The 144,179-nt window shown below is 41.7% G+C and overlaps 2 protein-coding genes across 9 annotated transcripts in view; both read left to right on the top strand.

Moving 5' to 3' along the window:
- SMARCAD1 (SNF2 related chromatin remodeling ATPase with DExD box 1) overlaps positions 1 to 39,000 on the top strand; it is a 390,786-nt gene extending 351,786 nt beyond the window's left edge. Inside the window, exons 1-25 of one of the 5 annotated variants that reach the window (XM_081020717.1) lie at positions 1,154 to 1,178; positions 1,707 to 1,778; positions 2,338 to 2,676; positions 6,125 to 6,293; positions 10,047 to 10,203; positions 11,105 to 11,168; positions 12,326 to 12,417; positions 13,318 to 13,401; positions 14,315 to 14,399; positions 19,153 to 19,547; positions 26,561 to 26,763; positions 27,271 to 27,361; positions 28,609 to 28,708; positions 29,131 to 29,190; positions 29,366 to 29,441; positions 31,952 to 32,087; positions 32,394 to 32,531; positions 32,840 to 32,935; positions 33,118 to 33,235; positions 33,376 to 33,497; positions 34,825 to 35,013; positions 36,011 to 36,129; positions 36,768 to 36,950; positions 37,323 to 37,432; positions 38,456 to 39,000. In XM_081020717.1, coding sequence (XP_080876843.1) covers positions 1,169 to 1,178; positions 1,707 to 1,778; positions 2,338 to 2,676; positions 6,125 to 6,293; positions 10,047 to 10,203; positions 11,105 to 11,168; positions 12,326 to 12,417; positions 13,318 to 13,401; positions 14,315 to 14,399; positions 19,153 to 19,547; positions 26,561 to 26,763; positions 27,271 to 27,361; positions 28,609 to 28,708; positions 29,131 to 29,190; positions 29,366 to 29,441; positions 31,952 to 32,087; positions 32,394 to 32,531; positions 32,840 to 32,935; positions 33,118 to 33,235; positions 33,376 to 33,497; positions 34,825 to 35,013; positions 36,011 to 36,129; positions 36,768 to 36,950; positions 37,323 to 37,432; positions 38,456 to 38,517 — 3,270 coding nt within the window. In that variant the 5' untranslated portion in view covers positions 1,154 to 1,168 and the 3' untranslated portion in view covers positions 38,518 to 39,000. Of the gene's footprint in view, positions 1 to 1,153; positions 1,179 to 1,706; positions 1,779 to 2,337; positions 2,677 to 6,124; positions 6,294 to 10,046; positions 10,204 to 11,104; positions 11,169 to 12,325; positions 12,418 to 13,317; positions 13,402 to 14,314; positions 14,400 to 19,152; positions 19,548 to 19,812; positions 20,199 to 26,560; positions 26,764 to 27,270; positions 27,362 to 28,608; positions 28,709 to 29,130; positions 29,191 to 29,365; positions 29,442 to 31,951; positions 32,088 to 32,393; positions 32,532 to 32,839; positions 32,936 to 33,117; positions 33,236 to 33,375; positions 33,498 to 34,824; positions 35,014 to 36,010; positions 36,130 to 36,767; positions 36,951 to 37,322; positions 37,433 to 38,455 lie in introns of those variants that run through there. The other 4 variants (XM_081020718.1, XM_081020719.1, XM_081020720.1 and 1 more) reach the window with 4 other exon arrangements.
- Positions 39,001 to 90,770: 51,770 nt separating this feature from the next.
- On the top strand, positions 90,771 to 138,251 carry LOC308485265 (melanopsin). Of its 4 annotated transcripts, none has more exons than XM_081020911.1 (11): positions 90,771 to 91,264; positions 91,598 to 91,778; positions 111,941 to 112,077; positions 115,018 to 115,151; positions 115,510 to 115,713; positions 119,195 to 119,366; positions 121,092 to 121,250; positions 124,161 to 124,268; positions 130,096 to 130,270; positions 135,342 to 135,488; positions 136,875 to 138,251. In XM_081020911.1, exons 3-11 carry the CDS (start codon positions 111,950 to 111,952, stop codon positions 137,268 to 137,270), a joined length of 1,623 nt encoding a protein of 540 aa, XP_080877037.1. In that variant the 5' UTR covers positions 90,771 to 91,264; positions 91,598 to 91,778; positions 111,941 to 111,949; the 3' UTR covers positions 137,271 to 138,251. The 4 variants fall into 4 exon arrangements, with proteins under 4 accessions (XP_080877037.1, XP_080877036.1, XP_080877035.1 ...); XM_081020910.1 differs by having other exon boundaries at positions 91,573 to 91,778; XM_081020909.1 differs by lacking the exon at positions 91,598 to 91,778.
- Positions 138,252 to 144,179: the final 5,928 nt, after the last annotated feature.

Below are 144,179 nucleotides of genomic sequence, written 5' to 3'. Positions count from 1 at the left end.
TTCAGGCATGCTTGGAGTATCCTGATCACCTGAACCCATTTGAATCTGGTTTCAGTCCCAGTATTACCGTAGATTCTGGCGTATTTGGGTGTCAATTTGGGGTTTCGTTTTATAAGCCCAGTCTTATACGCTGGGTGACAGGAAGCCGCCCACTGCGGAGCTCGCTGCGGCGACGGCAGCAGCTTCGGCAGCCTCCAAAGCAGCAGCAGGAGGCAGTCTCTGCGCCGAGAGGAAGCCACGCGGTGCGGAGCCCACCACCCGCTGCTGCATCGTCGGCAGCTTCGGCAGCCTCCGAAGCGGCAAGCAGGCAGCAGTTTCCGCACCAGGAGGAAGCCGCGTGGCTCCCACTGCTTCCTCGGAGGTAGTACCCAGCGTATAAGACGACCCCCAACTTTTTAACCTCTTTTCTGGGGTTAAAAAGTCATCTTATATGCCAGATCAATGACACAGCCAGGAGAAGTGTGAACTTGCTGATTCTTCTTTAGTTCTTGACAACTTTCAGTATCATTAACTGTGGTATCCTCCTGGTGTGGCTCTGTGAGTTGGAACTTAGAGGTATGGTGTTATTGTGGTTCCCCTCCTACCTGCAGGACTGTTTCTAGAAAGTGACATTGGGTGACTACTGCCTGACCACCTGGCACCTGCACCATGGTGTATTGCAAGGTTCCATCTTGTCCTCGGGCTTGTTAACATCTATATCGGCAATGGGAAACCTTTTGGACAGGGTGCCTGTCTGCCAAAATCCTTTTCCCCCCAATTTCAGCTGGATCTCCCTCCCATTTTCTTTTATGCCCAATCTTTCTTTGATCTTTAAAGAGAGAGGGGGAGACCCCCAAAGGCTTTTGAGAGTTTTGCAGAAGGCTTTGGGAGTCTCCCACTGCTTTTTACGATCACAGCAAGGACCCCTTAAGATTATAATGTCAGCCTTACTACTATGAACTCCTCACTTAGGCTCCTTCACCTCTGTTTGGAGTCTCCAGACCACACAACGACTGCCACCTTTATTCCCTCAGGAGTTCTAATTCCGATAATTTTCTGCACAAGGCAGCAGTCACCACAGCTAAAGTGAAGCACCTTTAACCCATCCTTTCTGCTGCTGGGGAAGGGGGCAGAGATTTAAGGATGGAATTTACCTTGATTGGATCATTTCCCCCTGTATAGGAGTGGGATGGGATGTGGTGAGGAAGATCCAGCCTATTCAGACTTCCTCCCAAGCTCCCTTTAAAGAAGTAGGGAGGCACTGAAACAGCACTTTGAATATAATAGCCATGCCTCCAGTGGCAAAGTGCCATTTGAATCAAACTTCCTTTTCCTTGAAGGATGGAGGAGGCCGGTTCAAACAGTGCTCTGCTTCTCCTTTAAGCAGGTGTAGAAAGGGGGGGAAAGCAATGAGTGGAGATTTTTTTTTTAATAAGAATAATTTTTTATTAACTGACCAATCACATCAAATCAAACCAAATTACATAAATTGAGTGGAGATTTATTCCTGCCACCTAGACTGCTCAGCCGTTGCAGCCTATGTCACTAGCAGATGCGTGGATAGGCATGGTTTGGGAAAAATAGCCTAGTGAGCCTAGTTGACCCACAAACTGAAGATTCCCCACTCTGATCTATATGAATCATCTGGGTGAGGTCATCCAGGGATCTGGGGCACAGCATTATCAATATATGGATAAATCCCAGCTCTAGTTCTTCTTTTTCATCAGAATTGTTGGAGACTGTACAGGTTAACTTGGAGGCACTAGTGAGTTGCTTAAGAGCCTTCATGTGTCTTGGAAGTAAGTAGATGACCTGTTCTAGACAGGATTGCACTTTCCTTGAAGTAGCAGGTTTGAAGTCTGGGGATACTCTTAGATCCAGCAGCATCATTTGATGCTGACATGGTATCAGTGGAATAGCACTTCTTTTTCCAACTGTGGAAACCTGCCAAAGCCCAGAGTAGAGATAACTGTGATTGTTCCTTTTCTGTGCTGGCACTCTGGTTATGGAACTCCCCCAGGTCAGAAATGTGGTTGATGTCTACATTGGAAATAGCTGGAGATACATTTGTTCACTAAGGCATTTGGGAGTAGTTAATCAGTGTTGCTCATTTATAATTGGAGACTGCTTTCTCCTCTTTTGTACATGGCCGAACATTTTACTGTGTGTTTTATAGTTTCAATAAATCTTAAGTTTTATAGGTGTAAACTACCCTGAGGTTATTCATGACCCAAGACAGTATAGAAATTTATTGAATGAATGAATGCCTACAAATAAGGATCTTCCATTGTATTTTCTTGCTCTATCATGTGTCTCCCACCTCACCCTTTGGGTTTTGTTTTCTTTTTATATCTCTAGCTACTCTTGATTTATATGGTGCTATCGTAAGCCCAAGGGATTTTAAATTGAACTCCATAATCTGTGACAGAAGTGGAAGGCCAATCATGAGTCTGCTTAACCTGGACCGCTTTCGCTTTGAAAGGAAGTCATGTGTGGAGGAAGAGAGTGCCCCTTCCCCTGGCCTTTCTGCAGATCAGGAGGAGGCTTCTTCTACTTCTTTGGATGCAGTAGATAAGGATACCACATGTTCTCCTCCTTCAAAAGATGGTGCTGCATCTGTTGGTGAAGAAAACGACAATGTTCCTGATCACATTAGTAAACCAGCCACCCCAGCATCTGATGTGTCAGAGAAAACTGGTGAGTTCTCATATATGTGATTTATAAATGAAGGGAAAGTCTATATACAACCAGCTTTGATTTAGTCTACAGTACTTGTGCTGATAGCTTAGTGTTTGATCTTCACTCATACAGCTGAATGAAGTTTTGATAGCAATGTGACGGCTGTATCTTGTTATATCTTTTACAACTCTAATTTCTAGAGCATTCTTTGAATTCCTCTGGTTATGTGCAGAGTATTCCTGTGGTTGACCAGACATTCAGTTTCTCTGGTATCAAATATCATGTTCTCAAAAGCATTTAGGAAATCTGGGTTAATTAAGAACTTGCAAGAAAATCCCATAGGGCTTGACCCTCATAACTTAACATTCAAACTGCTTTGCCAGCATCCTGATCCATTGAAGTTGTTTTGGTAGGAAAACAAAGCAGACAGCCCTTTGATATTTTCTACATGCGAACATAAGCATTCACTGTTGCTATTACTACTGTACAATGGCTTTTGAAAGCCATTTTTATTGGTCAGTGATAATGTCGTCTCTCCCATCTCCCATTCCCTGAGCAGAGGGTACTACATTAAGAGCAATGTATGGTTGTATAGATACTTGCTTAGTCCTGTGCTAAGGAAAGAAATCTAATCAAGATGAAAAGCTTTTCTACCCCTCCCCAAAATATGAGAGAAAACTTTAGCTAGAGTTTAATATTAACATGGGATAATAAGCTGTTGCATATAACATACAGTTTTCACGTTTATAGGTAAAGTATGCACTTAAGGTGCTTTTTTTAATGCAGTAGATCTTTTTGAAAAAGGAAACTTAGAAATGGATTTAAATCTGTCTCCATAGAAACTGCACAAATAGGGATGGTGTGGCCCAGTGCCTAATAACTCTTAGCAGAAACTGGTCTGCTAGTATACAGTAAAAAAATACGAGGGGAGCAACAAATACAATGGGGGAAGAGAATAAAAGCCAATGAGGAGCAATATATTAAATGGTTTTATTAACTGAATTAGTTCACCACATCTATCCCTTGTAACCCTTAGCTATTATCTCTCTCCCTTCCCCCCCAAAATTGGAAAAATCTAGCTTGTAAACTCTTTTAGGGAGGGGGTGCTTTATTTATAAAGAAATAAAATGATTATTTTTTATGGATGAGTGGGAACATTTCCCCACCAAATGTAGAATGAGTTTGTTATGGGAATTACTTCAAGTGTCCATAGGTAATAATTGTATAGTCTTATACATTTCATTGCTTATGCTGAGTCAGGGTGGGGTTTTTTTGTTCAATGGAAACAACTGTGTCTGCTCCTCATTTGTTAGTGAGGTATCATCCAGCTTATTCCTTGGAATCAGCTGTTGTAGTAATAAGGCTTCAGATGCATCTGAGAGCCATGACACACATTATGCAGTGACAAACCAAAGCTTTCCAGTGACTTTGTGTGGGTGATTCTGTCTTCTTAATAGTCTCTGCTTAATAACAAGCATTTTGCCCATGAACACATCCCCTTCTCTCATGGCATTCATTAATGAAATGTGGAGTCTTGTAACTAACTATAATTTATTGGTTTTGTTTGAACCAGGAAATTATGGTTGCTAACTTCAGGAAAAAAGCCAGAAACTTAAACTAACTTGAAGATTTTAATTTTTATTCACACATTCATATCCCACTTCTTAAAAATAATTTGTTATGGACAGCACAGGTAACGACCGATTCATGCGTGTCTGAATAAAATGCAGCTGAACCTGGAAGTGACTAAAAAATGTCACTAAACACATCGCTAAAAGGGTGTGGCATGGCATAACAGGGCAGGGCGCTCTTATGCGTGCTCCGCTGACAAACGTGGGGGCTGGAAATGGAACCTCAGTGCAAAATGATCATTGACTGTCTAACAGGGCAGCTTAATTTGGAATGTTCACACTAAATTTAGTCTGTGGACTGTATCTCAATGATACAGCAGTATAGTCAGTGACAAAGCAAACTCTTCTGAATGTAGAAGGTCTTGAGCTCCAGTTGCCACAACTTCACCTCAGATTGTGGGTCTTGGGGCTGGAAATACTTCTGTCTCAGTCCTTGGAAAGCTGCTGCCAGACAGAGTACGCAGTACTCTCAACCAATTATTTTAGGCTAGATAGACTATAAATAAAATGCCATGGAAGTAATGGTCCAAGTGCCATAATATCCCTGAATTTAAAGCAAACAAGCTAAGTAGAAATCAGAATGTCAGTTGTGCTATGGTGATAAGAGCAATGGAAAGTTTGTCTCTGTACTGTGGACAGATGAAGCAAATAACCATGTATGGACATGCAAAAATAGCTATGGCTTTGGGATTAAGAGCAAGCTGCAAGAATGTTTGCTTCACCCCTTGTGCTGTCTTGTGCAGCTCTATTCCCTATTCTCTATCCTGAATCAGTACGATATCTGACTGTTGCTTGACCCTGATGAGTTTAATATGTCTCTAATTAGGCTTGGTGATGGTCATATGAAGCATTAAATATTGGTGTGGGGGGAGCATGTGGTGGTGTCATCTGATTACTGTAGTATCCTGGTTTTACTTTTAAACAGAGCAGGTGTGTGAGCTGCATTTTTCTAATTCAAAATCTACTGCTAAGTTGCAAGTTATTTCTTGATATTTTTTCGGGGGGGGGGTCACCCCCCTACTCCAATAAATATATCTAGTTCTAAGATCCTGTTACCATATGGCAGTACAATTTTACTACGGCGGAGGGGGGCATGCCACAGCACCCAGTTTCAAAGTTTACTTTTCCAGTGTCAGTCACTTGCTCGGGGTTATAAAAGCTCAAGATTTATTGAAGTTTCCATCAAACACCTCTCAAGCACTTTCAGATTATTTAAAATTTATTTCCAGTAAACTTCTGTCAGGCAACAATCCTATTTTGCAGCTGCTGTTCTCCTGTGTGTGCTGCTGTCTTTCTCATTTTGCCTTCATGCCTCCAGGGTCAGAATGCTTTAGCCCTGAAACGGAGCCATGGATGGAACCATAATCTTTTCACTTTTGCCCCTACCTGCTTTTAGGGCTGTTAGCTGTTTCAAGCAAGAGCATAGCAGAACACAGAAGCCCCTTCTTTCCATTTGATGCCAGAAGACTTGTGCAGGCCACACTGTAGTTCTGAGCCTACATAAGGCTGTGATTTTAGCCCATGTGTGTTCACACTTTTCTCAGCAGCCATTGAGTTTGGAGACATGCTGAGTTTTAAGGATGCCACAATTTGAAACAGATCTTCAATTAACCACCCAACTATACCACCTTTAACACACACGTTTTCAAGGCAGTAGAAAAACTCATTAACTTAAATTACATAATTCTTAAACTAAACGTGCCCCCAAAGCACATTTCTAATTAATTTGGTGTAATCAGCGTGGCCACTTCTGATGATACCTCAGTCATAGTAAGACTTGTACTCTTGTTTTTCTGTAACATGTGTCTTTTTTATCCTTTAAAATGCTTTGACAGATGATTCCAGTGTTCCAGAAACCCCTGAAGCAAAAAGGACAACACAATCATCTTTTTTTAAGTGTCAGAAAGATGTTATTGAATTGTCATCAGAAAGTGAAGAAGAAGTGGCACCAAAATACTCCCGTATAAAGCAATTTGCTGCTCCCAGGAAGGATGTGATTATTATGTAAGTCTTAGTAATGCCTGTTTATTTATACATATAAATTCCCTTATTGATACTCATAAATTGATATTAAGGCCATATTTCTGATTACTACTTTCTTACAAGCAAATATTTGCGGGGGGGGGGGGCGGTTCGGTATAAAAAACAATAAAGCTTGTTATCATTAACTCCATGAGAGCTCCTAAATAGGTTTCATTTCATTGCATGTTTAATTTGTATACCGCCTTTCTATATTGCTATACACAAGGCAGTTTACAAGCCAAAGAAGCAACAAAATATACAGAATCTATTTTACGACTGATCCAACGCATATGTCATAATAAGAAATATGGCTTAAAATAAACAGCTTTATCAAACAGCATGAAACTATTAATCCCATGGTCATGGGTTTGAGCCCCACATTGGGCCAAAGAGTCCTGTGTTGCACAGGGTTGTACTAGATGATCCTTGAGAGCCAGATGACACTGGAGAGCCAGTGTGGTGTAGTGGTTAAGAACAGTGGACTCGTAATCTGGTGAACCGAGTTCACGTCCCCGCTCCTCCACATGCAGCTGCTGGGTGACCTTGGGCTAGTCACACTTCTTTGAAGTCTCTCAGCCCCACTCACCTCACAGAGTGTTTGTTGTGGGGGAGGAAGGGAAAGGAGATTGTTAGCCTCTTTGAGACTCCTTAGGAAAGCGGATATCAAATCCAAACTCTTCTTCTTGTGGTCCCTTCCGACTCTGTGATTCTATTCTATTCTATTCTATTCTATTCTATTCTATAATAAAGCAATATTCAGTATTCCATTAGAATCTAATAGTGCACAATAAAATTGACTCTCAAAATACCAGCAAATAATTAAACAGAAATTCACTCTCAACAATAACAATAAATCCTTACTAAATTATGATCAATAAAAATTACAGTACTTAAAAATACCACAATACAGTTTAAAAGAATTAAGTAACAAGGTTACATAACTTGTAAAATGATTAATCCCTCCCCACCCCACCAGCTCCTCTCTTTCTAATTGCTTTGCTGATCTTCAAGCCATGACCTGGGGGCAAGGAAGCTGTTGGACAGATGAACTTGATTGAGGATGGAGGAGGAGGGTCTTTTGCCCTTCTTCACACTTCTAGCCAGAGGAGCTGGCAGGGCACTGAGATAGCTGTTTAAACGAGATGGAGTAGCAGGTGTTATGACTACTCACATCTCCATGCCTCTCTTGGGAGCAACCACGTATAAGGTGGCCTTACAGGTTACTATGACATTGAGAATTCTGGTGCCTTGGAACTGAAGGCCTGAGGGAAGGCAGTAGTGGGCAGGATTGATTGATAAGTAAATCAATCAATCCATCAAGGTTTTTGCCCTGTAACTCACTCCTAGGTTAGAACTATCCACTGAAGAAAAGGAATGTTCATAGTAAGTCCAAAATTCATTCCATTTTCACCAAGTTTACTACCATTTCGTTAGCCAAAGACTGTAGGCCCAAGAACATATATTATTTACTTATTAAATTGGTATGCCAGCATTGATCTCAGGGCAGTTCACAGCATAAAAATACAAGAAAACAAAACACATAATAAAAACATAAATAAAACAATCACCCCCTCGCACACCAGCATAATGACAAACTGCCCACTCAAAAGGGTTGGTTGGATTGTAATATAATGATCTTAGGTACTGCAACATTACTATTTAACATATACAGTGGTACCTCAGGTTACATACGCTTCAGGTTGCATACGCTTCAGGTTACAGACTCTGCTAACCCAGAAATATTACCTCGGGTTAAGAACTTTGCTTCAGGATGAGAACAGAAATCGTGCTCCGGCGGCGAAACGGCAGCAGCAGGAGGCCCCATTAGCTAAAGTGGTGCTTCAGGTTAAGAACAGTTTCAGGTTGACTTCCGGAACAAATTAAGTTCTTAACCCGAGGTATCACTGTATTCAATAAAGTCCATAGAGTTAAAAAGAAGTGAATCTCAGTTATTGAAACAAGCATTATTTATTTTAAAATCTCTCCTGATTATAGATGCATTCCTCCTTCAGTCTGAATTTTAAATGCATCCGTTGTTTTTAACTATGAAAAATAATTCTTGGTATCATTAAATAAATTCTCAAAAAATACTTTTTTATATGATACATGGAGCATTTTTTATTGTTTCCATAGAGCTTTGCTTAATTATGTACTTACTTTTTATGATCTTTAATTACACAGCATCTTCAAGAAAAAGATATTATAAATGACAACAACTTGATAATTAGATGAGCATTTTAACATGCCCTCAGGCATTCGGTTTTATAAAAAGATTTGGAAGATAATGTATTATGAGTTAAGTTTTCAAATAAATGAATGGAGTTTTGAAACTACTTTTTATCTCTTGTAATTAATGCATTTAATTCCTTTTCCCAAGGCAACACTAAGGCAAATTAACAAGTATTTAACACCTCTTGAAAAGGGCTGCTTCATTTCACTGTGGTCAGGTGTTGCGGTTCAGAATCAACTTCCTAGCTGAGTGTGTAAACTAGATGGTATTCGATAAGGCCTTATTTCTCTTTGTTAATAATTCTGTTATTGCTCAAGTGTACTTGAGTGACTCCTGTAAAGTATTTGCTGTGCTCATGAGATAGAGAAAACGAACTTCTCAGTCAATAACTAGGCCTTCCTAGCGTGTTCAGAATCTTTTTTTGTTGAACAAAGGAACTAACCTAATCTTTGTAAATAGCCAGTCACTTATGGCCATTAAGTGGAGCCACTTATGGAAGCATTAGGTGCTTCCAGTCCACATAATTATTGTCAGCCCACAGAAGCATCTCTTTTGTTGATCAGAGTCTGCTCAGTCTATGCAGGGTAGCCAGTGTGATGCTGTTGATCTCCCAGTTTCCATTAGCCCTGGCCAAACTTGGTCAAGGATGATGGGAATTATAGTCTATAACAACATCTGGTCAATACCACATTGGATATTCCTGTACAACCACTTTTGTGTGTGTGACAGATGCATATACATATTGTCTAGGAATTCTTGTATCAAGTGTGCTGTACAACTTATGTGATTTTTAAGAGCTTCGCTGTGTACCTATGAAATCTTATAAGCTATCCACACACTCTCTTGAGTAGATGTAACCTTAAAAGCCAGTAAGGTTGGAATACAGAAACATTGGCACAGAACAATGTAGAATATAGGTAAATTAGTTTTGACAATATTTTTGAGATTTCTTAGATGCAACTCAGAATGTTCAGGGATGGGTAATGTTGCATGGGGTAACTGGCAATTTTCTTGAAAGCTACTTTGACATCAGAAAGGCATAATCTTAGAAAATTAGGTTTCACCTTCTTACAGAGAAAATGTTGTATCTGCTGCAGCAGAATACTCCAGAGAGGAATGCAGATAAATTCCCTAGACAGAAACGTAGCCTATAAACAGCTCCTGTGTTGGGTAAGTTTTTAGGATAAGGCTAGAGCTAATTGCTTGCTTTCCCAAGGCTCTTGACAGGGCATCTGGTTTTAAAAGTTAGATTCCAAAGGAGTAGCCCTATCAGTCTCTTTGCAGTAAAAAACAATGAAGAGTGTTGTGCACCTTAAAGACCAGTTTTAAGATGGTATACCCATTCAGAGATTACAGTTCACTCAATCAGATGTGTCCATGAAATCCTATGACATAATAAATTTGCTGTTATTCCTACCAGTGCTACTGTGTTTATATATTTATAGAAAATGCAATACTACGGTGCTTGACTAAAATGGTGTAAATATTTTTACCATGCACGACAGCTCAGAGCCGTCAGATAGTGAAGAGGATGAAGGCAAGCCATCAAAATCTGTTAAGGAAAATGAAGAAGAGGAGGAAGAGGAGGAGGATCTGAACTATTGCAAACTCCAAACACTAAAGGAACTCTTTCCACAAAAAAGTGACCAAGAGTTACTACAAGTACAGTAATATACTTTTGAATTGTTAGCTAATTTGAAAGGAGCACCAGTCATAAAATATTGTGAAGAATGAATTACAATATTTAGTCTTAAAGCAGTGTTAGTGTACACTTGGAAGTGAGCTACTTACTCTCACCTTCTTACTCATTCTCTCACACACTGTGACTCAGGGAGTTCTGTTTTCAAATCTTGCATTTTCTGTGAACAGAGTAGGTGATCTTGGATAGGCAACTCTTCTATATATAGTAGCCTGAGAACTTAGTCTCTTACACTATCTACCTTTCATGAGTTCATTCGTATTAGTATGTATACTCTTGCCATTTTGTCCTATAAAGTGTGATTCCCCCCCCCCCCCCGGGCACATAAAAATGATTAGAAATGCAATCCATAAAATAATAGCTTAAGTAAATGTTATTTAAGTAGAAGCTTAAAGGCTTGCTGAGGTGGTCCATGGAAAGCTCTTTGAAACTCATAGCAGCATATAATCATTAAATAGTGCCAGTGAAAGAATTGTAGAGTGGGCATGCAGAATGTAGCAGCTTCCTGAGAATCTCTGCTTTCCCTCTTAAACAAGTTTTTGACCCATTGTGACTGTCATGATGCAGTTGAAATAATGTGGGCAATGTCTCCTAACAGCTCAGAAGGCAAATGGATTTCCAGTGGACTACAGTGTATTGCATAACTCCTCTCCCTTTATCAGTAGCAAGTTTTCCCAATTTGCATAAATTGTATGGATTGCAGAATTCATATTTTTTGGGGTGGACAATTTGAATACAGAAGAACTTTCAAAAACCATGCATAGGATTTCACTGTAAATTCTTCAGAATATAATTGAAATTCCTCTAATTTTAATAAAGAAATGTTTGTTGACTTTTTTGTCCTTTCTCTCTCTCTCTCTCTAGCTGATATCATCAACTGCTACAATGGATGAAGCTATAGCTGAAGGCTTGAAGTTGAATGAGGAAGGTAAGAAGTACTGGTACTTTCTGTTAATAGTTTCCAAGCAGTTTTTTACCTAGCACTTTAGCATTGGTTGGCACAGAAAATGCTATGCAATTCCTTTTTGTTTTAACCACTCTAAATAATTTGATGTCATCTGCAAATACGGACGCCCAACTAGTTACCCTTAACCCTAGATTATTTATGATCAAGTTGCAAAGCACTGGTGCCCATACCATCTTTGCCCATACCCATCTTTGGGGACCTAACTGTCTAAGGCCCTTCATTGCTGATTCATAAATTCAGATATAATTCCATCTACAAAGCATTTCTATGCCTAATTTTGCATATGTTCACATGAATATTGGTTAAGTTCCATTTTGTGTACTCCATTTGCTTCATATTATCAGGATCAGTTTGAAGGCTAGGTATTGGCAAATGCAGTGGTGATCTCACTTGTGATAGCATACAGATAAGTTGGTATCATCTGTGGAAGTCAGTTCTACTGAAGTTAAGGGGACTTGCAACACACTCTTGCACATATTAACTCAGAAGTAAGAATTAACTACATAGTATGGTCTTGGATTTTGGCTACAAGTTATTTCAACTGTACATCTCTTGCATGTCTCAAAATGGCATTTCTTTCCTTGTTTGTTTTTGCTCCTTGGCTTCCCCTTCTATCCAATTTTCATTTTTTAAAAAACTGAAATTTTACATCTTTTTATAGCCTCTCAAATGTATATCTTTTTTAACAGCAAACTTTTGTGAAAAACATTTCGGCTAGTCGTCCTGTGTATAAAATAATAGACATGAAGAAACATGCCTGAATATAAGGGCATGGTTCCTTTGATTCTGAGCAAGTTTTAAAAGAAGGAGGAATTTCTGAACATCTGCTATTTTTTTGTCTCAGTGGGTTTGTTTGTGTGTGTTTGGTGGATGGGTGGGAGAGAAAAAACTGGCAAAATTTTATTTATTTTATTTCTTATGAACTGCCAACTCATAACAAAAATGTTAGTATACAATAAAATTTCTACATTTTTTACTGTTTGGTTAATTTGAAGTAAAAAACAGTTTTTGGTTTTGATTAAAGGGCATTTAGATTAATTGCTAAGCAACAAAGTGCTTTGATACTGGACTGCAAGAAGTTGCCAATTTTTTAAAAATCCCCTTTTTAATTTCAAAAGGCAGCTCTCGCAAAAGGAAACTTGAGGAAAGTGCCAACGATGGTACTGAAGATGAGGATGACCAAAATACGAAAAAGAAAAAGCTTGATCCTGTAAGTAGCTGGTTGTAACTTCCTTTACATACAGAACCCCAAATTAGCACTCGTTGAGTAAACACCTTGTCAAGATTTTCCATGTGTGTTCAGTTCCTGAGCTAATTATTTATGAGATGAGTGCTAGAGCATTGGAAATTAAACGTTCTCCTAATCATATCTCTTTCATACACTGAATTTTCTGTATTTAATGCATGACTTGGTAGCCACATGTCCGAGTTAGTTCACAGGGGGGAAATCACAGATGTTTGGGCAGCTCCAATTCCTCTAAGCCATTTTGTGTGGCCTCTGACCGCTTTCTTTCTAAATACACAGATGAAGTTTTCAAACCTTAAGTGTGCGGAAAATAATCTTGGTGAAGACATTAATCCATATCTGGCTACAATAAGTGCCGCTGATGAATCTGGAGGTTTAGCTGTATCTGCTACACCAGGGATAGGGAACCTTTTTTCAGTCTGAGGACCATGTTACTTTGTGGGCAGCCTGCCAGGGGCCACATTCTGGTAATTGAGGAAAAGTGAGCAGTGCAGCAAGTGTAAATTTTTAACATTTGTACAGTAGGCAATGTCTGAGAAACACTCACACACTCTTCTCTATTTGCTACCCAGGCAAGTAAAAGGCATTATCAGATTTGAAGGACATTTCCAACCACACAAACACTTGAAGGAAGGTGTGAAGCAGGACTAGTCGGGGGGGGGGGAGGTTGGGGCAGAGTTGTGAAGGACAGTTAGGAAGGCTTGCAGGGGGCTGCCTTTGGCCCCCAGGCCTGAGGTTTCTCACCCATGGACCACACACAATTGTGGTTCCTTCAAGTTACCTTTTTCATTCAGTGGGCAAGTGTGTTGTCTAGTTAGTGGCGTAGGATAAGTCTAAAATAAATGAATCTTTTCTGAACTGTAGTTGCAGAGTCCTGAGAATCAGTGGGAAAAGCGTGAAAATCTAGTATGCAAACTGCACAAAGAATTTCCCAGCTTGGATAAAGAGGTATGTTACATTCAGCCAAAAATGTGTTGTATATAACCCTCTTACAAAAATTAGTCCACATTCTAGTTACTGTTATTAGCTCTCTTCCCTTTGCATAGGGATTTGGAATTGTGTAAAAGAGATGAAGTGACTTGATCACGAGTACTTTTTTTTAGGATACTCCATTCCATTTTCCCCCATCCCCAGTTTTCCATTATCCTCCCTCCCTTCAGATACTCAATGCTCATCAACCCTCCCTTTAAGCCACTTGGCCCTCCAGCTGTTTTGGGACTACAATTCCCATCATCCCTGACCACTGGTCCTGTTAGCTAGGGATGATGGGAGTTGTAGTCCCAAAACAGCTGGAGGGCCAAGTTTGGCCATCACTGCTTTAAGCTTTTCTAAAGTCTTTCGTACCTCTGCCAACATTGGGATTATCCCAAGCCTGCTGAAACTTTCTTCTTCTACATGAATAGTGTCATATTTGCTACATAAGGGTAGACACTTGGAGAATGGATTTATTGTTAGTGTATGTAATATATATAATAGTATGTGTAATAATTGAGCAATCTAGGAATAGATTCAGCTTTCAGTCCACATTATGAGCTAGAATAGAGACAGTTAATATTACAGTAGAAGATAGTGTTGTAAAGAAATAATGTGAGACATTCTTGAATTTGCAGCTAGTGATCTGGAGTACTTTCAGCTTTAATTGTTGGATAAAATGTAAAGGTAAAGAGCAATTTTGTACTGGGCAGTAGTAGCCACAGTGTATATTGTATGTTCTCATAGTTGCTGTAAATGAGAAGGTTCCTTGATTGTCTTCTTTGTTTTTATCTGCATAGATGTTTGTCTAGTTGTGATAATACATTGATATTCATAGGCTGTTAATTCTGTGACTATATAGGATTTCTGCTTACTGTTTCTTAAATAGGAGCTGAGAGATGTACTTCGGGAACACAACTGGATATTTCAGGAAGCTTTTGAATCTTTAAAAGTATTCATGGAAGATCATGAGGGTAAAGAGTATTTCGTTTTCACACACACACACACACACACACATATATATACATACACCCATATAGGCTTTATCATCCCAAGGAGTTACATGTCCTGTTGTAAGTAATATGTGAAATATTTTTAAATGGGAAAAATGACCAAGTCAGATGCTGATATAAGAATATATCTTTTATTATCAATGATTCTGTGATGGAGTAAAAGTTGAGGAATTCTAAGTGATGTAAGGCTTGAGTGACAATTGTGGGCAGAACTATTGCAATGTATTTTCAATCCTGCAATCTCTTACCATTTGGTGAGAGCCTTGTGGATGTATGCCTAAGGTCTTCCTAGACCAGGCATCCCCACACTCGGCCCGCCAGGAGTTTTGGGACTACAATTCCCATCATCCCTGACCACTGGTCCTGTTAGCTAGGGATGATGGGAGTTGTAGTCCCGAAACATCTGGAGGGCTGAGTTTGGGGATGCCTGTCCTAGACAGACTTCAGAAATTGCTGTTCCTGCTTGCAGTCTCTCACTCATGTCAAGCAACACTCTGAAATGTTCTCTGACTTCCCACAAATGACTTCAGGAGAGGCTTTAGTGATGGAGGTTCTGCTATGCAACAAAGAGCCCAAAATGATATGAGCAGAAGCAGTTTAGCAGCATTGCTCTCTTCCCTGCCATTCTTTCTGTTTCTTTCCTTTTCTTCATGTTTTCCTCCCCAACTAGGGATCTAAGATTGGGAAGGGTCACAGCTCAATGGCAGCACACATGCTTTTCATATAGAAGGTCCCAGGTTCAATTCCTGGCATCTTCAGGTAGGGAATAAAACAGATTCCTGTCTGAAACTCTGGAGGGTTGCTGCCAGTCAGTGTAGACTGTACTGAGCTAGATGGACCAGTGGTCTGACTTACTATCAAGCAGCAACCTTTGTCCCTAAGAGTGGAGCTGCAGTGTAAGCATTCTGCATATTTCAACTAGCCACCTTCATCCTGCATTAATGTCATTGTACTGCTGTTATTACAGTTAAAATATTTTAGATTGTAAACTGATGGAAGGAACCTGTCTAATTCTTTGTAGAATACTTAATAGAGACTGCCATACCACACTGCCAAGAAGGATGCAACATTTTTCACATCCTCCCTTTCTTGATTGTTACTAAGCACTACTTCTGACATTCAAATGTACTGTTTCCTGAGCTTTCAAGTCATTTAAGTAGACTTTCATATCCCTGCTAGAGAGCTGCCATATACTGCTGCTGCCACTAGCTTCTTCCCAGCCTTTTGGTTCTACCAACATATTCTCTGCTTGATTTTTTTAAAAAAACAACACCATCAGCAGATCAAATTGCTAGAAAAGCAACAACAATAAAAATGACTGCAATTTGTTGTTTGTTCTAGAATATACTTTGCAGTTATCAGTTGAATGAGAGCTTTTTTTGTTGTCTGATTTTGTGTTCAAAGCTGATTATTTTAGTTTTGGAGGCATCTTCAAAAATAGTATCGTGATTTCATAATGACCTCTGCTTATTGACTTCTGCTCCATTTACACAATGGGGTTGTCCTCCCCCCCCCCTTCAGACTCCTGTAGTAATAATAATAATAATAATTGATTTATACCCTGCCCATCTGGTTGGGTTTCCCCAGCCACTCTGGGCGACTTCCAACAAAATATTTAAAATACAATAAAACTCCAAACATTAAAAACTTCCCTAAATAGGACTGCCTTCAGGTGTCTTCAAGTCAGATAGTTGTTTATTTCCTTGACATCTGATGGGAGGGCATTCCACAGGGCAGGTGCCACTATTGAGAAGGCCTGTAAGATCACTTCTCGCTGTGAGGAAACAGCCAGAAGGCCCTTGGAGCTGGACCTCAGTGTCCGGGCTGAACGATGGGGGTGGAGACACTCCTTCAGGTATACTGGGCTGAGGCCGTTTAGGGCATTTAAGGTCAGCGCCAACACTTTGAATTGTGCTCAGAAACATACTGGGAGCCAATGTAGATCTTTCAGGACCGGTGTTATGTGTTTTTGGCATGGGAAGATGTGCAGGAAGGCTTGTGTGGGCAAGGGTACCTTCTGCTTGAGCTAGAGGACCTTGGGATCCAAGCCCAAGTGATGCTTCCAAATATCGTATTTTTCGCTCTATAAGACGCACCAGACCATAAAACGCACCTAGTTTTTGGAGGAGGAAAACAAGAAAAAAATATATTCTGAATCTCAGAAGCCAGAACAGCAAGAGGTATCACTGCGCAGCGAAAGCAGCAATCCCTCTTGCTGTTCTGGCTTCTGGGATAGCTGCGCAGCCTGCATTCGCTCCATAAGACACACACACATTTCCCCTTACTTTTTAGGAGGGAAAAAGTGAGTCTTATAGAGCAAAAAATATGGTAAATGTGTTTGCATTCCAAGCCTAGGCCAATATCCAGAAGGACCTTATATACATGTGCAAGTGCTTTCATGCGTGTCTCTCCTCCCTGCTCTGTGTTAGAGGTAGTTCCCGAAGTTCCCCTAGGACAGTTTTGGGAACCACAGTGATTTTCTCATGGCTCAGCACCTTTGTAAATCGGATCACGTTTTATATAAATAAAATGTTTTGGTTTATAGTAATGCGCTTAAAATAGTAAATTTATGTACCGAGAAAGTGTTTGGGAAAGAGACTAGGCTTGAGCATCTTGATTATAAGTGTCTGGAAGATAATTGCAAATAACAAGAGAAATACTGGAACAAATTCGTTTATTTTAAAATATCTCCTGCCTTTCTGCTTGTCACTGGCTGGTTGAACTATGTAAAATGTCAGTATCCTGGACCCTAATTGTTACCACAGCTGCTGTGGCTGCTTCAGCTGCTGCATTTCTGCAGTAGCCATAGGAAGTGTTCTATAACAACCAGAAATGGGTAGTACCAGATATTTTTTGTACTATGGGCGTGGGGCATCTCTTCTCCTAAGCGCTTGAACAATTTGAAACTGCTGGCTTATTCCAGCAGCAGGGGACTTAGGAATGTCCTGTGATGCACAGTGATGTACAATGCCCCCTCAAGTTCTCACATGTTACTGCTGGCGTTCTGCTTGCTTCTCTTTTTAAAAATTGCATTACTAACACTTCATTAAATAGAGGCATAATATTTTAGGTACCTTATAAAATGATGAGCACATTTAAAAGCTGAGGCCAGGATCCAAATACTTGCTTGTGTGAACACAGGAACTTGTAGCAGCCTAGTAGAATTTTTCATCTCAGCAGCATACTTACACACCTTACTCTCCATCATCCCCACAAACACACAATGTCACAAAGTCCTGTCATTTTTAAAAGCAGTTTGCCATATGTGTGAGGAGCTGCTCTTTGAGAAGTACAAGTCAAAAAGCTTCTTATAGCTCACCGTTTTTGTCCTGACCTTGCTACATTAGAACGCACTACATTATCTATTCTGGCATCTGCAAAAAGACTCCTTTAACTTTTATTTTAAGTTTTGTGTGAACTGAATTAATTGCTGTGACTCCATAGTGGGTGTTCCACAAATACACATTACCAACTTTTATTTAGGAATATATGTGCTTGTTATATTTGTAAGCCATCCATATAACATAGTTCCCTAGGGTGGTTTATAGACCTATTAGAATTAAAAAAGCAGCCCACAGTTTAAACAGTAAAAACAATTATAATTAATACAAATTAGAGCAGGGAAACCTAGAGAACCAGCTTAGACATAGCAGCTAAAACTATTTAAAACTGTCAAAAAGATAATTTGGTTCAAGAGTCTAAAAGAACCAGATAAAAGTAGCCTTTGTAATTAAAAAGTCTAGAAGAATAAAAAGATAAGCCTCTCTAGGGACAGCGTAAGAGGAGGTGAACTGTCTGAAAAATACCCTTTTCAACTTCTGTTGTTAAATATAACAATGTACTGCTACTTGCATTCCATTTACTTCTAATAAAAGTCTTTAATGTACACTTATACTGTAAGAATAGGTGAAATAGCTAAGCTGACTTTCCTAACAAGGCTAAAATACAAATCCCTTTTATTATGGAACTATTTACTGTTTTACAGTGAATTCTTCTAATATAATTGAATTATTTAACTCTCCTTTAAGCAATATTTCTTACAACTATGAAATATTAGAAAGTAGCAAGATAGTTAGTTACATGACAGCTCAAACTATGTCTTCTCAGAAGTAAGTCCTATTTAATTCAGTGGGGCTAGGATTTCAGCCTAAGTTACCTTATTTCCAAAAGAACTGAATTTGAGATACTGAAAATGTTTCATGACTAAGATGTCTTTAAAAGTACAGAATTGCAAAAAGTGTTTTAAATAAGCAATACAGGCATGTTTTACTGTTGCTGAATGTGTCGTCATTACATTAAAACAGATTTGGGTACAAAATAATACTTCTTGCTTAAAACTATTAACAGGTGTCCTGTTCTGCAAGACATTAGTGGAAAGCAATGGCTGTTTAATGTCCTGATTTAACCAGTTAATATTTATTTAGAGCTTGAGAAGAAAATGTCTGTTACTCCACCTGTATGTGATACTAACAATAATATTTAAGCTTTTAAATAGGATTGTGCAATGTTCTGTTATGATTGTCAGATATCAGAGCAGCACAATGCAGTCATGGGAATAGTGCCAAATATTGGATAAAATGTTTTTGAGTAAGGAAATGGAAGCTTATTCCATAAAGTAGGCATTGGTTCTGTGCAGCTCTCTCCCCCCCCCCCCCATCATTACTGTCTTCTTGTAAGTTCTCTCTGTGTGTTTTTTTTTTTAATGCATATACAGATACCCAATACCCCTCCAAAAGTGAAGTTTCAAATGGAAAGGGGGTCTCCGTTAATAACAGCCATTATCGCCAGAATGACACTAATGTGAAGCTCAAAGAGAAATCCTCCACACGAACTGAGAACGGCTTCAGAAAGAAAGATAAAAAGAAAAAAATCTGGAGTACTAAAAGGGACTCTCAGGATTTGGAGTACGAGTCTGCTTCGGAAGCTGGCAGCTCCCTTGATGAGGACTACGGTGGTAGTGATGATGTGATGGAGGATGGTTACAAAACTAAAATTCTTAGTTTCCTGCAAGATGCTTCACTGGGTGAACTCACTTTGATCCCCCAGTGCTCTCAGAAAAAGGCTCAGAAGATAGTAGAGCTCCGTCCCTTTAATAGTTGGGAAGCTCTGGTAAGTCTGCATTCATTCTTTAAAATATATATATATACAGCAGGTAATATAGTCAAGGATGCCTTAAATCCAAAAAGACATAGATGGGTGGCCTTTTCCTGATTAGGCTAAAACACTATGCTCATTCTAAGCCAATAGCATTTCAAATAGTGTCAGATGACCTAATTTTGAATGAATTAAGGGGTGATTTTCCTGAAAAACCCAAGCTGATTGGCTGGCAACACTGTCACTCACTCTTGAGCACCGAAACTTGGTTCATTTCACTGTAGAAGAAGAATTTAGAGCTTTCATTTGGGAAGCTGTTGTTTGCTAGCCTGTTCTGATCTGCTGCAGCCGAGAAACCATGCAGAAGGCAAGAATGTGGCAGTATTTCTGCTGCAACTACTTCAGAGAATCAGCAACCGACTTCCAGGGTTGCTCCATGATTGAAGATGCCAGGATGGATATTTTAAGCTTCACTGACGAAACGGTTCCTTTGATGATTTTTCTGGTGGTTGTTCCTCCTTTTAAATCTTTATGCTCTGTCTTTTTAACACTGGTTTTATTAGCTGAGCAATGTGGCCATTTTATGGAGTGCTATAGCTTACAGTTTTCAAAAGCAATGTCAGAAAACCTTAACATAGGAAAGGAAAGAATAAAACCTAGCTAATGGTGAGTACTTGGTACGGTTTCCCAGTCATTGGACTATTTATTTTTCAAATGTTTGCTATAATTGTGTGCTTCGAGCTATGTATGTTCCAGGAAAGTGAATAGCCTCTAGCCAGAGCAGTCTGATTCTGTGTTTGAAAATGCTAATAATTCAGAAGAAAAGTTGTGGAATTACAGTATTTTTAACTTTGTGATTTCTGTTTGATGTGGTTTTAGAGAAATAGTAGTAAATGGGCCCTTTTGACAGTTAGGTGTTGTACCGACTGTATTTTTTAAAGTAGTATTCTCAGGTGGGGGGGGATTGATGGGAATTGCATTTTTATGTATATGTTCAGTTTTGTTTTGTTTTGATTTTAAAAGACCCCTATTATATATGCTGCGTGCTAGTGCTATATATGCTAGTGGTCTTTTAAAATAATGGTGCATTTCATCATTAGTTCCTAGGATGACTTGATCAAGTTTTCAAACTTTTATATTTTAAAGAGTGTACGCAAATTCACAGAAGTGCAGCTTTACTGAAATGCTGCTCCGGAGACTGTTTTGCCTGAAGCCTCTGACTTTGAACAGAACATCTGTCTGTTCTGAAACATGTCGAGCTTCGCCGAGACAGATTCTTTGCAAAAGTAATTGCTAAAGGGCTGCCATCCTCTGAAATAGTTCCATACAATTAAGCTGTGTGGGCCTGTTTGTATTAAACAATCCCTTTCATAAGAGCTCTTTGTCAGCACCCGGAGAGCTGCATAGTTTCTGTAACTACATGCCCACAGTTTTAATAAAATGCAGCAAATTGGAGATCTTGAAAGTTTGAAGGAGTAGCTTTTAAATGTGCTTAAGGCCGACTCTGCAGAGCAGGCCAAACGTTTTTGCTACTAAGTAGTAATGCTATCTTGAAACATGTTTAATTCTAGCTTTATTTTGCTGAATGCAAAAGGTAACCCAACAGTTTTAGTCTACATCCAAAAGGCACATGTTAGAAGTATTTTATTTTAGTGTTTCCATATTTAGTCCATGTTTTTAAAATTTGCATGCTTCCTTCATAGTCTGAAATACCTTAATTCATGGAAACTGTAAATTTAGATTAGGCTTCTTTAATCTGTGTGTAAAATCATGAATTTAATTAGTGGGAAATGTGCCTAATTAGTGGCAAAGTCATTATTTACTGTATTTTTCTGTGTATAAGACTAGGTTTTTTTTACCAAAAAATTAGGTTTAAAATTGGGGCTCATCTTATCCACGGGTAGTGCTGAGGGGTATTTTCCTAATTTAGAGTCCCCCAAAATAGGGAGTGTCTTATACATGGGGGTGTTTTATACATGGAAAAATATGGTAAATATGTTGGGTTATATCCAAATTTCCTTTCCTCCAACAGAAGGGGTTCTCTCCTGAGGAAGAACACCTTTGTGTGCAGGTCATTTTGCCTGCTTATACTCTTATATAAAGAAGACGTGTCTAAAATTTGTGAAAGGGTATTAGTGCTTATTACAGAGTAGTGGGGACCTCATCTGAACTATTTATAATTATGTGTAGCTTATTTTACTCTTCCGGGGGAGGGGGGGAGAAAGCATGAAGTCTGTGAAACTAGTGTGTATATTGTTACTCTCCCCCCCAAAAGAACACCTAATGGAAAATGTGAAACTTTTTCTGTTAGACAATACGCATGCAAGATCCAGTTCTCCGTAACAGTCCGGCAATCACAGGTTAAAATGAAATGTGTATACAGAGACCTTAGTTCTGCAGATCTCATTGGAAAGAATAGAACTTGGCTAAATTGAGGGCTTGATTCAAAGACTTCAGAGACATACACAAGCTTTGGGAAGTATTGAGCTCAAGCTACCTATAGGTTGGGGTGCTGCAGCTTGGCAGTAGATGCATTGCATGCAGAAGGTCCCCAAGCTGAATTATCTTACATCTTCAGTTGAATAATAATAATAAGAGAGAAACCTTGGAAGAACCAGTGGACTTCAGAAAGGGCAACAGATCTGTGCAGGGGGTAGGTGGGTGGAGGCAGCCAGGTACATTTGCCCCAGAACTCAGAGGGCTAAGCTGGCAAAGGGACCCGCCAGGGACTGGCTGCCTTTTTTGTTTTGTTTATAACATTACTCTAATTAAGACTGCTGCCCTGGGCCTCCGACAACCTCTGCACTTAACTATAGACATATGAAACTGACCTAAACCAAGTCGTATCATCTTGTCCAGTACTGCCCCAGAAGCCCCTGCTGAGGTTTTCTAGGTCTTTTGGTAGTGGGACTTTAAAATGCTGAATTGTATCCAGATTGCAGTTGTACTTATCAAATGGACAAACCTGAGCAGCTTTTGCATAAACTGCTTATCATATTGTTCATGAGGCTCAAGTTGGAAAACAGCTGAAGGTTCTTCTTGTTGTAACTTGGAAACAGATGTTAACAATCTGACATGAAACAAAATGGGTGGTTTTTATAGCAGATGGTTTCACTTGAGGTGCATTATTTAAAGATTATAAGTTTTATCTTTATGCCAACCTGAGCTTTAGGCATCTAGAATAATTAATAGAATTTTTAATCTCCTGTTTAAAATAACTTTGTGGGGTTTTTTTAAACAAACAAACAAACACGCTTTTCTACTCCTGGTGGTTCAGTGTTGTTTAAATTTCAAAGTATTCTGTTGATGTTTAAACTTACTTTCAAAAAGACTTCACCACAACAGCCAAATCAAGCTACCGTGAATGTACAGAAATGCACTTTTCAAATGAGGTGTTCCTTTCTAATGGAAATTAGTGGCAAATAGATTAGTCAGAAATTTAAGACTTCTGCACTGTTTGTTTGCTTGCTTGCTTGCTTGCTTGCTTGCTGGGAGTTCTTGATAGGTATCACTCTTTCAATATTCTTCTCCCATCTGGCTCAATCTATCTCATTTTATTTATTTTTATAAGAAAACTTTTAGCCACCCTTCATCATGCATGCTAGGGTGGGTTACAGTACAGTAAAACAACTGTACAAGTAAAGCAAATTCAACACAGCTTCCAAAGACACCAAAATACTGGGTTTTATATAATAAAGCCATCCTCCTAGTACAGGGGTTTCTCCCCACATGTCCCCATACCTCCCCTTGCCAATCTACTTGTGGTGGTTGAAGAAAACCACAGAACAAATGTGAGGGGAGTGAGGGAGAGAGAAGAAGTACAAATGAGGCAACTTCTTTGGATACAACCCAACGAATCACAATTTCGATGCCTTACTTGCAGCTGTAACACCCCCCCCCCAAAAAAAAAAAAAGTGCCTGGGCAAACCAATGTGCCAAAAGAACAGAAGTGTCAGTGCCATTATGCATCTGCAGGAGGATACTCCACTGTCAGGGTGCCAACATAGAAAATGTATTTGTCCTAATGGTGGAGCAATGAGAAGGGCCTCCCATGATATGATACGATACGATAATCTTTATTGTCATTGTCCCATACAGAACAACGAAATTGAAAAAATCTACTTCAGACATTCAAAAACCAACAAGCCTGCTATCCCAGCCTGGTTAACCCCCTAGAATCTCTGATACCCCATAATTAAATACAGCATTTTGTGTCGGCTATAAATAATTCGTCCTAACAAATCCTGACTCCTCTCCATGGAGCACTCAGTCACAGTGTCTGCATGTGCCACCATCTTGCATACTTCTTGCATCTTGCATGAAGAGTACCTGTAGGCCAGGCTTCCTCAGACTTGGCCCTCCAGATGTTTTTTGAGACTACAGTTCCCATCATCCCTTGCCACTGGTCCTTCTAGCTGTGGGTGATGGGAGTTGTAGGCCAAAAACATCTGGAAGGCCGAGTTTGAGGAAGCCTGCTGTAGGCTAATGCAGAGAGAGTTGGTCATTCAAGGATTTGGGTGTTCTACCACCTCATTCTGCCACAAGTGTAGACTATGCCATGCTTTTTTAGTACAAAGGAAACAGAGGAGTTCCTTTTTAGCTCATGTTGATTTTTCAGAATGCCTTGAATGGGCTTTATAAGCAAGCCATGGTTGTGAAGCAATCCTCGCAAAGCAAAATAAAACAAAAATACCTTTTCATTTTACACATTATACATGAGATTAAGATGCTGTATTGTACTCATTTGCAATAGTGAGCCCGACAAAAGGCTATTATAGCTTTGGGATTAGGAAAATATTAGCTTGTTTTTCATTCTGTTCCTCATATCCTTAAATTACTTCCCTGTTTAAACAAGTATGGAGGGTGGTTCTCTGCTGCTAGAGGCAGTCTTAGAACTGTAGCCAGATCTGTGACAAGTATTGTCCATGTTGATTATCTTGACACTGAAAGGGCCTCCCTCATGCAAGGGAGATGCAGGAACATGAAGGCCGTAACTACTCATGTCTGTCTTATGCCACAACAACCCACATTGCAAACTGGTGGCACAGCCTTCAGCAGATCAGAGAGGCCATCTACAAATACTTGGAAGGCTTGAGTCAAAGACTAAACTTCTTGGATGCAGCATTGAATAGCGTTAACTTTTTGTTGCTTCTGCATCACACTGTTGACTCATATCAAGTATGTGGTCTACTAAGACCTTTCGTTCCTTTTCACATGTTGTTGTTGTTGTTGTTTAGTCGTTTAGTTGTGTCGGACTCTTCGTGACCCCATGGACCAGAGCACGCCAGGCACTCCTGTCTTCCACTACCTCCCGCAGTTTGGTCAGACATGTGTTTTCACATGTACTACTGGCAAACCCAGTTCCCCATATTTTATTTGTTCAGCTGGTTCTTCCTGCCTAAGTGTAGAACCATACATTTTCCCCTATTGAAATTCATTCTGATAATTTGGGCCCAGTCCTCCAATCTGTTAAAGTAATCTTGAATCCTTATTCTGTCTTCTGTGGCTTTAGCTACCCCTCCCAGATTGGTATCGGCTACAAATTAAATGAGCATCCCCTCAGTTCCTTCAGCCAAATCATTTATATGGATGTCGAAGAACAACAGAACCCTGCAGTACTCCACTTGTCACTTTTTTCCAGGATCATGAGGAACCATAAGTGAATTCTTTGGGTTTAGTCAGTCAACTAGCTACAAATCCACCTAACAGTTACCTCACCCAGCCCACATTTTACCAGCTTCTCCATAAAAGCAGGATTTTGTCAAAAGCCTCACTGAAATCAAGATACACTAGAAAGAACAGAAGCTGATTTGTTTAAAGTATCTAATGCTATATTTCAAAAATATATGAGTAGGTGCAAAAATTATACCCCGTTATACTTTCAGTAGCACATTAATTCTGTTTCTTGTAATTGAAAGAGATTGTTTTGAAGGTTTTTTTTTGTGTGGATAAAGATCCTTCATCTCTCATTTGGAGTTCAGCCAGGCACAATAAATAAAAGCATACACACTTTTTTTAAAAGTATAGTACAGCAATTTCAATGTAGTCCAGCTTATCTTTAGCTCTGTGTTGCCCTCTGCTGTTGAAACATGGATTTTCAGTTTTCTTACAATGTTCTAAACGTGATCACTAAAAATTATATTGGTGTTGAAAAATTGAGTGGGTTGGAGCCTTTCCATGAAGATAACTCCGAAACAATGGATGCAGCTGCAAGAGAAAGAGGGGGAGGAGGCAACTTTTTCTCTTGCAGCCCCTCAATAGCTACACTGTCCTGGAACAGCTTTTTAAGGAGCTGCAGAAATAGAGAAAGAGAAGGACTCCTAGTCCTTTCTCTGACAGAAGTGGCCTGTGTGTGGAACTGGATCAATGCAACCCCATATTTTTGTGCTTCTTGATGTGAGATAGCTCACCCTAAAAATGCATGAACAAATTTCTGATTATATACACAATGAATGGGATTCAACTAAGTTTTACTTGGATTGTACCCATTGAAATTAAGTTATGAGGTCCCGTAATTTAAGTGGTTCTACTCTGAGTAAAACTTAGTTGAATACCACCCATTCATATTTTGTGTGGGCAAGAAAATGGAGATAACATGCTATTCCAGTTTTGGTTTTTTAATGAAGGCAAAGGCGATCTGACAATCACCCAAACACCACCCTTCTAACCTCAACGTTGCCTGTTTTTCCTTTGTCTCAATCTCAAGCATTTTTAAGCTGGCAGCTGAGTTTTCCATCTTCACATTGCCTTTTCCTACTGAGAAGGAACTCTTTCAATGTAGGAGGGTTGCTGGGACAAAATATCAAAGTAATAAAAATGTGTTCACTGATAAGTAAATCTTCATAAGCTTTAGATGTATGCCTACCATTGCAATTTTAATTAATGAATATCATGGTATTTTGGAAGAATAATTGAGTAATTTGGGGCACCAAACTACATTTGAGTTTCTTCAGGCTCAGTTTGATTTTGCTGTCTTTATGTTGAAGTAATGCCTTGCTCTGCACCCCCCCCCCCATGATCTCTCATAGTTCACAAAAATGTGCAAGACCAATGGGTTGTCAGAAGATATTATATGGAACTGCAAAATATTACTGAGAGAGAGAGCCGTCGTGTTACAGCTAATGAACAAATGTGAAGAGATCTCAAATAAACTGACCAAACAAGTGACGAGGATCACTGGAGATAGTGGAAGCGGATGGAACATTGATCAGCCTTCCATTCTGAATTCAAGGTTGGTAGGATTGCTCTCAAGTGAATGTTACATAAGTACCATAAAAGAAAGGTGTAAGTAATAGTTGCTAGAAGTTTGGTTTCCAAATCCTCGAAGTCTAGATGAGGAGACTGGTTTTGAAAATGGCCAGCACCCATGGTGCCCTATCCATATGAAGCAAAATCACTACTCTCATTCTCTCTCCTTGTGAAAATTGCATGTTTTGGAATAGCTAGTCCAGAGGTCCCCAACCTTTTGGCAAAAATCAAAACTGTCATGAGCACCACTAAATAGCTATTTCACAGAAGAAGAAAACTAGTGATGCTTAGAACCCCCTCCCTAATGGGAAGAACACACATTCACATCCCAAATGAAAGACAGACAAAAAAAAAGGCAAGCCACCCAAATAACATAAAAGCTCCAAATACCTTATTTTAAAAAGTACTGTACTACATTCCTGGTAAACATCAGGTCATTAGATTTGAGTTTCCATGAGTGTTAATGGTGCATTTTCTTCTTTATTATCAGCATGGAGCTTAAGCCTTATCAGAAGATTGGTTTAAATTGGCTAGCACTTTTGCACAAGCATTCGCTAAATGGCATATTAGCTGACGAAATGGTAAGTTGACATTATTATCACTTCAACTAGTCATTACATTTATAACTGCATGGCCAGTGTTAGCAAATTATCTGAGGCTGGCCTTAGCTAACTAGGAAGACTGTGATCTAATAGAATAGGAAATGGTAAGGTTTGCTTCTGCTACTCAGTAGCAAAGTGTTTAGTAGGAGAAACTAGCTTGTGGCCTGTTACACAGTTTTCCAATAGTTTTAATAGCTGAGCCGTTACAAATGAATCAGGATGTGTTGACAGTAGCAATCATACATGCACATGGTTGGGCATCGGAGAGAGAGATCCTCGTGCTGTTCTAGAAGGAAAGTGAGGAAAGAAATTCTGTGCTGCCCCAAAATGATTTTTAAGTTTTCATTGTCTCTTGGGCAGGGGGATGTTCAGTGGGTGGTAATACTGTTATGTGCTACTAGCAAGAAGGGAGTGAGTGATTTTAACGTTTCTGAGACTTGCCAGGGGTTACAGACTATGTCCATTCCCCTCCCTCCTTGAGTCCTTGTGACAGGTGGAGCCTTCCTCCAATGATCAACTACTTCCCTTGAGCTTGAAGTCATGGGTGCTTTAGCTGAGATTCCTGCATTGCAGGAGTTTGGACTAGATGACCCTTGGGGTCCCTTGCAACTCTACAGTTCTGTGATTCTATGAAGTATAGTCCCAGGTCTGAGCCAGAGAACTTTGAGTGGCAGAGATAGACGTTGGGGGAGCGGCTCAAATGGTACCTTGTGCTTCACCAGGAGGAACAGGGGTCTCCATAGGACTCCTCAAGTTAGATCCCAGGAGAATACTGGGCAACCTTTGCCTCACTGGCTAGTGATATTCCATTCCTAAGAGAAAGGCCTGTGAAGGGACAAGGTTGGTTGCTGGGGGTTGGACTAGATGACCCTCGTGGGCTCTTCCAGCTCTACAGTTCTATTATTCTAAGGTCAAGGGGTGTATGCTAATTGTACCTGCGTATGTACTCAAATCACTTAACTTTTAACTTTACTTGCTGGCTCCTATGTGATGGATAATGTGGAGACCAGAGGTTTTGACCTGCCTCTGTCAGCCAAACCTGGTTACGCGGTTCTTAAAGAGTAGGGTTTAACAAAATAATATTTTTGACTACAAACCTCCATTTTCCAGTTTTAAAACCCAAAACTAGCTTGAGAAATATTATGGGCTAAGATTTCATTGTTTAACTTTATCAGTACTGCAAAGGCAATAGTATTTTATTTTAAATTATCTCAACTTTTACATAGGGTTTAGGAAAAACCATTCAAGCAATTGCATTTCTGGCATATCTTTATGAAGTGGGTGATGTAGGTCCACATTTGATTGTAGTGCCTGCGTCAACAATAGGTAAGCGAGGAATTTATTTTCTTTTTTTTAAGGCTCCAATTATAAACAGGCTTTGTGGGATTAAAAATCAATAGCAGCTTACTTCAAGTAAAAATGTATACTACATAATGCATTACTATATCTATGTGCAATTTTCTTCAAGGAAGCTCAGGGCAGCACACAATACTGCTTCCCCCACTAAACTCTCAATTAGATACGTTGGGATGAGAGATAACGACACTGGATGAGTTTCAGAGCTTAGTGGGGTTTTGAACTGAGGTGTTCTTCAATGAAGTCCACTCTTTTGGCTGTACAACAGCGATTGTAATCCACACAGTATTCTCGACTTGTAGTTTAGTAAAAACAAAACTGGGACTAACATTAATCTGTATGTACACATAGCATACTTCTGTAATTATTTAATTCATTTTTTAAAAAAACAGATAACTGGATAAGAGAAGTGAACCTGTGGTGTCCTGAACTCCAAGTTTTATTTTATTACGGTAAGAAATTATATTGTTTTAGAATAAAACATTTGTAGATAAAATGCAGACAGTACGCCTTTTTTCATGTGGGTATCAAAACTCCCTAAACAACATTGTGAATTGCAGAGAAGTTTGAGGCTTTATAAAGCCATTCTCTAGAACTGGGGGAAAATGAAGTCTCATTTCTGTCTAGGCTCGCAAGAAGACAGGAGGCATCTCAGAATGGATATCCATAATAAAGTTGCAGATTTCAATGTCATTGTGACAACGTAAGTACAAGGAAATTTAGCCACTTGCTGTTTCCTAACCATGCACTTCTTTCAAACTATCCCACATGCTGTTCAATTTAAATCTGCTAAGTCAGTCCCAAACATACCTATGCAGAAACCAGGCTGGGGCTATACAGATGGGAGTAAGCTTGATTCTCATTGCCTAGGATCACATAGAACATGTTTTTTTACTCCAGTGGTATCCCCACAGGCACCCCTTCCCCTTCTTCTGTACAGGCAGCTTTCCACTTGCACAGGGGTTGTGCTCCTGGCTGCCACACACATCAGCGGGACACATGTAAGTCCACCCTGTTCGCCCCTTTGCAGCACCGAAAACGGGGCAGGTGCTGATTGTGTGCAAGTGGTTTGGTGCCTGTATAACAAAATGTTTATTGTTCGCTCCTTTGGGGAAAAGGAAAAGAAAAAGAAACATTACATTGGGGGAAATCGTTACAGCGAAAAGACCTCTGTTCTCATGGCACTCTGCGCTCCAACCCCTCCCCACTCACAGGGGTCCCAGAAGGGCTTACATTGTGAGTTACTTGGCTATGTACAGAGCATGCAGAGATCGTATTTCCCTCCAGGAATATGTGCTATATAAAATATATTTCTTCATAGACAATAAGTCGTTGCTCATAATGTTGGGTATTTTCTAGGACTGAGTAAAAAGTCATTATAGGATTTGGCACTGGGGGAAATCAGACGATATTTTGGCAACATCAGTCTTTTTAAGCACATTGTATATAGTAAGTGCATGCAGAGGTGTTGTCTGTAATAGTTGAAAATTCATATAAAACAATTGATTGCTGGGTTTTGACTTCCCTCATTTGATCCTAATTTCAGAGTTGTGTGTTGACTATTGAGTGTTACTATAAAACAGTCCTGGCACTCAATACACAATTTACCACTTGGGGGTATCCTCCTATGTGTAGGAAATGAGCTCTGTTCATGTCATGGAAATACAGTTCTATGTTTTGTGCTACAACATTGCATGAGAAATGAAACAAAAACCGAGGATATTCTTGAAAGCACAAGAAGTGCTGTAGCACTGTGCAAACTCACTTGCCCAAATGTTTGCTGAATAGTACCAGCAGTTACTTTCCTTCTGCTCACGTTTCCTTGGATCTAACACAGGGTTAAGTTACTGTTGCCTCTAGATTTGGTGGAGGGCATTACGGTGAAAAAACGCAACCCTATGTTATCACAGCAGTGTCTCCTGGCCTTTCTGAATGTCAGAATATACTGTATTTGTACAGTGGTGCCTCGCAAGACGAAATTAATTCGTTCTGCGAGTTTTTTCGTCTAGCGAATTTTTCGTCTTGCGAAGCACGAAATCCCATAGGAATGCATTGAAATTCAATTAATGCGTTCCTATGGTCAAAAAAAGTCCAAACAAAGCCAAATTTGGTACAACAAGAGTTTATTAAGTGCTCTTTAAAGTCACACATACTGTAAAGAGCATTTCAAAAATTGAAGGAACAATAAATTAAGTTTCTAAACATGACAGAAAAACATTTAAAAATCAACAAAGTGTACAGTACATTTTCTAAGACTCTGGGGGACAACTCGAAGAAGGTTCCTCTTCCACTCTTTGCTTCTTGCTGAAGAACCCCCTCCTCAACTGTTCCCCCAGCCACCCACCACACAGAAATTCAAATCCAGAATTTTTTTTAAAAAACAGCAGAGTGGCCCAATGGTCACAGAAAATAATAAAAATGCAGAAAAAACCCACACAAGCTTCCAGATTCTTGCCACCCCCTCCCCAGCACCAAGTCCTTGAATTCCAAACACCCCAACCCAAAATCCAAAACCCCCCAAAAAAGTTTTAAAAGTTTAACTTACCAAATGGCTGCAAAAGAAGTTTTGGAAAAGCTTCAAAAATCACCAAAGTCTTCATAAACCTCAAAAAAGGCTACCACACCGCGTTCTATGAGTTGCTCTTCGAAGTCAAGTCGCAACTGTATTAACGGTGTTAAGAAAAAGGAAACATACTTGCAAGACGTTTTCGTTTTTCGTCTTGCGAAGCAAGCCCATAGGAAAATTCGTCTTGCGAAGCAGCTCAAAAAATGCAAAACCCTTTCGTCTAGCGAGTTTTTCGTCTTGCGAGGCATTCGTCTTGCGGGGCACCACTGTAGTTCAATTTTTCCCTTCTGTGTTAAATCACCTTGCATTGGGGAAGGGATGAGAACAATCATGCTAGCTCTGTTACCATCCACCCTCCATGAGTTGGAAGAATAATTTCTGAAGCAAGGCTCCTGCACTACTAATGAAGGCTTCTTCCATGATTGAGAAGCCTACCGTATTGTGGGACACATACACAAGTAGGAAAGGTCCCCTGCTGAAGAAGTCCCCCCCCCCCATTCATGGAGGGCAATGGGGGCAGATTTAACACACTAGTCTTGCTTCCCCTCTCCTCACGTGTTGGTTTTACATGAGATATATGTGTGAGAGGGAGAGAGAGAAATAAAAAATATATAGGGATATATGCTCATAGTTCATTCTCTTGATAGGTATAACTGTGCAATTAGCAGTCCAGAAGACCGCAGTCTGTTTCGTCGGATGAAAATTAATTATGCAATCTTTGATGAAGGTCACATGTTAAAAAACATGGGTTCTGTTCGCTATCAACACCTGATGACAATTAATGTAAGATTTTTATGCCCTTTACTACTCTTGGTGCTTTCTTGTAAATGTTGCCTTAAGTTTTCAAGTATTGTCTCAGTAAAATTGTGTTAAAATGTGCATGAGTTGCATCCTGATTTTTGCTTTACAAAATTAAGCTGTAACTCTAGGCACACCTATCCTGGGTTTATAAGGGTAATGATAAACTGCAGGTAGTTTGAGACTATTTGATTGCTCAACAGTAAAATCATTCTCCTGTTGAAATGTCATTTTGAATAGTTGATCTCATTTTATATCTGCTAATGGCTTTCATTTTTTTTATGAAAATAGGCAAAAAACCGTTTGCTGTTAACAGGGACGCCAGTGCAAAACAACCTTTTAGAACTTATGTCGCTCTTGAATTTTGTCATGCCACGGATGTTCAGTAGTAGCACTAGTGAAATTCGGAGGATGTTCTCTTCTAAAGCAGTAAGTATACTTGAAAAACATTTTTATGACTCGGAATCTTGTACATTTTTCATAATGAGCACTGTCTTTGTAACTTAGGGTATCCTTGCAGACTACCTAAAAAGTCATTATGTAGTCTTCATGCATACCACCACATAATACCCCTGTTTTGGGCTAGCGGAGCTATAGTAAATGCTTTAGAAATCACAGCCATTCACTACAAAACATTCACATTCAGAACATTCCTTTTTATTAAATGGTAAAACTCTTTCTCAGCAAACCTGATTGCATCCACTGTATGCAATTCAGCATATGTTCTTCCTCTCTAGAAAGCAACTGAGGAACACAGTGTATATGAAAAAGAGAGAATTGCACATGCCAAGCAGATAATAAAACCATTCATCCTGAGAAGAGTAAAAGATGAGGTATGTTTGGTGATTTGTTTTTGTTATTTTTAGCCTATACTGGTTGCTTTAGACTAACTTAAATCACCTGAACACAGGTTTCTTTGAACAGGAACAGCCTCCAGCTCAGTACGTGCTGGTTCTAAGTCTAAGTTCAAATGCCTGGTAGCCAAATAATTCAAAATGTTGTTTTCTCCCACCAGGTCCTCAAACAGCTGCCTCCCAAAAAAGATATTGTTGAACAGTGTGAAATGTCTGAGAAGCAGGAAAAGCTATACCAAGATCTGTTCAGCTGCTTAAAGAAATCAATTGACAGTCATGGTGCGTTGGTGTTTACATCTTCCTCTGTTCCTTTTATCATATATGGAGCAGAAATACTGAGCTATTCTATTGTAGTGGGTATATTGATAGAAAATATCCACTGGATATATACATATATATCATTTGTTTTCTAACCCTAGAAAAGAATTCAGAAATGGGCAATGTCATGATGCAGCTAAGAAAAATGGCCAATCATCCTCTTCTTCACCGTCAGTATTATACAGCAGAGAAACTTAAAGTGATGTCGAAACTTATGCTCAAGGTAAGGTGCTGGATTTGAATAATCCAGTAGGCTCTTGGTGCATTTTAATTTGGTTATTAACAAATAGTTATTGTTCAACTATGTGTCCTGCATTTAGAAAATTATATCATTTAATGTCTCAGACTATCAATAGAGAATAGAGAAAGCTTCCTTAGGAAAACATTGCTGGAATTCTAAGTGTGTCACAGATTGAGGTATGAAACAAGACAAAGGGTCCAGTTTTCTGTGATCTGACCACACTAGAGCAAACAGATGGGAAACTTTAAAAATAATTTATCTCTGTAAATGAAACTGAATATGTACCAAAAGCATGAAAAGTGCAAGGATGTCATTCAGCAAAATGCAACCAAATAAAAACCAGTAAGGCCAACCCTTTCTCTTCCCCTCCCCCAAGTAACAAGACTAAATAATTTTGTAGCACCTTAAAAACTGACAAATTTATTGAGCATAAAATTTGATGGACAATAGCCTCCTTCCCCAGATACAAGAAGTTCTAAACTGTGTATGTGTGTAATTAAGGAAGTAAGTATAACATTAAACAGTCCAAAGAACAGTAACACTTTGTTTGTATTAGTTTTCTCTCCCTTTCTCTTCCCACTCACACCCCAGCAAATATCTCACAAGGACCATTCTTCACTTGAGCAGGTGGATAAGGGAGGAGTGAGGCAGTGCACCGGCCCCTCTTTTTCTCCTGTGCCACCACTTCATCGTAGAATACAGTTGTTTCTGACCTTTGTTGTAAACTTACATCCTGCTGTTTGGATTATGATTGCTCTTGGGAAGCATGGTTTTCAAGGCATGTGTGGTATACATAGCTAACAAGGCAGGATTTGGCCTTGCCATTTCTTGGTTGCATCACATTTGTACAGAAGTTGACATTCCATTCCAATCCCTAATCTGCCAGGTCTGAGAAATAATTCTTCAACAGCTAATTGTACTCATATGAACCACACTGTAGGTAGTTTTATAACTATGTGTATACAAATGTCACAATATTTTCTCCAGCTCTAGGATTAGTCCCGATTTTCTACTGAAAAGACAATCATAAACATTTTTACCTTCTGTATAGGCACGGCACACATGTTCCCCCCTCCCCCCCAAAAACCCTATATTATCTGAGAGATGAGTGGGACAGGGAGGTGATTGTTGCCTATTGTCAGGCTTATTCTTTTTGTTCTAACATGTTATGACTATTGAATGTATCTAAAATTTTCTAACAGCACTTACACTCAAAAATCCATTAGTAAACTTAGAAAAGAAAGCCTGAAGAAATATTGGTAGTTCCTAAATAGCTTGCTTCATTTTGATTTATGATTATTTGTTTTAGGAGCCTACACACTGTGAAGCAAACCCTGACCTTATATTTGAAGATATGTCTGTGATGACAGATTATGAATTGCATTTGCTTTGTAAACAGTATGCAAATATTAATGACTTCAAGCTTGAAATGGATCTAATTTTGGATTCGGGAAAATTTAGAACACTAGAGCGCATTTTGTCTGAATTCAAAGAAAAGGTTTGTTCTAAAAGTATATTTTGGACATCCTAGAATATACACACATCTTACACATAAATGTCCTAATATCAGTTGTGCTGTGTTTTAATGTCACTAAATCTTGTAGAAAGCCGTTTGAGTGTTAGGCTTGGATGTCAGAAGACTTACCTCAAATTCCCAGCAATATGAGGATGGATGTGAGCCAGAAATAACCCTAGTCAGAGTTCAGAAGTCAACAGATTCCTTCCCCTCCACCTCCCCACCAACACCTTGGCTTGTAACTAACCCTGGTTAAAGTTCTTGCCTGCTCCCCAAATTACCCCTTGCTAGTATCTGCATAGGGTGGCCTTCTCCAACCTGGTGCCAACTAAATGTCATGGGGCTTTTAACTCCCATCCTTCCTGATGATTGGCCATGCTGACTGGAGCTGTTGGGGGTTGTAGGCCAAAAAATCTGGAGGACCCCAGGTGGGGGAAGCCAGCAGGGACTCAAGTTTTCATTCTTCACCCTAAATTGGCACTCCATTGTCGCTGAAGAGTAGGAAGCATACCTATGTAACAAAAATGGACTCAGATATTGTTCAAATATTTGTTGAATTTGTTGGCTGTTGAGTACTCAGTCAAACAAGAAACATAAAGGCTTGTTTTTAAAACACCTCAACTCTCCTGAAACTTGGTACTTCAGATCACAACATATTGTTGTGCTATGTAAGCCAGCGTAAAGTAATTGAATCCTGGGGCATTTTCTCTCTGTTCCCGGGTTTCATTGTGAATATACTGGTTGCTCCAAGTGTAGTCTTGCCTATGGCTTCAAATCATTACTCAGCACTTGTAAGTTTGCAACCCGTAAAAAGGCCAGCATGCTGTTTATCTCCCAGTTGTTCCGTAGTGTTGAAGAGAATTTGAATCTTACACAAGGTGGCTTTTGTTCAAGTGCCTGAACTTTGCGAATATGTATAAAACAAACTTTCAGGTGCACGCGTGGGTTTTTTCTTAAATACTGCTCTTCCTTCCTTTAGGGTGACAGAGTTGTCCTGTTCAGCCAATTTACTATGATGCTAGACATCCTAGAGGTTCTTCTGAAACATAAGCAGCACCGATACCTGAGGCTGGATGGAAAGACACAAATTTCAGACAGGTAGGTGAAACTTCCACAAGAACACAAGGGAGCATTATCGGTTCCAACTAATAGTCATTTCTGCCTCTATTCGAGCTTGACTCTGGAAAGTACTGGGGATTAGAGGAGATCTATAAAACACCTCAAGTTAATGAAAAACTCTTGAAGCAAGATGGTTAAAATTTCTTCCCTTCGTATAATGCATAGAATGAAAGGAACTGGAAATAATTGCTATAAAGCCTAAAACAAAGATAATAATTACACAGTGCACAGTTGATTGAGCTAACTGTAGACATGCTGTCTGGAAATCATCATATAAATGACTAATGAGCGCCGAAGCATGGAGCCTATACATGGCTGAATTCTCTGTATCCCGACTAACAATTGACAGAGCAGTGTTTATTCAGAATGAAGTCCCACTATGTTCCAGCAGAGTTCACACTCGGGTTCGTGTACATGGAATAGCAATCTGAATGTCTGAACTGACTCCATTGAAACATATTGTATGAAAGGAATATCCGTAGGGTATGATCTAAAATGGTTTGCTTGTGAGCATGCTTGACTTGAGCATACCTGTGTGTGTCAGCTCAAATAGATGAAGGCAAAACAACAATAGGCTTGTATACTGATGACTGCTTTGCTTTCTCTCTTTTTGGTAGGATACATCTGATAGATGAGTTCAATTCAGATATGGGTATATTTATCTTTTTGCTCTCCACAAAAGCCGGTGGTCTAGGGATTAATCTGACCTCAGCCAATGTGGTCATCCTCCATGACATTGACTGTAATCCTTACAATGACAAGCAGGCGGAAGACCGATGCCATAGAGTAGGACAAACTAGGTAAGTTTTTAGTGTATGAGGAGAAACTTTAGTTGTAAACAAAATAAATTATCCACGATACACTGCATCAAATATTCTAAATCTTTAGAAGAGATTTTTTTGTGTGTGTAGAGGTGTAAGCAAGCTGGTATAACTGGTAAAGTGTTGGATAAAACTTGAATTCATTTCCCATTAATTTTATATTGGAATATTATTTTTTCACAGAGGTGTATGTGATGAGACACTTACAGTCTTCATTAAAAATAATTAACGTGCAAGCACTGTTGTTTTCTGTAGAACTGCTGGAAATTTAAATGGAAATAAAACACTCATGACAAAATCGGGATTTACAGAATTGTATGAACAAACATGTTCTTTTTATTTTATTTTAAGAGAAGTGAAAGTGATACGGCTCATAAGTAAAGGGACTATAGAGGAATCCATGCTGAGAATTAGTCAGCAGAAATTAAAGCTAGAACAAGACATGACAGCAGCAGATGCAGGTAAGCTCTTGCAGCACCATCTTGAATATGCTAAGTAGAAGCAGCTCTGGGCCCCAAACTGAGAGAGAGATCAAAGAAATACAATATTTAGGTTCATTGTGCCAGGAGACCAATGGGGAAGAGAAATGGATAATTTATGGGCAGTTGAAGTTGTGACTTTTTGGGTTAAGATGTTAAAAAGTAATGCAAGAAAGCAGAATGTGCAGTTAAAGCAATATTTAATTTCCCCAATTTGTCAACACATGGCAGCTCTTAACAGCTGGTGCGATGGCAGATTCATCACAGTACTTTAAATGTAATGGATGTTGGAAAAGATCTCTTATATTTCTCCTGTTCAGACATACTTCTAAAACATTGTTTTGGAATAAGAATTCTAAAGGACAAGAATTTAATGGGGAAGGAATTTAATGGGGAAGGAATTTAATGGGAAAACAAGTAGCGTATTGCTGTTTGGACAAACTTGCGAATTCAGTTCCAACGCAACACATTCCTTGCCCCTTATTTCCAGAGTAGAAATCTCTTGTTGATTAATGGATATCTGAAGCTTTTCCAAAGGCAGGAGCCTGGGTAGTGTGCTCAGTGTAGCATTTTGAATACTAGCCCACTGCTTTGATGGCTTTCTTAAGCATTATACCACTTTTTCACATCTAGCTGGATGCTAGATGCTTGCAAGCCAGATATTTTACTGTGCCACTTACCATATTGGATCACGCCTTGTGCAAGCATAGTATCAGGCTCAGCACAACAGTACAAAACCTAGAGACTTGCATGGTTTGTGTCTCTGGTTTTGCAAGTACATATCCAAGCTGCTCTTTACATCATTAGTCCTTAGCCATAATGTAACACCCAAACTGATTTGAGGTCACTTGGACCCCACCCCCACCTTAAGAAGTCAGCAAGGTTGCAGAAGGGGATGGATTATTATTGGTTGCAGGTTTTTTAGCTGTGTAGAATGCTGATTATTTGGTTGCATGAAATGCTTCTTCACAAATACACCTCTGATTCATTCTTTTTATTCTGCAGGAGAAGAAGGGGCCATTCCAGCAGATATAGCAACACTATTAAAAGCATCATTAGGTCTCTAATAATAATATAAAGAAAAGTGTTGTAGATATCTTTTTAATTTGAGGGGGAAATTAAAATGTGGTGCTTCAAGAATTTCTTGTTATTAAAAACATTTGTATGGACATTTATAACTTTTTGTAATTTCCTTGTATTACTCATGGTATAGTTTCTTTTCCTCCCCACTCTGCTACTCCGAAGCAAAAAATAGAGTTGCCACAAAAATGTAGTGCATAAAATGCCACATAAGCTATCTTACCAAGGCAATTTTAAAATGGGATCCTAGTTTGAACTGAACTGCTAATGCTTAAAATTGTTCCATATTTTTGTAATTATTTCTACCTCCAAATATATATATAGAACCTGTCTATTTCACTGGATGTGTGGGGTTTTTTTTACATGTGCCTTATTTGAAATGCTCATATTGTTTGTCTCTCTGCTTGTTTTTATTTGAAGTACTGTAATGTTTTGTATCAAATTGTTCACAAAATAAAAATTGAACCTTGGCTGATGGTGTTTTGGTAAACGGTTTTTTGAAACCCAGAAGGAGTTTCATTTCAGCTAGGAACATAATGTCATCATAAGTTTAAGTTCTTCAAATATACTTTTTATTAACTATGGGAGAGTTGTGCTGAGGTTTTTAGGGCAAGGAATTGGGCAAAGAATTCCAATTGCAGTTGCTTTTAGAAAGTAGTGGACAACAGATCTGTTCTCCAGAAACTTTGAAACTAGTGAATCACATTTTGTTTTGATGTCTTGTACAGATTAGTTTGTCTATAGATTATATAATAACATTTACTGACTTTCTTACAGCTTTTATTGTTTATACATAGTTATATTGTGGATAAAAACTTTCTTGAATTTTGTTGGGAATAAACAAGATTATGATAATTGTGAAGTGCTTAAAATGTTAGGTTGCTTTACAAAATACATAAAAAGAGCAGGTTATACCCAGTTGGGTTTGCAAGCTAATCTAAATATATGTTGTTACCAGGCTCCTATCTTTTCATTGCATGGATATGTCTCTTCCCAATCTCTTCCTCCTTCCACAGCCCCAATATCTCAGTCACTATTTATTTTCTTTATTTATGATATGTATTATCCCACCTTCAGAACCATATGAGACCTGCATAAGTCCACAAGGCAGCTTACACATAAAAACAGTGTTAGGAATATGAACAATAACTAACAGAACTCCCCATGACACATACCCATCAACAGGAGAAAAATAAGTTGCACAATCAACTCACAAAACTTGTCAGCATGTCAAAACTTGGATAGCAAATATGCTGCCCTTCAGATTTTATTGGACTGTGGCTCCAGCCAACATGGGCAGTGATCAGAAATTATGGGAGTTGTAGTACAATAAGGCAATAAGTTTTCTGCCTTTGTTGTAATCCAACAACATATTGGAGGAGTGGGAGGAGGCAAATTCTGTATAGGAAAGCCTTTTAATTTTTATTATGTTTTTATATACGGTATGTTGGAGGCTGCCCAGAATGGCTGGGGCAAGCCAGTCAGATGGGCGGGGGTACAAATAATGAAATTATTATTATTCCCCAAACTCTTGAAAACACAATTGTGTCTCCCAACCTTTGGGCTGATGTTTGAAAAGACCCTGATGAATTTCACCAGCCACAATGGGCAGGGTTCAAGAGGGCACAACCCCACAAGCCCCTTGTCCACAACATTGGGCCTCATAAACTAAAATTGACCCCACAGAGTTAAGGAAGACATAGCAATGGACACCTCTGCTTGAATTGGAACCATATTGGTAGCGCATAAATTGCTCTGAAGTCAAGCAACTTCATCCTGAAAATGATGAAGCAAATTATCTCAGCAGGCTTCTGTTGGATCCAGAGGCACATCTCCACCAACAGGTGAGACCAGATTCCAGTTGACCTGCAAAAGCGTTACTTGAGGACCCATTAGAGGCCATGAAAAAAAGAATTATTCGCTGCCCTTATTGATGCTGTAAACAGTGCTTGTTTGGCCTTGGAAGTGAGTTCTACCCCACCAGTGCTCTGGCTGTCATCCCTCTTGTTTCATCACACAGAATTCACTAGAATACCAGAGGGCATTGCGGACTCTACAGCACTGAAGAAGGTCGGTCGCTCAGGAGCGATCGTGTCAATAGTCCTTCAGAACTCACCATTCCACAGTGAGATGAGAGCCTTAACTGGATCACCACCTCTTTCTACTGGAGAGTCTCCTAGAGACTTCAGCGATCCATCGTCAAGTCTCTGAGCGCAGGGCATCTTAATTGGTCCCCCACTCTTGCAGAAGGAACAGTTTATAAGGAGGGAACCACTCCAAAAGCATCTACGTGAAGTCCCCCAGGACGCATCCGGCTGTGTGCAAAACAAACCTTGTTTCTCTCACTGGTTACACCATAACTCCTAATGTCATGGTGGAATGCATGCAAAAGGCTCCGGGTTCAATTCCCAGTGTCTCCAGTTGAAAAAATTAGGCACTTGGTGTTGAGAGAGACCCTGGAGAGCCACTGCTAGAATACACAACACTGGTTGAAATGAATATATAATATAACCTCCTGTAAGGCAGTTTTTTAAATGTTCAAAACACAATATATAGATTAATGTCTGAGCTGTTCAGTTATTGTGTTTCAGGTCACAAACTCAGCCCAGATAATTTTTTATTTTTTCTTCCTGGAATTTGCTTGTATATGGCTGACCAGTGCTGGTCTCACTGAATGAGAGAAACCAGGCTCTAGATTAGGAAAGAAGATCCTCCTTAATTCTTCAGTGCAGTGTAACCCTTGCCCTTGATTCACATGGCCATACACACACAGGAATATCTCCACATATTCCCCTGCCAAACAAATGGTTGGTAAAATGGCCCTGGGGCAGGGGAGGAGAGGCCTGACTTCAAAAATTCTACAAGATGCTCATTGCAAAATGCTACAAAATGTGGCCGGCTTCATTTCTCCCAGAAGGTGGCAGCATTGGAAGTAAAGTGAAGGAGGTCAGTGGGAAGAAAGTGGAATTAATTTGCAAAAAGAAAGGGAGATGGTCAGGGGTGGCGAGAGTTGTAATCGGAAACATCTAGGAGGTACCAGTGTATGGACTGTCATCATGAGGGCAGCCACCACTTATACCGATCTTCACCAGCCTGGTGCCTTCCAGATATTTGGGGCTCTGACTACCATGGCCATGCTGGCTGGTGCCGATTGATGCTGTAGTAGTCCAAACCATCTGGAAGACACCAGCTTGGCAATGTTGCAATTCAGTATTTATTTACTGCTTGTAACGTATGAGCTCTTGGGCTCCCTTTAGTCTCCTGACTTTGATCCGCGGGGGGCGGAGGCAAAGGTGGGGCGGAGCAACACCTGCAAGTTTTGCCTTTGAACATTAGGCTCGTCTTACACACACTTCTCCTTTCTCCATCCAGGCAAGCAAGAGGGATGGCTAGAGCTCAACAAAACATCAATTGGCAAAAACACCCCAGGTGGGTGCAAAGCAGACCTGCTGAGAGGTGTGGCCTGGGGAAGGGGTGTGTGGCTGAGGAAGTGTAGCCTGGAGTCTCGGGGGTCAGACAGAGAAGACTGGAGGGCCACATTTGCCGCCGCACCGCCAGAGGTAGAGTCTAGAACTACTATATGCCTTACATATTCTTTTGTCTCTGATCGCCTCTCACTCTGAATGCTTCTTCCAGCCTGACCTATATTAGAACTCAATTACTAACATATCCCCCCCCCCCAGTCTTTACCTTCCCGCCTCCTTTTCCCTCTTTCACATTCCTTTAGCACCGCTGCGATCTTTCCCCTTCGGTGTCCCACTTTCCCGGCTTTCCCCTCCCTTTCAGGGAATGCTCATCGTTCTGATCCTCCTGACGTGAGTTGCTGTGCCCCCCACTCCCCTTTTGTCTGCATTAAAGCCGTTTTAATAAGGTGGGCAGAGGTTAAGCCAGCAGAGGTCACGTCCATGTTAAAGCACTCACGTGGGCCCCAAAGCCTCATTCACTAATGGTGCAATCCCAGCAGAGTAGAGAACGGGGGGGGGGGGGTTAAGTGTGTGCTTTCCACCTCCCTAGTGTGCAGAAATAATGCTTCATTGCCCTCCTCTTTACCTTCCCCTGCATGCAAAGACAGGCTCCGGCAGATTGAACGGGCGAGACCAAAAGTGGGTCCAACTGTCAAGAAGGCGGTTTCTGCATCTGCTGCGGAGAGAAGTGAGGGGCAGATGGGACTCGTCAGCCTGGGAAAGTAGCCCATCTAGGGGATGGAAAACTCATCCTAACGCTCCACTGCCTTGCAGGACCGCTTCAGGAGAAGAAAGGGCAAAGGACTAAACACTACACAAATCCAGAGTGGAGTCCCTAAGACGGTTCGATGGCGCCTGGTATGCCTCCTTCTGGCAACTCCAAGCTGATGACAACCATATTGCTCTGCTTTCCTTTAGACCACCTTGGTAAGGCTGAGAGGGGGAGTTTTGTCGACTAGGCAGCACAGGCCCTCAACACACACGGCCCATGCTTGTCCTGGGGAGGTCACCTCACTACTGCTAACAAAGCTGTTTGTCTTCAGCCCTGGAGGTGCATCTCCACCCTCATCTCCCTTATGAACCACCCCAGATCCTGTGATCATCATCTGTGGCCCTTCTTCATGTGCCTCCTCCATGGGAAGTCCCAGGGGAGGGGGGGAACAACACCAGAACAGGCCTTTTCTGCAGTGGCTCCCTGTTTGTGGAATGCTCTCCCTACAGAAGCTCACCTGGTGCCTTTATTACATAACTTTAGACACCAGGCCCTGGGCTGATTCAACAATCTATGGCCTTTGAAACTGTTGGGAGGTAGTATTATTTTTGTTTGCAACTAGATTATGCATAGGGACGCGGGTGGCGCTGTGGGTTAAACCACAGAGCCTAGGGATTGCCGATCAGAAGGTTAGCGGTTCGAATCCCCATGATGGGGTGAGCTCCCGTCGCTCATTCCCTGCTCCTGCGAACCTAGCAGTTCAAAAGCACAAAGTGCAAGTAGATAAATAGGTACCGCTCCAGCGGAAAGGTAAACGGCGTTTCTGTGCACTGCTCTGGTTTGCCAGAAGCGGTTTAGTCATGCTGGCCACATGACCCAGAAGCTGTACACCGGCTCCCTCAGCCAATAAAGCGAGATGAGTGCTGCAACCCCAGAGTCGTCCACGACTGGACCTAATGGTCAGGGGTCCCTTTACCTTTTTAGGTTATGTATATTTGTGCCTTTCTATTGCAAACAGCTCTGTGATCCTTGGATGAAGGACAGTATAGAGATTTAATAAATAGCAATAACCTCTGTCTCCAGATCTTACTGTTGTGGCATTGACAGGCTCTCCTATGTTCCAGGTTGGGGCCCTGAAATCTGAGGGTCTGGGATGCTCCTGACCTGGCAACCCTAAACTCACATGTGGTATTAATTCTTACTCGGAAGCAATGGGTGGGATAGCCATTCAGGTAAGTAGGGCACTCGTGGTGTCAAGAACCCTCAACACTACATCATTGTGCATTGGTTGGGCATGGCCGTCTGCCAAGAGCAGCTGTTCACATTCAGAGGCTCTGTGACCAGGACAGTATGGCCTCGGGATTTTAAAGTGAGTTTATTTGTTGTAGTTTTTTTAAGTGAAACTAGTGCTTGAGCCTTCTCTGTTTTATAGTATCTTCTGCAGGCAAAGCAGATGCTCTGCCACTGAACTTCAGCGTTTCCCAAAGCATTGGAAGGCACCAGGTGGGAGGAGGCTGCATCATAATCTGGACCCATCAATGCAACAGCACTCCTGGTACATGTTTTCTTCACCACTAACTCATAAATGCTTATTTCAAGGCAAAATGGAGCCAGCAGAAGTGCTGTAGAGGTGGCAGGCTGTCGTGAGGAAAGGGCAAGGAGGGTTGCAAGGAAAACAGTTAGTTATTTACCTGGGCGTCAGATGCTGAGTCTCTTAAGATTTGCCTGCTTCTCACTATGGCAGAATGAATTATCATCACGCAGAAATTGCCACTCTCTGCAACTTTGCCGTTGGGCATATCAAACACACTTGGCAGCCCTTCTGTATCTCCTAAGAAAGACTGTTAAGTGGTGGGGCTTTTTTAGGATCCCACAATAGCAAGGGAGAAGATATGCAGCCCCCGGTTCCATTTTTTAAAATGGGAGTTATTGGGAGTCAAGTGTCATGGGCCAGGAGTCGGCTTCACCTGCTGAGCAGCAGCCTGAAGGAGCAGAAGGCAGAGTGCCTCTACCTGCTGCTGATCAGCCTTCTTGCTCCTGATGTGAACCGGCTTTCTTAAGGAAGGTTTCCAGCCTCAGTCAGTTGCTGGAAACGACATTCGTTGTTCCTGGCCAGACTTTGCTGCTTCTTGCTTCTCGTGACCTTGGACCCTCGGCTTTCTTGACCCCCGGATCGTCTGACTACGTGAACTGAGATACACCTGACCTTAGGACTGGGCTAAAGCTTGCATGCGGACTCTGCCTCCAGGCAAGTACCCCCTGAGACTCGGCTGGTTGGCTGGCCGCAGAGGACTGTGACATAAAGTCTATGAGGAACTCATTTCCCATTCTCTTCTATAGTTTTTTAAGCTACATACAAGCTGAGAGCTATGAATAGAAAACACTTGAGAGAGTACAGCTCTCTCCCAGCTCCTTGGATGGGGCCCACGTTGCTTCTTCCAAGGAAGATGTTCCAACCATTTTCATTTCTCTTTTTGCTTGCCTGCCCAAAGGCATGTCCTTTATATCATTCTGCGTCTGGTTCTCTCTTGTTGAATCCCACTGGGTTTTGAAGGGACATTTCCCATGTTCCCTTCCTTTCATTTTCAGGTTGTTCTCAGGTACAGAGTGGGCCTTTGGGATGGCACCATTTTAAGAGCTGCAATGTGTGAATACTAAACATTATCACCAAAGGCCACTTGATTGCAAAGGCAAATTCCAGTTGGAAACTTGAAAGAAGTTTCTCAGCTGTCATAAATCTGTAGAATGGGATGGGAAAACATTTGAAGAATGAGGGCCACAGTCTCTTCTGGGGGCTGCATTGCCAATGAAAGTGGTGGAGTCAGAAAAAATGTGAGTGGAGCAATGGATGCAGCTCTTATCTTTGTATAATCCAGCCATGCAAATCATACCCTCCAACATTTCTCTGATGAAAATATGAACGTCCTAAGGAAAAGTGCAATGTTTCAGGATCAAATCAGAAACTCAGACTGCTTCTGTAAGTCTGGGACTGTCCCTGGAAAGTAGGGACACTTGGAGGGTCTGTGCAAATGTCAGAGGTTTTTACACACACACACACACACACACACACACACACACACACCTCCCTCCCTCCGTTCAGGCAAACAAAAGACATTATCACAGTTCCTTCAAAAATTTCAGCTTTTGCAGTGAGGGTTGTGGACTGGTGAACATGGCCAGGGTCTTCTAAATCTAACCAGACAAGCATCAAGGAACACCAGAAAAATTCTTCAGGGCATTGAACTAGACACCAAAATGGAAGGGTGAGTAATTTAAAGCAATTTAAAGAACAACAAAAGAACTAGTTCCCCAAAACATCACTTTAATGAGATTCTTATTAACAACAGGGGGTTCAAAAAAGATGCAAGATGACAGCCAGCCTCTTCCTTAGGCTGTGGAGAAAAGCTGGACAGGGCTGATTCAGCCAATTCTCCTTCTTTCTCCACAGCCAAGGGTAGGCCTTTTGGTGGAAATGTCACCTTTAATTGCATTTTCCGCTCTTGCAAATTAGTTTCTACAAACCATGTTTGTTTATGCTGCAGCCATCATTAGGAACAAACAATCCCTAATTGTCAGAGTACCCAAAGGGCTGCTTTTTCACAAAATTTCAGGCAATTAAAAGGTCATCCATACTTGGAAAGGAGAAAAGAAAAAAATAGTTTATTAGGGTTGCCATATTTCAAACAGTTGTTGAGATATTTTTGGCAAAATCGCCAAAAAGAAGCCGGTTTTGAGCTATTTTTATGGGAAAAGACACTGCTGATGACATGAGGTGCCAAACGTCTGGATTATCCTGAACATTTTGCTGATTACTGCCTGGACACTGCTGCCAAATGCAGTATTCTGGATGTGTCAGGGAAATTCCGGACGTATGGCAACCCTAAGATTATTTTTATGTAGCACATATATTTAAAGGTATTTTAAAAAGGTCTTGTTCCCACTCATTTGGAGGACAGAACTCCGTGGTTACCTCTTCAACTGCATTCACACTCAATTACTCTGCATCCAGTGGCCTTCCAATATTTATTTAGAAGGGGGTGTACTCACAACATTAACCAAAATCCACATCTATCCTACTTTTAATTACTATGATTTGATGATCTTTTCATCAAACCAGCTTTGATCTGAATTTAGAAAAGGTAAACCTAGCTGTGTCTTAAGCTGCTTTGATTCTTAGCACAATTTTGTTTTAACATGTAATCAGCTGGGGTGTTAGGATATTAAGATTGCCGGAAGAAATATCAACAACCTCAAATATGCAGATGACACAACCTTGATGACAGAAAGTAAGGAGGAATTAAAGAACCTTTTAATGAGGGTGAAAGAGGAGAGCGCAAAATATGGTCTGAAGCTCAACAAAAAAACGAAGATCATGGCCACTGGTCCCATCACCTCCTGGCAAATAGAAGGGGAAGAAATAGAGGCAGTGAGAGATTTTACTTTCTTGGGCTCCATGATGCAGATGGTGACAGTAGTCACAAAATTAAAAGACGCCTGCTTCTTGAGAGAAAAGCAATGGCAAACCTAGACAGCATCTTAAAAAGCAGAGACATCACCTTGCCGACAAAGGTCCGTATAGTTGGTGATGTATGTGAGTGAGAGCTGGACCATAAAGAAGGCTGATCGCCAAAGAATTGATGCTTTTGAATTCTGGTGCTGGAAGAAACTCTTGAGAGTCCCATGGACTGCAAGAAGATCAAACCTATCCATTCTTAAGGAAATCAGCCCTGAGTGCTCATTGGAAGGACAGATCCTGAAGCTGAGGCTCCAATACTTTGGCCACCTCATGAGAAGAGAAGACTCCCTGGAAAAGACCCTGATATTGGGAAAGATTGAGGGCACAAGGAGGAGGGGACGACAGAGGTTGAGATGGTTGGACAGTGTTCTCGAAGCTACCAGCATGAGTTTGACCAAACTACGGGAGACAGTGGAAGACAGGAGTGCCTGGCGTGCTCTGGTCCATGGGGTCACAAAGAGTCGGACAAGACTAAACAACTAAACAACAACAACAAAAGTACCTCTGATGTTCCTTCTAGGGTAATTTGTCCATCTTGGGTCCCCACCCTGCACTCAGCTCTCACCTGTGGCTCCTAGAAGCTGTCAGTATGCAGCAGCAGCCACACCTTGGGAACAGCTTTGACTGGCCTGCTAAAGCAGGTAAGGGTGGCTGATGGGTCTCAAACCCTACATGAGTTATGGACTTCCCTGCATGCAAAGACAGGCTCTGATGAATTGAGTGGATGAGACCAATAGTGGGTCCAATTGTCAAGAAGGCGGTTTATGCACATGCTACAGAAGGAAGTGGGGCTCATCAACCTGGGAAGGTAGTACATCTAGGAGAAGGAAAACTCTGATCCTAAACGTTCAGTGCCTTGCGGGATATCTCTGGGAGAAGAAAAGGCTAAGGAGTAAACCCTACACAAATTCAAAGTGGAGTCGCTAAGACAGTTGGCTGGTGCCTCATAGTCCTCCTCAGTAATGCAGCGGCTTGACTTCACCCCCATAGGCACACTCCATTGTCTGTCTTAGCAGATGGATGCCAACATGTAATAAGCTATCCTTGTAGGGTAACCACTTGCACATCACCCAAAAAGGGGACAACAGGAGACATTGATTTGCATAAAATGGGGACTTGCCAATTAATGTGCTTTGATGCACATTCAGAAATAGTTACTCTAAATAGAAATGCAATTCATGTGACTATAGTGGGGGAAACTGGCCAGATGATCTGTATGCCTTCTCAATCTGCTATGCAGGTGCTGTTGATGGGCAACCTCAAAGCTTCTGTTTTCTATACCCCTTCATATTTCTAAATCGGGCCTGGATCACACCAGTGGAGGGTGGCCCATAAGGGTGAATGGCGCACTGCCTAACTCACTCTGCTGACAGCCCCAATCTGTTTTCCTTCCACCATAGAAGCAGCCTACAGGATGGTGTTGTCTGTCAGCTTCCCCCTCCTGTTTTAGTGCTGCCCTCATAGATCTTAGCAGGCAGGAGTATGGGGACAAAATAAGAATAAGTTGGTTCTGCCTCTCATTGGCTCTGGCTGTGCCTATTGTCGGTCCCAGTTGGCACTGGCTATCACTGGATTGAACAGCCTTTCAAATAGAGGATTGTCTTCTGTAAAGCAAGGCACTTGTTCACTCAATACCACATTTATCTGTTCACTGCTAAAGCTCAGATGGTTTCATATGCTAGTATTAACATGCAGAAATGCATGTTAGTGATGTTGCTAAGCTTGTAATCGCTTGATTTGACATGTGACCTGTCAGCTTGTAATGCCGTGCTACATTGCTGCCGGGGTTCAGCGAGGTCAAAAACAAGTAATATAATCAACAGTAGGCTGGTATTCAGGTTCCATAGTAGATAGATAGACAAGGATTCAAAAAGCCAGAGGTCAGCTTCCATAGCAGCAGATATTAACCCATGGACAAGTTGCCCAGACTGAGGAACAAAGTCAGGAGCAGCAGTTATATAAAGCCAGGCAGGTTGCTATTAGTTCCTTAGGATACCTGATCAGGCAAGGCTAATGTGCTTTAGTATCCCCTCTGCCCATTACGTGGGCGTTGCGCAACAAATAGCAGACAAATAACTTACTCAGCTCCCAAATCACCCCCCCCAAAAAAAAATCTCCAGATACAGTTGAGAATATTCCCTTTCTGAAACCTTGGAAAGACATTGGCAGTTGGTGCAGATAGATGGTACCAAGCTCAACTGGTCTGGCAGTGTCCTATGTTATTATTCCCCATTTTGATTCTCCTGGTGCCTTACAGTTACAAAATGGAGTGTCATTTCTCCCAGAAGTAGAATTAAGTGGCAGAGATGCCCAAAGCTGGCAGCTTTCTAAGTAAATGTGCAGGCCTTTTTATTATTATTATTGAACAAATGCTTTGACAAAACGCTCAGTCACCACAAAACTAGAAACCAGCTGCTCTGTAGATCATGCAGAAAAAAATATTTAATGTAACCTCACCCAAACTCTCGTTTGGAATCAGACCACCCAATGAAGCAACCTTTTCTTTGGTGAATGTCTTTTCTATTTAGGTCAGTTCCCTTGACTGTTTCTTGAAAATATTCTATATTGTTCCCAGCTGAGGGCAAGAGCCCTCTTATTCCCAAGAAGAACAGCCTAAAAATACTGAAAACAGAAAGTGGTCTCACTGGTTCACCCCAAATGTCTGGAAGAATAAGAATGTGGATGGGAAAAAATTATCCTTTCCTCATAACAATAGAACTTACGAACATCCAATGAATGTTGGAAGATTCGGGACAGATAAAGGAAAGTACTTCTTGCAGTGCGGGCTGGTGTGGGGGACTCCCTGGTCCTGAATGGGGTAACTGTTCCCCTGAAGGACCAGGTGCGCAGCCTGGGAGTCATTTTGGACTCACAGCTGTCCATGGAGGCGCAGGTTAATTCTGTGTCCAGGGCAGCTGTCTACCAGCTCCACCTGGTACACAGGCTGAGACCCTACCTGTTTGCGGACTGTCTTGCCAGAGTGGTGCATGCTCTAGTTATTTCCACTTGGACTACTGCAATGCGCTCTACGTGGTGCTACCTTTGAAGGTGACCCGGAAACTGCAATTAATCCAGAATGCGGCAGCTAGACTGGTGAGTGGGAATGGCCGCCGGGACCACATAACACCGGTCCTGAGACATCTGCATTGGCTCCCAGTACATTTCCGAGCACAATTCAAAGTGTTGGTGCTGACCTTTAAAGCCCTAAACGGCCTCAGTCCAGTATACCTGAAGGAGCATCTCCACCCCCATCGTTCAGCCCGGACACTGAGATTCAGCACCAAGGGCCTTCTGGTGGTTCCCTCACTGTGAGAGGTGAGGTTACAGGGAACCAGACAGAGGGCCTTCTTGGTAATGGCACCCGCCCTGTGGAATGCCCTCCCTTCAGATGTGAAGGAAATATGCAGCTATCTTATCTTTAAAAGACATCTGAAGGCAGCCCTCTTTAGGGAAGTTTTTAATAATTAATGCTGTATTGTTTGAACACTTGATTGGGAGCCCCCCAGAGTGGCTGGGGAAACTCAGCCAGATGGGCGGGGTATAAATAATAAATTATTATTATTACTATGGAACTCATTCCCACAGGAAGCTGTGATGACCACCAACTTAGGTAAGCTTTAAAGGCGATTAGACCAATTCATGGAAGATAAGACTATCTGTAGTTACTAGCCATGACAACTATGTTCTACCAGCACTGTTGGAGGCAGTGAGGCTCTGAATGCCAGTTGTTGAGAATCACACATGGGGAAGAGCACTGTTTCACTCAGGTCCTGCTTTCAGGCTTCCTACAGGTACCTGGTTTGCCACTGTGAGAACAGGATGCTGTGCTAAATGGGCCTTTGGCCTGATCCATCACGACTGCTTATGTTCCCAGTAATTAGGTAAGCTAAATCAACGGAACCTGCTTCCAAATAAGTGTACTTACTCTGGCTAAGTTTCCATCTAACTAGTGTCCCCATGCCTAGAGAGACCTGAATTCCAGCAAGTACCAGCTAGATTTCCTTTGGTGGCAAAAATCAAGCCCCCACACCCATATGTCTGATGTCGAAGGCTGAAGCAAAAAACAACAACAATGAAATTCCTGACCGTTTTTTTTACTCAGGTAACTGCTGTGTTCAATTTCTTTAAATTCCTGCTTTTTCCAGACACATTTATTGGCCTTTCTTCAGACAACAGCTTTCTATTTCGATGGGTAATTCCAGTTTCATAACTATATATGTTTTTTTTTTCTTATGAACTTCTTCAGGTACCTGAAATAGCACACTACTGGGAGTCACAAATCGTAGCTGCACATTTGCCAAAGAGACAGGACCTGGAAAAGTGTGGGGTGGGCTTTGTAGTTTTTGCTATAATGGCCACAAAGCCAATTTCTGCCATTACATAAACAAAGTGCTGCTGTGTTCCTTAATGGGTTTGTAGTTCAGAATATGCATTGAAAAGCATTTCAAAATCACTGTTGAAAAGATCTTAACAAGTCTGCTCGCTTCTTTGACTGTATGTAGGAACGCAGAAAGTTGCCTTATACCAATTCAGATCTCTGAATCGTTATCCAGGGTTTCAAGTGGGGATACATTTCCAGCCCTAGATGGAGATGCCAGGAATCTGTTGCATAGAAAATAGATGCTCCATCACTGAGCCACAGTCCTTATCCAAAGGACTGTTTGACCTGACAGTCTAAACTCTAAAGTAATGCCCAAAATGTGATAAAAATGTTTTTTTACTTAAAAATTTCCACTTAGGTTGAAATTTGAAATGGGGGGGGCGGTTTCCAAAGATGGAGGCACTGAGCACCCTGCCAGACTTGTGTCAGCACAGGAGAACTGAGGGCCAATAGGCATTCTTGCATTCCTCTTTCCTTTTTTGGTGGTTTCCTTGTTTTTCCTTGTACAGTTTCCCTCCCATTGGTATCCATCATTTGGGAAAAACAATTATGGCAGCTCCAGGGATGGTGTCATTTGTTCCTTGTTCCAGGGGAAATGGGAAGGCTGTGGATTCCACAGGCTGGCATCACCACTAAAAAGGCTCTCTCTCCATCTAGCCACCAGTAATGGATCACTTCTTGTATAGCAAAAATAAAAATAAATCCCCAAAGCACTTGCATGATAGAAAATACTCAGAATACCAGGATGAATGAATTTCCTGGAGATCTACACAGTCAAACTCCAGGAGCTTCAATATGGTGTGTTCTCCTTACTACGGAAAATGCTAAGCTAGTCAATAAAAATTTGTCAGTCATTCAAATTTATTTCTAAAAACCACCAGTCATCACAAAAGCTAAGCAACCAACAAAACAAATTTGGGTCAGAGTGATGCACATCGATTTATTTCCTTCCTGACTTTAGCAGAACTGAAATGAACAGTTGCAAAATTATGGAACACAATATATTTTCAGTAGTTGATGTCAATACATTGAATTTGGAATTGAAATACAAGCTGTGGGAATCATGTCAAAGCTCAACAGACCAGTTCTATCAACCTCTCTGCTCAGAAGTAAAAAGCAAAAAGAATCTTGTGACACAATGAAGATTAACAAATTTATGATGGCATAAGCTTCATGGACTAGAGTTTGTTGGATGCATAAACCTTAGAGCCCCTCAGCAGTGCAACTCACTTTTAAAAATGGCCAAAATTAGAGTGAGTGAGAGAGAGAGAATTTCTCAGTCAACATGAAGTGCAATGCATAAAAAAATCTCTCCTGAATGTAGGTGTCAAAGCACTTGCTCAGTCAAGTACATCTAAATGCTTGTTTACTTCCGTTTTAGTGTTTTTTAAAAAAACTTTTTCCAGTGGGGAATCTGCAGAGACGCTGTTCATATCCCTTTTCCCCGAATGTACTTCCCATGCATTTCAAAGATTTCCTAAACAGTAATTTTGTAGTTATACTGACTGCAGAGAGAGATCTGCTTTTTAAAGGATTCACATAAAAATGACCATAATTCATATTACTGGGATGTAAAATTTGGGGAAATTGCCAGCAGATGTTTGGGTCACATTTGAACCCTGCTTATTTTCTAAGGGAAAATATACAGGAATACAGTGTTCTTCAGCACTGGGTCCTCAGATGATGTTGGACTACATTTCCCATAATTCCTGACCTGTAGCCGCATGAGCACAGCAAAAACTGCCAAGTTACAGTCGGGGTTTACCCAAGACTGAGGTGAAGGAGTGTCTCCACACATAGAAACACACACTTCCATGTACAGTACCAGGCTTTGGAAATAGGGCAGTTGGGATCCATTTATGTCTCCTAAGTTATGTACGTAAGACGTTCAGAACATTTCATAGAGGTTTCCAGGAAAGGATCAGGCTACTTGCTTACTGATCCCTTTGAAGGATATGCAATCATTCTCCCCTATTCTAAGTGGCATTTGCTTAATTTATTTGAAGATAACTAGGTTAATATCCTAAATTCCTAAAACTGGAAATGATTTGTATTGTGACGTTTGAGACCAATGCACTTAGTAACGAAATAAATGATTTCTTACAGCTTAAGCACCGGGTTAATGTGATCCCCCACTGCCCACTATTTCATTCTGCAGCAGATGGTTATCGAGAATGAAAAGGAGAATCCTATAATGTCTCATTCTATATGGCAAAGCAGGCCGAGTGTGCTTCTGAAATGCTGCCGAAATCCTTAAAGCAATTTCTAACATTTGTACGGTGCCCTTAGCATGTTGTTTTATCTCCACAACAGTATGCTTAAAAAGGAGGTTCCACTGAAACAGTGATTTGCCCATGGCCACCCAGTAAGCTCTATAGCTAAAGGCTGCCTCACACTTCGCTGGTATTGTAAATAGGTTTCTCCTGACTTTTGCCTCAAGGCAGGCTCCCAATTCTATGCCTTCCCATGGAAGCTGACACCAGAGGGAGTAAAGATTGGTTCTGAATCTTAATGGGAACTGATGCTGAAATCCAGAGTTCTAACTACACAGATGAAATGCTCCTACCCAGAAGCTGCTGTACAAAACAAACAGACACCCAGTCTACAAATTTATTTTCGTCCTCCAGCTGCTTTCAGTACAATGGAACCTCGGTTGTCGAACGCAATCCATTCCGGAAGACCGTTAGACTTCTGAAACATTCGACAACCGAGGCGCAAAGGGCTGTCAGCAATTTCAATTGTGAAAATTGAGAAACACGCCTCGGAAGCCATTCAACTTCTGAGGCACGTTCAAAAACGGAAGGTTTTCAGCGTTCGGGTTCCAAAACATTCGGCTTCCAAGAAGCTCAAAAACCAAGGCTTCACTGTAGTTGAATGCACTGTGCTGTGGTAGGCTGCAGTCACGGATTGTAAGTGTTTGCCCAGGCTTCGAGGCAAAACAGAGACACTGGTGTCTTTATCATATATGTTTTATTTACATATATATATATATATATATATATATATATATATATACATACAAACACACACACACACAACCTGAGCCTAATGTGGAGAGATTCAGAGCACTGACTCCCCAAAAGGTCTTGCTTCTCCCATAGGCACAGTCCTGAATTCAAATAGGAGTCAACCATGCTCTGTCTCCTTTCTGCATCATAAAAACAACCCATTTGGTAGTGAATTTTTTCCCATTTTGTTTTTGTAGAGGCAAGTGGTTATTCACGTCCTCCCCATTTTAAATTACATCTCCTTATGCCATTAAGATGCAATGTGATGTCTGTGTGTCCTTTTTGTCAAGACAGAAGAATGAATCAGCTTTATCCTGACCATACTATCATGGATGTGTCAGTAAATGTTATGGTTAGTGAACCACTGGTGTGTGCTAATGATTCTCCACGGCCTTTGCTGTTCCCAATTCTCAGCATTAAAGAAGATGAGAACATTAATTAAATGGCATACTTTCTTGATGAATTCTGAGGCTCTCTTTATTTGAAAGCACCGACTAAATCCAGAGGAAGTCAGATGGATTAAAATTAAATCCCAAGATTTAGTTGGGCAGATGTTCGTTTTGGAAGGTTTGCAGGCTATTATTGGATCAGCAAATCGTGGTACAGTTCTGTACAGGCTCCTTTCTCGATAGGCCTACAAATATTGTCGAATCACTACCCTGACCCCACCTCACCTCATCTCCACTTCCCCCTCCCCTTCAATATCAGTGGTTAACGGACAAGCCATATTATTCTTAATGCCCATTCCAGTGCAATGCTTCTGAAACAAGGCTGAAGACAGTTCATTCATCTGCAAGAGGTTTAACATAAAGCCTGCATTAAATCACAGCATTTGCATGGAGGGGAGGGAAGAGAACTTGGGAAGTGTTTCTGCTCCTGTAGCTGAATTTTAGCAATAATTTCTCTTTTGAGATATACATGGAATTTGGTGCTGTGAATAAGACGTTTTTGGCCATCTGTCACCACTAACTATGTAGGGAGCAGAATGAAAACATTGGGCTTGCTAGGTGTACAGGAGCAGAGCAAATAACTACCGTATTTTTCGCCCTATAGGACGCACTTTTTCCCCTCCAAAAATGAAGGGGAAATGTGTGTGCGTCCTATGGGCCGAATGCAGGCTTTCGCTGGAGCCTGGAGAGCGAGAGGGGTCGGTGCGCACCGACCCCTCTCGCTCTCCAGGCTTCAGGAGAGCCCCACCACCAGCCCCGCAAGCTCGGGGGACAGCGGGGAGGCGCAGCGCACCATCCCGCTGTCTCCCAACATGGTTTGGAGGCTGCCGGCGGGGAGAAGCCCCCTTCTCCCCGCCACCAGCCCCGCAAGCTTGGGGACAGCGGGGAGGCGCAGCGCGCCATCCCGCTGTCACCCGACATGGTTTGGAGGCTGGGGGCGGGCTTCCCCCAACCCCAGCCCCGCAAGCTCCGAGAGCTGCCTGTTCTGGGGGCTGGGGTTGGCGGAAGCTCGGGCTTCCCCCGCCCCAGCCCTGCGCCGGGGGGGAAAAATAAATTTTCCCCCCTTTATTTCCCCCCCCCAAAAAAAGATCTAGGTGCATCCTATGGGCCGGTGCGTCCTATAGGGCGAAAAATACGGTACATGTTGAAGATGTGTACAGAGCCATAAATTCACAAGGTGCATGATGCATAGAGGCAGTCAAACTGGATGGATTTTACCCACCCTGAGATTGAGTTTTGGGATTGTGAGAGGAAAGCCAAGTCCCATGATGGACCAATGTCAATGTGGGGTTCATCTCAAGGGAAGGCACCACAAAGGATCTTCCCTTTCGTGTTTCCCATTCTGTTGGAAAAACGCCCTGGGTGGTCCTGAAGCCCCCTCTGTCTGAGTGTCCTCCGGTATGTGCAGCTCTGGAAAAGGCATTTCCCTTCTCCAGTGTGCTCAGCGACATATACCAGATGGTAAAGGTAAAGGGACCCCTGACCATTAGGTCCAGTCGTGGACGACTCTGGGGTTGCGGCACTCATCTCGCTTTATTGGCTGAGGGAGCTGGTGTACAGCTTCTGGGTCATGTGGCCAGCATGACTAAACCACTTCTGGCGAACCAGAGCAGCACACGGAAACACCGTTTACCTTCCCGCCAGAACGGTACCTATTTATCTACTTGCACTTTGACGTGCTTTCGAACTGCTAGGTTGGCAGGAGCAGGGACTCACCCCGTTGTGGGGATTCAAACCGCTGACCTTCTGATTGGCAAGTCCTAGGCTCTGTGGTTTAACTCACAGCACCACCCACGTCCATATACCAGGTGGTATATGCACACTAATATGCAGCAAGAAACATGAGACATCGTAGAGCTAATCTATGTATTTATTTACACACTATGTACAGACAAAGAATTATGGCGTCCTCTCTCATCAGCTCCGAGAGAGAACAGGCACAAGTAAAAGTGAAAGTACATTACAAAGTAAATACAGCGGAAGAGATAGGACTGTCTTCCGTTTCCCACACTCTTCTCAGACAGGCATGTGATTTACACCAATCACAAATGCAGCATTGGAGGAGCGAAATTGCTAACAGATATCACCCCAATGGAAGTGGCAAATAGATGCAGAAAGGACCCCAAGAGGCAGGGAAGTGGGGATCACCCAACATGAAAGACTGGAAGAGGAAAGGAACACTTCCAAGTCAGAGCTGGGATAGTCCGTCATTTTCTGTGGGGGCAGAGGGGATTAACAGCTACTTTTGTATAGAGAAAAAAATTGTTGTTGTTCTTTAGGTACGCTGATTATGATTTCCCCTCCCTGATTTTTAGGTTGTTGGTGTTAAATATGGATTATGTTTTATACCTGTACTTGAGATTAATAGGTAATAATTTGCATTACAAAACTCTGCATTTTGCTGTGTATTTCTTCTTATAAAATCTCTCTAATTGTTTTAGTTTTTTGTACTGTATAGATATAATGTTATGTATGGACATGCAGCATGGGATTCAAGTGAGCTGGGTCCTCCCCTGTACCCCTAAATCTGCTCTGGGTTTAGGGGGATGCATAACAGGTTTGGAGGCATGCAGGAGGCATTCTGTGAGTGTACTTGATTCCCTATGTTCAGAACCCACTTAGTGCTATGTTGAACACCACCCATGTTGTTTATTATGGTCTGTGTTGTAAACCAAGCTGTGGCCTTCTGATGAAGGATGTCATACAAGTTTAACAACTAAATAAATACCATATTAGATAAAGTCCAAGCATCCCCTGAGTCCAGTATTCTGTTTCCCACAGTGGCCAACTAGATATCTCTAGGAAGCTCACTGTTATTGTTGTTATCTGTCTGTCTCAAGAGGCAATGGAGTGCAACTATGGAGGTGCAGTGAAACCACTTGGGAATCACAGCGCCTGCTGTGGCTGCAGAGACCAGTAACTTGTAACTGCTGCCTCGCACATTGTTTTTGCTGTGTTAGCAGCACTGAAGTGACCTCTGTGATGGAAAAGTTTGTTTTGCTGGGCAGGTTGGGTCAACAAGTGTTTTCTTTTTCATTTTCCCTGCCAGCAAATGGTTTATGAACGGCAGCTTATGATTGGCTGGGGTTCCAGGAGAGGGGGTTGAAAAGGAGAGGATTTGGAGAGACAGTTTTTAGGTTGGGACAGAGGTTGGGAGAATAGGGTGGGAGATAGGGAGAAAGAGGAGAGAGAGTTGGTTCTGGGTAGAAACATCCACTCTGAGGAATATATCAAAAGCTAGAGAAAGAAGACTCTGAGCTTAGTGTGAAGGGCAGTGTGTGGTGTCCTGTAAGAGTAATTAGGCCAGGAATTAACTGTGAAGCTGAGGCTGAACCAGGAGAAGTTGAAGCTGTGAGAATACAGTCTACTTAGGACTTATTCCAGTCAGGAGGGGAGAGATTTTTCTAGAAAGAGAAGACTCCCAAACCAGTTAAAAGGGGTGTGGTGATCCCTTGGGTCTGTTACTTGGAGTACCTCAGGAGTAGTGTTGTCAAAGGGGTATGGAACTGACAGGAAGTACCACCTTGTTTAAGAACCAAAGTATTAAGCGGCAACAGCTGTGCAACAACTGAGAAAGAACTGAAGTGAAATAATATTATAATCTGAAGTATCCTATGGTTTACCTTCTTTATGTCATAAACTTCCTTTGTTTAATAAAATCTTTCTTGTTTATCTCCTGCCTGAGATTCCAAATTATTAAGTTTTCCCTCACACAAGTCCCCCACAAGATAATCTGGGGTAGCTTGTAGGAATTCGTGGAATTGGTGTTCTGTGAGGGGGATGCACTAATATTTAAGTGAGGGCAGGCCCAACGGCGCCAGGGGTAAAAATGCTGTTGCATCGTCACAACCTCTCCGGGGCTCAAGCCTGGGCAGTGTGTATGAAGGTCCTGGGCTGTGTAGATGCCAAGACATCCCCACCCCTGGCCTTGCTGGTGTGGTCCAAAGGGAAGCAGAGCAATATGTTTGGCATTAGCTTGACTGCAGCTTGCTTTCTTAATGGCCCGTCACCTTTCCTTTGTTTTATTAATGGCTTACTACTCATCAGGAAGCTAGCCTGGCTTATATTTTAACACTTGCTCTGTCCATGAGTTAGAAAGATCTGGCACCCACAAACCCCTAATGCTATGTTTTCCATTTTGTTTGTCCAAAATCGTCTGCTAATCAGTTTCATTGGAAACTCTCTGGAATTATTTAGAAAGAGAGAAAAATCTATGTTTGTCCATTTTAGTTGTCTTATATCTAAAATGAAAATTGCAAACTTTTGAATATGTGAGCCAGGCCTGAACAGAGGTAAAGGAAGAAAAGGCGGGTGATAAAGTATACCTGTAGCCTATGGACTGGTGGGGTGGGAAGAGTGGAATACAAAAGGAGATTGTCAAGGACTTGAGGTCAAAAGGCTCCCTGGTTGCTGTCTGTCTGCTGGTCTCTTCTTTAATTTTCTTAACAAACTGTAAATTCCCTCGTTGCTCTCTAATGGATGCCTTTTAGGTTATGTTATGAATTGACACTGAGTTTCCCCCTGGCACATGGCCCTTAAAAATGCATTGTCTCGATATGGTTTCTCACTTTAAAAATTAATAGCAGAATTATCTGACCTCTGGAAATATCAAGAAGAGAGTGACATAATTTTGCAGGAAAAGAACATGCAACAATAAATAATCTCTGCAATGCATAAAGCCCAACACACTTTGATTAATCCCTGTTTCCGTGAACCATCCGATGTCAAAGGTTTGAATCCCTGTGATGGGGTGAGCTCCCATTGCTCGGTCCCTGCTCCTGCCAACCTTTTTAGGATATAATGGAAGTGCAGCATCTCATTTGTCCATATGGACTCGTCTCCAATAAATCAATCAACAAGTTGGAAGGGAAGTTGGAGGTGATCCAGTCTAACTCCTTGCTCAGTACAGGATCTGTGATGCAGCAGAATACAACCACAGCATCCCTGACAAAAGGCTGTATAGTATTTGCCCCACATTGCATCAGAACGCAGCAATCTCCAGAGTCCAGAAGCACTTACTGCAATGATATCTCTCCTAGTGTTCAGCTGAAATAGACTTCCCAGCAATGTCCTCCCTTGGGTTCTGTGTTCTGGAGCAGTAGAGACATCTTTAAGAAGGTACAGGCAGGATTGGGTATTGTGGCTATGTGTGACTCCTGAGACAAAGATGTACAACTGGGGAGTTCATGGTAAATTCAAGAGTTTCAACCTCATTTTTTTTCTTGTTATTATCCCTAACTTTCATGGCTGCAAAGATATGGGGGAAATCAGGAGTTAAGTAATCAATCAAGCAGTAAACTATGGAGCTTTATTATTATTTTAAACTTTATCATTATTTTTAAGGCACATGGTATAAACTGTGTGATGTTTTAAGTTCCAGTTACAGATGGGTAGCCGTGTTGGTCTGCCATAGTCGAAGTAAAAAATTCCTTCCTGTAGCACCTTAAAGACCAACTAAGTTAGTTCTTGGTATAAGCTTTCGTGTGCATGCACACTTCTTCAGATACACTGAAACAGAAGTTACCAGATCCTTCTATATATTGAGAAGGTGGGGAGGGGTATTACTTAGAAGGGTGGTGGGAATCGGAGATTGGCAGATAGCTGAGATGAGCCTGTTGACGACTCTTAACGACTGTAATAGGTCTTACAGGAAAAGGCAAGGGGTGAGAAGGTGAGAAATGGCTTAGTCATGTATAATGAGATAAGAATCCGATGCCTCTGTTCAGACCAGGTTTCTCTATTGTTTTAAGTTTGGTAATGAGTTGTAATTCAGCAGCTTCTCTTTCCAGTCTATTTCTGAAATTCCTTTGTAGTAAAACAGCTACTTTGAGATCTTGTATAGAATGTCCTGGGAGATTGAAGTGTTCTCCTACTGGTTTCTCTGTTTTGTGATTCATACCCAGAGAGAACTTGCTGCAAGACAGACCCAAAAAAGAAAATAACAGAACTCCACTAGTCATCACATACAGCTCCCAAGTTAAAACAGTTCAACGCATCATCAGAGATCTACAACCTCTCCTGGACAATGACAGTTCTCTTTCTCAAGCTCTGGGAGGAAGACCTTTCATTGCCTACAGACAGCCACCCAATCTTAAACAACTCCTAACCCACAATAATACTACAACCAGACTTAACACGGACACTGGCACCAGAGCCTGCAATAAACCCAGATGCCAACTTTGCTGCCACATACACCCGGACAACACCATTACTGGCCCCAACAACATCACACATACCATCTCGGGACTATTTAATTGCTCATCGTCTAACATTGTGTATGCCATCAAATGCCAACAGTGTCCTTCAGCTCTCTATATTGGACAAACAGGCCAAACCTTACGCCAAAGAATAAACGGACATAAATCTGACATCAAGAATCACAAAACAGAGAAACCAGTAGGAGAACACTTCAATCTCCCAGGACATTCTATACAAGATCTCAAAGTAGCTGTTTTACTACAAAGGAATTTCAGAAATAGACTGGAAAGAGAAGCTGCTGAATTACAACTCATTACCAAACTTAAAACAATAGAGAAACCTGGTCTGAACAGAGACATCGGATTCTTATCTCATTATACATGACTAAGCCATTTCTCACCTTCTCACCCCTTGCCTTTTCCTGTAAGACCTATTACAGTCGTTAAGAGTCGTCAACAGGCTCATCTCAGCTATCTGCCAATCTCCGATTCCCACCACCCTTCTAAGTAATACCCCTCCCCACCTTCTCAATATATAGAAGGATCTGGTAACTTCTGTTTCAGTGTATCTGAAGAAGTGTGCATGCACACGAAAGCTTATACCAAGAACTAACTTACTTGGTCTTTAAGGTGCTACAGGAAGGAATGTTTTAAGTTGCAATTCTTCTCCCCCACTTTTTTGGAATAATGTCAAAATAAGGATATTCGGGGGGGGACTTGGGGTGCTTTCAGGGTGCAATTTTTTGGGGGGGGGGAATAAATCACATGCTGGCAAATTCAGGTTGATTTATTAGAATTGATCGGAAGGTCTTGTGGAACAACCCACCCACCCCCAAGTTTGGACTTTCAATGGGAAGTGTGAGAAAATGCTTCTTTTGATGCATCATCAAACCATACCACAGACAGATAAGAACGAATGCTCGTTAATAGCTAACATTGACTAATCACAACCAGGCTGAATGCTGAATAAACAGGAATTCTGAGAGCATCATTGAACATGTCCTCTAACTGGCAGCTGACAAGGAGTAACATTATGAGGAAGCCAGAACGGGGGAGTCCCAGTCCCCACTTTGCTCCTCCTGTATTTCAGATTACATGTAATTTCATTTTTATTTCACGTCCCACTTAGCCACAAAAGAATTGGACCCAAATCATCTCATCGTACATAAGCATTTCATAGCATAACAGTAAAAATTCTGTCAGTGCTATCCATATCTACTCATTGAGCTCAGTAGGACACGATCCCAGGAAAGTAGCCATAGGATTGCAGCTGTGGTTAACATTTCACTGAAGAACATAAGAAGAGCCCGGCTGGATCAGTACCAACCAGATGCCCGTGGGAAGCCCACAAGCTTTAAATAAGCATAGTAACAATACATCCATATGCAAATTCAATAAGCAACTAAACATTACATAAACACCTCACTGTAAATGAAATATATCACCATTTCAGTAATATTTGATCTGATCAGCTCTGCAACAGCAGCGGGGGGGGGGGGGATGCATAGACGAAAGATGGAAGTAAAAGAAGCAAAATCATTTCCAGTGGAGTAAATTGCATATGAAAATCAATCAGCAGTGGCAAAGCTATCATATAACACTCATGGAAAAGTAATTGGCATATTTTTTTCATAAACAAAAGTGGCGTGTGGAAAGCAGCTTTGCTTCATATGCAATTAATCCTCATGAGTGTATATATGGATACCGTGACACTGAATCAAATTATTCAGACATGCTGGGTGAAACAGAAACATTTTCAGGTGACACGGTATCACAATTGTAGGTGCCGATAGGATTTCAATAGGAACAGAGTTCCAGGGTATTTGTGCCATTATGCTAAAAGCAAGTATATATATAGGAATCTGATTAAATGCTTTGAAAATGACCCCCGCCACCGCACAGATTTCTATAGTAGTTTTATCCCCCCTAAGTTAGACCAGAATGGTATAATGACTTAGATATAAACATGGGTTTCTCCTTGACCCGTTGCATAAGAAAGAACTGAAGAGGAATAGGTCGGTTCAGCACCTCCTTATATGTACGGAGAAGTAGAAAGAAAATCTGAAGAGGAATTTAAAGTCCAGTTTGTCAAGGATATTTGCTGTCCGCTGGAGAAGGGTTTCCAGATGGGCATTTGGGTGCTTTTTTGTCTCTGTCTGTCTGGTGCTGTTGCCATGCAGTGAGGCAATGTGTGAAGTAGTACATCACATCTTTCCCCTGCAATATTCACCTTCCGCATATCACCAGGGACAAAGTGGTGGTGTTTATTTTTTTGGCTGCCCTTGCTGGATTCAATCTATCCTTCTCCCGCTTCCTCCTCTATCTTATATCATCTGTTTACCCAGGAAATAGTTGTCTTATTTTCATTTCAAATGCCTGTCTTTCTTTCTTGACCGTGCTGAAGCTTTACAGCCTATTTCCCAGATGGCTGGTGGAGATAAACAGGCACTCAATTGAACCTCTGTTCACATAGAATCATAGAATCATAGAGTTGGGAGAGACCACAAGGGCCATCGAGTCTAACCCCCTGCCAAGCAGGAAACACCATCAGAGCACTCCTGACATATGGTTGTCAAGCCTCTGCTTAAAGACCTCCAAAGAAGGAGACTCCACCACACTCCTTGGCAGCAAATTCCACTGTCGAACAGCTCTTACTGTCAGGAAGTTCTTCCTAATGTTTAGGTGGAATCTTCTTTCTTGTAGTTTGGATCCATTGCTCCGTGTCCGCTTCTCTGGAGCAGCAGAAAACAACCTTTCTCCCTCCTCTATGTGACATCCTTTTATATATTTGAACATGGCTATCATATCCCCCCTTAACCTCCTCTTCTCCAGGCTAAGCATGCCCTTAGCCGTTCCTCATAAGGCATCGTTTCCAGGCCTTTGACCATTTTGGTTGCCCTCCTCTGGACACGTTCCAGTTTGTCAGTGTCCTTCTTGAACTGTGGTGCCCAGAACTGGACACAGTACTCCAGGTGAGGTCTGACCAGAGCAGAATACAGTGGCACTATTACTTCCCTTGATCTAGATACTATACTCCTATTGATGCAGCCCAGAATTGCATTGGCTTTTTTAGCTGCCGCGTCACACTGTTGGCTCATGTCAAGTTTGTGGTCAACCAAGATTCCTAGATCCTTTTCACATGTACTGCTCTCAAGCCAGGTGTCACCCATCTTGTATTTGTGCCTCTCATTTTTTTTGCCCAAGTGCAATACTTTACATTTCTCCCTGTTAAAATTCATCTTGTTTGTTTTGGCCCAGTTCTCTAATCTGTCAAGGTCGTTTTGAAGTGTGATCCTGTCCTCTGGGGTGTTAGCCACCCCTTCCAGTTTGGTGTCATCTGCAAATTTGATCAGGATGCCCTTGAGTCCATCATCCAAGTCGTTGACAAAGATGTTGAATAAGACCAGGCCCAAGACAGAACCCTGGGGCACCCCACTAGTCACTCTTCTCCAGGATGAAGAGGAACCATTCATGAGCACCCTTTGGGTTCGGTCAGTCAGCCAGTTACAAATCCACTGAGTGGTAGCATAGTCAAGACCGCATTTTACCAGCTTCTTTACAAGAATATCATGGGGCACCTTGTCAAATGCCTTGCTGAAATCAAGGTAGGCTACATCCACTGCGTTCCCTTCATCTACCAGGCTTGTAATTCTGTCAAAAAACGAGATCAGGTTAGTCTGACATGACTTATTTTTCAGAAATCCATGCTGACTATTGGTGATCACAGCATTCCTTTCTAGGTGCTCACAGACTGTTTGCTTAATGATCTGCTCCAGAATCTTCCCTGGTATTGATGTCAGACTGACTGGGCGGTAATTATTTGGGTCCTCTCTTTTCCCCTTTTTGAAAATAGGGACAACATTTGCCCTCCTCCAGTCTGCCAGGACTTCGCCTGTTCTCCAGGAATTCTCAAAGATGACTGCCAGTGGTTCTGAGATCACATCTGCCAGTTCTTTTAATACTCTTGGATGCAGTTCATCTGGCCCTGGAGACTTGAATACATCTAAACTAGCCAAGTATTCTTGTACTATCTCCTTAGTTATTCTGGGCTGTGTTTCCTCTGCTGAATCATTTGCTCCAAATTCTTCAGGTCGGGCATTGTTTTCTTTATCGGAGAAGACTGAGGCAAAAAAGGCATTGAGGAGTTCAGCCCTTTCTGTGTCCCCTGTTTGCATTTCACCATCTTCTCCTCTGAGTGACCCCACTGTTTGTTTGTTCTTCCTTTTGCTACGAACATACCCATAAAAGCCGTTTTTGTTGCTTTTAACCTCTCTAGCAAGCCTGAGTTCATTCTGTGCTTTAGCTTTTCTGACTTTGTGTCTACACGTGCTGGCTATTTGTTTGAATTCCTCTTTGGTGGTTTCCCCCCTTTTCCATTTTTTGTACACATCCTTTTTTAATCTTAACTCAGTTAAAAGTTCTTTAGATAGCCACCCTGGCTTCTTTAGGCACCTTCCATGTTTCCGTCTCATTGGTATTGCCTGACGTTGTGCTTTTACTATCTCCCTCTTAACAAACTCCCAGCCATCATGAACTCCCTTTCCTTTTAGTATTACTGTCCATGGGATCTCACCCAGCACTTCCCTAAGTTTTATGAAGTCGGCTTTCTTAAAGTCAAGAAATTGAGTCCTAGTATGCTTGGCTGCTCCTTTCCGCTGTATAGTAAACTTCAGAAGAGCATGATCACTCGCGCCTAATGATCCTTCCACTTCTACCCCACTAACCAGGTCATCAACATTGGTTAGGACCAGATCTAAAATGGCTGTTCCTCTTGTTGCTTCTCCCACTTTCTGGACAATGAAGTTGTCTGCAAGGCCAGTGAGGAATCTGTTTGACCTTATGCTCTTGGCTGAGTTTGACATCCAACAAATATCCGGGTAATTGAAGTCCCCCATTACTACTATCTCCCTTCCTTTTGCATGCTTGGCCATCTGTTCCAGGAAGGCATCATCTATGTCCTCCGTTTGGCTTGGGGATCTATAGTAAACTCCCACAATGAGGTCACTGTTATTCTTCTCTCCCTTAATTTTGACCCAAATGCTCTCACTTTGGCTTTGAGGTTCTAAATCTTGGATCTCTTCGCAGGTATACACATCCTTCGCAGGTATACACATCTTCCTCCACGCTGTGTATAATGGGGCCCTGCTTCCTGGCCCCACCATTCCCATCCCACTTCCAGTGTTCATGAGGTCTGCTGTGAGATGCCTTCTCAAAGGGCTGCAGGTTCTCCATGCAGTTGAGAGCACTCTGTGATTCAGAATCCTGATCTCATGGACTAATTGCACCTGCTCATTTAAACACACATAGCTGCCCTCTGAACAGGGAGATACAGTATTACAAAACTCGGTCAACATAGACCTGCTCCATCCTCCGTACATTAGCTCCATGCATGGAGAGCTATATGATTCGGGATCACGTCTCATCGCAACGTATCACTGGTGCTCTCTTTTGAAGAGGGTGGTGAACCACCAACTCCAAGCTGTCCCACCCCAGCATAGCTGCCCAGCAGAAAAATGTATTGAGTTTTTGCTAATGTGCTGAATGTCCATCCTAATCCTGATTAGCACAGGTAGTCTTCAGCAGAATTTCCTGAAGTCAATTGCTTTTTTAAAAATGTAAACTTAAAAAAAATTATGTGCAGGTCAGTTTAAGGTTGTTGGCATCCATCCTTCTTGGGAGACAGTGGAAGAGTGTGCTTTCCATACTCCTTATGGGGAAGACTCCTTACGGGGTCCTCGCTGCGAGATCACATTCACCCGGTACTATACCAGCTGCACTGACTCCCGGTGGAGTACAGGATCAGGTTTAACGTGCTGGTTTTAACCTTTAAAACCCTATATGGCCTAGGACCCTCGTACCTACAGGACCGCCTCTCCTGGTATGTCCCACAGAGGAACTTACGATCTTCAAACAAAAACATCTTGAAGGTCCCAGGCCACAGAGAGGTTAGGGGGGCCTCAACCAGAACCAGGGCTTTTTTGGCTATGGCTCCAATCTGGTGGAACGCTCTGTCACAAGAGACCAGGGCTTTGCGGGACTTGACATCTTTCCGCAGGGCCTGCAAGACAGAGCTGTTCCACCAGGCTTTTGGCCAGGGCACAGCCTGACCCCCTCCTTTGGCAATCCTCACAGAACTCTAGCCCAATGGTTGCCATCAATTTGATTTGAATTAATTTTATAATGAAATGATTTTAGAATGTTGTATTATTTTATTGTTGTTAGCCGCCCTGAGCCCGGCTTTGGCTGCGGAGGGCGGGATATAAATAAAAAATTATTATTATTATTATTATTATTATTATTATTATTTCAAGGGTAAAGTCAAACTGTTGGAGAGTTACAGCGCCTGCAGTGGCTGTAGAGACAGGAGAGATGGGTTATATTGCAGGAGGGGCAGATGAAGGCATCCAGTTTTGCTGCCGAAGGTTTACCATGACATTTCTTCTGTCTGCACTCCTCTCAGCAGTCATTCCTCCTCTGGTCACTGCTGTGGATAAATGACCTGACTGTCCGCCAAAAGCATACGAATCAATCTGGCTAACCTGATTCAAATACACGCACACACACCACTCACACACAAAAACAAATCTCACTACAGCTACCCATATACAACCAACCACAACCCAGGCCACTCCCCAACGTCTCTCACCACCAAAGAAGCACAACAACCAAATAGTAAGACAACCCACACAAGTAACGCTGACACAATATCCCACACATACACTAAGTAGAGGACTGGAAACATAACCACCCCACCCCACCCCTCTCCCTATTCCCCCTCTTTTCTTCCTAACCTAACATTGTATGTAATACTAATGTCTCACAACAAATGAAACTGAATTGTAGAAAATACAACTTGAAAAAAGAGACAACGCACGTGTTTTTGTACACTAAGAAATCTTTAATAGTATTTTTTTTTAATCACCTGTCTCCAGGCACATCTTCAAGGGATTCCTGTATGGTTGGGGTTAATGTTGGCAGCCTTCATATCACGTTTGCAGACTTCTTTGTAACACAGAGTTGGTCTGCCAGCAGGCCTAGTGCCTGAAGCACTAGGTAAACCCCTTGGAACTAGGCTGGGGGTGGGAAATCAAGCCAATGGATAAAGACTTAAAGCTCATCCTTCTTTAGAAACAGCAGGTGGGCCATTAATATAACAAAGTGCCTTGACTGTGTACAGTAGCTGCTCTACAAAATCATGTAAATATCTGTAATATTGTCTTACCAGGAAGTAAGCGCCGAAAGCTCTTTAGCATTCACATTAGAACCTACCAGCCCCTTTTGACATTGTATTTTATGTGCAGCAGCCATTGCACCACAATTCCTTGCTGCACTGGGAAGGTAATGTCAGGAGTTGACATGAGAGGAGACCATTTTGTCTGCTGCAAAAACTGATTCAGTGCTGGCATGAGAGGGACCTATGTTATGGTCACGGAGTCATCCCTGTGACCTTGGACTTCTGATATTACCTCCACGATGTGAAATGGAACACCACTAAAGTGAATTCCACACAGTCAAGGAAATTTCAGAAGGATCCCTAAAAGAATCATAAAAGGTAGAAGGAGTCTCAAAGCTGCTAACAATCTCCTTTCCCTTCCTCCACAACAAACACTCTGTAAGGTGAGTGAGGCTGAAAGACTTCAGAGAAGTGTGACTAGCTCAAGGTCACCTAGCAGCTGCATGTGGAGGAGCGGGGACGTGAACCCGGTTCACCAGATTACGAGTCCACCACTCTTAACCACTACACCACACTGACTCTGAGATATGATCAAATGCAATGAAAGTTTTGCTGATAATGAACGAAGTTTATGGGTAGAGAAGATGAATCCTAAATTTATTTCAGCTGACAAATTGTTCCATGACTGGAACTATCTTTGACCTAGCTTCCTACATGGCCTATTAAGCCAACGTTAATCAATGAGAACTAATTGTGGTTACTCATGGGCCTGTGAAAGCTCTGCTCCCCATACTGTGCAAATCGATGTAAGCATATGCAAAAGCAGCTGAATCGGAGTAATTCAAAAGATACCAGATCTGCTCAGGCTGCTATTAAAAAAAGATACAATATTACTCCACTTCAGAAATGTTTCGTTTCATTCCTTCACCAAAGGAAAATCTAACATGTTCCTTAAATGGTATATGAACATCTTTTCCAGTTAGAGTATGGAAGGGGGTCCCTTTTGAGTCTCAGCACATCTCATAAAGGCCTTGAGCCATAATTCATAGAATCATAGAATAGAATCATAGAATCATAGAGTTGGAAGAGACCACAAGGGCCATCAAGTCCAACCCCCTGCCAAGCAGGAAACACCATCAGAGCACTCCTGACATATGGTTGTCAAGCCTCTGCTTAAAGACCTCCAAAGAAGGAGACTCCACCACACTCCTTGGCAGCAAATTCCACTGTCGAACAGCTCTTACTGTCAGGAAGTTCTTCCTAATTTTTAGGTGGAATCTTCTTTCTTGTAGTTTGGATCCATTGCTCCGTGTCCGCTTCTCTGGAGCAGCAGAAAACAACCTTTCTCCCTCTGTCTGTCTGGGATGGGTCTTACAGCCCCTCAATCCACCAGTCATTTAAGTCCTAAAAAAAATGTCTGATGAGCACTCGTGAGGGATCTAGGTTTCTGCCCTTTCCATGTGTGTTCAATGAATGCCTGAACAGAGCTTCTGCGCATACAGCTGTAAATGGAAGCGGTCTTAGATGTTTAATGAACACACGTGCTAAGGGAAAGGAGGAGCTTCCTGCTGCAATGCTGTTCCCTCCCCTTCCACATGCATAAATTGAATACTGTTGTTGAATGAGTGAACAGGGCACCAGTCAAAAGGGGGATTCCTCAAAGACCTTCCGGAGTGAAGAATGCCTATTATGGCAGCTCAGGTAGAAGGAGGGACAGAATCATCCCTCCTAGGAACTCATTAAACAGTGCAAAATTCAAAGCCAGTCAACAGCAACAACGGCCTTGGCTGTTTTCTTTTTAACTTTTCAAACCAAATACGTTTTAAGTAACTTTTTTGTTAAGAGAACACAACAGATTGATTTTACAACCAACCATGAAATTAGACAAATCCAATAAGTTTGTGAGAAACTGTGTCTGATCTAATTAAGATCAATGTAATGGGCTGCTTACAGCCTAGAAGCAAATAAGTTATTCGCTTTGATTGCATTCTGATACAACTTGGGATTTTAGAAAGATTTGTCACTAAACTACAGTAGTTCATTTTGACATAGAATACTCTCTAACCTCATTATTTTTGTCCTACAACTTTACTAACAAACAGCTTTATTTCTCGTATTATTTATTGTTGATGTCAGTATAATGTTGATGTTAAGGTAATATAATCTCTATTATTTATCAGTAATGAAACATTGATAGTATTGTTGTTGTTGGCATCTGCCTGTCTCGAGAGACAATGGCGTGCGCCTCCAGGGGTGAAGTCAAACCATGAGTAGCCAGAAGGAGGTACTCTGGATTTGTGTCAGGTCTACCCCTTAGCATTTTCTTCTCTAACAATATCTGGAAGGCTATTGTGAGAACAGAATATTTGACTGGAAGGGTCTTTGGTTTGACCCATATGGGCTCGTCTTATGATCTTTGTCCCTGCTTTTAGAAAGCCCAATCCCTCTTCAGTAATTAATAATCAGGCAGAGGGAGGCATAAAAAGCATCCTTTGACCACCTTCCTCCCCACACATCCTTGTTCTCATTTCATTATATCTAATGGCCAAAAAGTAATATGGTAGAATAGGCCAAAAATATGTGTTCTTTCCTGTCCTACTTCCCAAAATGCAACCCTTACACTCCTTTGTACACATTTATAAATAAAAATGTATTTGTTGGGAATACTAACACAGAAGCCCTTTCCTCCCCCCCCCCCCCCCAGTTCCAGAGGATGAAATGCCTAACGCCTGAGAGTGAGATTATTGTCTCAGTACCTGGTTCTCTAATCGAACAATTGTGGAGCATTAGATGGGAAAAGGACATAATAGCATTTCTAACTGTGTCAAAGTGCTGATCCGCTTACCACATAAGCTGTGCAGCCATTTCTGCATACTTCAGCCAAAGTTATGTCTATTTCCCTGCTGACGGGCTTCCCAGAAGCACCTGTCTGGGAAACAAGATGCTGGACTAGTTCTAGCAGGACTCATATTATGTTCTTTATTTCACTTGAACTAACCCAGAACCTCTGATAGTCATCTGGGACCTCTCTCTGTATGCCTATTCCATCGGAAGTCTGGAAGGTAGTAGTACAAGAATGGGCCTTTTCAGTGATGGCTCCCTGCTTGAGGAATACTCATTAAGGGGAAGCTCATCTGGTGCCAGCTTTTTCTGTTTTTGGGCACCAGGCAAATACTTTCTTTTTTATTTGTGCTTTTGGCCATTGATTTGAAGGGATTCCTCTATCAGTGGGGCAGGATCTGCAAGACCTGTCTTTTGTTTGGAGAAATGTGGTTTTAAGGTTGTGTTTGTTCTAATTAACAGCGTTTCCGTGTGCTGCACCGGCTCGCCAGATGCAGCTTGTTACGCTGGCCACATGACCCGGAAGTGTCTTCGGACATTGCTGGCCCCTGGCCTCTTAAGCGAGATGGGCTCGCAACCCCAGAGTTGGACACGACTGGCCCGCACGGGCAGGGGTACCTTTACCTTTACCTTGTTCTAATTGGTTTGAATGCTTATATTGTGTTTGCAAGTAGCTTTGGGTCATTATCATTATTAACCCTGCAAAGGCACTTATATATATGCCTTATCTAAGTATTACAGTAAAAAGTAGGAGCTGAAGTAGCCACTGCAATCTTCCAAGAGCAGTTCTGCCTTGACATTTTTTGAGATGTCAAGGGATCTCTGATCTTCTGAGAATTCTTTCCATGTGCATTTCTTTGCTCAGGTAGGCATAAGCAAAACGCTTCTTATCTTCTGCCCAGATTCTATATCTGTGTTTTGGTTTTCCACCATTGTGGCTGCTGATTCATCACCCCTCTTGATATATACCCTACAGGATATCTAATCTGACCTCAGTATGCCCTTTTGTGACCAATATTGCTTCAACAATGCATAGCCTCAGAAAGGGATTGAACAGTATTTTGCTGGCTGATCAACTTGAGCAGCTACAAGGCCAGAAGCTCAGCTGTGAGTGTTGAACTTTAGCTGCAAACGTTGAAACACTGATTCTCCCTGACTTCAGAGGCTAGTGGTAAAGAAGCAAATGGTTCAAAATAAAATGAAAGCTAGTGCTTAAAATTAAAAATATTTTGAAGAGTGAAACTTCACTATGCTACAGAAGAAGCCTTTGTCTTTTGATTCTCTAATGATTCCTGCTAGACTTCAGTTGTTATCCTGGCAGTCCCAATTAAATTTCTGTGTCAGGGCATTGCCAAATTACCTCTGGTAATCCCAACTTCCACCTTAGCTGGGATTGTGGCTCATTTCCCAGTCTGCCACCTCCGCCCCAATTGCCTCTGCAAGTTGCTTTGCCCCTTCTCACACAGGTCAGCCCAGCCCTTGTCTCTCCTGTGGACCCCCACCCTGCGGTGTCTTTCAGTGTCATGGGGTGGTCACTTCAGTGCTGCTAACACAGCAGTTTGACTTCACCCCTGGAAGATCACTCCATTGTCTCGATGCAGATGGATGCCAACAACTTGCAAAATTCAGATAACTGCAAAATTTGCTAAACTTGCAAAATTCAGATAAGTGCAAATTTTGACGGCTATGCTTTGGTTTGTGCATTGTTTCAGGAATTGAAAATTAAACCTAGTTCACCTTTAACTGTGAACTGGTTTGGATGTCTCCCCCATCTCTAGGTAGCCAATATCATGCAAGCACATTGGTGGGCACCAGCTCATTGACCATTGGCCATGCTAGCTAGAGTTCAACAATGTCTGGATGGCATCATTTGGCTGTCCCAAGAACCACTGTCTTGTCATTGTCTTCACTCCCATTGATCCGCATTTTCTTGTAACCTCTTAACAGTGCTTTTGAGTTTTAGAAAACGTTGACGGAACGTAACACAGGATTGGATGTAAGAACTCGTTTGGCAACTAAATAAGCCAGAAAACTGAAGAAGAATTTTGGATGAGGGTGAAAAAATGACACAGCATATTTTATAGAATTCTCTCTGTGTGCCAGTTTCCCTTTACATGAAAGAGACTTGGTTTCCTGCTCAGTGAAATGTTGGCAGTCCCCTTCTTTTTCTCTCACTGTAGATGAATTCATTAGCTTGCTTTTTGGTCTATCTCGCTATTGCAGCATTCATTATGCCTTCCCAAAGCTGTGCCTGGCTGGTTGTTGGTATTCAGAGTGCAGCCTGGCTCTTGGAGTGATCCTTGTGTTACACTAAAAAGCTGTAATTTTCAAAATGACAGCTCCTATTAGGTGGCTGCTTGCTTTAACTAACTGTTCAGTGCTGGACATACTGAACATAGCCCAGGGAAAATTAACTGCATATTAAGTCTCACTGAAATAAGTGTCCAATTTAAAACTTTATTATGATTTATTTTTGGTGGGAACTCAAGTATTCAGGCATTGTGAAGTAACTGTGCACTGCCCCTTAAGGACAACCCAGCCTGCAGGCTTGCCTCCATCTCCTTCTCATTTCAACCTAGGAAAAGCCCTGCTGCAGTCCTGGATAATGAGTCCTGCCAGTGAGTTGTATAGAACCCTGTGTATAAACCATTTAAGTTAGAATCAGCACGGAGGCTGCCCATTCTTACACTGTATTTGGAAATAATTTCAGCCAAGGATTTCATAAGTTTCATATTTAATGATGAGTTTGTTTTGTGAATTGTACATCTCAGGCAGGAACAATTATGAAGGCTAATAATGCCACATTTTATAATAACAATTTAAATGGTGATGTTGTTCATACTGCGGTAGGAAGATGTATAGTTTGATCTGAATACAGTGGTATCTCGGGTTACATACGCTTCAGGTTACATACGCTTCAGGTTACAGACTCCGCTAACCCAGAAATAGTGCTTCAGGTTAAGAACTTTGCTTCAGGATGAGAACAGAAATCGTGCTCCGGGGGGCGCGGCAGCAGCAGGAGGCTCCATTAGCTAAAGTGGTACTTCAGGTTAAGAACAGTTTCAGGTTAAGTACGGACCTCCGGAACGAATTAAATACTTAACCCGAGGTACCACTGTAAATCCCATGGTAAATGTTGATGGTGTGTGTGTGTGGTATTACTCCAGTTGTTGTTGAGCATCATCTTCAATGAGATGGTACTTTGGCCTAGTTTCTTTGGTTAAAATAACATATTTATAAACTATTTGTCTGTACTGGGAATAACAAATGCATCCTCTGTGAATCTGTTCTTTGGCTTTACAAAAGTTCTGACTGTGTTGGAAGCAGCTGTACATTAAACCACCATCTGTTTCAGTGTCCAGTATATCTCCACCAAAAGGAGGTCATTAGTCCTCCCTAACACGGCCTTAGAGGATTAGACAAGATGATAATAAATGTTAGACCAATTCTATCATAGAAATTAATACTCAGACTTATAGGCTTTGGTCCTTTGCACACAGCCCCATAAAATATTTGAGGGAGCTGGATGCCCCCAAAGTTGATGGGCATTTGCATTCAAATGGTGTGCATGTGCCGCATCTTCTGATTATGTGGGGTGGGGCTTCCCTGCCCCCTCCCAATATTTGATTCAAGTTGGCATCCCTGCTCACACTTCAGATAGTAAAGCTGTCTGGGAGTATACTAGATCCTTGTCATAACTATGCTCTTGCCATGGTTAACAGCATTCTTGAGCAGCATGGTGGCCTAAGAGAATACCTAGTTCTGAGCTTTATTGATTAACTCAGAAACCTTCCATGAGTTCTCTGCAGACAACAGGCCACTGATTTTATGTTACAGGAATTCAGGTGGCAAAGTCATGGGGCCTCTTTTCTTTATATTTCACAATGAACAAAAGACATTTCATAACCTTTACAAATAAGGAAGAGGAAGGCCAACTTGTGCCACCGGCATTCTGGGCTATCTGGCATTGTATAATTGTTGTATTCAGCAATGTCTTTGTACTTAAATTGCTTAACCCATGTAATGAACAATACTTACCTTGGCATTGTTGTGTGCTGCATACTGTCGCCTGAGGGGGGAGCTGGGCTTTTATTGTAAACCGAATAAACATATAAATCAATAAAACAAGGAACAAAGCACTAAGATGCTCTCTTTTGCATGCTGAAGGTCCCAGCTTCAATCCTCAGCATCTCCAGGTAAAATTGGGACCCTGGAAACCATGGAGAAATGCTGCCAATCAGTGCTGACAATACTGAGTTAGTAGACCGATGGTCTGATTTGGTATAATAGAGGAACCTCCTATGCTCCTGACAGAACTGTTGCTTTTAAAAATGGGGTGGGGGGTTTCACCTCTAATGCTGTGGCCTTTATAGCTGGAATGACTTTATTAGGAGTGAGATAATTTAAAGACAAGGGACGTGGGTGGCGCTGTGGGTTAAACCACAGAGCCTAGAACTTTGCTGATCAGAAGGTTGGCGGTTCAAATCCCTGCGACGGGGTGAGCTCCCGTTGTTTTGTCCCAGCTCCTGCCAACCTAGCAGTTCGAAAACACGTCAAAGTGCAAGTAGATAAATAGGTACCGCTCCAGCGGGTAGGTAAACGTCATTTCCGTGTGCTGCTCTGGTTCGCAAGACCCGGCCACATGCTGGCCACATGACCCGGAAGCTGTACGCCGGCTCCCTCGGCCAATAAAGCAAGATGAGCATTGCAACCCCAGTCAGCCACGACTGGACCTAATGGTCAGGGGTCCCTTTACCTTTACCTTTAATTTAAAGGCAAGAACAAGCTTAAGGATCCTGGCTGGCCCTGTGGGAGGAGAATAAGACAGAGGGAGTCTGCATGACCTTGAGGCAGAATATGGCTCTTTCTTGCTCATGCATGTTGTGCCATGTCATGCCGCATGCACATTGGACCAGCAAATGAATACAGTGTTGGAACAGGAACACAATTCACTTAGTTGCTTGCTGATATCGAGTCCTGATAGTCAGTTGATGTTATTTTCTAAAGCAAAACTGAAGTTGCTTGTTCAGTGACTTTCGATGGGTAGATTTTTCTTCAGCAAGATTGTTCCTAGTGCTTCTAAATCTCACAGTATATAAACTCAGGGATGCTAAGCCTTATGCTGCCTGTCCCCTTTATGTTCTGGGCAGGCTTCTCCAATAAGGGGGCTCCGTCAGGTATTTTGTATCAGCTTCTCAGCTGGCATGATTGGCTTTTATTTTAGAAATAAGCAAGACTGTACCGTTTTGCTTCAGGGGACTTGTTTGGAGCCTCCGGTTTGCTGCTGGAGTGCTAAACTGATAGCACTCTGTCGATGTCCCTATCCTATAAGTGCCAAAAAAAATAAAAAAATAAAAAATCATCACCACAGGATTTTAAGAACCATTTGTTTCGAGCAAGGAAAAAAGGAAGAGACAAAATCTTCCCAGCATTATACTGGTGTTAAGTGTTTATAGTGAACAGTTGGAATTTAGCCTACAGGGTTTGTTGCTTTTGGTGTCGCCACTGAGCAGACAGAAGGTGGGCTGCTAAGATCCCTGCAATGCACAGTGAAGTCAGTGCGATGTGGGGGGCTGGAATATTGAGTCCTATTGAATTCAGTGGGGCTTTCTCCAAATTAAGTGGGTTTAGGATTCCAACCCAAGTCATGCTTAGCATAACCCCATTGAAATCAATGGAACATAATGGCGCACTTAACTCCCACTCATTTCAAAAGGTGTACTCTAAGCATAGCGAAGGCTGGATCCAATCCATTAATTGGGCAATGCATCTGCCTCTCGTTTAATATCAGTGTCTTATCAATGCATCTGCCTCTCATTTAGTATCAGTGTCTAAAATAACATGTTCTGCCATGTGATCATCAGAAACTGTAGGTCAAGTTGATCTTCATTTTTTTTAATGCTATGCTTCCTGCTTGTATTTATGCAGTGTTATTCATTTGCCTTCTGTGAGGCTTGATAAAAATTTAAACCCAACAACCCTTTTAAAAAAAGCAGATTCAAATATATCTAGAACACAACTGGAAACTCAATGGGGTAGAATTATGTGATTAACATTCATCTGATTAGCCTTTAGGGCTAAAACAAAATCAATGAGTGTCTGTTTGGTTGATGGGTTTTGGACAAGGAGGTAATTTTTAAGGATCGTTCCAATCAGATCTGCATCATCGCTAAGACATTTTAATCACCTTCTGCAAAGAGATGATGGTGATTATGAGAGTTTACTATGGAAAGTGTTTTGCTTTTAAAATCACTCAGCGGAAGCTTGGTCCATTGTTAGGTCTACTTGTAGGACTCTTCTGACATAAATCCATACTTCTACAAATTGCCAGAAATCAGGAGCTGTGATGTCATACCTCTAGCTATGCCCACTCAGCCATGTATTCTTAGTACTGGCAATCAAGTGAATGATTTATTCCACCTTCCTCGTATTTGTTACCTTGGCATCAACTTGGAAAACATAACGCAACCACAGCCCTGCACATGATGCACATCACACTGAAGCATTGGATTACTTTTATATGGTAGGGACTCTGCACAATATGAGACTAGGGGAAAAGTAATGATTGCAAATACTTTTTACTCTTTGGTGATATAATGGGGAGGGGTATAATTTATGTGCTTTTTTGTGGCACCTACTACTTCAAATTGTTAACATAACTCAGAAGCTGTGGCTCTTTGAGGAGCTGGGTGGAAAACTGCTGTTTTGCCAGGACAGGTAGGGCATGCCTTCTATAGGATGGTTTCATTCTTTCCAGGTGTGCAGCTGGAATGCAGATGAGGTCCCTTGAAAAGGTAGGTGCATTTGAAATGGAGTGACCATTGCAATCGCTCAAGCTGGGTATGAGAGAAGTAATTTGTCACAGATCTTTGCCCTGCTGCTAAGCTGTTGGACCAAGAAATTGTGGCACCTCTTGAAAAACATTCATATGCAAGCACTTCATTTGCAGCTGGATCTGCTACTATTTGCAAAATGTATATGAATACATCTTGGCAAACACATATCTATAACAAACACGGGCACTATCTTAGATAACTATAAAAGGAATAATTACTTGAGAAATATTCATATGCCGTATTTCAGATGCAACTATAGCAAATAGTTAAGAATATAAAGACATAAGAAAAGCCTGCTGGATCTTTGCCTCTTTCACCAAAGTTGTACTCTGAGGTCACATTTACTAGAACCCAATGGTTTTTGTCCCACCGTGAGTTGAAAGGCAGCACCCCATGATGATCTGATTGCCATTCTGGGCATTAGTACAATTCTGTTCACACTTATAAGTCATACATTAAGACAAGCACCCTGCACATCAGCCTATCGACTAGATAGAATAACTGCTGCTGCTCTAATCAGTTAATGCTCATTGCAGTCACTCCAGCTGGATATGAGGAGAAGTCATTTGTTGCAGATCTTTGTCCTGCTGCTAAACCGTTGGACCAGGAAATTGTGGCACCACTTGAAAAATATTGATATGCAAGCACTTCATTTGCAGCTGGACCAGCTACTATTTGCAAAATGTATATGAATGCATCTTGGAAAACACACATCTATAACAAACACAGAGGGCACTATCTTTTTTTAAAAAAAATCACCAATTAGATAATTATAAAAGAAACAAAAACAAAAATAAATACATCACTTCTTAGACTACATAGCTATATTAACCAGCTGTTTCTATTGGACCAACACCTTGGCTTTTTCATGATTTAAAGCACTGCAGCAGAACTACACCAGATGATTGCAGTGCTGGAGGGAGACAATCAGGTTGTGTATCCAGAGCAGGAATGACAGCTGGAAGGAGTGCAGAGAGAAATGTCATAGTGCATCTGCACCAGTGAAACTGGACTCCTTTATCTGCACTACTTCTACAGCCACAGCAGGTGCTGTAACTCTCCAATGGTTTGCCTTAACCCCCAAAGGAATCCTCTTCCATAGGGAGACGGATGCCAACCAACAACCAACACAGACACCTGGGTTTTTCAATAAGTCTTCAATATAAAGTGTGTGACCTCTATCCAATATATAAAATTAAAAGCAAAGGCATAAAACCTTCTAACAGTATAGAGACAGGAGCTATAGTAGTAGATTTAGCAGCAGGACCATATTCTGATGGATGGTTAGAAATCCTGCAGTGCTTTTTGCAAGATGAGGAGTGATAACCCATCATTCTGAACAAATTCCACTGGTGGTAACTTTACTAAGTCTTCAGACAGTTACTCCGTTGTCTTCACTGGACAGAGTAGGCTCCCAGCTGCCAAAATGCACCCCAGTGAGGACAGCTTTCTGTAGCTGATGAAATAATATTCCTTGCTAAATTTGCTAAGTACTTTGGAGGTCTTCAGGGGTGAGAGGTGCTATAGAAATGGAGACTCCTTCCTGATTCTCTGAACTTTCTTTTCCAGAATGAAAATAAAAATTGAAGGGATGTTGTTCAATATGTGAACAAGAGTGTTACCTATGCACATTTTTTACAACTCTAAAAATTCTGGAGTTGGATTTTAATAATATACACATTTTTTCATCACGTGTTGAAGCATGTTACAGTGAGAGAGCGGGGCATGCAATATTCTGAATCCAGAACTGTCAGGGAACTGCCATCAGCTCAGGGGCGAGAGGGGGAAAGCCAAATGGATTATAGAGAGCCCCCAAAGATCGTGGGAAGCAGCACTTCCTCAGAGGAGGAAGGAAGCCACGCCTCTAGTGGAGAGGAGATGCAGGGCTCGGAGGAGGCGAGGCGGTGCCAGGACACCTTGCCTGAGCAAAGCGGGGAGGAGAGAGGTCCCCCGTTATCCACGCCTTCCTTGCACAGTAGGCTTCCGCACCGAGAGGGGAGGCGCAGACTGGGCGTCAAGAAACTACTCTGCTGGGGAAGGTTTAAGGACCGCCCACTCTCAGATTCTGCCAGTGAATGAGCAAGACACGGGATAGAGGCGCTCCACTTTCCAAAGGTTTTTATCACCGATTTGAAAGCTTTAAAACAAACTATTGCAGCATATTGCCTGATTGCTCTCGAGCAACCAACCTATACCTCTAACAAGAACTCTAAATCCATTAGGGATAGGGACCCTCCAGGACTCTCTGTCTTGCCCACAAGACTCTCCTCAGGCCACACTCCCACTGGTCCTGCTCCACACCCTCCTTGACCTGTAATAACATCCTTCAGCTGTGAAAATGCCTCTGGCATGCCAGGTGGAAGACAGAAAGTTAGGTGTGTGTGAGTCATTTGGTAAAAATGCATACTAAATGCACTCCACCTTTCATCTTGCTTTGAGATGCTATTTCCTTCCCTTCAGCTGGGGTGGGAACCTGTGGCCCTCCAGATGGTGTTGGACTTCAGTTGGCATCAGTCCTTGGCAGTGTAAGCCAGTGGTAAGGGATTAGGGGATTTGTTGTCCCACAACTTCTGCAGAACAAGTTTCCTTAGCCCTGCTTCAGAACATCACTGGTTGGACAAAACATTACCACTGGACAAGAACATTGATGATACCCAATATTACTCATACTTATAGTAGAGTACATTGACATTAATGAGTTTAACTAACAATTAATTTCAACACCCCCCACCCAGAAAAAGGAAAAATCTGCGGGTAAACAAATGGATATGATTTCCTTAAAGTTATCTTGAAATCTGCCTTCACGTTGGTAGCTTTGATGTTATACTTCAGTGCCTCATTCTGTTTGTTGATACTTGATCAATTAATTTCCCATTTTGCTATATCTGAAAGGTCTAAAACATCTTGCAAATGATAACTCTTATTTTTAAAAAAATAATTTTTACATATAATAATTATAATAAATGCAACTTTTTACCACATTTTTGCTTCAAATACCCTCCTTAGCAGGGCCAGCTGAAGACATTTGGCTGCCTGAGGTGAAAGGCAAAATGGAGCCTCTCTCCATTCCATGTCCTTATGCTGACCAGGCTGGCCATAAAGCAATGGCAATCAATAAATGTTCTCCAGTACACCTGAGTGCAGCAGGTTTTCTTAGGGGACATAGGGCAGGAAGTACACACCACCTTCTGTCTAAGGCAGCTGCCTCACTTTGCCCAATGGTAGGGCCAGGCCTACCTTGCCACAAAGCTTCAGTGGTATTTTATTCAGCACATCACAGCACTGTTTGTAAATTTAAATTTCAGAAAAATCTTCCTGGAATGATGCTAAGCAAATGAGGAAAAATCTTGATCTAGAAATGGTTCATTCAAAACATGCACTTTTCCAACTTGCAGTAGCTTTGAACAAACAATGAAAATAATGATGAATGGCTCTGAAAAGAAAAATGTGGATCACGGGGATCAAGGAGACAGATGTGAAGTAATGCCTGAAGCCTGAGGAACATGCCAAGGCACAGCTGGCTGCAAAAAGGAAAATTTAATGGAAAGAATAAGCTGTCAAGTCAAACAGTTGATTGGAAATAGCCTTCAATAGCTCGTGAATGGTAGCAAACAAGGTGAACAGTAATAATATATGCTATTCTTTCTTACAGTACAATTTGTCTACTCAGAAGTAAGTTCTGCTGAATTCACTTGAGATTCCTTCCAGGTAGGTGAGTAAAGAATTGAGCAGACATGTATAGGGTTGTGCTGCTAATGTTCAAAGTACTTGTGCCATTACAAAGTACTTAAGAAGCAATACATATAGAGGGGGGGGGAGGAAGAGAGGGAGAGTTTCCAAATTAATCTTAACTGGGAGGCTTCAGACTTGTTATCAACTTGCATTAAAAAGTCCCACTTGTTTTTGATGAATTATGACACAATATCACCCTACACTAAATTTAAGCAGAAAGTAAATTTAATCTATTCATTTCCTATTGAACTCAATGGGGCTGATTTCTGAGTAGGCATGAATAGGATTGTGCTCTTAGATTGCAACAGGAAATTGATTGTGAAGGCGAGTGTTATCAATAGAAAGACTTGTTCGTTTATGTCAGGGGTGAAGCAGCTGTGTTCCTCCAGGTATTTTTGGACTCCAACTCCCATCATCTCTAACCATTGTCCAGTCTGTCCAGGACTGAGAGGAATTGGAGTTTACCAACATCTGGGTCCCCATACCCGGTTTATATCTATATCACTCATCATTCACCCTTATTTTATCTGTAGCCCCCTTTTCTTTACGTCCAAAAGGAAATCCAAAGCAACAAATACAGTGACAAGAAGCAAATGATATGAAACAGTATATGAAAATTCAGTTAATCACAAAATACATAAAACAACAACAACAACTTACTTATACCCCACCCATCTGGCTGGGTTTCTCCAGCCACTCTGGGCAGCATCCAAAAAAAGATTTAAAATGCATTAAAACATCAGTCATTAAAAACTTCCCTAAACAGGGCTGCGTTCAGATGTCTTCTAAAAGTCAGGTAGTTGTTTATTTCCTTGACATCTGATGGGAGGGTGTTCCACAAGGCGGGCGCCACTACCAAGAAGGCCCTCTGCCTGGTTCCCTGTAACTTCGCTTCTCACAGTGAGGGAATCACCAGAAGGCCCTCGGCGCTGGACCTCAGTGTCCTGGCTGAGTGATGGGGATGGAGACGCTTCTTCAGGTATACAGGTATAAACAAGAAAGGAATAATGAAATAATAGCCCATATTTAAACTAAAAATGCACACATATCCCTTCTCCAAAAAGTCAGCGTGCAAAACCATTCAGATACAACATTCAGGAAGACAAATGTACCCTACAGCCAGTGGAAGCCAATGGCTGATAAGGATAAAAAGGGCCACTGCATACCAAAAAAACCCTTCATTTCACAACAACCTCCCACATCACAGCTGAATACAGAGGCTTCCTATTTAGTACTTTTTAAAGTGCTTCCTGAGATTGAACTTTGTGTGAACTTTGCAGAACGGTGACAGTTCAGTAACCTGTTGGCCTCGTGCCACTAAAAACAGATGTAGTGCACTGATTTTAAATCTTCATAAATGGGATGGCAAAGAAAAGGCAAAAGGATTATTGTGTCCATCAAAGCTTCCCCTTTGGTACTATAGTTGTGCTCTGCAAGCAAGAGAAACTCTAAGTTGCCTTTTATTATATTGTTATAAGTTTGCAGGTTGTGCAGATTTCCCAAGATTCTTAAATTTAATAAATGCTAGACACTGGATTTAGCGAAGTGCTAAAATATAGGTGAGACCAATTTCCTGGGACCAGGAAGCTACTTGGCAGAGGGCCCACGAGGAAGTGATTATCCTAACAAGAGAAGGAGAGAAGTTATCAGCATAGCCAAGGCTGTGCGCCAGCCAGCAAGTGGCTGGGTAGTTCAGAAGGTGGAAATTGCCAAGGTTACAGAAGTAATGGCACAGGAAAATTGTGCCTTTTGCACCAAGCTTGGAATGGCTGAGGCTGAAGGGGAGGGATTGCATTTGGCAGGGGTTCTGGCAGGAAGGACAAGGAGTTGGGGACTGAAGGGAAACAGACATTAGATCTGGATGGAAAGCAGGAATAAAGAGATGGTGCTTAGGATGGCTGTGTTTCCAAACTGAGCTGCTCTGCAGGACTCTGAGTATATTTCAGCTGCTGTGAAGAACAAGCTGCTCTTGAGATGACATTGCTGTAAGATCTGCAGCCCCTTTATCTAAATTCGAGCATAAATATGTGTAATTAAACCATATTTCTTAAAGGCAGCCTTCACTGCATCTTACTTCTCAATGGAAATGTGACCCGGGGTGAGTCCCTGGGACCCCTTGGTATCTTGGCAGAGATTGAGGGAGTGGCGTGAAACCTTTGTAACAACAATAGGTGCAAATAATGGTTGTACAGTTAAGAGTGGCAGACTTGGGGTTCTCAAATGTCAGTGGTGCCCTTTGCGATGCTAAAATTTGGTGCAACCCCCCCCCCACCTCTTGTGCTCTGTTCTACAGCATTGTTGTGATGCCACCCGCAGCATGGCACCCGGTGTGGCCAAACCAGTTGAGCTACCCTAAAACCACCTCTGAAGTTAATTATTGGGTCTATAAACATTAAGTACATAGAGCCCATCCACACCATACATTCAAAACCTAATGCTTCCCCCCAATGAATCCAGGGAACTGTAGTTGGTCATGGGTACTGGGAATTGTGCTTTAAATGTGTTTTAAATGTATGGTGTGGATATGACAGAGAGCGATCGACTGGCCAAAGGAGACCCAATTAACTTTGTTGCTGAGTGGGCATTTGGATTTAGGTTCTGTTATGCCATTGATAAATGCATAAAAATGTTAGGAAGATAATATTGCTATTGTGATATGTGTTGCTCCCAGTCCATTACTCTACTGTATATGTAAAGTGAACATAATAAGTATAGATTCAACTATTATTTCAGACAATGGATAAGATTAATGGATAACTTTCCTAACTAAAAATAGCATGACATCAAACTTTACAGGACATTTGGGCAAAAAGTGAGACATATGATGATATCAAAATGATGGATTTATTCTCTCCTAAAATCTCTCTGACCAAGTTTTGATCGGTTCAGCCAATATCTTTGGACTTTAAAATCTCTAGGGACTTGTTATTTTCCTAGGAATATGATTCGAGGGTCTGACTTTTCTTGCTAGGAAATAAGATGTTGAAAATAGAATAAATACTGGGGTGAAACAACAAACACTTTCCACAGTTCCCATTATCTGCAAAAAGAATAACTGCAAACCTTACATCATGAGACACTTCCCATTATCTGCAAAAAGAATATCTGCAAACCTTACATCATGAGACACTTGGGGTTTTGTATGCAGCTACTCTGAGTACACTAAATGAAATCAATGGGCTTACTCTGGGTATTGTTATGAGGCACAGGTTTCACCCCACTTAGGTTGGGGATATATCCCGGGGCCCCGTGTGCATAAGTGAAATCGCATAAAGTGAGGACCCTCAAAAAAGCCTCTAAATGTCTATTTTCTCCTGCTATCTCTCCAATCCAGAGCAAAATAACTAGAGTTAAAGCTCTGGGACCAGCTGGAGGCTGGAGGATGCATGGAAAAGCAGCAGCAGCTGCTGCTGCTGCACTACCCCAGATATCAGCTGCTAAGTGGAGAGGGTGAGCAGCTTAAACAAAGCCCCAGTGTGCCTCAGGTCTCTTCGGGGCTTCCTCCACCCTCAAGATGTCCTCTTCGGGCTCTGGGGTCTCATCGCAAGCCACGAGGACTTTCCAGCTGTCTCCCACCATTTTCTGGTAGGATTCTATTTATTTATGTATTTTCCAGCGCTGCAGATATATGCAGCCTTGTATGAGTAGAACACAACTAAGTGCCTGTATACATCAGATCCACATATGTATCCACCATGTTTATAGATCCAATGTACACTTCTGAGAGGAATGGAATCTTTTGTGGGGAGTAAGGACATTTGTCCATTAAAAATATGTGTACACCTTTAACCGTTATGCCCAATAAAGAACTTGTCACACCAGGAAAGAGAAGAAGATTGGTTTATTTCTCAGAAATGATAGAGACAAGAGAATATTGGTGTTACTTTAGACAGCAAGGTTGCAGGTATGTGGGGAGCAAATAATGCTTCCCCCACAATTTTGAAATCCTGTATCAGGAAGGCAACAGAGTCTCTCACCAATTCCTTTCATCTGTGTGGTTCAGCAAAGGGTAGGGTTGATCCCTGAGATCACTGAAGAGCAAAGAGGCCCAGTGTGCCTCAGGTCTCTTTGGGGCTTCCTCCGCCCTCCGCCCCCTTTGGAACTGTGAGCTAACTAACAATTGATAACCTTTAATTTAAGTATACCTTGATTCTAACTTCCATGGACAGGGGAAGGGGCTTCCTTTGAATTATTGTGTCTTCATTCTAGTGTACTATTGTGTTTTGTGAGATACATTTGAATTGAAGAGGACACTGCCTTAATTTTGGGAAGACCACATCTTTATCTTTGCAGTTCCTGAATCATAAAGTAACTTTAAAAGAGATTTTCATTTTCCGTTCCTGCTAACAGGAGATTGGTAACTAGATGTTGTTGTTGTTTAGTCGTGTCCAACTCTTCGTGACCCCATGGACCAGAGAACGCCCGGCAAACTCATGCTGGTAACCTCGAAAACACTATCCAACCATCTTGTCCTCTGTCGCCCCCTTCTCCTTGTGCCCTCCATCTTTCCCAACATCAGGGTCTTCTCCAGGGAGCCTTCTCTTCTCATGAGGTGGCCAAAGTACTGGAGCCTCAGCTTCACGATCTGTCCTTCCAGTGAGCACTCAGGGCTGATTTCCTTCAGAATGGATAGATTTGATCTTCTTGCAGTCCATGGGACTCTCAAGAGTCTCCTCCAGCACCATAATTCAAAAGCATCAATTCTTCAGCGATCAGCCTTCTTTATGGTCCAGCTCTCACTTCCATACACCAGTACTGGGAAAACCATAGCTTTAACTATACGGACCTTTGTTGGCAAGGTGATGTCTCTACTTCTCAAGATGCTGTCTAGGCCTGTCATTGCCCTTCTCCCAAGAAGCAGGCGTCTTTTAATTTCGTGGCTGCTGTCACCATCTGCAGTGATCATGGAGCCCAAGAAAGTAAAATCTCTCACTGCCTCCATTTCTTCCCCTTCTGTTTGCCAGGAGGTGATGGGACCAGTGGCCATGATCTTTGTTTTTTTGATGTTGAGCTTCAGACCATATTTTGCGCTCTCCTCTTTCACCCTCATTAAAAGGTTCTTTAATTCCTTCTCACTTTCTGCCATCAAGGTTGTGTCATCTGCATATCTGAGGTTGTCGATATTTCTTCCGGCAATCTTAATTCCGGCTAGGGATTCATCCAGCCCGGCGTTTCGCATGATGAATTCTGCATATAAGTTAAATAAGCAGGGAGACAAAATACAGCCTTGTCGTACTCCTTTCCCAATTTTGAACCAATCAGTTGTTCCATATCCAGTTCTAACTGTAGCTTCTTGTCCCACATAGAGATTTCTCAGGAGACAGATGAGGTGATCAGGCACTCCCATTTCTTTAAGAACTTGCCATAGTTTGCTGTGGTCGACACAGTCAAAGGCTTTTGCATAGTCAATGATTTCTTTCTGGAACTCTCTAGCTTTCTCCATAATCCAGCGCATGTTTGCAATTTGGTCTCTGGTTCCTCTGCCTCTTCTAAATCCAGCTTGCACTTCTGGGAGTTCTTGGTCCACATACTACTTGAGCCTTCCATGTAGAATTTTAAGCATAACCTTGCTAGCGTGTGAAATGAGTGCAATTGTGCGGTAGTTAGAGCATTCTTTGGCACTGCCCTTCTTTGGGATTGGGATGTAGACTGATCTTCTCCAATCTTCTGGCCACTGCTGAGTTTTCCAAACTTGCTGGCATATTGAGTGTAGCACCTTAACAGCATCATCTTTTAAAATTTTATTTTTTTTTTATTTTTTATTTTTTTAAATCATATTTATTAGAATTTCCAATAATATAGAAAAATAACAGAAAGAAAAGGATAGAATACATTTAGAACCTTACTTTCATTATCTTCTTTCTGGGACTCCCTCCTCCCCCCCCGACTATATTCCCCTTTCATTAATTTGGTTCCACAAGCTCTCACTCCCAATTTAAAACTTAATATGTTTAACCCATTAACCAATTTAAATTATACAATTTTATCATCATCCCTCATCATTAACAGAAAAAGAAAAAAGATTTTTCCCCAAGATCAACCCCAATTTCCTTCCACGAATTCCCTTTTTTTAACATGCCAAATCATAATACCATGATATACAAAAGTTATATAAAGAAATAAAAGATAAAAAGTATAAGAAGGTTCAGACAGATAGTTACATTAGCCTTTGGATTCCAAAACTCCCCCTTCCCTTCCCCGGTTTGAATTCCACATGTCCATCAGTCTATATGTTGTCAGCCTGGAGATCTCAAGTCCATGGCCAGATTTTTCCCATTCCACCTTGCCGGTTTTCTTTTAATTTGTTTATTTTAATAATGTTTAACTTCAAAAATCCAGTCTAATAGATGCCTTTAATTTCCTTGGTCTTTGCTGCTCCTCCCATTATTCTTTCCGTGTCGTAGTTAGTCCTTTGTTCTTTTTATTCCTTACTTTCTCGGGTTTCTTGTCTTGTTCAGCTGCTAAAACTTTCTTATTCCGAAATCTGGTATCTCTACAGAGGTTTGTTGTTCAGGAACAAAAACTTACGTCCAGTCCCTTCCTTTCTTCAATAGAAAATTCTATTGTCTCCTTTTAATGTAAACACCTCTGTAGACAAAATACTATGTCAGTTTTGCAGCTTTCCCAGAAGATAAGTCCTGTACGAATCCCAGAGTGATTTTCCACATACGACCACTTGTAATGTCCCGAAACCCCTCTAGGGGGATTGTAGTAACTTTATATCCTCTAATCCAAAAGTCAAATTGTTGTTCCTTATTTTCCGACAGTTTATATCCATATTGTGTCAAATTGTAACAGAATTAGCCAGCAAGGTCCTTGTAACAAAGTCCTCTTTATATTCTCCAGCTTTGACAGCTACTTTGACAGCTGTCAAAGTCTCCGTCTCTCTTCGCCAGGTTCTACGAATCGCCCCGGTTCCCAGGGGGGGTTGCATTTTCCCTCTCACCCTCCACTCTTCTCCTCCAGCACAATTCTTGTAATTTCCCTTCGTGGAATTAATGATTTTTGTCAGCAATAAACTTCTCTTTCGATCTTGGTTACCCAGTCCTTGTTTTAGAATGTTTACAATCGGGGGGGGGACTGACTTCCTTTTTAGATCCCCCCCGCTCGTGCCGAATCCGAAAAAAATTTCTTTTTTTCTCCTTTTGTACCCGGTTTCCCAATTACTCACGGGTTGTTGTTGATAGTCCGAATTTCCAATGGAAGAAGTCAGCGCTCTCCGTCGAATGGCATGCGGCTGCGCTCGGCAGGGGAAGCAATGGACTCAAAGCACCACGCCACTCCCCGGCACCCGATCCGAAGCCTTTAAAAAGGCTCCTTCACGAGTCGGGAGGGCGCTAGCGGTGCCAGCCGAGTCCCCATGTCCACGGGCTCCGTGCCCGTGGTTTTTGAGGGTCCCCGCGTCGCCGGCGCGGTAGGACCCAGCCCCTGCCGAGCAGACTCCCTCCGGAGCTCGGAGGGAGTCCGCCATTCGGCGATGGCGCCAACCCGGAAGTCCCATCTTTTAAAATTTTAAATAGTTCAGCTGGAATAGTATCACTTCCACTGGCCTTGTTATTTGCAGTGCTTTCTAAGGCCCATTTGACTTCACTCTCCAGGATGTCTGGCTCAAGGTCAGCAACCACACTACCTGGGGTATACAAGACATCCATTTCTTTCTGGTATAATTCCTCTGTGTATTCTTGCCACCTCTTCTTGATGTCTTCTGCTTCTGTTAGGTCCTTTCCACTTTTGTCCTTTATTATGGAAATCTTTGTATGAAATGTTCCTTTCATATCTCCAATTTTCTTGAACAGATCTCTGGTTCTTCCCATTCTATTGCTTTCCTCTATTTCTTTGCATTGCTCGTTTAAGAAGGTCTTCTTGTCTCTCCTTGCTCTTCTTTGGAAATCTGCATTCAATTTAACTAGATATTTCCGGCAAATACAAGGATTAGTGTTCCGACCATTTCTGCAATCTGTATGATCAGGGTGTTATCATAAGTGATAGGAGCTTGCACCAGGTTCACATATAGCTCATGAGTTTTATTATATACAGTGTTACCTTGGGTTAAGAACTTAATTCGTTCTGGAGGTCCATTCTTAACCTGAGGTACCACTTTAGCTAATGGGGCCTCCCGCTGCCGCCATGAGATTTCTGTTCTCATCCTGAAGCAAAGTTCTTAAACCGAGGTACCAGTGGCGTAGCGTGGGTTGTCAGCACCCGGGGCAAGGCAAGTAATTTGCGCCCCCTAACCCTGAGTGAGCCAGGTAGGGGCAGAGAGCTGCAAGTGCGAGCGCACCCCCCCCAGATGTTGCGCCCGGTGCGGCCGGCCCCCCCCGCACCCCCCACGCTACGCCACTGCGAGGTACTATTTCTGGGTTAGCGGAGTCTGTAACCTGAAGCATCTGTAACCTGAGGTACCACTGTATTAGGTATTTATTTCTTGCATTTATATCCCAACCTTCTTCAAGGAGCTCATGGTTCTCCCCTCCTCCTTTAATTCCCACAACAACCCTGTGAGGTAGGACAGGCCGAGAGACAGTGAGTGGCCCAAGGTCAACCAGTGAGCTTCTTGGAATTTGAACCCTGGTCTCCCAGGTCCTCCTAGTCCGACCCTCTAACCTGCGCGTGTATGAAACTCCTAGCAAACGGCTAGAACCAGCCATAGCAAGCCCAGGGCGGGGCTAGAACTTCGCTGCCTGGTGTGTGTGTGCTGCTTTTTCAACTCGCAGGGAGAGTTCCTCATAAGCGAGAACATTTTTTAAAAAACTGTTTCGCTCTCAGGCGGCCCAAGGGCTAGAGCTCTTGAAACCACCTCGTCGTGTGACATTGACACAAGAGAAGCATCTGGCGTTGGTGCTTGAGACTCAGCGCGCCACGCCTCACGTCCTTCCGCGGCGGCGGCGTCTCCCTCTCTCCCTCCTCGCAGCTGCTTCTGCCCTCATTTGCTTTCCCGCCTGATGGGCCCTCGGGGAGTTTGGAGGCGCGCGAAGCGGCGCGCGCGCAGGAAGGGAGGAGGGGGGGAGAAGTGCGTGGAGAGCCCCGACCGCGCTTTTGCCTCTCATTTATTATGATGACCAGCGCACTGGCGAGGTTAAATAGTTGCCAAGGCGCCAGCAGCCCGACTCCATCTCCTCCTCTCTGTCCGGGCGGGAACTAACGACCCCACACAACAACTGCTGCGAGAGGAGAATCACGTTGTTCGAAACAGCTTCGCCTTCCTTCTCCCTGAGGCACTTTTCTCCCTGGCCGAGCAGCTCGAGGCGGCGGCGAAGCCGGCCACGGAGGTCCCCGCCCCCCAGCCCCCTGAGGAATGGAGTCGGGGGAAGAGTGAGAGGGGAAGCGGGTGTCGTTGGCTTCGCTCCTCCGGCGGCGTCTGCGTTGGGGCTGCGGCGGCGGCGGCGGCGGCGGCGCGGGAAGCATGGCAGAGGCGCACGAGCAGGTAAAGGCGAGGCGCGCAGGCAGGTGGGAAAGGCCATTCGGGACGAATCCTCCTACGGGACCCAGAAATGGAGTTTTTCTCCTCGGACACGGCCGAGGGAGATGCATGTCGGGGGGGGGGGGGACGACGACTTTCTTTCCCCACCCACCGGCCTCTTCGTGGGTCTGGGGCGGGAGCGAAGGAGTTTCAGCGTGCAGAAGAAGAGCGCCCCAAACAGCCAATCTCAGGGGCGCGCTGCGCTGCGAAAAAGTGTCTCGCACTGCGTCTTTTTGATTTTTTTATTTAATGCATTATATATTTATTTAAAGGGACTTGCTGCCCTTCTCTCTTCAGTTTGAAAACGAGACGGTCAGAGCAGCTGGCGTCGAAACGCAACAATTAACCACAAGGACGAGGTTTCTGCGAAGTTCCTAACATCGCAGCAGACTCCCAACAAGCTGCACACACTCTTGGCCACACCTGGAAAACTTGTTCCACAATAGCACAGTGCATCTCTCTGTGTGGTTGCTCAGAAGTAAGTCCAGCTGGGTTCAGTGGGTCTCCTTTCCAGGTAAGTGGATACAGGAATGCACCCCGACAGTGCAATTCTAGCCATGGCTACCTGGAAGGAAGCCCCATTGAGTCCGGTGGCATTTACAGGATCACAGCCTTATTCTTTTAGTCTTTAAGGTGCTATATGACTTAATTGTCAGGGGTCCTTCACCTTTACCTTTTTGACTCTTGCACACTGTGCATTTGTCTTTGCTGGTAGGATAGAATTCCTTTTTCTCTCATTCCTACTGATGAGCGATTAGAGGTGTTTCTCCTGAGCTGGGGATTGCTTTAGAGGGAATTTGGGTAATTTCTTAGGGAAAGGTTTGTGCCACTTGGCTTCATAGCTCAACATTTCCATAGACTTGTATAGGGAGACTCTTCGCTGCACCCTTTGTGAGTTGTAGATCATTTTGAGGAGGAGTCTTCAGAACTTGGTGGTGATGAAGTGGCAAAGTGATCGAATTGTTGCGTGGCATCACTGAGCTCATTCCTCAGACTGACTGTGGTGTCCACTTCAGTAAAAAAACAAACATTACATAAAAAGGACATGAACATTATTCAGAGCCGATTCATTCATTCATTCAGAATTGATTTTTATGCTGTATTTGAGAGCATTCCTAAAAATCCTCTTCAAAGCAGCAAGATAAGTAACTGCACTGTGGTCCTTAAGATGTTGAAGGTTTCCCACTACCATCAGTCCAAGGCAGCATAGGAGGTGATAAGGGATGATAGAAGTTGTTTTCCATTAACTTCTGGGTGGGTGTGTGCAGGTTCTTCCCTTTTTTTTAACACTCCCCTTCTCCAAAGAATGGCTTGCTCTTTCCCCCTGATTTTAAATAAAGAACTGTGTTTATGTGATAAGATTTTTTTTAAAAAAGCCACAGGAATATTCACTAGGAAAACTTAGATGGTTTATGGGTCATGTCTGCAGTACAGAAGAACTCCTGTCCAAGAGTGGCAGGGACAACCCAGTCAGATGGGCAGGATATAAGTAATAAATTATCATCATCATCATCATCATTTGTCAGGCTAGTGAACCATTGCAACTCCTTGTGTCCATGGTGTGGTTTATAAAGTTGATGGGAGGATATGAATATTTTTGTTGTTTAGTCTTTTAGTCACGTCCGACTCTTCGTGACCCCATGGACCAGAGCACGCTAGACACTTCTGTCTTCCACTGCCTCCCGAAGTTTGGTCAAACTCATGCTGGTAGCTTCGAGAACACTGTCCAACCATCTCATCCTCCGTCGTCCCCTTCTCCTTGTGCCCTCAATCTTTCCCAGCATCAGGGTCTTTTCCAGGGAGTCTTCTCTTCTCATGAGGTGGCCAAAGTATTGGAGCCTCAGCTTCAGGATCTGTCCATCCAGTGAGCACTCAGGGCTGATTTCCTTAAGAATGGATAGGTTTGATCTTCTTTCAGTCCGTAGGACTCTCAAGAGTCTCCTCCAGCACCATAATTCAAAAGCATCAATTCTTCGGCGATCAGCCTTCTTTATGGTCCGGCTCTCACTTCCATACATCACTACTGGGAAAACCATAGCTTTAACTATACAGACCTTTGTCAGCAAGGTGATGTCTCTGCTTTTTAAGATGCTGTCTAGGTTTGTCATTGCTTTTCTCCCAAGAAGCAGGCATCTTTTAATTTTGTGACTGTTATAGAACCCCTAAAATGATTTATAGACTAATAAGCTGGGAATAGCATTAATTGATCTGATGAAAAGTAGCTATTAATAACTATAGTGATTTTTAAAAAAACCAGGATTGAAAACAAACATTGTTCAACTTATAATGAATATACAGTCATACCTTGGATCCCAAACGCCTTGGTACTCAGACGTTTTGGCTCCCAAACGCCTGGAAGTGAGTGTTCCAGTTTGCAAACGTTCTTTGGAACCCGAACGCCCAACGGCACTTCTGCGGCTTCCGATTGAGTGCAGGAGCTGTGTTTTGGTTTCCGAACATTTTGGAAGTCCAATGGACTTCTGGAACAAATTCCATTCAACTTCCAAGGTATGACTGTACCCTCTTAGGTTTTCTAGAAGTTCAAAATCTAAGGGCAGCATTACTGGACTCATTATTATTTTTTATTAAATTTGTATATCACCCTTCATCTATAGATCTCAGAGCGGTTCATAACATAAAAATACAATATAAAAGAACAGCTTTACAAAGCCTCACAAACCATCATGATGATTCTTTTGTACTTTTGAAATGGTGTTTTAATTTTTATTGCATACATATTGTTGCACATTGCTTTGACATTTTATGAGATGGTGGGGTTTAGATACTTTTATAAATAAATAAATAGTTTTACCAGCAAGGCTGCAGCTATGTTCATTTGATTTAAACTGTTTTAATGCTGTATTTTATGTTGTTCTAACCCACCCTGGGACCTTCTCATGAAGAGTGGGTAGTGGTAGTAGTAGTAGTCGTGGTAATAATAATAATAATAATGTAGACTGTGTGTTTAAATAGGCACTCTAAATAAGAATATGTCTTTAGATTTATACTCTGTCCTGTCACAAGAATTTTTCTTATATGCTTTCAAGTTTGTTTTTAAACAGAAGAGAGATGGATGTTGCTTTATGCATGACTTAGAGCAAAATTTCTCTATTTCATAAATTACCCTGCCAGGAACAAATCTAGGTTTATTCTGTGGACTCTCCAAGGAGCCAGCTCTCTGATGTCATATTTGAATTTCAAAAACACGTACCTAAAATAAATAGCAACATATGAAAAGGCCCAAAGTGCCAAGTGAGCCTCCATTGAGAGCCGCAGACAAGTGGTTAATTTCCACCCCACTGTGTTCATTGAATGGGCTGGAAGACCTTTCCATTCTGCTCATCACAGGAGTCTGTACCCCTATGCTTTGTGTGAGTTATTTGTGCTGGGAATCAGTGTTGAAATGTTCCTTTTCTTCATAAGGTTTTGTTTCCTTTGGGCTTTATCCCTTCACATTTTATACTTTCCTAGGTTCACCAGGCTCTGTTCCTTCTCTTAACCTTTACTTTGATTTCTTTTATACTCCGGGCAAGGGTAACCACTGGCAGGTTAAAACAGTTGTCATTGTTTTGTCCCATGGTTGAAGAACCAAAGAACACAAGAAGAATCCTCCTGGTTCATACTCAAGGGTTCGTCTAGTCCAGTATCCTGTTCCAGTCATCCAGTTACTTCCAGGAAACCTACAGGGTTTGAAGGCAACAACTCCACACTGTCCTGTCTACACTGCCTCTGAAGTTGGAGCTTCCATTTACTTATCATGGCTAATAGAGGTTGATAGGCACCCTCCATCAATATGTCTAATTCCCCCTGTAAATCTATCTAAATCAGCAGCTATCACCATGTCTTGTGGTAGCAAAACTCATACTGTTTCCCCCTGAAGATTTTGTTTGTTTAAAGGCTGTTTAGGAGACAGGCTAGGACTGAGTTGGCGAGGTCTATGGACCATCAAGATCACTCTCTGCTTATATAAGAGAAAATGCACATAAGGTTTGTCACGGGTGGTGTATGACCTTGGTCAAAATATTTCGTGTTACTTCCAAACTAGCTCCAGAATATTGACATGTCTGTGGTGGCTGGGGTACCTATTTCCACCTGTGGTGGGGGTGTCCTCCAGTGCAGAATCTTTGGTCTTCAGTATTCCAGGAAATCTTTAGTATAACAAGAGACCATATACAGGTTAAACTGCATTTACCACTTCTGCCTGTGTTTGAAGATATATGGATGCTCAGTTTAGGGATGTATTGGCTTCTTTGTTAACCATAGCAAGGTTGTCAGTTCTGACTTGAATCTTTTTCTTTAGCTTAAAAATATTTGGAACTTGAATCATTTCAGGGGAGGGGGAATACATACCACCTGTGAGTGCTAAAAGGTACTGCAACACATGGTGCATTTCATGGTGTTTGGTGGAACAGCAACATATGTAATAATTTAAAACAGGAATCACCAGCATCGTGCCTTGAGATCTGGAAGCCTTGAAGAAGTAATATACACTGATATTATATAATATTTTATTTCCTTTGATTGCAACTTTTGCACTCCTGCATGCCCTCCCCCACACCTGCTAATATATTTATTTGTGCTTGAGTGATGCCAGATTGGCTAATTAGGAGCAGTGTTCGGAGAACTGAGCTCTAGCTCCCCTTTAGTATATGATCCTAAAAAGACACTTGTCCAAGGCAATTGCCCTGTGCAGAGGCTTTCTTGGGCAGGTGGCATACTGAGGCTATTGGTTGCTGCTGTCCTGGTATAAGAATCATTGCTAGTTTCCTGCACCAAAGTAAGAAGGTGTTTTAATCTAGCTGTATACATTTGTATACATCCCATATACATTTGTGGTCTATTCTTATAGCTCTGGAGAAGGGATGAAAAGCATTTGCGTATGAAGGAGCCCCTGATAGTTTAACTGACATGTCTTCATACAATAGCACTCCAAAATTATCTGTTTCTTTTTAACATTAAAAATATTGTTTGCTCGCAAGACTTCTGTAGATGGACTAGTCCAGAATTTCATGTTATCTTAGCTTGTTGCAAAATAAACCTATTCTGTACAGCTTTAAAAATCTTCTATTGTTGCTGCTAAAGAGAAAAAATAAATTATTCAGTCCCTTGGAAAACTTTAAGCATACCAGGGTTGGGTGATGGTAATTCTCTTAAATCTTACCAGTATGATTAATTGGTCTTAGTTCTACTCCCATTCAAAGATAATAGAAAAGGAAATCTTTACATATCAGAAGATAAGACTGCTGGAATTGTGGTTCTGACAGAATGAGCATGGTGGGAAGTTTGCCATTTAATTAAATAAGAGAGCTATGATTTTATCTGTGAAACTAAAATGGCAAAAACTAATCAGCTACAATACATTCTACTTTTAGAAGCATCACTGTGGTCTGTTCACAAATGGATGTTGGTAATAATCCTTGTTAAATTTAAGGACAACAGGTGAGGGAAAGCTGTGCGAAAACTGCCAGCAGTACAATCAGACAGTGCTTAAAATACTTAGGCTCCCTCTGGATTCTTAGAAAAGCTGTCATTCTCCAGCCAGACATGCTTGTTAGGCATCATTAAGAGTTGGCTGCTAAGTAGTGCAGTTCAAAGCATGTAGTCAACAACTTGCCATTACAACTTTACAGTATGATGATTTTTTTTTTGTTTGGCATTTTTACTCAGATATAATGGAAAACAAGAGTGGGGAAAAAAATCCTATAGCTCATGCAGTCACAGTTTACTATTGACAAGTTTGAATAAGAACAAAACAATAATATGCGTGTCTTAAGTACTAATTAATATAAGCAGACATTGCTCAGTTATCTGGTCCTAATAGTAAATATTTGTCTCCTAGCTCAATCTGCCTACAGCACTGGAATAACATTTTTACAATGCCATACAACTGTGTAGTTTGTGCCATTGCGCTTGCGCAGAATCAGTGTGCCCTAGTCTAACATGCTTCATTGCCTTGTTTAAATTTATGTATCCAGTTCCTGTGCTTTCACTATAGAGTTATGATGATGGAGTTGCACCTTCTCTCTAATAGAATCACAGAATTTTTTCATGCAAACATTAGCTCTTAGTTTCTTATATTGAACTCTGTATCTACCTTAATATGAAAGTAGGGGGCAGGGATCATTCCTTCCTGGTGCTCAGAAGAGTCAGGAGGATTTTTATTGTCTTACAGAATGAATCTCAATAGTCAAGAACAACTTGTGATCTATGTAGTCAAACACAACCCACGAGTCATGTATGGCAACCCAGCAGAGGTTTGACAAACTTTCTATGTTTGTTGCCTAATTGAACTTCAAAAAGAAAAAGAAAAAAAGAAGGTTTTAAACACTTGGCACACTGCTATGAATGGTTGAAAGGCTAAATTCTGCATATTGAGTCAAAGAATGTTTGCAGAGGTTGCTTTAAAGTATTATGCCCTTATTGCAAAGTTTTTGTACAAAAGACATGTTGCCCCTTTTGTACTTGTCTGTTTATTTGGTTCGGTTTCTGACCTCTACTATTTTTATCCTGAGGTTCACATACAAGAAGCAGCTATATTAACCTTGGGAATAGTCACATGGATTGGTTTGTGACCCAAACCTTGCTGATAATATTTGGCAGATAGGAATGTAGATGGGGAAATGACACATTTCTAGAATAACTTCAGTTTAGGGGCCTGTATTTTCCTGCAACACCAAGAAACCATGGTTTAATTATCATGAATAAGCCCAAATCTTGGGTTTCCAACATTTCTTCTCACTTCATCATTTGTGTGTGAGAGTGAACTATAGTTTCATGTAACATACACACTTAGAACTGTGTTTTGTTCCAACTCTAGTCTGTTAACAAATCTAGGTATCAAACCACTTTTTTATTAAGTGGAATTCTTTGCTTGTTTGCCGTAACCTAAACCATGGCTTAGGAGATCTTTTGAATTTAACTTGTAATTTGCAGTGAGTAGTTTATATTAGTTAAGCCAAAGTAATTGGATTTAAGCTTATGTTGTCCCATTGATAGCATTAGTGCAAAGGGATGATATTACTTTACCCGGTGTTATGTACTGAGTTGAATAGGATCCAAACTGCAGCAGTCTGATTGGTCCTAGAACAATAGGATCCAAATTGCAGCAGTCTGATTGGTCCTAGAACAATAGGATTCAGAATGCAGCAGTCTGATTGGTCCTAGAACAATGCAGCAGTATGATTGGTTGGCAGGAACCACCCAATCATGCTCCAGATATAAGTGAATCCACAACCTGATTGGCTTACAGTAGAATTCCAGAATTAGCCAATCATGTGCAGCCCATTGTGTAAATAATGTATATAAAGCAGATACTTTGAGGGGAAATTCATTCATTCCTCCTCACCACTATGAGCTGAATAAAGAGCATGAAATCACTTTGCAACTCTGAGTATATTTCACCCAGGTTGTAGATCAGGATGAATGAAGGCTTTTCTGCTAGGGTTTATTACAATTTCTGAATGGAGGTTAAGAGAAACAACTGGACAATGGCCAGCAAATCCCACTGTATTTGCTGTTCTTACAGTTATTGAAGTCAGTGGCGGAGCTAGCCGCTCTGGCACCTGGAGGGCATGCTGTGCACCCGGAGGGCAGGGCAAGCCACCCAGGGGGGTGATCGGCATAGCGATGGGTGCCCCTTGGGGGCAATCAGCACAGTGATTGGCGCCCGGGGGGGTGCGGCGATCTACCCAGGGGGGATTTTGTCACTCTCTCTCAGAGATGACACCTGGGGTGAGCTGCCCTCACCGCCCCCCATCCTATACCGCTGTTTGGAGTGAGCTATGACACTTGTACTGGCTCAGATTTGAACCATTTGCCTTACTTAAATCATATGCACTGAAGTTAGTGAAACTTCTAGGTATGTTATGGGCTACATGTTATTTACAGACAAGACTAAGGGAAACTAAGCCAGATATAAGTAATTTCGTTGTCCCCGAAGGGGGCAATGACAATAAAGATATTATTATTATTATATACCTTGTGGAATTATGTTGGGCTAGACTGAGTTAAATCAAACCCTGGTCACATCATTAGTCAGACCAGTGGTACATTTGGTATTATCTACACTGTCTTGCTCAGACTTCCTGTTTCAGACAGAAGTCTTTCCCAGCCCTAAGTGGAAACTCCAGGGATTGGATCTGGGGCCTTTTTCATGTGGTGTATCAATGAGGTACTCCCCCACCTCAGATTGTCACCCCGTGCCTGAACCAGTGTCCTATCAAATTTTAGCACTTTAACTTATTCTCTCTCCCCCCCCCCCCCAGTATTGTACAACACTTCCTTTGACATTTATCTATGACCCTGCATGCAACACTTTAGTTTTTTTAAATCTATTTTATTATTAAACAAACAGTGGCCAGTACAAAGCTTTATCTAACTCTTTCCCCCCAGCTTTGATCTAATGGAAATATAGGCTCAAAGGAAAGCAACTGCAAACTTGCTTCAAAGATTGCTTCTGTCTCCAGAGATAGCAGAGTTTCCAAAGCTAAATACAAATGAAGCAGAAATATAAACCGCTCTTTGATTATCAGATTAAAAACTTTCAGACGTCTGCAGGCATATTTTAGTTCTTAAGCTCTAAATAATTATGTTGCAGTTTTTCTGTTGTTGATATTGGCCAAGAACCAAAAATAGTGTGGATTTCTGCACATAACACAATGGCCTATTTTGTATGTAGTTTCAAACCATGGGTTAGCAGTATGTGTAAAACTCTTGTCAGTCCTGAAGTCTCTGACTTCTTCCTCAAGTGCAGGTACAAGGAGTCTGAATGTATCCAATTCTGCCCTAGAAGCTAGAATTTGTCAATGGCTATGTTTGTATGTAAGGCTGAACCATGGTTAGTATTAAAAGGACAAGCTATAGTGAACTTGTGCTTCTTTTTTTATATTAACTGCATCTTGTGATGTCTGGGCTTTGTCAAATTGTAGTTTGTCTATGGTGAGCTAGCTTATTTTCACTAAACATAGTTATGATAAACTAGTTAATACAATTTAGGGTTCAGGAATAATGCTGAAAGAGAAGTAAAAGCTTCATACTTCTTTGTAGCTGCACTGGACTAGGGGAAAATGAAGAATATGAGCCAAAAACGCCTTGTAGCTCATTTTTGTTTTGCTAAACAGTTTTGTATTGTGTGCAAACTTGGTCATTATATCCAAACTTAGGAGAACACTGGTTAGTTAAAGCTTTGGATTTCTTAATGAGTATGAACCATGGTTAATGAACATAACTGATGGTTTGATGTTGGCTTTCTTGAGCAAATCATTGTGTCCACGCTCATTCCTGTAGTGCTTAGCAATAGTTAACATTAGTGTCATCAAGAAGGTACCCTCAGCAAATCTTGAAACAAAGTGTTTGGGACAAGACAGTGCCTAAGACACAGATGGGGAACCTTAAAGTAGAAGTAGGGAACCTGTGGCCCTTAAGATATTGCTGCGCTGCAACTCCCATCAGCTCTAGGCAGTGTGACCAGTGGTCAGGAATGATGGGAGTTGTAGTCCAGCAACTTCTGGAGGGTCATGAGTTGTGTATCCCTGATCTAAGGTGTGTTGAGCCCACCCATGAGGCAAGGTGAGATGACCACCTCAGGGATCAAGATCCACACGACAGCAGATCCCAATGCAGATCTTTATTCCCCACCTTGTTTCTGATGTAGATCTTCACTTACCCCATCTTCCCTGGTGCAGGGAGCAAGGGGGTACCATTTTGTGGTTCGCCACAGGTGCCAAGATATCTTGGGACAGTCCTGGTTGAGCTTTATCCTTTTAGGGATTAAAACTCATACCCTGGATGTTGCCCAGAGGAGGACAGAGAGTCAGTGCAGATGTTGAAGTACTAGCATAATACACTGAAACATTCTCAGCCCACTTTACAGGACATGCTCGTTTTTGAAATCCAAGTGGATTTCAGAATGTGTTTAAGACACTACAAATGTACGTAAATGAAGAATGTAGGGACCTCACAACATAGAAATGATTATGCATAGTGGGTAGGAGGTGTTCCTGGCTATCTCTGCACCTGTCATAACATTATTTTATCCCCTGATTGATCCTTTGCATTTTGAACATAGAAGACATTTTCAAATGTTCTTTCTTGACAGCTATATTTCATTTTCAGCCTCTCCCCCTCAATTCTCTCTCACTTCTGGGCAATCCACTATGGTTTTGTCATACCTTTTACCCAGAGCATTCATTAAACAGCTGTGTAAAGTAACAAGCCACATACCTAATGCAATCCAGTGCCTTTAAACACTGCTTTCTTAACTCAGTTGAAGCTGTACTACAGAGAAAGTGCAAAGAAGATGATGAGGGATGTGTGAATCAAAGATTTGAAATGACTGCTAAAGAGGCCTTAAAGACAGCTACTACACACATAAAACACTGTAAAGAAAAGCAAGATGAACACCAGTAAGGTGTCAAATGGAATAAGAATTTGTCTGGGTATAGGTGCAAAAAGAGAGAGAAGGAACTCCAAATTGTCACTGGCTAAGCTTTAATTTGGACATGCACAAACATCTGCACACTGGCATAATAAAACAACCTGATCTTATGTATGATTACCACCAAACATTCACCAAATCCAGTGAGGCTCCCCAAGTATAAAATCGCAGCCAAAATCCTTCTGAGGCTTTGGTGGGAGAACAGTTATAAGTTAAGAAAATCATGGTTATGAATTTGTACCTCTTATAACAAATGTAATTGTGTCGATGCAAGCACCATATAGAGGGAGTCCCAGCGTCTTTCTCAAATAGACGCCTTGCAAATATTTGCAATGAGCATGCAAAATTCTGCCTTCACTCGCCTTCACCCTTTCCTCTTCCTTCAACTTCCAGTTTAGAATTCAGAGTTATTTTTATTCACATGCTGTGGTAATTGCATTATGGGAAAAGCTGGGGGCTGAGTAGATTTTCTGTTTTGCAGTGTAGTTTGCAAATCCATGCTTTTTTTGGAAGAGATTGTCACAATCATGGGCCTGTTCCCCTAATTGTTTTGCCTGCTGTTTACAAATAGAACCATCGCAGAGAATAAATCCTCATTTCTCATTATACGCTCCATGCTGCATGAGACCTTTGATATGCCTACTATTCATTGACTACGTAACAGGATTATATACCATTTATCAATTTATGAATTGCATGTGTTCTTATGTAAATGCAATTTTATTATAATGTATTTTTGTTTATGCTCTTAAATATGTTGTGACCTAGAGTCAGTTTTTGTGTCATGAGCAACTACCAAGCTACAACAACGACAATCTCAAGGCATGTTCTAAACTCACAACCAGCCTTGGACACGGAACTGAAGAGGTCATGTGCTTGCAAGGAGGATGAAAACTAATTTAGGGATAAGCAGATGGAATCCTTTGTGAAGAGCCTGTCTATCATGTATAGACCCAGGAACCAGCAGTCAAGACAGCCTGAGTTTTACAAGAAGTCGCTTTGCCTTTTGTCAAGATCTCTTGTTCACCTGTTCTTTCTTCCCAGGCATATCAGTAGACCTACAGATTAAGTGCAGAATAGCAAAGAAGTGCTTGGCATTAGGCTGGAGTACTGAGATCCATTCATGAATGAATTTAAGGGGCTTGAATGGTTCCTTGTTGCTCTGGAACAAGTTGTCTGCTGCCTGGGAACCCTCCACAGAACTGCTGATTACCTGCTGTTGCTACCAAATTTCCTTTGGTGGTGGGCTTCCTGGAAAAATATTGCCATCTCTGTGGAGCTCTGGCTCTGGGTCACAGCCATCTGCCACCACCTATTCATCTCTACTTGGCTTTAGTCAGGCTTCAAGGACTTTGTCGTGCGGCCTGTAGGGCTTTGGCTAGCCAAATCAGGCACCAAGCCAGCTCTCCCCAGCTGTTGACAGGGATAGAAAAGGGGTTATGTTACTGTTCGCCTGCTTAACCCCTGTGCTTCTTTCTTCTTGACCTACATTTGACTCAAGTAGGGCTGTGCATGGTGCGGCCACATCAGCACAGTTGAATTTGCATGCATGCAATGCCACCACTTATTATTTTGCATTGGTTCAAGTGTTCCTGTATTTAATTTAAATTTGCATTCTAAACAGTAGGATCAGGTTCTTACAATTGCAACTTCACACTAAACACACTTAACATTTAAGATACACTCTTTGCAACTTCTAGATAAGCATGTTTATGGCTGAGTAGTAAAATAGTGTATTTTGCTGTGTATAACACATCCCAATGTATAAGACAACCCCTATTGTTTTGGACTGCAACATTTTTTTTTGAGCTTTTTTGGGGGGGAGATTTCCCAGAGCTGTTTAGCTTTCTTTGGGGGGGGGGGTCACCGCCACAAATTGCTCTACAGCCTGCCTGCCAATGCAAATTGCACTCATCGCCACGGCCACCAATCGTACAAATGATCGCCGCCAAAACCCCACCTGCCCATTCAAAGCGACGACAGCTGATTGCATGCACACCTCACCACTGACATAAATCGCACACCCAATTGCTGCAGCCAATCGTCAACAGGCCTTATTGCAGTGACCGATCACACGCCCAATTGCCGCTGCCAATCTGCTTGCTGCTGCCACCAATCACTCGTCGCCCCTCTGCTATCCGTGTATAAGACGACCCACAATTTTTGCCTACTATTTTTAAGGAAAAAATATTGTCTTATACATGGAAAAATACGGTACTTCTACTTTCTGTATGTGATCTACTTCATGAGCTTAGATTTCAGTATATTCTAATTCTGAAAAGAAATGCCGTATGTGTGAACTTTGTCAAGTCTTAATGTTAACTCTGTATACCTAGACCATGCTTTGAAGGACAAACAGGTGAAAAACAACTGACCCTGTTAGAGTTCATTTTGCTGAACTCAATATTCTTTAGCTTCATGCTCATAAAAATTCATGAATACTCAAGTTCTGTTGAATATCTGATTGACAGGAATTGGGCAATAAATGTTTAAATGGCAGACCTTTCCAAATGCCATGGAAACTCATAAGTGAAATTTATTGTGGCTCTAGATAGCACTTCCACAAAGTACTTCTGTATTATTAAGGTCATCATCTGATGCACAAACTATAAACATACCTTCTGCTACAATTAATCTTCAGTAGATGTTAAGTAACCTACATGCACTAATGTATGCCAGAAAATGTTAAATATTCTTCAAAGATGGTGAAAATCTTAAGTGTTGGATGTTTTTCTTTGATTGCTGCCATTTAGTGAAATAATGCCATTCAAACTTAAGCATAATCAGCTTTTGGCAGAGCTGACCCTAACATGAAGCTGGCTGAAGTGATTAATTTGGGTGGCACCATGAGAATTGGAAGATCACAGAAGGCAGGAAATGGTGTCCGAATGGTACATCAAATGCTGGAATAGCTTAGTTGGTAAAGCAAATGGACACTCGTAATCTCAGGGTTGTGGGTTTGAACCCCGTGTTGGGCAAATATTCTTGCATTGTTGGGCTAAATGGTCTTCATGGTCCCTTCCAACTTTACAATTCTATGATCCTTTATTTTTAAAAATGTTGGTCTACTAGACTGGGGGCATTTGGGCTGTGCTTCTGTGGCACAATATTTTGATTCAGCCCTGGCATTTGGCTGGTAGAATGAAGGGCCAACAGTGTGGCCATAAGCTGCTCAGGCACACGAAATGTTATAAAAGGGAAAAACAGATGCAGCCACATCAAAAGCCCTGCTCTATGATACTGTGCAGCAGGCTTCTGATCTCATTGGAATTTTCTGGAGAAGCTGTCCTGCAGACTGCAGTTACCTACTGCAGCCCACTATTTAGAAGTGAGAGGGAAAAGTTCTAGTCCTGCATCCCCTAGTGATCCATTATGGTCCAGTTGTTCCTCATAAATTGTTGTTAGATTTGAAACTGATTTAATACAGAGCGTTGGCTTCATGAACCCTCTTCCCTCCAAAGTATTGTCTACTTCATCACTGAGCACATGACTGTTCCATTTTTTAAAAGGTTATTCCCAATGCAGCAATATCATTCTCTCCCTCCTTTCCTCTCCTTGTCCACTCCTTCATCATGGAAAACAGGCCTACTGATGCAAACATCCAGCTCTCATAAAACAATGGGAGAGGATCTTTGTCCTGAAAATGGCAGGTGGGCCATACTGGATGTGGAAGACGTAGAAGGTTTTTCCGTAAAAGCACATTATTCATTACTGAGTATGTTAGTCTAAGGCATGTAAATTAGCACATTGCAGGAAACCAAGCTTCAAAACTCACATACCTCTAAGGTGTTTGATTGAATATGCAGCTTAGTTTCTGGAAATTTATCAGCAAAGTTCTCATTGGCTCATTGGATTATAATAATAATTTATTATTTGTACTCCGCCCATCTGACTGGGTTGCCCCAGTTTTACTCTGAAATTATTACCCTAATTTTTTTTTTAAAAAAATACAATTCTAACTTATCTCTGATCTGAAGAGTGGTAAAAACAATACACTTTGACAAGCTGTCAGAAATAAGGTAATAAAAGAAATCATTTTACTGTCACATGTGCAGTAACCTGCATTTGTGGGGCTCCAGAAGTGGTATTTTTTTTAAAGTGAGAGTTGGGATTTTGATGGCCGTTTTAAACCATCATTCTGACATGATGATGATGATGATGATGATTTAGTGCATCAAGTAGGGCTGTTTGATATTTCAGATGAGTCATATGTTCCTGTTCTGTCAATTCAGTTGCTGTGCAAGGACAGCTCCTGAGCTAGGAAAATTGGGAGGAAGCTGTGCAAGAGGGGGAAAGGGGAACAGCGTTGGTTAGATGGTACTTCAGTTTCTTGCGTATTTAGAAAAGTTACGTCCCATCCTTCCACTAAACAGATACAGTGCTGATAATGGGTTTCACATTGATAACAGGGCTAGGGAACCCTAGGGTCCATTTTCAGAAGAACTGAGTGTGTTGCAGTGGTCCATCCTTTCTTCTCTGCATCAAGCCCCTTGCAAGATCTTCCCCTGAACAGTGTCTTAGAGCCCTGAACAACAGCACTCAAAGTATATGCATGACAACATTTTGTTGCAGAACCTAAAGTGTGTGTGTGTGTGTGTGTGTGTGTGTGTGTGTGTAACCCCTTTCCTGAGTTCCTAAATAAAAAAGTGTGTTAAAGAGGAAGAACTCAACAAACAGGAAAACAATAACATCAGTAGGTGCCTTCTTTTATTTGTATTGATCAGCTCTGTGCACCGTGATGCTTTGATGCGAACCACATTTATAGCTGTCATGTTCTATTAAATACAAAACAGCTGAATTCAGAAAGAACCTCACACATTGATTCATGCGCATCAATATCTGAGGGATCCTGGGGTTACTGCTGGGTGATGTTGGTTGTATAAATTGAGCTGTTCTGTTCGTGCCCTGCTAAGTTGAAATGCAGTATTAATTGGTATCATTTGTTAATTACAGTTATATCAGTTGCTTGTCTCAAAATAGAGATAATGCTTTGCAGCCATTGTCTCTGTGTGATCTTGTGCAGCATCATTATTCTCATTGAACAGGTTGGTAATTGAAATTTACCAGTTAACTCACTGAAGCTTTTGTTGTTATGGTTGTTGTTTTGTTCCCTCCTTTCCCAAGTCCGAGGCAGCTGAAATAAAATAATTTTTAAAAAGTATTTATTTTATTTCATTGCATTTCCATCAACCACACTCTTTGGGCAAAATAAAAAAATTCCTTCCTGTAGCACCTTAAAGACCAACTAAGTTAGTTCTTTGGGCAGTTTGCAAAAAACCGTAAAATATATAAATGCAACCCAAGCATCAGAATAGCATGCAAAAACAGCACAAAAGGCATAAAAACAGACCAGCACAATATCAGGATAAAAACTGGGAAGTTATTTAGGGCCCATATCTTACTGCACTAAATCATTTAATTAAAATGACTAGAAGAGTACAAAAGAAAGTCTTCACCTGACGCCAAAAAGCCCATAATGTAGGCATCAGGTGATTGTTTCTGGAGAAATGATGGTCATCAACCTGGATGGCTTTAAAATAGGATTAGACAAATTATGAAGGATAAGGCTATTAATGACTACTGGTCTCAATGACTTTTCCATTCAGGTCCTGCTTGTGGGCTTTTCATGGGCATCTGATTGGATGCTCTGAGAAGACGCTGCTAAGTAGATGGGCCTTTGGGTTGATTCAAGGCTCTCCTTACATTCTTAACTAATGTTTTATACATTAAAAACCAAGAGCTATAAAACAAAGGGTTTGCTTGTTTGTTGCATTATTAAGAGCCACAGCAATAAGACATGTTTCTGCTTAAAAACATTATAATAGTCTATGGGTGTGTTTGTGTGGTAAAATGAGTTACTATAGTAATGCTGTGGTAACTCCTTTTTAAAAAAATCATTTTTATTAAGTTTCCCATTTTAACAATCCAATCCAATCACATTGAATGTTCCAAATTATAAAAATACATATCAAATAGTCCAAATATTCTGCCTAAATTATAAATTTTTGTTGGGACTTCCCATGCTTCAAGTTCGGGGGGGCTCTGATCATCTCATATCTCTGCTGCCTTGAATAGTCTTTCCAATAATTCCTTTAAATCTTCCTGTTGTTAACCTGCCTTCTTTCATGGCCTCTGAGTTGTTTCCACAAGCGAGTAATGCTGTAGTAACTCCTGATCTCCGCAATCCACTACTGAAATCGTATGGTAGCAGAATGTTTGATTCTTCTATTTCCGTTGCTCTCTTGTGCTACTCTTTTAAAGTTATATGGGTGTGGGAAGTGCGTGCCTGTGCATCTGTGCTAATCTTGCTATGAAACAGCAGCATACATCACTGAATTCCCAGCATGTTCTGGCAGAAATATGTATGTGTAGGGCTTTTACCGGAAGTGCCTTTTCTTTGCATCTTCAACAGCTTTCGGGGTGTCCTGGTTTTTAACTTTTTGAAATATAGCAACCCTATTTGTGCATTTGTGATACTGGATTAGGCAGCTACTGTTGCACTCCAATAAAATAAATTCATGAACCAGGGTATCTTGTAAATATATGTATTGGGGATAAATACTTCTTGGTTTTTATCACTTACATCTGACATAAATTGCCAACCATAGCTTTTTCATGGTGGTCTTTAAAAGTTAGCGTTTTCCAGTTTTGTTAGTATAAAGAAGAGCCAATTGCCTCAAAAAGCAATTAATTGTGCCTTACACGAATTAGAGGTCCTAGGGATGGAATTACATCATTCATTCATTTAATTTCTATATTGCCCTTCATCCAAACATCACAGGGCAGTTTACAATATAAAAGCACAAAAATACATACCACAATAAGAAATGAAAACAATACTCCCCTATATTATTATAACCATATGGACCAAATTCTATGATTCTTTGCAAACAGGGAGAGATAGCAAGAGAATTCTGTGATTTAACCCTCTCCTTCTCAGCCACTTGTCAACTCACTCTGTTCCATGCTTTTATCCTTGAGCTATCATAGATTCATAGAATTGGAAGGGAACACAAGGGTAATCTAGTCCAACCTCCTGCAATGCATAATTTTTTTTGCCCAACATGGGGCTCGAATCCATGTCCCTGAGATTAAGAGTCTCGTGCTCTACCAACTGAGCTATTCCAGTATGACCTTTACGTTTTATGTCTCAGTGAGAAAAGCATCTTGGAAGTGGTTGTTTTGCTTTCTATATCTGCTATTCCACTGGTCACTCTGAAACTCCCTGTTCTTTCCCTGCAACAGCTTTGCTTGCTAGAAAGAGACCCTGAGGAAAAGAATAGCAATTTGCCTCAAAAAGGTGTTCTCCGCTGAGATTTTATATATATTATATGACTGAAGAGTTTTCCATTTGTGGCATTGAAACTTGAAGGTGGCAATTCCATCTAAATGTTTTTACATGATGTTTTGATTGATGTAGCAGCCAGCAATCTAGTCTTCCTCTTCTTCTTCTTTTAAATCATTCTTTGACAAATTAGAGTGTGTAAAGCTTTCTGGCATGCAAGCAGTCCGCTGACAAAAGGTTTTTAGCCATGAATGCATTACAACGATTGTGACATAAAGTAGAGGTTTTAGCACCTCTGTGTTATATTTTGGCTCCCACACCCCTTTAAGCTTCATATTTCAGGCAGCTCTGAATGGGAAAATACATGGATTCCTCAACTCTTACCACCAGCATTTTTGTGCAGTGCTCTAGGTGCTTATAGAAAGGAAGATACAGACTCTTCAGGCGTGTGTGATTATTTTTAAAAAAGAGATGGTACAATTGGCTGCATGAGCATGTGCTGCGTAGTTATCCTAAAGTTGTCTTAATTTGGTTCTGGTTCCACCAAGAAGGGTTTAGTATTTAGTTTGGCACACCTTAACTAGTTCAGCTTACATGGGGGAAAGTAAGCATAGTTCATGTTAGGAATATGAATTGCAAAGTAAGTTGAAATAAGTTAATGTGCCTAATTCTTTGGCAAAACAACTATAACTATTCCGGCCTTTAGGTCAGAGAATAGAAATAAAAGGTTTTGTCACCAACATTAACAGTTACAGAGACGGAGTGGTCATTATGGCATGGCAGAGGCACACCAGAGTTCTTACCTCATTTCTCTACCGAGCTTTTCATCTTCGCAATAGGCAGGGAATTCCAACAGAGTAGAATTCTGGAAACGAGTAGACTGTCTTGCTTGTTGTTTTCCAGCCCATTTAGAGCTCTGACTACAGAAGTCCAGATGAGCCACAAAACTATCTTATTCAAACATATCTTTATCCAGATACTGGGTTTTTGTGTGGTCTGTATTCTGTTTGAAGCTAGCAAGTATACTACAACAACATCATTATTTAGTTAGCTAGTCCTGTCCTTATTCCACATCATTATTTATTCTTTTTTCCCCAATTTGGGTTCAACGATGTAAATATGTTCAGGTTCTACTACAGCTAAAAACAACAACAAAGAGTTTGCACCAGTTTTTAGTTCCCTGCTGATTAATTACACATAATTTTCATATATTTGTGGAATACTTCACTTATTACAGTATTTTCTTTTATTTGAGACAGTGGGTGTTATCACTTTTTATCTTACCTCTGATATGTTCACCAAATAACAGGTTAGTTTGGTCTTATTCACTCTGTATAGCTAGGTACGCAAGATGCTCTCCAGAAAGATGGGTTGCAAGCTTCCTCCTGACCCATTTCCACACCTCTCCTCCCATGTACCAGTCTGGTGTCTCCGATACCTGGTGTCTTCCCATCAACCCTGAACATTGGCCATGTTGGATGGAGCTGGTGGGGGTCCAGGCATCTGGAGGCCATCAGGCTGGAGAAAGCTGCCATATGCCATTGCATATGGAAAATAATGTCTAAATAAGGAGACCTCCCCACACACACAGTTATTTGATTTGGGATACGTCTTACCATGGATGTTGTTACACTTAGACACATTTAACTTGTGTGCATTTAGCTTTATGTGCTTGGCAAAAAGGGGAAAGGGGGCGGGTGATCGGAGTGGGGAAAAGCTTGGCAATCCCACCTGCTATTGAACCCAATGTTTTTTGGCTTTACATGACTTTGTAAGTTGACAGTAGGGATATGGGTGGCACTGTGGTCTAAACCACTGAGCCTCAGAAGGTTGGCAGTTCGAGTCCACGTGAGCTCCCATTGCTCTGTCCCAGCTTCTGCCAACCTAGCAGTTCGAAAGCATACCAGTGGAAGTACTGTAGATAAATAGGTACCATAAATAGGAGGGAAGGTCACTGGCGTTTCTGTTGGTTTGCAAGCCCCCTCCACAGAGGCTGGCCCCTCTCACTGTCCTCAGAGCTTGCATACCGGTAACCTCCTCTGGCTGACATCCAGACAGACCAGGGAGATTTTGATAGGCGACATTTTCCCAAGAGTGGGTAAAATGCACAACCCCTCCCTCCTGCTTCCGCAGGGGAAAGAAAATAAGTCAGAAATCTATTTACATGATGTTTATTTCTGACATTGCAGCACCAGAGAAAAACACGTCCTTTCAGTTCAGTTCTTCTAGCACGTCTGACAAACTTCCTGAACATGTGCAAATGGAAAGTTTCAAATTACACTCTTCACAAAGACTTATCCAGCCTGTGAACGTCTGGGGAAATTCTTCTTTCCCACAGATAGGCGCATCATGTGATGTCAACAATCTGGCTGTCTGCAGCGGTGATGTTTCCATGTACTGACAGTTTCTGTGTGCTCTGGCGCTCGCCATGGTCCTCCGTGTGCTAGTAGCGATTTAGTCATGCTGGCCACATGGCCCAGAAAACTGTCTGTGGACAGACACTGGCTCCCTCAGCCTGAAAAGCTAGATGAGCGCCACACCCCATAGTCGCCTTTGACTGGACTTAACTGTCCAGGGGTCCTTAAGTTGCGTGTTGCCTGTATCTCACACCAGCTGCACTGATATCATAATCCATAGAAATAAGCCATGTAAAAAGTCCAGACTAGCACCCATTGTTACATATCCATTCCAAGGGATTATTGAAGTGTGCTTATATGAGAATAACATTTGTCAGCTTTTCTGTTGTAAACTCTCCTTTCCATGGTTTTTTAAAAGCTATAAATATTTGATTGACTAAAATACTACAGTTATCTGTGGTAAGTAATGTTACATGGCATGTTTTAATCATTTCAATGAAAACACATGGATTGGGGTGACATTTTGTTTCCTCTTCTGTTCCTTCCCCCTCTCCCACTTTCAGACACAGAATATGGGAACTCAGCACCGAATAAAAGTAGATGTTCCTGATCGTGTTCTTTACACTGTAGGCTCCTGTGTTCTTGTCATTGGTTCTATTGGAATCACAGGAAATCTCCTTGTCCTCTATGCATTTTACAGGTATGGTTTTCTCAGGCTGGGGATAAGTTTGAATAGGGTTTTTTTTGTACTCTTTAAATGAAAGGGGAAAATCAACAACCTGAAGAGCTGTTGAGGTACCCATGTGTCTCTGGTCTCACCTCCACATGCAGGGAGATACGGCTCTTATACCTACCTGCAAGTTGAACATTCAGGATCAGGGTATATCTCAGGGTATATCCCTGCTTACTACTGTTTGATGATTAAAGCAGTGGTGCTGTATTCAAAGGGATGGTGAGAAAACAAGAGGCTGGTTCAAAAGCCTGCTTGGAAATATAGCCAACAGGCACCAGAAAGCAACAAAGTGAATATGAGAGAGGTATGACTAGGCAGGAATGGGAGATGTGCAGAATTTCAACTAGCACCCTGAAAAGCACCATTATACCAGAGAAGGGAAGGTACACAGGATTGCAACTTCTCTGTGAAAAGGATGTTCTTTACTTTATTTTTTTAAAAAAATACCAAATTACTGGCAAGCCCTATCTGTTCTAGCATTAATACTGCCAACACAAGTAGGTATTTGCACATATAACTGTGAATAAGATTTTTAGATTGTATATATCGTAGTGGAATGCTTGATGAAATTCACATTCCGACTTTCTATTATGTTTTTGTCACCTCAATAATATACAATGGTAAACAGAAATACAGTGGCCAAGTTAACCACTCATATAAGAATTTCGGTTTTGAGACTTTCTATTGTGAGAGATTGAAATGACTTATTTTAAAAACATTTTCTCTGATTCCATATAGGAGGTCAGAATTTGCCCTGGTTTATTTTGTCCAGGTAATGGTTTTCCTGTTGCTGAAACAAGTTGCTCATTATCTTTTAACATTGCTCTGAGCTCAGCCACTGAAAATGAAAGCATATTTTATTTTAACATCTTACTAGTGTCACATCACAGTGTCACACATAATCTTCATGAAAGGCTACCATAAAAACAGTGATAGACTGTTGTGAAAATATCACTAGAAATCGAGGGTGATACCTCCTAGGTTCTAAAATTGTCACAATATTTTGAGCCGGTGATGGGATGTTCTTTTGCACAACAGCCTTGTTCTGCGTGTCATGTGTGCCGTTCTTTTAAATCTCGTCAACATTTCCTCCCAGCAAATCACACATTTACAAAATATATCTATTTAAGTGGGAGAGAGACGACTTGCGCTTGGGATATTTTAGAATTTGAGTTCCAAAAGTGGTAGCAATGGGGGCAAATGTACCTTCTGAACATTAATTTGTTTGTGACTAGGTTGCCTTCCAGATATCAGGGAGTTCAGGCGCTGTGCCCTGATATTCTGATGAACTTTCTGTGGACGTTGACAGCTGTGGCTTTGAGTTCTAGGTGAACTGAAACTGCTGAGTAATGCCACATGGATCACTGAGCAGCAGTCAGATAGTAATGACTTTTGGTCATGCTTAAACAAGGAAAGATTTGACCTAGTGACCTAAAGAAGCAGTACTAGAGTTCATAATGCATTCTCTTTCCTTCTGATTCCTTCTGTTTTGTCTTTGCCTGCTAACGCTGCAGGGTCTGTCAAAAACAAGCACATCAAAGAGTAGTATATCATGCCAGCATCTGTAAAGATGTGGCTCAGGAGCTACCCAGGCTGCCTGCTGAGAAGATGTAATGTGGTATGAAAGCAATGCAATGTTGTAGAGCAGGTCTATAAAAATAATTTATTTGGTAAATTTTCTTGTATTGTGATTTTCTATGCAGGTAGGATTCAGAAAGTCAGGGACAATTTTTCCCACCAGGGGACAGTATTCCTATCTTTTTAGTGAATGAGAGCATAAGATGATCCATAGGAATACTAATGTGAAATGATGCACCTGTAGCACCCATGGCAAATAAATGGTGGATGGTTTTAACAGTTGCGCCAAGGGATAGTTTAACCTACTGATTTTGCACTAATGTTTCCGATTCAAAAAGTAGATTCACACATGCCTACAACATACTCAGGTTGATGCCCCCCTCCCCAATTTCTTTGTAAGTATACATTACATATAGACATTCAGGCAAAGGTTCAATTTCCATTCATTTCTTCATGCATAGAGAGATCAAAGCAATGAAAAGCAACTTGTATTATCTCCATGTTAGCAGAAATGATCCAGTCACACACATACCTTTATATGTGGAGGGAGAAGCATTTCCCAAGCATTATATGTGGAGGGAGAAGCATTTCCCAAGATAGATAAATATGTAAAATTCTGCTAAGCTGAATCCAGTATAAAACTACCTTAATGGTGCTTTGAGTTTGAAATAAAAGTATGGAATAAGTTGCTGTTACAACATTTTAGTACTATGATTGTCAAGGTGATACTATGTTTGAAGCATCCGCAGTGTCCTGTTCTGTGGATGCTTAAGGCTGTGAAGGTAAGCAAGTATATTGTACACGGTTCGAGTGAGGGGTCATATAAGAATACCTGTATAAATGAATGAATGAATGTCCCAGATAGTTGAGACATGTGGAGTCAAAACAGGCAAAGTCAAGTAAGTCAGAAGCTCACTTCAAACAATGATCAAGTTGAAACCAAAGTAGGACCTTGGATAGCTCCAAGTGGATTAAGCTCTCTTCTAATAAGGTAACTGTAGGAAAATATTGTCCATGTGGAGAGGAAAATCCAGCTGAACCTTTTTTAGGCTGATAAGCTCCCTGGTATGGTTAGCTCAACAACCCTGGCTGGGTTGTTGTTGAAGAGGTCCTATCTAATTTTGGAGTCCTTGACATTTTTGAGTGTGGGGAGGTTGAAGTGCTGTAAGGGACCCATCCAATGAGTCTTGAGTATGGTGACAGGGTTTATTTAGCAAAACTAAATAAATGTGGTTTATTTTATTTTATAAACTGAATTATAATTACAGATAAACTCACTGTTTTGCTTTCTTTCACCTTTTTGGGGGCACCATGATGATGCTTATTAAGCAACAAGCGGCTGAGGACACCGGCAAACTATTTCATAATGAATTTAGCGGCAAGTGATTTTCTGATGTCTGCAACTCAAGCTCCAATCTGCTTTCTCAACAGCATGCACACAGAATGGATACTCGGAGACATAGGTACTTTTCCAATGCTGTTTTGCACATGAACCTCTCCCTATTTCATGGAACTTGTCTTTGTGGCATGAGAAGGTTGTTGAAATCTATTTGCTGCTATAGACAAACTGACCCTGTTTTAAGAGTTACTGAGCATATCTGTCTTTTTGTCACTAAAGTCAGTTCTTCCTCCCTTCTGCTTCTTTTTAATGAAACCGCCTGTGAAAGGTGGACCAGTACAGTGTCCCCACCCCAGTACCATCATAATATATAAGCAACCATGTCAGTCTGTGAAAAGATATGCACGATTGTTTTGTTTTGTACCATCTCCCTCCCTGCATTTCAAAAATGAAAACCTTTCACTCTCTTCTTTCTGTTTTAGGTTGTAACTTTTATGCTTTTTGTGGGGCACTCTTTGGAATAACTTCAATGATGACTTTATTAGCTATTTCAGTTGATCGCTACTGTGTGATTACTAAGCCTCTGCAGTCTATAAAAAGGTCTTCAAAGAAACGCTCGTGCATCATCATTGCCTTTGTCTGGCTCTACTCGCTGGGATGGAGCGTATGTCCTCTCTTTGGATGGAGTATGTTACTTACTCTTTTCTTAATGTATATACTGTCTTGTGTGCATTGTCTTTGCTTTCTTAAATATGTGTGGGACAGCTAAGTGACATTAGCAAATGGGGTGACAGTTAGCATTTCTAGGGCATTATTGCCAATGAGAAATCTGGTTCTTTTATAGTGGTGGAGTCCTTATTTTCAAAGTGAATCAGCTGGTAAAAGTAGATGAACAGGTTTATATCAACACTTGTCCTAGCTAGCAGAACCGGTAGGTGTTCCTTAGGTTCCTCATTAAGAGAGCTGCTGCATCAACAGAAAGCTTAACTGGAATCTGACTTACTCTATGTCTGCATCTCTTCATGTAGCTATTTGAAAGAAGAGCAGGAAGAGGAGGACTTTAATAAAGAGTGGGGGAAGCCTTACAATCTGTTTGAAAAACTATTGTAAACAATGACACACATTGGTAGGGTTGACATAAAACTTGTAGTAAAAATTTGAACTATGGAATGATAAAGGCTTTACAGGAATAGAGTTATGAAAGAGATGCAGAGGGGGAAATCGTTATATTAAGATCCACAACGGGGTGCGGAGGGAAATCAAAGGGGATTTAATGTTTGTTTTTATTTTGCCTGTATATGTAAAATAGAAAATGGAAAGGAAGGAAGGAAGGAAGGAGCAGGAAGGCACTATCTGCAGAAAAAAAATAAGGGAAAGAAATCTCAACGTGTCAAGTTATTTTTCATGGGCAGTCTTGCAGCTCTGTGAAGTATCCAGGCTGTAATTGAAACACATTTTGAAACACATTTCCTGTGAACCTGTGGTTCTTCTTCCTTTTCTTTCACCTGTATCTATTAAATTGTCATATTTAGATAAGCTGCTTTGACAGGCAGGTAAGATGGCCCTTAAGATCCTTTCCATCTCTACAGTTCTATGTATGATACTTGCACTGAGATAATCCCACAGAGGTCCCACAGTTAATAAGTCTGACAGCATATATCTAGTAGCATAGCCGTCAGTGTTGCCAGAAACTCTGGTTGAAGGCTCTGTGCAGTCAGGTGTGGGATAAGTAAGAGGGATGGAGTGCCTCTCATGAAGACTGGAGCAGCAGAATGGTGCTGTTCCGCCCACCGCTACCTTCATAGATGGCACATGCCAGTGAGGAAGTGATGCCCTTCCTCAGGGTTGTATCCAGTACTGAATGAGCAGCCTTCTGCTTGTTCAATGGGACTTCCTGCTTGTATGCCCCCAAAATCTTATTCAGAGGGTCCCCCAACCCCCTGGAGCAGATTTTGAGGGTTCACAGGAGGCTGCTGGGGAAGACAATGAAATTGCATTGCACAAGCAGACAGATGTTGCACAGGTCGAATGGCAGAGTTGCACACAACCCAAAGCTGCCACTTCTCTGTGGAAGCTTTCAGCTTCCTTCTGCCCCCACCTCACCAGCTGCCACTGGTTGTATATGGAGAGAAAGCCTAACAGCTGAAGAAGCCTGAGGGATTTTGTTCTTGAGTTCTGCTATGTGTCCCTGCCATAGCTATCAACTTTCAGATTTGAAAGTAAGGGATCAGCAGCCTCGAAAATAAGGGATCAGCAGCCTCACCTGTCCCGAGGACAGTCTACGGGGTATCTAACAATCCAGGACAGCAGCAGGAAACGGCTCTGGAATACGGGAATTTCCCGCAAAAAAAGGGAAGGTTGACAGCTATAGTCCCTGTTATGTCTATTTTGTTGCATTGTTAGGAGTGTTTTTAATCTGATTTATATATTTTTACTTGTAAGCCACTCTGGAGTAGTGAGAAATGTAACACCTGTAAATGTAAATATATGACAGATAATACCATAAATATTAGAAATATTTGGAAACTAAAGATATTTATATCTTTGTAATATCATTATAAGAAGCACAATGGCCAGTTATTATGCACATTAACCTCTCAGTTTAACATCCCCTATAGATATAGAAAGATAGATTTCCAGCATAACTTTTTGAAAGTTCAGGGTTGTCGAATCAGTGATTTATGATTTAATTTAGAACAAAAGCCCCTGCTAGAAAAGCCTTGAAAGACCCATAATGAAAATGGCATTAACCACTAGGACATGCAGAGCAGCCTTATTAATAAATGCTATCAAATTTGTCTAAGAAAAAGGAGCTGACCCTATCTCTATTTGCCAGCATCATTTTCAGAGGGTTTCTTGCCTCCCAGGAAGCATTCAGCGTGACCATGTGAAGATTTTAAAAGGTTGCTCATGGAAGATTGGCAGTTTTCTGATTACTTGTGCATAATACATTTGTTCGTAATAAGAACTGATCTTAATAAGGCCCAGTTGGGTGACTGAATGCATGCCATTTTTAGACAGCAGAATCATAACTGCATTTTCTAGGACAGACTTGAACTCTTCAAGAAAGCAAACATACTTTTCCCTGAGACTGAAAACTTTTGTGGGGGATGTACCATCGAGCTTCAGACAAGTGTTTGCATGACTAGCAGGTGCAAACCTATGCGCATTGATTGTACATGTCTATTCAGAAGTAAGCCCCATTGAGATCAATGATATTTACTCCCAGTTATGGGTAGGATTGTGGCCTTAGACTATCATCCTGTGTGTCACTTACCTTAGAGTAAATCCAACTGAACTCAAAGGGGCTAACTGCCTAGTAGATATGTGCATAATTTGATGCACGTTATTGATTTTATTCAAATCGGGGGCAGTAGACACAGTAGCCTCCAGATGTTGCTTGAATGCATTGCCCATCATCCCTGATCATTATGCATGCTGGTAGGAGTTTGGGAGTCCAACAGCTTCTGGAGGGCACCATATTAGCTGCCCCTGATTTAGATTACAGTGGTACCTTGGGTTAAGTACTTAATTCGTTCTGGAGGTCCGTTCTAAACCTGAAACTGTTCTTAGCCTGAAGCACCACTTTAGCTAATGGGCCTCCAGCTGCCCCCGTGCCGCTGGAGCACGATTTCTGCTCTCATCCTGAAGCAAAGTTCTTAACCCGAGGTACTATTTCTGGGTTAGCGGAGTCTGTAACCTGAAGTGCATGTAACCTGAAGCGTATGTAACCCGAGGTACCACTGTATTTTATCTTTTAAGAACCACTTCTCCCCAGGCAGCTCACAAATGAAAGATCAGAACAACACACAACAAATAATAAATTTAAAAGCAGCAGTGAGATTAAAAGTGAAAGCCAATCTGCAGCATGAAATGGCACAGCCAATGAGAATTGAGCCCAAGACATGCTTTCTTACAAGCAACTGCCACTGAACTATTTCCGAGTAACTATGCATAGCAACTAAGTTATGCCATTTTGCTATTATGCTATTGTGGCCCCTGAAAGCTTATGACACAATAAGTTAATAGTGTCACAAAATTATTTGTTATGTTTACCGCAGCAGACTATAACAGTCTCCTATGAAGTAGTGCTGCTTTTTCTTAATTGTCAAGCTCCTGCATCTGTTCTTATTTATGCATTGTATTAATAATCATGTTTATTCTCAGGTTCCTATATACCTGAAGGTTTGATGATATCTTGTACATGGGACTACGTATCCTATTCTCCAGCAAACAGAAGTTATACCATGATGTTATGTTGCTTTGTGTTCTTTATCCCTCTGATAATAATCTTCCACTGCTATCTATTCATGTTTCTGGCCATTAGAAGTACTGGCAGGTAAGCAGAGCGCTGAAAAATATTCATATAAATAGATAATTATTTTGTTGGTTGTTTCTTCTTTTTAATCACAGTTAACTTGCTGCTTATGGCTTCAAGACTTTGTTAAAGAAGAAGAGGATCAATGGCAAGAAATATCTATTTTTATGGGAATTACTTTCCTTTCTGTCCCTGATGACTTTTGACTTGGGCAGAGCAATCCAAATTCCTGATCTGCTGGAATGGAGGGAGAATGGATGAGACTTCTGGAGGTGTCCCCTCTGCCTGGCTGTGCCTGGCTCTACCAGCAGGGAGACTCTACAGCAGACATCCCTCTGCTAACTGCCCAAAACACAGATGGGCAGACGCTACTGTCAGCAGAGCCCTTGTCAGCGATAGTCAGGAAGTGGGTGGACCTGAGTCAGCCAAGGAGCTGCTGGACCCTAAACTGGTCTAGCTACCAGCAAACTGTGGTGAGGGGCCCAATCCAGGCTTGGTTGCAGAAAACATGCACACTTTCCCTTCCTCTCCACCTTCTTCTACCTTGGTTGGCATGAGCAGTGGGGGGGGGGGCGGTCCTGGATGCTGTGGTGGCTCTGCCACTCCACTGAAACCTGCTGTGGCCTACCAGAGGTTAGAAGTCTGCCCTTAATTGGGCAGTCTTTTTAAAGGTGTTTGGACTTATTGGTTGGTTATATTTATTGTATCGGTCTAAGAGAATGTGGATACAAAGGAACTTAGTTAATACTTTTCATTGAACCATTTTCTATAAATATGGAAGAATCCCAGCTTCATAGAACTAGGCTGGAATAGTGCAAATAATCCTTGTACAGTGGTACCTCGGGTTAGGAACTTAATTCGTTCCGGAGGTCCGTTCTTAACCTGAAACTGTCCTCAACCTGAAGCACCACTTTAGTTAATGGGGCCTCCTGCTGCTGCCACGCCACCACCACACAATTTCTGTTCTCATCCTGAAGCAAAGATCTTAACCTGAGGTACTATTTCTGGGTTAATGGAGTCTCTAACCTGAAGCATCTGTAACCTGAAGCATCTGTAACCCGAGGCACCACTGTATGTATACAACAATTCCTTGTTCTGCTTGCATCTTTTGCAATACAGTGGTACCTTGGGTTACATATGCTTCAGGTTACATATGCTTCATGTTACAGACTCCACTAACCCAGAAATAGTACCTTGGGTTAAGAACTTTGCTTCAGGATGAGAACAGAAATCGTGCAGCGGTGGCGGCACAGCAGCAGTGGGAGAATCCATTAGCTAAAGTGGTGTTTCAGGTTAAGAACAGTTTCAGGTTAAGAACAGACCTCCGGAACAAATTAAGTACATAACCAGAGGTACCACAGTACTCCAAAGGTCCTCAGCCATCTTCATTTTGAGGTGTGCATGTTTTTGATGCAAATCTCACCATGTGTAAGAGCCACTTTACAAACCTTACGCAGAATGTAGGGAACGGAAGGAGCAATTAGTTGTACTTCCTGTCCTGCTCTCATCCACCTCAAAGCTGCTACCAATGTAAGCTATCTCACAAAAGTTCATGAGACCAGTATATCAGGTGGGGGAGGGGAACTAAATATAATTAGGAGAACACACATACACGTTCTCTGCCTCTTTTTCTGAAGTGCTGTTTTAAGAGAAGCTATGCACCATTGCATTTACTGCTAGTAATGCCTTTCATATGCTGAATGAAGTGTTTTTTCCTTAAAATACCTCCTGCTGCTTCTTTCATAGGAACGTTCAGAAGTTAGGATCAACCTATAACCGGAAGTCGAATGTTTCACAGTCAGTGAAGAGTGAATGGAAGTTAGCAAAAATTGCCTTTGTGGCTATTGTGGTGTTTGTTCTGTCCTGGTCCCCATATGCTTGTGTCACTCTGATTGCGTGGGCAGGGTAAGTGGCAAGCCATCAATGAAGCAGTTTCAGTCAAGGGTGGATAAGGATTATATGTGTGTGTAAGCAATCCATCCTGAAACTTCAGTTCCCTCGAGGACTGTAAGAACTTTTCTCTCCCTGGTATGCTTTGTGAATGAGACATAATTGTAATAAATGCTACCATCCACAAGGCTAAACATCTTTACAAGTGCCCCCCCCCCCACTTAGGCGCAATAGACTCACATGTGACCACATATACGCATGGTGCCAGGAAGTAAATGAATAATTCGATTCAAACCTAGGGATGGTGGGAGAGACCTGGAGAGTCCTCATTGCTCATGAGGAAACCCTCCCTGGAGCCCAAAGAGGATGTCGGTGACGGCAGAGGAAGCCCCAAAGAGACTGGAGGTGCAGCAGTCTCTTTGTTTAGGCTGCTCAGCCTCCCCGCCTAAAAGCTGATGCTCGCAATAGCGCAGCAGCAGCTGCTTCTCCATGTGTCCTCCAGCCAGCCCCAGAGCTTCAATTCTAGTCGTCAGTATTTTTGGATACAGTGTTTTTGGTCCGGATTGGAGAGAGAGCATCAGAGAGGGCTTTTAAAGGGTGTTTTGAGGCTGTCCCCCATTAAGTGATATTTGCTTATTGTATAGAAGCCTGAAATGTAACCCCTGCATAAGTGGGGTGGACACCTGTATACAGAAGCTAGAATAAACACCTAGTTAGAGGTGAATTCCACCCCCCACCCCGGAATATTCCTGCAGAGAAAATGGAGTGTGATGCGCCATTCTACTTCACATTAAAGTATCTGATTTTCTGCCTGTTTTCCTATAAAAATGTCCACCATCACCTATGCAGATTTGTAGATAATTGCTTGTGCATGTAATAACCCACACATTCTGATTCAAAAACAGAATGCTGCAAGCAATTGCAAAATGCCTACCATCTTTTGTTTGGAACCTATAATGTGATATGCAGTGAAGAATAATTAAAGACACCTAAAGTACACTTAATTGGAGATATGAAAGGAACATTTCATACAAAGATTACCATAATAAAGGACAAAACTGGTAAGGACCTAACAGAAGCAGAAGACATCAAGAAGAGGTGGCAAGAATACACAGAGGAATTATACCAGAAGGATATGGATGGCTCGTACACCCCAGGTAGTGTGGTTGCTGACCTTGAGCCAGACATCCTGGAGAGTGAAGTCAAATGGGCCTTAGAAAGCACTGCAAATAACAAGGCCAGTGGAAGTGATGGTATTCCAGCTGAACTATTTAAAATTTTAAAAGATGATGCCGTTAAGGTGCTACACTCAATATGCCAGCAAGTTTGGAAAACTCAGCAGTGGCCAGAGGATTGGAGAAGATCAGTCTACATCCCAATCCCAAAGAAGGGCAGTGCCAAAGAATGCTCCAACTACCGCACAATTGCACTCATTTCACATGCTAGCAAGGTTATGCTTAAAATTCTACAAGGCAGGCTCAAGCAGTATGTGGACCGAGAACTCCCAGAAGTGCAAGCTGGATTTAGAAGAGGCAGAGGAACCAGAGACCAAATTGCAAACATGCGCTGGATTATGGAGAAAGCTAGAGAGTTCCAGAAAGACATCTACTTCTGCTTCATTGACTATGCAAAAGCCTTTGACTGTGTTGACCACAGCAAACTATGGCAAGTTCTTAAAGAAATGGGAGTGCCTGATCACCTCATCTGTCTCCTGAGAAATCTCTATGTGGGACAAGAAGCTACAGTTAGAACTGGATATGGAATAACTGATTGGTTCAAAATTGGGAAAGGAGTACGACAAGGCTGTATTTTGTCTCCCTGCTTATTTAACTTATATGCAGAATTCATCATGCGAAAGGCTGGGCTGGATAAATCCCAAGCCGGAATTAAGATCGCCGGAAGAAATATCGACAACCTCAGATATGCAGATGACACAACCTTGATGGCAGAAGGTGAGGAGGAATTAAAGAACCTTTTAATGAGGGTGAAAGAGGAGAGCGCAAAATATGGTCTGAAGCTCAACATAAAAAAAACAAAGATCATGGCAACTGGTCCCATCACCTCCTGGCAAATAGAAGGGGAAGAAATGGAGGCAGTGAGAGATTTTACTTTCTTGGGCTCCATGATCACTGCAGATGGTGACAGCAGCCACGAAATTAAAAGACGCCTGCTTCTTGGGAGAAAAGCAATGACAAACTTAGACAGCATCTTAAAAAGTAGAGACATCACCTTGCCAACAAAGGTCCGTATAGTAAAAACTACGGTTTTCCCAGTAGTGATGTATGGAAGTGAAAGCTGGACCATAAAGAAGGCTGATCGCCGTAGAATTGATGCTTTTGAATTATGGTGCTGGAGGAGACTCTTGAGAGTCCCATGGACTGCAAGAAGATCAAACCTCTCCATTCTTAAGGAAATCAGCCCTGAGTGCTCACTGGAAGGACTGATCGTGAAGCTGAGGCTCCAATACTTTGGCCACCTCATGAGAAGAGAAGACTCCCTGGAAAAGACCCTGATGCTGGGAAAGATGGAGGGCACAAGGAGAAGGGGACGACAGAGGACGAGATGGTTTGATGGTGTTCTCGAGGCTACCAGCATGGGTTTGAGCAGACTGCGGGAGGCAGTGGAAGTGCCTGGCGTGCTCTGGTCCATGGGGTCACGAAGAGTCGGACACCACTAAATGACTAAACAACAACAAAGTACACTTGATATTGAGCATGTTTTAATACTTCTGGAGTAATTGCTCTTCTCGCAGAAATCCTGAAGTTTAATACCAGAAGAAAATATCAAATGTGGTCCTCCACCCTACAGCATTTCAACCTCACATCAGTCAGGAAATATTCAAACTATTTTGTGCTTTGTTGATAGTGTTGGCCCTTTTAGTTATTACCCTTGTATTTTAATGCTGTGTTTTTTTCTTGTTTCTAGCTATGCCAAGACCTTAAACCCATATTCTAAATCAGTGCCAGCTGTTATTGCCAAAGCTTCTGCGATCTACAATCCCATAATCTATGCAATCATTCACCCAAGATACAGGTAGTGTGAATGCATCCCTATGTTAATATTTTATACAGAGATATGCATTGTTTCGAATGAATTCACCATTGGATGGTAAAGAGAACGTATTACTTGAATCACTGCATTTTGAGTATTTCCTTCCATTTGGATTCTGTATTCTGCAGAATAGAGTTCCATGCTGGGTATTTGGTGAAGAGTGTGTCACAGACCTTGCAAGACCAAGCAAATTCCTAAGTATAGAAACCTAGTAAGCTTCTAGCCAGGCCATTGGTCCATCTAGTTCAGGGGTCAGCAAACTTTTTCAGCAGGTGGCCAGTCCACTGTCCCTCAGACCTTGTGGGGGGCCGGACTATCCTTTTGGGGAAAAAATGAACAAATTCCCACTATATGTCCCACAAATAACCCAGAGATGCATTTTAAATAAAAACACACATTCTACTCATGTAAAAACACCAGGCAGGCCCCACAAATAACCCAGAGATGCATTTTAAATAAAAGGACACATTCTACTCATGTAAAAACATGCTGATTCCCGGACTGTCCGTGGGCCGGATTTAGAAGGCAGTTGGGCCACATCCAGCCCCTGGGCCTTAGTTTGCCTACCCATGATCTAGTTCAATTTTGTCTACACTGGTGAGCAGCAGCTCTCCTGCACTTCAGGCAAGAGGCTCTTCCAATCCTACCTGGAAATGTGGAGGACTGAACCATCTGCATGCTGGGCATATAATCTACCACTGAGCTAGAGCTCTTCATTAAGATACTTCACTAAGATTGTACACTTCACTCCTCCCTAGTACAGGGCTGCTAGTGCGACGGCCTGGTGCATACCAGTGATGTAATCAGAAAGCCTAGAAGCCTCGACACCCATCAGCCTTCTCTGCTTCCCTATGGCAGGGTCCAAGATAAATTGGGACAGGGAGCAGCACTTTGTCCCATTAGGATTATACAGTGGTACCTTGGTTCTCAAACACCTTGGTACTCAAACAACTTGGAACCCAAACACTGCAAACCTGGAAGTAAATGTGGCGGTTTGCAAACATTTTCAGAAGTCGAACATTTGAGTGTTACGCCTCTGTTTTGAGTGTTATGCTGAGGTCTGTCTATTTTTGCTATTTATTTTGCATTTTTGTTTTAGCGCTCTTTTTTGTTTTGTTTTTGTGACTTTGTGGAACCCAGTTCAGCTACTGTTTGATTGATTGTGTGACTGCAGTACATTATTGCTTTCATTTTATGGATCAATGGTCTTGTTAGATAGTAAAATTCATGTTAAATTGCTGTTTTAGGGGTTGTTTTAAAAGTCTGGAATGGATTAATCCATTTTGTATTACTTCTGTGGGAAAGCGCGCCTTGGTTTTGGAACGGACGTCCGGAACGGATAAAGTTTGAGAACCAAGGTACCACTGTGTTAGGTTCTAAAGCTCTGAATGCTTCTGTAAGTGAACCATGCATTCAGGATCATGAAATATGATTTGAAATCTTTTACTCCAGTTTGCTATCGCTCCTTTTTCAGTTCAGCAGCCAAGTCTGGTTAACAGTTAAAGACAAGTAATTTGTAGCGTCGAAACACAGTAAAACTGAGTTTTCTGCTGAGCTTGAAATTGCTTCTATATTCAAAAACTAATGGATTCTGTTAAAATACTTTACAGTTCAGGTATCTCCCTTTTAAACTCCCCCCCCCCCAAGGGATTTGTTCCTATTTTCCCAGTTGCTGGAAGATTTTTCAACACAGAATCTTTATTAGCCCAAATACTGCAATGCATTTTTCTCCCATTTAGGGAAAAGCAAATACAAGAGCAGAAACTAGAGGGCCCTCCATTATTCTTAACTCTTCACCATGACTAACAGAAACAACATTAACTGTGCGCAACAAGCAAATATATGCACATTTGTTTGATCGGTATATAGAATTGGTTTGCCTTGGTGTGTAGATTTTTTATTCTTTTTTATTGCTTTAAGTCGAGAGTGGGGAACATATGGCTTGCAGACCAAACTTGGTTTTCCAGGGATTCAAATTTGGTCTTGGAGGGCATTTTCCCCAAACTACACCTGACAGAGATACAGCTGCCAGTGCACAATCAGAAGCCTTAAAGCAGCGGTTCCCAACCTGTGGGTCCCCAGATGTTGTTGGACTACAACTCCCACCATCCCTAGCTAGCAAGGCCAGAGCTCAGGGATGATGGGAGTTGTAGTCCAGCAACATCTTGGGATCCACAGGTTAAGAACCGCTGCCTTAAAGCATGGATAGGCAAACTAAGGCCTGGGGGCTGGATGCGGCCCAATCGCCTTCTAAACCCGGCCCAGGAATCAGCGTGTTTTTACACGAGTAGAAAGTGTCCTTTTATTTAAAATGCATCTCTGGGTTATTTGTGGGGCATAGGAATTTGTTCATTTTTTATTTTCAAAATATAGTCCGCCCCCCCCCCCCCCAAGGTCTGAGAGACAGTGGACCGGCCCCTGCTGAAAATTTTTGTTGACCCCTGCCTTAAAGTGTGCTCCAAATTGTTCATTGGCAAAGGAAAGCAGGCTCCGGCTCTCCTGCCCATCATCTGGCTGGGCTGAAGCCATGTGGCTTGGTTGCATGAGCAAGTTTCCCATCGGGAAAATTGCAGGTGGGAAGAGTGCTGTTGTGCTGAGGTGTTGCTTGCAGGCATGGAGTGGTTGCCCACTGTAATAACAGGATGATGGACTAGATGGGCTATTGATCTGATCCAGTAGGTTCTTCTTATGTTCATAAATGGTGTGTATGTGTGTGAGAGAGAGAGAGAAGAGAAAAGAAAGAAAGAAAGGAAGAAAGAGAGAGATTCTGATACTGTCACAAACAAACACAGTGTCATTGCACCATCTCCAGAGTTATTAGATTCAAGGACACATAACTCTTTTGAATCATGGCCAATAGATAAATGACTTTGTTTTACTTCTGTTTTACTAAAAAGAAATGCTGCATAAAAGTTTTAAACAATAGATACATGATTCTGCCACAAGGTGGCAGCATAAATCATCTGTGTGATTTTAGCCTCAGCAGCAGATGTAACCACTTAACAATCTTTTAATGGATATAAAAAGTTTGTAGTATACTAACAGCATTCTGTGACACATAACGGCCATTATTTTCATCACATGTTTGGGTGAATTTCTTCATAACTTTTTGTTTGTTTATCAAAGCATTCATGGATTTCAGAATGCAAAGTTTCTTAAATTTGGGTATAACAACAGTAACAGCAACAGCAACAACAACAACAACAACAACAACAACAACAACAACAACAATTTATTATTTTTACCCCGCCCATCTGGCTGGGTTTCCCCAGCCACTCTGGGCAGCTTCCAACAAAGATTAAAAATACATTAAAATGTCACACATTAAAAACTTCCCTAAATAGGGCTGCCTTCAGATGAATCAATTATTTGCTTTGCCATCCTATATTCCTCTTAGACCAGCTGGATGGATGCAGGATTAATTGAAACATTAAATTTGAATTGTGAGAGCTTGATATTTCCTAAAATGTTCAGCTGATTCTATACGTATTGACTGATGCATCCTAGTTTTATTACTACTGATGCCCCACAGATTCCTGCGATGATTAAGCAAACAATCAGTTACAGAAGTGCAGTCTTTGGGCTTCTCTAAACAACCTATGTATCCCTTATTCATCCTGATTTGTTTCAGCAGAATTTATGTGGAGATTAGATTATATCTTGTCTTCCATTGAGGATTTGTTCTGGTGTGTTTGTAGGGCTATTATGAGACAATGATTATTCTGCACTTATCATGGTTTGCTTGCAGGTTGTTCACATGTCTTCCCCTTGGTCATTTGTTTATCCCACACTTTTTGAAGCATTTCCCCATCACATTACAAACCTCAAAAGTCTTGTTCTTTTTAAAGGGGGGTTTGTATTGCACTTTAACCCTCTTTAATTATGCAAACCTAAAGTTCTGGTATGTACTTGAAACCCTTCTGCAAAATAGTGATAGACCAGAGGCGCTCTTATATTTTTACTCTATTCCATCTCCCAAAGAATCAGGGCATGTAACTATAGTTACTGCAAAGCCCCTTAAAAATAAATATTGGGATGGATCTAAAGGTCTCCTTTCACTCACAGAAGAGTTATTTTATATCTTGAGCTAGAGAGGGTTGCACAATACAAGTGACAGTCTCAGTTGGCAGAGGATGAGACTCTTAATCCTAAAGTTGTGAGGTTGAGCCCCATGTTGGACAACAAGATTCCTGCATTGCACGGGGGCTGGACTAGATGACCCTTGTGGTCCCTTCCAACTCTACAATTCTGTGATTCCAAGCTCTGCTTGTGCAAATGGAAGAATAACTTGTTTATGGAACATACACACGATAGCACTATGTGAATTAACTCTGAAGCACAGGCACTGAGCTCAGAACAGGTGTGGAGGGGAGAGAGGCTATTTACATAGACTCATTTATTTGCAAGTAACTTATACTCTGATATATATTTACATAAGCCATTCTTCTGTTAGTTCTGATTAATGAAAAATATGTAAATACTGTTGTCTGGGGGCTTGTTCCCAAATGGTGGGAAGAGGTTAATTTGTCACTCGACTTCTTTGGAATAAAAACCCACCCCACAAAGAACTAAAGACACACTCCGTTCCATGCACAGCCAGCAATCAATTATTCTTTAGTAGCTTACAGACCATTTTTGCCTTCACTGTAGAATGGTGCTGTGGTTAGAGCGCCAAACTATGACAAAGGGAAGCTGAGTTCCCTAGGAAGGCCACTGCATGGCCAAACTTCCTCTCTCAGCCCTGTCCTCTACCTCACAAGAGCATGAAAGGGAATGCTAAGCATGTATGCTGCCCCAGGGCTGCTTGAAGGAAAGCTTGAGATTAAAATGAAGTCAATAAATAATACGTGGAAAGGAGGCACAGGAAATGTCATTGATAAAAAGTTCACATACAAGTTCATTCCGTTTCTGTAATGCCCAAGGAAGTGACTGCTTTAGAGGAACTTAATTTTAAAAAATGTTCAAGGTTTAAGAAATAGCGAGGTTGCAGTCCTGGGAAAAAGGGGGTGTATTAGGACCAAACTGTACACAATGGGATAGCCACACTTGCTTATTCATACACCTGACATGTTAAGGTAACAAAGCTGTGAGCAGAAGCTTTGCTTGTTTTGTTTTTGCAGATGAAGTGTAGCTCAGTAGCAGAGCATTTGCTCTGCATGCATAAGATCTTTGGCTCAGCCTACAGGTAGAGCTAGGGACGTGGGTGGCGCTGTGGATGCATTCTTCAACGTGTCCTTGATGCAATAATAGCGCATTTGTGGTAGATTCATAGTGGCCCATCATCCATGCATCATTCTGCTTTATCAGTTCTTCAATGTGTCCCTAGTGTTATCATATTTTTGCTGCCTGGCAGGGCACTCTTGTATTGAAGCACAACAAAAACGAGGCAAAAGGAAATCTGGAACATTTCTGGTATAAAATGTTTCAGCAAGAAGTTACAGGACTGATTAGAAATGAAGCAGTATGTCCATCTCAAAACATTTTCAAACCTTTTTCAGCATTGAAAAGGGGATTGCATGTAACACCTCCACCCACCCACCCACACAATACCACCACCCACAGTACTGCCACAAGAACAAATAATCATGAATAGACAATAAAAAGGACTTCTGGAGATGCCTATAGTCTTTGAACTGGCTCTTACATAGATGGTTTTAAGAGAACCAAGACTTAACTCTTTTCTATACCATACAGCTGGGTCTCCTGAAATGTGCAGTCTGTTCTTTCGAAGTATTCTCCAAACTCTGTTTTCATTCACTGCATTTTTTTTTCTGTTCTGTTTCATACTATTTTTTATTATGTCTTTTAGGAGAACTATTCGAAGTGCTGTCCCTTGCTTGAGATTCCTTATACGGATCTCACCAAGCGATCTTTCAACAAGTTCTGTGAACGAGTCGTCATTCAGGGCTTCTATGTCCAGCCGTCACTCTTTTGCTGCCAGGAACAAGAGCAGTTGTGTTTCTTCCGTTTCTGCAGCAGAAACTGTAAGTTTGGTGTGGGTGACAGTCTCCCAGGTCTCATCCTTTTGCTTCACGTAAAGGTGGCAGACTAAACCGCTGGATGGCACTCACCAACTCAAGTTCACTATTAGGAGGAGTGATGATAGGAAAACTCATATTCATTAAGCACTTCTTAACCTCACTGAGAATCCTTAGGATCCCTTCCAACTCTACAGTTCTATGGTTCTGTGATATTAGTGGTAGAATCAGACATGTGCTTCGTTTTAACCTTTAAGCAGCCACAGGATTCCTTGCTCCCCGTCCCCTTGCAAAAAGGTTAGCATGGCTACACACTCACACAAACACTTACTTTGCAAGGCTTTGTGTGCCTGTTAAAGTTGATTAAAAAATCAATCTGTGGGGAAATGGATTGACGGGGTGGGGTGGGGTGATTGCCACAAAAGCCAACTAATTAGATATTAATATAACAGGATTTTGTGAGAAACGGGAAGAACCAGTTTCTCCCAAGTTTGGTTCTTCAGGGAAAGTTTCCCAAATACTGTGAAATTTGCGGCAGCTAGACTGGTGACTGGGAGTCGCTGCCAAGACCACATAACACCAGTCCTGAAAGACTGACATTGGCTCCCAATACGTTTCTGAGCACAATTCAAAGTGTTGGTGCTGACCTTTAAAGCCCTAAACAGCCTCAGCGCAGTATACCTGAAGGTGCGTCTCCACCGCCATCGTTCAGCCCAGACACTGAGGTCCAGCTCCGAGGGCCTTTTGGCCGTTCCCTCACTGTGAGAAGTGAAGCTACAGGGAACTAGGCAGAGGGCCTTCTCAGTGGTGGCGCCCGCCCTGTGGAACATCCTCTCGTCAGATGTCAAGGAAATTTATTAACTATCTGACTTTTAGAAGACATCTGCAGGCAGCCCTGTTTAGGGAAGTTTTTTATGTTTGATGTTTTGTTGCTTTTTAATATATTCTGTTCCGAGCCGCCCAGAGTGGCTGGGGAGGCCCAGCCTGATGGGCGGGGTATGAATATTATTATTACTATTATTATTTCACAGAGTTCAGCTGCATGCAGCCTTGAGACTCCTTTGTTTGTATATACCATCAATAAGCAGCTTTCCATTATAGTTTTCCCACAGCAAACTAAATGAGGGAGATTTTGTTTTTTAAAATGAATTACTACAAGAGATTGATTGGTCAGTGAACTCTGGCAGTGAAGCTTCACATTGTTCATGGTTCGGAATAGAAATTATCTTAAGAGGAAAAGGGGTTATAAGCTACCCAGTTATTCAAATACTGGAAATCCTTATATGGGCTTACTGGCAAAATACTGCAGGGCAAGTTCATTAAGAAGATGTGTAAAAAAGAAAAAAAGTTGACAGTGTTCATAAAGAAAATATGAACAGACCATTATCCATCAAGAAAAAAAAGTTGTATAAAAAAACACTTTGAGAAATAATTGCAGTTAAAATTGTTTATAAATAATGAGTGGTCTTTAGAAAGTTTTAAGGATTGTGAACTATGACGGTGGTTCTGCACTAGGTTGGTTTCAGTGGCTCTGTACATAAATGAGAGCAGGATTACAATGCAGATCCGTTGAAATCAAAGGTTCCTGAATCCTAGAATTTAAATACACCCACTGAGACAAAGCTGCACCAATATATACCGATACAGTAGGGATGTGAGATGATTTCTCTGTTTCAAAAAAACTAATCTATCAAAGTTGTGGTATATTGTGATAACTTATCAGCCAGGTCCGTCTTAAGGAGAATGATTGCAACAGGAAGGCAGAATGATCACTTGCCAAGGTCACTGGAGCCTCTTCTCTCACCATAAATTATAGACCAACCTGCCGTAGAAATTGCTCTCTAAAATGATTTCTTACAACAGGCATGGAGAACTATTGGCCCTCCAGATGCTCTTGGACTGTAGCTTCCATAATTTATTTTTATTTATTTATTTATTTATTTATTATCTTGCTAATTCATTAAAAAAGAACAATTGTACATAAAAACAGTGTTGATCTCTGAATGCACCCCTGAAGATACAAACAGATCCACCGTAATAATACAGTGCCTCTGATATCCTTCCCACTGTGTCAGTCCAGGAGGATACCATGGTCAATGGTACCAAAGGCCACTGGGGGGCTCAAGCAGGGTCACAGTGTCCCATCCCTTTCATGATAAAGGTCATCCATCAATGGGGCTGATGGGAGTTGTTGCTTGTCTAGAAGTCATTAGACTCCATCTTAGATATAGCTGGGCACCAACATCCTGGAAGTTCTGATGTCCTAAAGGTAAAGGGACCCCTGACCGTTAGGTCCAGTAGCGGACTACTCTGGGGTTGCGGCGCTCATCTCGCATTACTGGCTGAGGGAGCCAGCGTACAGCTTCCAGGTCATGTGGCCAGCATGACTAAGCTGCTTCTGGCGAACCAGAGCAGCACACGGAAACGCCGTTTACCTTCCCGCTATAGCAGTACCTATTTATCTACTTGCACTTTGACATGCTTTCGAACTGCTAGGCTGGCAGGAGCAGGGACTGAGCAACGGGAGCTCACCCCGTTGCGGGGATTCAAACCGCCGACCTTCCGATCAGCAAGCCCTAGGCTCTGTGGTTTAGACCACAGCGCCACCCGCATCCCGTTCTGACGTCCTATGCAACCTTAAAGCCGAATTCTATGCATCTTTACTCACAAGTCAAGTCCACCGAATTAAATGCAATTTCTCTTTCCCAAGAAATGGTATATAGAATTGTAGCTTCCAGGGATTTTTGCTCCAGTTCAGCATTAGTTCTATGTGTGATATCTCCAGGATAGCTCCCAACAAGGAGCATATTCTACATTTTCTTTAAGAGAGAGGGGTGTGTTCTTTTAATATATTCTTTTGCTTGCGGGACTCAGGTCGCTCTGTTTAATTTAAAGGGGACTGGCAGAAAGACATCTGTGCATGAGGATAAAGGATCACACAGAGAATTGGGGCATTTATCTGCAGTGACCCGCCTTGTTATGAGAATCAGTGAAAGTACTTTGCCAAAATAAATTATGGTAGCCATAACATGAGCTGCTTGAATAAAAAAGCAGGCAAACAGAAAAACAGTCATGCACTTAACTACTTTATTGACTTTCTTTCTATTATTTCATCCTATACTTAATTTTCTTTCCAATCACCAAGCATCAAATGAGATTCTAAAGTGTTACACAAGAGTGTCTTACTCCATGTTTCTTATCCGTGCTCAGACCTTGTAAAACATGTTCCCTTTCATCACAATGGATAATGTTTTAAGGTCTCAGTCTTGTCTAATCCTTGCTCACAGGGTTCCAATAAACAGACTTACTGGGGCAGCTCTGTTTTTAAAGCTTTTTGAGTCAAGCATCTGTGTTGTATTTCAGTCTAACGGCATACGTTTTGCATAGGTAAGATCTTAGGTTCAATACCTGCTATCTCCAGGCAGAGCTAGGAAAAACTCCTGCCTGAAACCTGTAGAACCCCTACCACTAGATGTTACTGTGGGAGGAAATATAAATATATTAATCCCTGTGGGCCCACATATGTAGGTGAACAACAAAAGAAAATGGCTGGGTGCCTAGATTCAAAATGTGGGGCTTTGCACTTTCTCCTGCAGGGAGAGAGCTCCAGTAGCAGAGATTAAATTTACAAAAATTAAGCAGCAGTATAGCATTATGAATATAGGTTGTTAAACCTTTTTACCCCATTCAGCTGCACATAGCAGCTGACCTTTCTCCTACCCCTCTCGCAATGTGCAGACCTCACACTGTTAAGTATGCTTTACTTACAGATTCAAGGTCTCAGTCATGCATTGTTCCATGCAGCAGCAAGGATAATACAGGCAAAATACTCTTGGGTAGACAATACAGAATATAGTTCTAAACATGTTAGAACTATATTCTGCTATAAACTTGGGAGCAAGTTTACAGATGTACTCCTTCATTGGTTACATGATGCAGAGAGAAAGAGAGAAAAAGGAAGAGTAAAGAAGCTTCCCTTCCTCTCCAGAGGAGAGGGCACATGACCTATCTAGCAATGAAACTCTGTGTTCCTTAATCCCCTGCTGCACTAACCAGCAGTCATGCATGGTTCTGTTTAGGGTTGCTATATTTCAAAACGTAAAATTCCTGACACCCGCAAAGTCGTTGAGCTTTTTCTATTTTAGGAAGACCCCAAACATTTAAACTATAGTTCCCATGATTCTTTGGAGGATGCTTTAAATGTATGGTGTGTATGTAATCCTGGTTTTAACTTTATGGGAGGTGGAGAGAGGTCTGTTCTTCCTCATGCTACTCAGTCTGCTTTTTTTTACTGTTCATATTTATATCTTACTGTTCACATCCTCTGTGGATGGTTCGATTTTTGAACTAGAAATATGCAATATATGTAACTACGTACTTGCTGAAAGACCTGAGGACCCAGCGTGTTGTAGTGGTTAAGAGTGGTGGACTCGTAATCTGGTGAACCAGGTTCGCTTCCCCACTCCTCCACATGCAGCTGTTGGGTGACCTTGGGCTAGTCACACTTCTCTGAAGTCTCTCAGCCTCACTCACTTCAGAGTGTTTGTTGTGGGGGAGGAAGGGAAAGGAGATTGTTAGTCGCTTTGAGACTCCTTAAGGTAATGATAAAGCCAGATATCAAATCCAAACTCTTCTTCACTTCAGCAACCACATTTTATAGGGAAATCTCACTATCCTACCAGGAAAGGTATTGTGCTTAGTCTACAGAATAAAAGATTGAGCTGGAGTGGGATGAGTATATGATAGTATTCTTAAAAATGTAAGAAAAGCCTGCTGGATCAGGACTGCTCATCTGCTCATGCATGTTTCCACGCCCTTGCCAAATCTGCTGTAGACGCCCCACAACAAGTGCAAGGGAAGTCCTGCTGCACAAGTGTAAATCTTTCTGCTGGTGGTGTGGCTGCTTAGCGCCACATTTGATACAAGCCTATGATTCTACATTTCAGTAGTGGAACACCTCATGTACCCTTGTTCCCAGTGTAGTGCAAGAGCAATTATATATATATATCAGTGGGCAAGAGGCAAAATTGCAGCCTATTGATTGTTCGTGTATAAACATCTCAGTTTCCTTTTTTAGACTTGGAGTGACATGGAGCTTGAGCCTGTGAAGGCAGCCCATAAGAAACAGCAACCCCATCGAAGCCGCTCTTTCTCAAAACAAGCAGAAGAAGAGACTGGGTTGCTCCTAAAGACCCAGAGCTGTAATGTGCTGACTGGAGAAAAGGTTAAAACAGCAACCATTTTTAATTCTCCTTAATAATAAAGTGACTGATCCTCAGCATATGCATACAACCTTGACTCCGCTCTCCCTGATTATTCCTACCCAGCCCATTACAGTGATGTCCACATGTTACTGTATTAGAAGTAGTTTACTAATCCATTTCAGTATGCTTTTGTCTTGTGTTGCCTGAAAGGGCAAGGCAAAACATATTATCCAAAAGTCAAATCAGATGCTCCTCCATATATAGGTGAGTCCAACAATCATATTGCTTCTCCGTGCTTTGATCTCCAACATTTCCATTCTCCGTAGTTCATTTACTGAGTTTCCAGTAAAGTTAGCTTTACCTCCCATCTCCTTCAAATCCCATCTTGGGAATTGATAAAAAATGGTGGGACCTGCTTTTTTTAAAAAAAGAAATCTTGTCTTTGAGGGGGAAGATGAAAAAGAAATTCCTATTTCTCACTGACAGTGGGAGACTCTGGCAACTTCCACCTTCGTGAAACTGAAAAGGGTGAGTAGTGAACGCATCATCCGTTGATGCAAAGAAAGGAACTGATGGCTTGTTGGCCACAGTTCAGTGTCATTTTCTGAAAGGTTCCTTTGCACATTTGGAAACTTCAGGCAATGACATTATGGCCCGTGTGCAACTTGCACATGCTGAATCCAATTCAGGTAGTGCTTCTGCGTTCCTTGTTTCATTTTGCCACAAAGGTGTAATGTAGATTAACAGTAATTATATTCGTTATCTTCTTGCGTCTATATTTCCCATACAGGCAACTCCCACTTAAGAAAAAACAAGTGGGGGCCCCATAGCAGATAAAGAACCACAGGAAGAATGTTTAGTTTCAAAATTCCTGGGTGAAAATTGCTCTGCTGTCCTCCAAAGTTTAGCCTTGACAAAAGAGTTAGTGCAGTTCAGCTTCAAAAGTTGGGGTTTTTTTTAAAAAAAAGAAAATAGAGCGAAAGATAAAGGCTGGTATTCATGTTCCCATCCTTCCTATTTGCTTATTTTATTTGACAAGATTTATTATATTGCTTGGATAAACAAAACCCTCGGGGGGCGGGGAATCAAAAGTTTTAAAGCCCAACATACACAATAAAATTTCATGTCTGGGGTGGCATTTCTAAACTGAAAACAATGCAGTGAAGACAATCCCACGATGTTAGTGAATGTTGCACAATTGCACTCAGTTGCACAAACATTGTTGGCCCCATACACTCCCAAAGGCCATAAAGCAGGGGTTGCCACTGTCGGCTGAATGGGCCAACTGAATATGAGAGGTATGTAAAATATGTAGCAACTGTTCTGGAAGGACTGTGTAATTACTGCTGAAGAAGGCTGAGTATGGAATACTGATTCTCTCCCCATCCCCATTTTCTTTGCCATAGGTTGCAATGTCCTCCATCAGTCTGCATGACCCGTTTGAGAGATTGTTTGGAGAGAATGCCCCAGAACTGCTTCTCAAGCCCAGTTGTTTGAGAACATCATCTCTTCCATTTGGCTTGAATAGTAGCAGCACAGAAGAGAATGCAGACACTTCTGACATGGAAGTTGAAGATCAGCAAACAGATGGAAGCCTCAACTCATTAATGAGCCCCACCATCCCACAAATAGTTATCGTTTCTACCTCAGAGACCACCCTCTCTGAGGGGCAAGATGAGCTGGAAAATGGACAGGCAGAAAATTCCAGTGTATTTTCTCCAGGAAAGAATCACCTGTTGGACATAGGAAGGCTTAGCCCCTCTACCAACCTCATTGAAGCAATTGAGAAGCTTCTGTCCTAAATATGGAAGAGAACAACTATTTGGTCTTTTTGCTGCTTCTTTGCATTATTATACCAAAAAAAGGGGGGGAGGACCCACATGAAGAACTCTGAGCCTTGTAGATTAAGCAGATAACTTTATATACATATATTTTTTTGTAATGCAATCTTTAGCCCTTCTTGAATTTTATGCACTTTGCAGGAGCAAAACAACAGCAATAGATGCTGAAGGCGCAAAGCATCCATAGCGTAGATAACAAGTGTTTGCCAACCAAAACACCTAGTAAATATTCTCTGTATCTGTATTCAGGATAAGTTTTCATGCTTTAATACCTTTCCAAGCAGTTCCATTGCTGGAGTGCCCAGCAACCACAAGCTCTGCTGTATTTCCAGATACTCAGATTGGTTCCGGAAAGAAATATCAGCTATGCGTTCCTCAATAAACCTGGTCCAAGAATTGGTCATTCTCCACCACTTTAGCCACCAACTGAAAGATGGTAGATTAAGTGGAGATGTTTGAGGTGGCACAAGCAGCCATTGTCTAGCAACCAGAAACCAGTTGACTTTTTGTCCTGACTCAACACAACAGCTAGTTTGCCATCTGTTGTATGTAACTGAAGCTATGACTAGAGGAGGAAGAGATGAAGATGAGCAACCCTTAAGACTAAACTTCCCAATTACTCACAGGTTAAACGAGCCCACTTTGAAAACAATAGCCCTCAGGAATGAGGCCAAAACTATGCACAAGAAATGTAATATAGCATAGCACTTGTTAAGTCCAGATGTAAAGATCGGTGTCAACGCTTCTCAGTCACAAGGGAAAGTGAGACTGTTGTGCAAAGCTAATGCAGTCATTCCTGTCTTATCCCCATAGGGTGTCAACAGTGGCAAAAAGTCACCTTAGGTTGTGGTTAACAATATGTGTCAATAGTAATGAGCTCACTGTTGAATTCTCACAATAAGCTTTACTCACGAATAACAATAAAACCACTTAACTGCTCTAGTACAGTTGTCTCTTTAGGATTGATTGCAAGCTTTTCATGTTCCCCTTGGGAGGTTTTTCTTAAAAAAAATCCACAGATTTTGCTCTAAAGGAAGAAACTGGGACAACTGTCTATTTCGGCCTTCAGAGCTGCATGAGGAAGATGGAACAAAATATGGGTGGCCTACAATTAGTTACAGTTTTATAACTTATAATAGTAAAAGTGGAAATTTATTGGCTGTATATGTATATGCATCCATAGGTTTAGAAACAATATCTGTTTGGATCAGTAATTCCCAAACTGCGGTCCAAGTATTGACAGAGTTGCCAATGTACTTATCACTAGGGAAAATATCTTATAAAGCTGCAAACATGTCTTTTATCACTTATACAGTGCTCTTTTTTTGGTAAATAATAATAATAATAATAATGAGGTGCTGGTACTCATATTTTGGATGCCAGCACAAAATGACTGGCATGGGCAGCAAAAAATAAATAAATGCTGGTACTCTACTGTGAATACTATCATGAAAAAGCACTGCACCTATGTAGCTATAACTTTATTGTGCACTCTGGTTCTTTGATAGTTGACAAAATGGCAGCGCACCTTCAGCAACTTTGCTGTGCCTTTCCCATTCCCTCTGCTAAACTGGATAGATATATGATTGTGCTCACGCGGTGCTTTTGATGCCTTCTTGTGAGGGAAGTGTCTTAGCTCTGGTGCTGCAAACCTCTCTGGGGGCCCAACAGTATTGGAAATAATCATGGACTCCCCCACTTTCATCTTTACCCACAAATAATAGCCACAATAAGAATATCCTTATGTTGAACAATAATGGAAACATTCAGGCCTCCTTTTTGAACAATTTGTTCAATTATAAACCAGTTAAAATGGGGTTTTACCATTGTTTAGGTATTCTGCTTTGGCAAAGATCCTTCGGTTGGGAAAGGTTACCTTAAGGGGTATCCCTGATCAATACTATCTCTGATATAAAGGTAAAGGTAAAGGTACCCCTGCCCATATGGGCCAGTCGTGACCGACTCTGGGGTTGCGCGCCCATCTCGCATAAGAGGCCGGGGGCCAGCGCTGTCCGGAGACACTTCCGGGTCACGTGGCCAGCATGACGAAGCTGCTCTGGCGAGCCAGCACCAACGCAGCACACGGAAACGCCGTTTATCTTCCCGCTATAAAGCGGTACCTATTTATCTACTTGCACTTAAGAGTGCTTTCAAACTGCTAGGTGGGCAGGAGCTGGGACCGAACGACGGGAGCTCACCCCGCCGCGGGGATTCGAACCGCCGACCATACGATCGGCAAGTCCTAGGTGCTGAGGTTTTACCTACAGCGCCACCCGCGTCCCATCTCTGATATATTTGACTCTAAATTGGAAAATAAATTATCTGGATGCTGTGTTCCCTTCTAGTGCTATTTCCTTCATGATCATCGCTGCGCTACTGTCAGTAAAATAAGCCAGCTACAAAACCAGATTCCAATTTCCTTTCTAAATTCTGATGAGGAAATGCTTTCTAAACAGCACCCTGGAGGTTGAGACTGATTGCATCATCCCTTGTAAGTAAGGATCAGAGTGAGCGAGAGAATAATTAAAAGGAAATTGATCGTAGATAAGCTTCAGCAGCTGATGAGGATTTATTTTTTATGATGCTCCAGTAGACCAGAGTAATTCCACATCTATCTAATCATCAACAAATGCCACAGAAGTCAATGTGATATACCTACATACCATATTTTTTAGTGTATAACATGCCCCCATGTATAACATCCCCCCTATTTGTGGGGGGGGGGGGACTCCAAATTAAGAAAATGGGGGGAGATTGCCCAGAGTTGTTTGTTGAGCTTTTTTAGGGGAGATTGCAGGAAATTGCTCACCCGCTGCCACTCACATGAGTCGCAAAAGGTCCCATGCCCATCACAGACAGAAGCTGCCAATTGGCCACCCAGTTGTCACAATGACAGCCAATCAACACCAGCCCTTGCAGCAATATCAAGACCAATAGCCACTGACAATCTCTGGCTCGCGGCAGCAACCAATCTCACATCTCCCCAATGCACGATGAATGTATAAGACGACCCCAATTTTTAACTTCATTTTTTAATTAAAAAAAACCTCATCTTATTCACAGAAAAGTACGGTATATATCTTTTGCTGATCTGTATGGAGGCAACCTTTGTACAGTCCTTACTGAGAACGGAATAAGTCCCCACCCAGAAACTTGGGGTGTTCCACCACTTACCTGTGATCCTTCCCTTATACATGTGCTTCCAGTGGAGGACACGACTTGTCTTGAGATTTTTACAGGTTGCAATGTGGTAGGAAGCCTAATCCTAATACTTTCGCGATCTAAGACGATTAGAGTTCAATATGCAATGTTGTGATGCCCACTCCCTCCCTCCCTCTTACACACAAACATTCCTACATACAGTTGCTCCTAGGTCCATTAGACCCACTATCCATACCTTTGTAAATGTTTCAGTTACAGATAGGTAGCCGTGTTGGTCTGCCATAGTCAAAATAAAAAAAATCCTTCCAGTAGCACCTTTAAGACCAACTTTAAGAACTAACTTAGTTGGTCTTAAAGGTGCTACTGGAAGGATTTTTTTTATTTTGTAAATGTTTGTTTGCCTTTGCAAATGGCAAAAGGAAAGTGAAAAGTAGCTCTGCATTCCTCTTCAATTAGGCATATTTTATGCCAGCTCAAAGTAGGTCAAATATACTTTGAAATTACGTGGCCACTAGATGTCATCAGCAGAGCGGCTTTCAAAGTAACTACTGTTCGCCAGCATTGCTACTGCTGATGAGTTGGGGGTTTCCCCCACCCCTCTCTCTAAAGATGCCCATAAACTTTTGAAACTTATTTTTTAGACAGGTTGATGAAGATTTTAAAGTTAAACCATATGCCTTCTAATGCAAAATGATGTCAGAGAATCAGAGCCAGTCCATGACAGGTGTTGCCATCTACCGTAGTTGCTTGAGCAATTCTTCACATAGGTAAACCAGCTGCTAATGTCCATGCCAGCAAACATGTGAATCAAGCACCTAGAGGTAGGGAAATGACTTAAGGGAAAGAGATATTTTGTCTAGTGCATTGGGCTGCACTGCCACCATAGCAGCACTGCGACCATACAAATATATGATAAAGGGTTAAAAAATGAGCCCCCCCCCAATGTAAACAACATTGGGTTAAAGGGGGGTCCTGAGTTGGTAAAGGTTGAAGGCTATTGATCTCGTGCTCAGTGACAATCTGTGTAGTGAAGAGCCAATCTCAAGCATTGGTTCCAAGCCTTCCAGTTAACAAACAAACAAAAAACCCTATTTAGCATGTATGTTAAGCACAGGGAAATGGACAAGAAAGCTGGACAAGGGGAGCTGAAATGTCTAAGCACGGTGAGCCAAGGAACATAACATACTTGATTTTTATGTACTGGACAGCGGGCTGCTGAAATTGTGCAAACAGGCTCCATCCAAATGTATTTCATTTGAGGTGATATAAACACTTTTATCTCTGATGCCGAGTGTGTAATTATCAGCCCATTCAGACATGCAAGCCAGCACTTCATGTGGCAGCTATCAAGTTATAAATGTATGTATTTGGTCCAAGCCGAAATATCCAAGAATATACTTAGATAAATGTTTGGCAAGAGACATTTCGAATCATACAAGATTAAGGGCAATAATAACTTTTAAAATATTTATATTCCAGAGCTATCTTGGCCTGGAAGATACAACCCTTTTTGACAGATGCTTGATCATTCAAATAAGCTCTTGTCAGAAAAGATGTTCCAGCCTTGGGATTCCTTCATGTACACATGCAAGTCTTGGCTCTACATGTGATGTTTCTGACCCACCTGTCTACTCCTTATTAGCTTTGTCTACTTCTCCACTTGAACCTGTTTTATGTGCTTACTGCCCAGAGGACTTCTGGGAACATTTGAGGTTTGGCCTTGCCCTCTCTGCCATGCTGACTTGCACTGAATAATACAGTTGTACCTTGGTTCAACTTCCAAAAAGTTCAAAAACCAAGGCACGGCTTCCGATTGGCTGTAGGAGCTTCCTGCACTCAATCAGAAGCTGTGGAAGCCATGTCAGATGTTCGGGTTCCAAAGAACATTTGCAAACCGGAACACTCACTTCCAGGTTTGCGGCGTTTGGGAGCCAAAACGTTCAAGTTGCAAGGCGTTCGTCAGCCAAGGTACGACTGTACATGAAAAGCTTTGTACTTCCATTGATTCAGATTTCCATGGGTATGTGTCCTTCCCCTAGTACAGGTGAAATCTAGTTTTCTCACATTAATGTAGCAAGGCCTGGTCTATACATGCAGCATATGAACAAAGGAAGTTGCCTTATGCCTCAAATCTTTCCCAGTCTACATCTGTACTGGAATTGTTTTTAGATGTATTGATTGGTTCATTGTGCGTTGGCCGCCCTGGGCTCCATTAGGAGGAAGGCTGGAATATAAATGTATTAATAGCTAGTCACACCATTGGTCTGTCTACCTCAGCATTGCCCACACTGACTGGCAGTGGCTTTCCAGGGCTTAAGATGGGGAGCATTCCCAGTGCTGCCTAGCGTTGTGGAGACCTTCTGCATGCAGAGTAGATCCTCTACAACTGAGCTATAGGTGGCAATGGGGGGGGGGACTTTTAATGTTATCTTACCTGTGCAGGAGCTGCTCACATAAATCTTGCTCCCACAAAGGGCCACAAGTGTTGACTTCTGGCAAGAAAGAATGGCTGCACTACTTCAATCTGCACCGAGATATTCTATTTTCAATGCTTCCCTCCTGGGAAAGACTCCTCTCAAGCAGAAGAGGGAGAGGACCGGCATCAGATGCCATAAAGAGCTCAAATTTCCCATATGAACCAACCCAGACCCGAGAGGAAAGGGGCTGCTTAATTAGATGTCTTAATTCTTCCCCAGGTGGCCAATCTACAGAAAGAGAAAATATACAGGGCCTCCATCCCCCCTCCTCCAGATAAGAAAACCTGAAAATAGATATTCCCTGATCCTCTCATTATTTTGACCTCCTGTTGCTACATTAAAAAAATGAGCTACCCATCACCTCTCATTTGGGAGAAGTAAACACCCTTAGGATCACGCTTTTAGGATTATCAAAGTAACTAAGATGTCAGCAAAGAGTGATACAGGAACCGGTTCATTTCCTTCCTGCCTCTGATTTGCCTTCACATATTTCATCTCTACAAACGAATAATAACGCTGGCTATTAACTCTCTGGCAAGACATGAACGATGATTTCTATATTTGAAATGTTAACCATGGGAGTGTCTCATTTGTTTATTTGTTTCTGTTTTGGGACTCAGATCACTAAGGGCTCTTTTCATCCTGAATTAAAATTCTGGGTGTGGTGCGTATGAGCAGCAGAGGCACCAGAGCTTCCTTGACTTGGCACTCGCCGTGCCAAACCTTTTTTAAAGCTTTGGGAATGTGACAATCTCAGGTTCCTTATGAGATGGGGCACCTGGGAGTGGTGCCGTCTCAGGCCACATGTGCCTAAGGGACATGCCTTCTGAGTGGTGCCACCAGTAGAATGCAAGCCAAATGTTTCTGACTTGAGTCCATGGGGCATGAGGCCAGTTCAGTCAGGAGATGGGGCAAGCTTTGTTTTATTTATTCATTTATTGCAGGATGTATAAACCACTCTACTGTCCGAGAACACATTCTGAGTATGATGGACAGAAATAGAAAATAGAATGCAAAACAGATCATGGTATTAAAACATAAAAACCCACAAGAATTAAAAGCAGCAGAAATAAAGTAGACTAATTTCAGAAGGCTGGTGGGGGAGGGGGAAGAAAAGTTTCCAGCAAACTGATAATGCAATGAAGGAGCCCAGGGCAGGAAACACAGAAATAATAAGATCCAAAGATATCTAAAAACAATTCCAATACAGATGCAGACTAGGAAAGATCTC

Source organism: Podarcis pityusensis, assembly GCF_964106645.2.
Source record: "Podarcis pityusensis genome assembly, chromosome: 9".
NCBI lineage: Eukaryota > Metazoa > Chordata > Lepidosauria > Squamata > Lacertidae > Podarcis > Podarcis pityusensis.
This window is presented reverse-complemented; position numbering and strand designations above follow the sequence as displayed.

Excerpts from the sequence above, each read along its gene's own strand:
- LOC308485265 (XM_081020909.1), top strand. The coding sequence starts at position 91,244 with ATGGCAGAGGCGCACGAGCAG. Across the intron at positions 91,265-111,940 it reads TGGCAGAGGCGCACGAGCAG|ACACAGAATATGGGAACTCA; the intron begins GTAAAGGCGAGG and ends TCCCACTTTCAG. Across the intron at positions 124,269-130,095 it reads ATCATTCACCCAAGATACAG|GAGAACTATTCGAAGTGCTG; the intron begins GTAGTGTGAATG and ends TATGTCTTTTAG.